This window comes from Balearica regulorum, chromosome 1, assembly GCF_011004875.1.
Source record: "Balearica regulorum gibbericeps isolate bBalReg1 chromosome 1, bBalReg1.pri, whole genome shotgun sequence".
NCBI lineage: Eukaryota > Metazoa > Chordata > Aves > Gruiformes > Gruidae > Balearica > Balearica regulorum.
The window spans coordinates 132202384-132330007 of record NC_046184.1 but is presented as its reverse complement, the minus strand read 5'-3'; the positions used below and the strand labels follow the sequence as shown (position 1 = coordinate 132330007).

The 127624-nt window shown below is 38.8% G+C and overlaps 2 protein-coding genes and 1 long non-coding RNA gene across 4 annotated transcripts; 1 reads left to right on the top strand and 2 right to left on the bottom strand.

Annotated features, from left to right (window-relative positions):
- Nucleotides 1-13815: 13815 nt before the first annotated feature.
- EIF1AX (eukaryotic translation initiation factor 1A X-linked) lies at nucleotides 13816-24880 on the bottom strand. The gene is made up of 7 exons (XM_075775380.1): nucleotides 24613-24880; nucleotides 23510-23593; nucleotides 21613-21716; nucleotides 19886-19936; nucleotides 18861-18942; nucleotides 18662-18753; nucleotides 13816-16506 (listed from the first exon to the last, which is right to left on the bottom strand). Exons 1-7 carry the CDS (start codon nucleotides 24626-24628, stop codon nucleotides 16501-16503), a joined length of 435 nt encoding a protein of 144 aa, XP_075631495.1. The 5' UTR covers nucleotides 24629-24880; the 3' UTR covers nucleotides 13816-16500.
- A 1533-nt stretch (nucleotides 24881-26413) lies between these two features.
- On the bottom strand, nucleotides 26414-110515 carry RPS6KA3 (ribosomal protein S6 kinase A3). Of its 2 annotated transcripts, none has more exons than XM_075775060.1 (22): nucleotides 110257-110515; nucleotides 95301-95357; nucleotides 71377-71493; nucleotides 68656-68737; nucleotides 64744-64824; nucleotides 63646-63725; nucleotides 61064-61170; nucleotides 58673-58710; nucleotides 58143-58285; nucleotides 54935-55005; nucleotides 50731-50819; nucleotides 50394-50458; nucleotides 50192-50294; nucleotides 49591-49715; nucleotides 45395-45520; nucleotides 43516-43605; nucleotides 39035-39193; nucleotides 35591-35752; nucleotides 35317-35393; nucleotides 34129-34246; nucleotides 31770-31910; nucleotides 26414-30569 (listed from the first exon to the last, which is right to left on the bottom strand). In XM_075775060.1, exons 1-22 carry the CDS (start codon nucleotides 110326-110328, stop codon nucleotides 30447-30449), a joined length of 2226 nt encoding a protein of 741 aa, XP_075631175.1. In that variant the 5' UTR covers nucleotides 110329-110515; the 3' UTR covers nucleotides 26414-30446. The 2 variants fall into 2 exon arrangements, with proteins under 2 accessions (XP_075631175.1, XP_075631185.1); XM_075775070.1 differs by having other exon boundaries at nucleotides 45395-45517.
- A 31-nt stretch (nucleotides 110516-110546) lies between these two features.
- On the top strand, nucleotides 110547-115779 carry LOC142605102 (uncharacterized). The gene is made up of 3 exons (XR_012838866.1): nucleotides 110547-110859; nucleotides 113743-113838; nucleotides 115412-115779. It is a non-coding gene; the product is annotated as an uncharacterized LOC142605102 (long non-coding RNA).
- Nucleotides 115780-127624: the final 11845 nt, after the last annotated feature.

Below are 127624 nucleotides of genomic sequence, written 5' to 3'. Positions count from 1 at the left end.
AAGTGTCTGGCAAGAAGTGACATAACATCAGCCTACAACTGTTTGAAGGATTATTACAAAAGTGACAGGGCCAAACTCTTCTTGCACCTGGTCTAACAGAGCAATTGCCACTGTGTACAACTTGGGAGGTTCAGACCGGGCATCAGAAAATAAAATCAACAAGAGGGTAGCTGGGCACTAGAACAGGTTGTCCAGAGAGGTGGAGGCATCTCTGTCACTGGGGCTTTTAAAGACTCAGGCAAAGCTGAGTGGCATAATTCAGTGCTGAGCTGTTCCAACTAAAAGACAACCTCCAGAGGTGCCTTTCAACCAACATTTTTATGATCTTACAGCAGGTCTCAGGTCTTCACAACATCTTATTAATAAAGCCCTATTATTAAAATAATCTATTAACTTACTTGGTTTTGTGAGTGATGGTAGAAGATTGTTGCCTAGCCTGTTTGAAGAGAGAAGATTCACCAAATGGGAAACACCTTGGTGAGTTGCATAACTGAGACACCACCTCTCATCAACCCACTTTGTGGAGTTACGACTATAGCAAGAGACTTCAGCTAAGGAAAGGCGTTCAAGTCACATTTCTGCTCCACATCCCTCTTTCCCTTGTCCTGGCATCCATTCACCTTTCCGACTTAGTCGACTTAGTCCTCTACCACATTAAAATCTGAATCTAGACTCAGTTGCTTCTGCCGTCCCTGAAACAAAGAGGACCTAAATTAGTAATTAGCCTTTCTCTGGCCTTCTGTTATCAAAGCATTATCCAACTTCTTTGGTCTGTGGGAAATACTTTAATATAAATAGACATATTCTGCTGTGAACTATATTGGTTCCATAACATCTCAGCCCAGTAGTTTCCCACACTGTATGATACGGGGGGTGCGGGGGAAGTGTCTCTCAATTGCATTAAAGTTTCTTCCTCCATCAGGAAATATTGAAGATCATAATTTTCCTCTAAGTCTGTGGACTGCCATTGCCTTTATCAGTTAGGAATAAGCTACATGTCAAAGACAATTGTTTCTGAACAAAATACAAATCTGCCAGGTTTTTCCATATAGCTTGACGTGATGGAGCAGATCAAATTGTAAAAGTCCATTTGATGCTTAAATCTCAATAGAAAGATAATTTCAACATTATGATTCTGTCCTCAGTACAACAGAGTTATAGAGCATCCTCTGAGGCAGAGGAATTTGAAGCACCTAGACCTATGAACAATTCTGCTCCTACCTCTTTGACCCTCTGTGCTGGCCACAAACTTATGTTCTAGCAATGCTGGATGGTACAGGGAAAATGCTTTCAAAAGGGGCTGAATTGGTTGGACTTGCATACTTCTGATCTAAAAAGTGGACTTTTGTGATACTTGCAAGAGGCAAGTTCCCATGCATATGAGAGTCCACGTGATTTCTATAATCTTAGGCAAATGGCAATAAGGTCATTTATAGTCAATATGATTTTCAAGTGTCACCACCAATAGAACTTGCTTTACCATATTCAGGGGAGCAGTCATCTGGTTGTCTCCTGTTTAGAGGTGTGGAATTTTTGTTTTGATTTTTTTTTTCCCTTACAGGAAAAAAGAATCCTCAGAGGTTAGTATATATCCATATATTCCACAGATCTGAATTCCTTCTTGCATTGTGGATTTGACCTTGGGTCCAGTATTCTAGGTGTCAGTGGAGAAATGATAGGACATAATGTATCTAAAGAACAGGAGTAGAGCAGCCATACTTGGAGAAACTAGAAGATACCGGATGGAATGCACCTAATGCACCTACAACTGCTGAAAAATTAGATGTTTTGGTTTATAATGTATAAACCTTCAACAAAGAAATCTGAAATATGTATGCTAAAAGGGTAAAATAACATAACTTTACAGAAGTTTCACAGAGATGTATTTAGATATTTGTCGTACATTTCAAAACTTGAGTAAACATCTGATGTTAATCAAACATTAACTTACCTTAATTTCAAAGGTTAAAGCTCACTGCCATGTACAATTAAGGATCAGTTTTCTTCCTCCCTGCCAGTCCTGCAATTCATAGAACATGCTGCTTTCTCTAGATTTGAATTATGTAAGTTATAAGTTCATGGAGCTGGCTGATGTCATTATGAGGCCACTCTCACTAAGCTCTGAAAGGTGACAGTGATCAGGGGAGGTTCCTGGGGACTAGAAAAGAGCAAATGTCACTGCTCTCTTCAAGAAGGGCAAAAAGGAGGATCCAAGAACCTACAGGGCAGGTGGCCTCACCTCAGTCCCTGGGAAGGCAATGTTGCAAATTATTTCCAAACATACTAAGGATAAGAAGGTGTTGGGGAGTAGTCAGCATTGATTTACAAAGCGGAGATCATACCTCCCCTATAATGACTTGATATGAGTGGCTTGGTGGAGGAAGGAAGAGCAGTGGACATTTTTTTATGTTGACTTGAGCAAGGCTTTCAACACTGTCTCCCATAACATCCTCATAGACCAGCTGATGAAATATGGACTAGATAAATGGACAGTGGAGTGGATTGAAAACTAACTGAACTGCCAGGCTGAAAGGGTTGTGATCAGTGGCATGAGGTCAAGCTGGAGGCCAGTCACTAGTGGTGTACCCCAGGAGTTAATAGTCCTCAACATCTGCATTAATGACCTGGATGATGGGACAGAGTGCACCCTCAGCAAGTTTGCTGATGACACAAAACTGGGAGGAGTAGGTGGTACATCCCATGGGTGTGCTGCCATTCAAAGGGACCTTGACATGCTGGAGAAATGGGTCAACAGAATCGTTATGAAGTTTAAGAATGGAAAATGACAAGCCTTGCATCTGGGGAGAAAAAGTACCTGAGGATGTACTCAAACCTCCTGACCTTCTATATGACCTCCTTTTTCTTTTGTGGAGGTCCAAGCAACAGAAGTCTCCTTTTATCCACCTTTTGCCCTTGTCTCATGCAGATCCAGTACCTGATCCAGTAGTACAGTAATAGCTGGTGCTGTTTGAACCACCGATGACTGTAGTTTCCATTTGTGTGTCTATGACAGTTGCTACTTGGCCATGGATGAGGTCTTCAACTTCTGACACAACTTAGAAGACTGATATGAAGACTCTTTTGTCTTAAATATTGCAGATAGAAAACAGTGACTTTAGGGGTTGCTGATACCAAGAAGTGACAAATAAGTAAGGCCTTTGAGTAGATAATAGAATCATAGAATATTTTGGGTTAGAAGGGACCTTTAAAGGTTATCTAGTCCAAACCCCCAGAAATGAGCAGGGACATCTTCAACTAGATCAGGTTGCTCAGAGCCCCATTGAACCAGACCCCGAACATTTCCAGGGATGAGGCATCTACCACCTCTCTGGGCAACCTGTTCCAGTGTTTCACCACTCATTGTAAAAAATTTCTTCCTTATATCTAGTCTGAATCTACCCTCTTTTAGTTTAAAACCATTATCCCTTGTCCTTTCGCAGCAGGCCCTACTAAAAAGTTTGTCCCCATCTTTCTTATAAGCCCCTTTTAAGTACTGAAAGGCCACAATTAGGTCTCCCATGAGCCTTCTCTTCTCCAGGCTGAGCAACCCCAACTCTCTCAGCCTGTCCTCACAGGAGAGGTGCTTCAGCCCTCTGATCATTTCTGTGGCCCTCCTCTGGATCCTGCTCCAATAGATACATGTCTTTCTTGTACTGGGGCCCCCAGAGTTGGACAAAGTACTCCAGGTGGGGTCTCATAAGTAGAGGGGCAGAATCACCTCCCTTGACCTGCTGGTCATGCTGGTTTTGATGCAGCCCAGGACACGATTGGCTTTCTGGGCTGCAAGCGCACGTTGTTGGGTCATGTCCAGCTTTTCCTCCACCAGTACCCCCAAGTCTTTCTCCTCAGAGATGTTCTCAATCCCTTCAGCCCCAGACTGTATTGATACTGGGAATTGCCCTGACCCATGTGCAGGACCTTGCATTTGGCCTTGTTGAACCTCATGAGGTTCACATGGGCCCACTTCTCAAGCTTGTCCAGGTCCCTGTGGAAGGCATCCCTTCCCTCAGGCATATCAACCGCACCACTCAGTTTGGTGTTGCCTACAAACTTGCTGAGGGTGCGCTTGATCCCACTGTCTATGTCATTGGTGAAGGTATTAATACTGGTCTCAGTATGGACCCCGAGGGACACCACTCATCACTGATCTCCATCTGGACATTGAGATGGTGACCACTACCTTCTGGATCTGACCATCCAACCAATTCCTTATCCACTGAATAGTCCATCTGTCAAATCCAGATAGATACAGGAAGGGATTTTGCAATGAGGCTTGAATAGACAGGTTGTCGTACCAGCAATGAAATTATTCCAGCAGTTGCACTTATTTCCCCAGAAGGCATCTCCCTAGAAGAAAGGCTGCAAGCTAATTAAATAAAAAGATGAAGAAATGGTCCTACAGAATGAACATGCAGACTGATTGTAGACTAAAGAAAAATATTTCATTTAAACATCAGCTTAAAAATAATTCCAGAACCTCACAGCTCAAACAAGTATACCTCTGAAGGTCCTTCTGGCGTGAGAAGTATGTCCTACCTTCTATACTAGCGTTTACTTTTCTTAGCTGGGATACAGTAGATGTAAATCAGACCTTTGAATCTTAGCTCTAAGTTAACAATCTGAAATCACCTAAATAATAGATCAAAACCTTTCCATGACCATCCTATGCAGCCAATCTGTTTTGGCAACCGTATGTTCTGACAGAAAACAAAAACAAAGCACTAATAGACTGAACTTTGGGAAATGAATGTTGAAGAAATCTTAGGAGGATAGCCTTAAGCCTTAACTTGAATTTAACAAAAGTCTCAATCTAAGCTTGTGATATAAGTGCATATAAAATATGTCATCTTGTGGAAGATTCTTTATCTGGTTCAGAAATCTGCACTGACAGTTGAATCTCACTTATTCTCCCAATTAAGTTCAATGGCTATTAACAAAACTAGCTTCAAAAAACACACAGTTGAAAAAAAAATTCAAAAGTAATTCACAGGGAGTCCATAAAACATGAGAATTATTTTTTCCCCAAAAGATTTTCAGATCTATGTATCTATGGTTATGACAGTAACCAGTACCATAGTCCGTGGTGCAGTTTTTACTAGAGATACAGGCACATCTGATTGCACTGAAGATAAAAGCTAGTCTAAAAAAACCCAAAGGGAACCTCTAATTTTTGTGTGCAATACGTCCCAACTGTATTTTTCCACTTCATAGTACTCCTTCACTGAGACAGAGTCACTCAGCTACCTTCTCTAACAGGGAAGCGAGTCAGGTGTCCTCCAATTCTTGGAGTCAAGTTCAAGTCTTGTGATTCAGATCAAGTGCTCCAACTGCTCAGTAGTGGACAAGAAAAGCATACACCAGGTGCTTGTTTCAGACTGCAGTGAAGAACACTGTTACGTTGAGACTGCATCTGAAGTACTGTGTCCATTTTGGGGCTTCCCAGCATGAGAAAAATGAGTGAGTCCAGCAGTTGACTAACAAGACTGCTGAAGGGATTGCTGCACATGAAACTGAGGAGGGGTTCAGAGATCAGAGATCTCTTCCAACCTATGCAATTCTGTGAGTCTAACAACTAATTAAGGCCGTGATTTCCTCAGTGTCTTCAGAGGCTATACCAGCTTACAACAGTCTTCATACCTCCACCGCTCTTCTCACCTCCCAGTGCATTTTTCCTCCAGCTTGGCTGGCACTAATGCAAACTGAACAGGGGAAGTGACTCAACTTAAAAATAGGATTGAAACAAACAAACAAACAAACAAACAAGTTTTCTTAGGTAACTTAACTGCCCTGAGATGGTTCAGAATGTGCTGCACCAACTGTTGTATTGGTACACTATGGCAGATGTTCAAAATGAGCATTGACCAGGGAAGTACCTAAAGATCATTTATCCAAAAACATTGTCTTACCAATGATCAGTATTAGAATTTTTACTATTTCAGAAACTCTTATGTTTTAATAACTGTTAGTTTCCAGTCCTTTTTTGTGCCAATTATACCAATGCAATATTGTCCTGCCAACACAGCCGTAGAGAAATAGAGTAACACAAATACTAACTTCATAAAGTGGTCAGTACTCAACTCTATACTCGTAAACAGAAAACTAACCTTCAGTACCATCAAGGGACTAATTTCACAGGAGAACTACAGTGGGGGAACTTTAATTGAAGACTCCAATGCTACTGCCCAGCTCAGCCCAAGAGAGAACAAGGTTTCTGTGGCTTCTGATTTCTTATTATTGTGTAATAGTACAACATAATAATATCTGCTGAAGAAATCATATGGATACAGTATGTAAACTAGGTGCATTCATTATTGTTACCATGAAAAATAGTAAAAACTATGTAAACAGGCAGGAGCCCCTAATCTGAATGTGTGATTGATATGCAAAATATAATAGTCCTTCTGATCTCCACTGGATCTCATTTTCTCCTCACGTACCACGTTCTTCAGTGTGTTCTGAGGCTCAGTGTTAACTCCCCAAATATTGGGAAAGTTTAAGTTTCTCAGAGTTCTAGCCTGGGGAGTGCTCAGCAGTTTACACCTTGCCTCTTTAGGCACACACGCATTATCTACACATGAGGCTTGGAACAGGGACTAGGGTACACTTAGCCTTTACTTCACGGCACAAAAAAGGAAGTTCTGCAAAACCTGCTGTCCAAAGGCACATTTTCACTGTGGTATGCATAGATGCAATTATTTGAGCTGGAAACATTTTTAGATCTAGCAGTACTTTCCTCTGTCAGACTGCATGAGCAACCTACAAAAAGGAAAGAACGTGCCCCATCTTCTGCACGCATCTCACACCCGAGTTTTGTTGAGGGATTCAAAGGCAAATACAAGGGAGAACATACATTTTAAATAGCTTCCAGTTTTTGGTAAATGAGTTAATTTTTTGCTCCAAATAATTGTCATGGGGCGGATACCTCTAAACAGTATATCCCCTACACCTTTACCTACCCTCATGCAGCTGAATGAAGGATGGTCTTGCAAACCTTTAAAAATAGGGGCTGGAGGAGCACACAGCCAACTGCACCATCAGATTTAAATTCTTTTATGATGGCACACTGAGCAAAAGTTTGAACAGAGCTTGAGACAGTATTTCTGCACATCTCAGTGACAGAAGCAGTTCTTGAGAACACCAAAGGGTTCAGAGAGCCCCTGTGCAGCCCCACCACCACAGGAGGTGGTGCTGCTCCATGGCAAATGTCAGCAGGCTGCCAGCAGGCAAGGCAGACGCCATCCCACCTCTCTGGAGGAAACAAAGATTTGAAGTCTTTTCAGATGGGGTGGGGAGTGTCCAACAGGAGCCTGGAGAGAGACTTGACTTGGAGCTGAACGTCTAGCACTTTCTTAGTATATGATGAAAAGAATTGGCCTCAAGGTTTTCCAAGTCCTGCAAAAGGAACGCATTTTCCCCTTTGTAATCTACTGTTCTAAACCGACTCAAATATTCTGCTAGCATATATAGTGGTCTCAGTGATGTACAGCTGAGCTTTCTAACAGAAGAACAGACTCCAAAGGGAAACTGCTTTTTGACCAAAAAGAAGAAATCTTGTGCTGCTGACTTTATGCAATGCCACAAAAATATGTATTTCTGATTGGAGATGAGCACTCAATCCAGATTCCTGATACAGGTCCAGAGCGGACCTGTGCAACCTGGTCACTTGTAGAATCAAAAATCTCTTTCCTGACTTTTCCTGAATGACTATCATCCTCACTCCCTGTTTCCCTAACTGAAACGGGGGTTTATGGTGAGACAGTGAGCTTCAGCTGGGGAACACCCAAGCTGGTAAGCACTGGAAGTGGGAGATGATACAAGAAGAGAGATTTCATTGTATATGACCTGTTTCCTACATTCTTCTCTATCTGCTTTTGGCTATTTCAAAAGCAGGGTGAGAGGGTCCAGATAGTCCTTTCCATCTGACAGAGATTGGGTATTTTCACATGTTTATAAAGTGCTCAGTTTATTTACTAAACCTGAAATATTCCAAGATATTGCAAGAGATGAAATGCACTTAAAGTCCTATTACTTAAGATTAAAAAGGGACTAATCGGGGAAGTGCAGAAGAGTGTGGCGGAGACAGGAGGTGGAACACGAAAGAGAACTTACTTTGTCACCTCTGGATTTCTTAATCCAGAGGTTAGAATTTACTGGGAAAAGATAAATAGTGTATTGGGCATGGATCTTCCACCCCCCACCGTTTCAAATCTACTTACTGTGCTGGTAACTTCCCTCAGGCACTGCAGCTCTTATCACAAGCTATAGACTGTTACTGGAAGAAAATTTAGTCTAACAGAACAGTAAGTGTAGGCTTTAGTAAGTTAAGTGTCAAGATAAGATACCTCTTTAACTGAATTAAGGTGAGTTATGTATGCTCTTTGAAGTAGTTGCCATACAAGCCAATTTAAAAATATTTCTGAAAAATAGTAATATATTGTTTGATAAAGCATTTTCTAACTATAATGTCCACATTAAGTTATTGTGAAACATAGATATTCAGCTATGGCGTAGAGTAACCAAAGATACCTTGATCCTTTGAAGTTTTAGGAAAAAGCCAGGAGCTCAGCTAAACAGCTTTACTTCTGTATGTTAAGTTCTAATTTCACATATACATGCTCCCCTTGAGGAAAGTATGGGTTTGGGGAAGAGAAAAAATAAAATACGCTGAAGTTAGCCATTGGCAGGAACATCAGGTATCATGTACTGTAACCATGCCCTTCACAAAAAACAGAAGCTGATGCTCCTACCAAGTTCATCCACTTGGTGCATCAAGGTAAAATAAAAAGATTATTATTTTTTACAGAAAGGACACTGAAAAGATAATTAAGGCATATTAAGCTATTAGGAACAACACTGTTCCCATAGCAGCAATATTTCTCATGATAGAGGAAATTGATGCAAAAGTCCTTTGAGAAATCGCAACAATGAGCAGTACAAGAGAACCAGTGTAACATAAGGGTGGCAAAAAATGACGTTAAAAAAATGTACATGACCACCTGACATTAACTGAGAAATCATGCGTTCAGGGACTTTGTCCCAGAAGAATCAGGTTTTCATAGGAAGATGGAGAGATTTACTTATCCTTACTGTGCAAAATGAATAAAGAATATAAGAATATAAACTAACATGTTCTACAGTCATGTGTGCAAATGATGACTATGTGAATATAGAAAAAAAAGAATGAAAAACCTATTCAATCAAGAGGAAATATTTTGAAAACCAGTAATAAGGAAATTACCTATTTTAAGGAGGGCTTGGATATTAAAGAAGGAAACTATTAGGTGTCATATTTGCCTCTCTTCCCCCTTTTATTATTTTAGTTGATTTAGAAGATGTCAATCTATACAAGTAACCAGAAACAGTCATGCTATCTTCTCAATATAAAGTTATTGGCTAGTTGGCATTCAAGATGTTTGCTCTAAATGCTTCCCCGTGCCTTGAATCAGATGCACATCTTCAGTGGTTTTTGATTCTCTAACACCTGCCTATATAGCTGTTGCTAGGTTAACCTAAGCGGCCTGTAACAACACATATTCAGCTACATGCTATATTCTTTTTCTTAGTTACCATACATTATTTTCTGTATTATCCTATATTAAATACTACAGTTAACCTTGACTTTTGCAGTCCTAAACAGTAACTTTACAGCAGTTTAAAACATTTCACGAAGCCTGAGATCACTCTTCCCTCCTTTGTAGACAAAATGTGCACCTAGCGATATGATAGCATCAATTCAAATTGGGGAGCGGAGGGGAAGAGAAGGAGGCTGTTGAGGTTTACAGCATAACTATATACAGAGGAGCACTAGCTAATTTCAGCTTTTTCCACTTACTTTTCAACAATTGTTTCATTAGTTGATGGTAACGTGACAATACAGCAGTGACAGTATTTGTTCCACGTACAGGTGGCATACTCACATTTTCAGTGAGACAATCCCTACGCTGTTGCACATTTCCAACACTTTTGTGACATTGGTGCCCTATTTTGGGAAGGGGTTTCTGCTCACTAGCCAATACTCTGGTTGACAGCAGTGGTCCAAAGACACGTTACTAGGTTGCAAGTGGTATAAGCTGCTGTTAAGGGGATGGAGCTGATAACCACAGTGGGATACAGGGTGTCCTTCTCACCCAGTCATTGAGGTGGAATACAGTATGACTCGACAACCACACCAATGAGTCTTAGGGCATCTTTTAAGATGTTTTCAGCTAACAGGGCTGGCAGAACCGTCCAACATCTTTATGTATACTAAAATCAATTGATGCACCCATACTTTTTCTTTTCCAAAGTGGCTAGTGCCGTTTAGGTGCAAAGAACCAAATGTTGCATTAAAAATTTCATAAGCCACAGGTTCACGGAGAATAAGATACTGCAGGTCCTTCTGGTTAGGCTAACAGCTGCAAAAGTCTAAACACTACCTCTCCAGAGCTTAAGAAGCAATTTCCCAAATCTAGGGGAAACTTATCCCTACACACACTAACAACTGATCTGTAGTTTCTTCCTTTTCATTTCTATTCGGGCTCCTACGCTGCAGTCAGTTAGGAGCAGAGAACCGTGAGGTTGTATTGCCAAGCTGAAGATCCATCTCTATAGATTCTGTTGCACCTTACAGTTCCGTAGCACTGGCTACTTCTGCCATTTTCAGCGAAACTTCGAATCTAGTTGTGTATTGTTATTTGCTCAGGACACAAGGGTCCCTACGACTGAGCTGTTGCAGGACTCCCTCTGGTCAGCCACCATGTTAATGATAATTAAAATCCCAGACCTATTCCAGAGCAATTTGACAAGGCAAGTTGGGACAGTTGCTGTCCATAGGTTCAGAAGAAGGCAACGTCTTCCATACCTTTTCAGGGTCTTCAGCTTCTCGGCGAGTCTCCCAGACTACAGCCTAAACCACTGTAGTTTTTGTATACATCTCCAGTTTCAGCCATAAGCGGGGTAGATCTTTCCCCAGAGTCAGGCACCAAATGAGTAAAATTCTTCTCAGAAACCTCGTTAATGCATCTTTCCTCACCCCCCACCGCTGTCTACTACAATTAGTTTTAAAGCCTTGTAAGTCAGCAGCTGTTTCCTCTGTAGCACTTGGCTTTCCTCTCTAAGCACGGAGACCAAACACAGTAACTGCAGAGTCCTGTCACCATCTTGAAGATTGTCACAAAGCTGAATCCTCCCTGACAGCAGGTACTGCTGATGGTGGAATGTATATAACCCATGCAGGTCTGGGTGTCCCACAGGGATCCTCCAGTGTATCTGCTGCTTTTTGCTATATTTTCTACAGATAGGAACAGCAGTATCCATCACGCATTGCTGCCAGTGACAGGCGTGCACCTTAGCCCATACTTACATATTTGAATCAGCTTGTTCTTTAGGGAGAAGGTGACCTACTTCAAAAACCTTAAAAAAACCAAAAAACCAAAAAAACCCCTGTTTCCATTGCTGAGACACTGGGCCCCTCAGAGTCCCTGAAACCCAGCGACAGAAACTCCTACCGAGAAGTTGAGGCAATCTGCTTACTCTAATCTGCCGAGGTCAGTTTGGTTTTTTGCTTGTCTGCTCCCTCCAGAGGCCAAACAGGCAAGGGCATTTTCCTGAAGGTCTTCCTCACTTGGGAATAAAATTCATTAACTTAACCATAAAAAGGGGTAGGGCTGATTAAGGAATATAGATGCTAATGACTGCAGAAGAGATTCCTACATCACAGCCTAGAGACACAAATAGGAGTTACCCACTTTTACAAGAGGGACGAATGAGCGCCTGCAAAATAGAGTACTTCAAAAGAAAATTTACTGTTTGGCAAAAGATGCAGTAACAGGCCCCTTAACTGTTACCAAGTCTCTTCAGCTTCTGACTAAGCTTTCCCTCCTTGAGATGACAGCCTGAACATAAATAAAACTGCTGTGCAGGTGTCCTCTCTATCTACAAACACACTGGAAAACATGAAGAAAAGCTAACTCATAGGACAGACAACACAGGCTCATCTGTGTTTTTTAATATATTGTTGTCCCACTAAGTATTTAAGGGAAAGTCTGAAAATGTAATTGGTATAATTAAAACATCTGGATCCCAAGTGTGGTACCCTGCTGCCAGTACCAACTTCCTAGATGGAAGGGATGCCATCCATAGGGACCTTGACAGGCTGGAGAGGTGGGCCCGTGTGAACCGCGTGAAGTTCCACAAGGCCAAGTGCAAGGTCCTGCACGTGGGTCGGCGCAATCCCAAGCACGACTATAGGCTGGGAGAGGAATGGATTGAAAGCAGCCCCGAGGAGAAGGACTTGGGGGTATTGATTGATGAGAAGCTCAACATGAGCCGGCAGTGTGGGCTTGCAGCCCAGAAAGCCAACCGTGTCCTGGGCTGCATCAAGAGAGGGGTGACCAGCAGGTCGAGGGAGGTGATCCTGCCCCTCTACTCCACTCTTCTGAGACCCCACCTGGAGTACTGCGTCCAGCTCTGGGGGCCCCAGTACAGGAGAGACATGGAGCTGTTGGAGCGAGTCCAGAGGAGGGCCATGAAGCTGATCAGAGGGCTGGAGCACCTCTCCTGTGAGGACAGGCTGAGAGAGTTGGGGTTGTTCAGCCTGGAGAAAAGAAGGCTCCAGGGAGATCTAATTGCAGGGGCCTACAGGAAAGATGGTGAGGGACTGTTGATCAGGGAGTGTAGTGACAGGACAAGGGGTAATGGGTTCAAGCTGAAGGAGGGTTGATTTAGATGAGATGTTAGAAAGAAATTCTTTACTGTGAGAGTGGTGAGGCACTGGAACAGGTTGCCCAGAGAGGTTGTGGAGGCCCCATCCCTGGAAGTGTTCAAGGCCAGGTTGGGTGGGGCTTTGGGCAAAGCGGTCTAGTGGAGGGTGTCCCTGCCTGTGGCAGGGGGGTTGGAACTAGATGATCTTTAAGGTCCCTTCCAACCCAAACCATTCTATGATTACTACATGAAGGTACTCACTCTTCTCAGCTCACCTCTATTTGGCCAAGATTGTATTTTATAATCACAAAGTTGATCTTTTGCATTAAATTTCATTGGCAAGATATAGCACAAGCAACCTGAATTAATCAATAGGAACTCTGACTCATGCTTGCTCTTGTAACAAAAATAATAACCCTGCGAGACAGGCATTCAAGGCCCACGATATTCATGTTCAGTAACAGCAAATAATTATGGCTTAGACGAGCTTGCTCAGCAGCAGGAACAGCCAACCCCCAACTCACCTGAGAACAGGACTTACCTCATGACCGCAGGGAGCAGCGGCCCCAGCACCAGCTCACAACCCAGACATGCCACCAGTCCTATCCATTCAGCCTGAAGAACCTGGTCTGGGGTACAGCCAGGTACCACACCGGGCAAACCGTCACCCTCAGTCATCACCTCATTTTCATTCACGGACATTACTTGCAATCATTGTGCCAGCCTAACCTCTACCAGGTTGTATACTGTACACTAATTTAAGTATGTGTGTATACATATATGGTACCATATATATGTACGGTACATATCATATACATGTACGGCACTAGCGCATAGTACCACAGGTATGCATATTGGCACATAGAGCGCAGTCATATGATATAACGCATCAGTAGTAACAAGTAAATGGCACAGAGCTCAATGATCACGGGTTACCAGCTCCTCCGCCTCTTGCGTAAGGAGAGGAGAGGTTTTAGGGGTTTTTAAAACCATAATACTTCTTTTCAATTAATGTGTCTGGACTATATCTACTAAGGATTAGGGCAGAAAAGCATGAGGGCTGTCCAACCAAATGCACAGCTGCCCCTATGATAAGGTGAAGAGACAAAGAAAATTTGAAACGATGAACAAAAATCATGTTTCAAAGTTTTAATCAGAGAAGACCTCAAAGTGGGAAACATCTTAGAGAACACAACGTTTACACTTTAGCTGTCGGAAATTAATTTTTGACTCCCTACTTTCAATTTTACACTATAGGTAAAAAGCCAGCAACAGTTCCCAAAGTTAAACAAGAATTCTTAAAAAAATTATCTAGAAACTACTCTTACAGATGGAGCACCTTTCATGGCTTTGCGGTCAGCAGTCTTGCAATCCTCTATCTGGCAGCTGCTGTTCTACCACTGTTCTTTGCATGGAGACACTGAACAGAGAGCTCCTCCTGCAGCTGTTTCCCCCTCCAAAGAAAAGAGAAGCAAGAAGGGACAACATACGGCTGCCTAGATTGGGTTATGGAAGCTTTAGCAATGGACAGAGAACATACATCAGGAAGTGTATTCAAGAAAGGCAACACTCCCCGCATGTAAGTAGAAACCAGATGGTGTTGAGCTGGAGCATTAATAAGAAATTAATAGTTAAATAGGAAATTTTCTTAAAGACTCTGCAGAGTTTAGGCTGAGCTAGACACATGTCTGGGGACAATGAAGATTGGAAGCAACCGCAGGGCAAACCGTAACCAATTCTGCCAGGAACAGAGTTTCATCCTTGTCCCACAGTTGACGTCTCCGTTGTACGGGAGAACTCTGGTAGGGTGAAGTTCCTTACGACATTCATTTGTACTTCTCCTTACCACTGACCATGCACTTCACATTCTTCCCACATGTACAAGATTGATTTTGGCAAGTAGAATTTCCATAATATCTGTATCTTCGATAAACATTCATTGCAATTTAACCATTAGCCTTTCTGCTAGCACAACTGAAAGAACAGACCCCTTCTGCATTTGGACCTCAAGATCCGTTTTGAGAGCTTTTAACCATTTTCAGAGCTGCTTACGGTCTGCTTAATATGTTGAGGAATCCAGTGAGCTAGGGAATGGTTTATAAACCTCATCCTGAAACATTACGGCATTTATGTTGCCTCACAATTGAACCTTATAGCCATACAAAGACAGTAAATTCATATACTTTAAGATCAGTGGAGTAAGAATGTTGTATTGGTAGTATCTTATCCCAATATTTAGCAAGCTTTTACAACAAATATTTAAAACCCATGAAACATTTGGCAAAATTACTTAATACTAACAAAACGTTGTCCTTAGAATAAGAGACCAGATCCATATAAGGAAAACAGACACTATAATGAAAGGAAAAAAAAGTAACAGAAAAGACATTTTTGAAAAAGCTCTGGAAGTTCAAATCTAGCACTCCTTAAAAATCATGTAAAGCAATGAGGCCACTCCGTATTTAAAGCCATTTTGTTTTTATCTATTGGGGTAGTCACTTTACATCATACCAAAAAGACTGTATAACGAATACAAGTGTCAAGAATCAGATTTTTATGGCACAAAAGGAATTTTTCCATTAACCTGCTTTCAGAGTTGTTAAATACATAATTGAAGACAAACTAAGGCTACCACAAAATAATATTTGCATGATGATGTTAGTCTTTATTCAGCTTCTCAACTGACTCCTCCAGTCTGAAGGTGGAGAAGAATCTTTCCATTAGTTTGAGCCATTTATTCTGGATGAAAAGATTCTTTTCCTACGTTTGACACAAATTTATTTTCTCGTTTATATTGTTATTCAAAGTTCACATAAGCTTTAATGTTGTACCTTACAATGTATGGAATTTAAGATTAAAATAAAACTCTACTCTTAACATAACCTCTTCTATAATGTAAAAATATTCTACACGTTTAACATATCAAGAATGTTAAGCATTCACTTTGGGGAAAAACTATTTTACGTATTTTTCAGTACAAACCCAACTGTTAATGTTGTGTATTGACGTATCCTTGTTAAGTTGGGTGCCACCCAGTGTTCCTCTTCTGCAACTACAGCTTGACTACTGTACTTACAACACAGAAGAGCTATGCATACAAGACAGTTTTCAACAACTGCAAATTTGAGATGCTGCTTACTTTTTTATCTTTACTTCTCCCCTACCCCTACACTGTGGCAAATTTACATCTTTGAAATAATGAGTGTTTTTAATTATCAAAATCAGTATAAAAATAGCAGCATGCTACTAGACATGAAAAGCAGATTCATCATGCATTATGAATTTAAATGCAGATTTCTGCCTTCCTTTTATATTATCAAAATCTTTTTAAAGTTAACATCAAGGCAAGGGGTATAAGGACAGACACTGCATAGTATGATTTGATACTAGTCTGAACTGGGTATTTGTATTTAATCAAAATCCATGATAATTACAGGGTAAACAATTTTTATTTCAAAATACAAGTTTAACTGGAATTGTAGTGATGAAAGCAGAAGAGGGAAAAATGCAGTCTTTTACAGCCCATGTCACTGTATCTCACTCACATCCAGAGGTAAAAGCTCTAACTGGTGAAGAGACAAAATATTTGTGGCGTTTCATTGAACCTTTGTGATAATCCAGCATTATCCATTTCTAAAGAAATATAAATACTTTAAAACAAACATTGAAAATAAATCCTTTTGATGTAACAAACTACACTCTTTACCGAGATTTTTCAGTCTTCTTAAAAGAAAGGGACTTCACCCAAAAAATAATCGAAATATCAATGTAGAACAATCCTTGGAGGCAAAAAGTCGGAATGTAAACCTCTGTTCCAAATTAGATCTGAAAAGCAAAAACACCACCCCATGTATTTAATTCACATGCATTTTTCATCAAGCAACTCAGTCTTTAAGCTATTTGCACCATTCAACAGGAGGCTTCCTGAACTCCGTACAGTACTGTTCTTCCCTCAGCTCGTATCGCATTTTCTTCATATCTGAGCAATTACTCTCATGTCCCCACCACCACTGTTACAGTACAATAGTTACGCAGGTGAGCACTTCTGCCAATATAGTTATGCATAAATGGTACAGACATAAATTAGCCCGTGACTCTCAAAATCAAAACCGAGTTTAAGGGTAACTTCCCTAAGTAGTGACTATCCAAATTAATTTGGTGTAAAATTAACAGTTTTCTAACCATTCTTCTGACATAAACAACAAAGAAAAGATTCACCAAGTCTTTCATGTTAACTACGACCTCGGAAGCTGCACTTCATTCTAGGCAGACTACGACCATCCTCAGAGAGATTATTCCCATTTTATCTCTTTATGTCTTTTCCTTTCTTAAAGCAATGTTATGTTGCACAGCCGACAGAAGCTTAAAAACAATTGTAGCTGCTTACTTAAACACATTATCCCCCACAAAGAGCCATTAGTTTGCAAATTTTACTCTTTCAGTATTCCTACAGCTACTTAACACTTTGATGTCTTACAATAGCTTCATTATTAAAAGCCTGCACTACTGGAAACTGTTTCTAGCTTCAGGAAGCTCAACCACTGACAGGTCCAAAGTGCAATTTTCAAAAGTCTGAAGAAAAATTCATCGAGCTTTTGATATTTTTAAAATATTTGATCTAATCCATCATCTATCAAGGAAGTAAAAATAACATAAGCATTTATAGAGAATTAGTCATATTATCAACTCAAGAGAGAGAGGACTAAAAAGATGAAGAATTAAAACATAATAATATACTTAGAACAGTCTATCCAATTAAGTTAGCTCACTGGCTCAGTAAATTACTACTTAACCTCTCAGCCAGTTGACCCTGCACACATTTACCTCTCAACTGCAAAATAAAGTGCATTATCTTAGCAAACATTTCACAGCAGATTCTACTTCTGCATTTTTCTATGTAATTTGAATTATAACAATTTTACTACTACAATTTAAGAGTGTGCATGGTCACTTACTACAGCTTAGCAATGAGCAGTAACACAACTGATTGTGACCATCTGTAAACTCAGGATTACGGTTAACTTTAGTAACTACTAAGATGCAGCTTTTTATGATTTTTATGTAAACAAAAATGGAGACTTAAAGTCTTTTGCTTTTTTTAAAACCACAAATCCCCCAATTATTTCTGCAGTCATTATTAGATAGTGAGGTGGTTAAAAGTACAGAGGAATCAGAAAGGCGAAACCCGCACATGTTGATGCAATTCCCCAAGACACCTATGTAACCTGTGACCCCTTCCAGCAGCTGGTGCCCAACGTAGTGTGCATCAGCAGTTTATGGCTCTTGCTGCCTCAGGGAGACTGAAGTGGCCACAGCTGCCTCACCTGGCACAGGAGCTGACCCACCAATCTTTGTGCCTGCTCCAAGAGGTCTTTCTAGCCTACTGGGCAGGGGATGTAAGGAAATCCTACTAGTCTGCTAAACCTGCCTTATCACCTACTTTGCTTTCCGTCATGAGCTTTTTGTAAGGAGCTTACACTTCAGAGAGCGGTACTGAGGGCTACATTCAGTTCCTTCTGTATGAACATACCCACCTACGTCCACGCGTGCAGTTGTTGACTTGCGTAACTGCAACTCCTCACGCACACACACACATATACATACATATATATATGTACACACACAAAAAATCATTTGAATAGATGCTGCTACGTAACTCCAGGTCTTTGGGGTCAAATGACTGATTTTCTTTTAGGCCTCTAAAGGGTAATGAGAAGACTGCTCTCCATGTATGTTTAAATGGTATGACACTAAGCATACTATTTGCTTAGAGGTCAACTAGAGGATGATTGTAGGACAGGGGAGAGAACAGCAAGCTGGCATGCATATGTCCACACCACTTTCTGAAGCAGTCCCTGAGAAGGTGAGCTATTCTGAACATCGATGTATTATTTTACTTGCTCTAAAACAATGAAAAACAGCTTATTGCCAAAGATGACAGTTTCAAGCATATGATACAAAATATACATTTACTACTTACATCATCAATATCTTCATCATCATCTCCAATATCATCAAACTGGATTTCATCATCATCTCCAGGACCAAACGTGTCTGTTTCATTGATTTTAGCTAAAAAGGAATTCGGACGAGTTAAGGAGTGCACTCATACCAAGTCAAGATGGATTGAATATTCTTGTCCAAAATGAACTTCCAATTTGAAGTGAAAAGATTCTTACCATGTTCTGGAAGCTCCCCATATGCTTTCAGACTTCTGGCTTCATCTGCATTGTACTTTAGAATAACATCAGCCTTGTTATCCTAAATAAGAATTTATTAGAATTTATTAGTCACCTATAAAGGAAAAAAACCTCCCTATTAACCTCAGCAGACTAGTAACATCTATATTATTTATAGAAGAACACCTTGTTCCTCCTTCCCCTCCAGTGCCTTTACATCTGAAGTAAAAAAACCTCATTTGTAGAATACCTTCATTTCTTCTGGGTGATTACTTACAATATGAGCAAAATTAAATTATTTGAGAAGTTCAGTTTCATGCCTTTGAAATTAACCTTTCCTCAGAGAACACACATAGTGAGGTGAGGTGTTTGGTGGTAAGCCAGAAAGTGTCAAAACTTCCTAGTTTTAAGTAGTTTAACATACACAGTGAATGACTATCGTAAATGTTTTCCAGCTCTTATGTACGTTTCAGAAGCAGAATCTATCTTCAAACAACTCATGACACAACACTAACATTCCTGAAAAAGCAACTGACCTAATGAAAATTTGACAACTGTTTTCCATTATCCTTTATATTAGGTAAAATTACGCTACTCCATTTTTGGAAATTTAAGTAGAAACTAATCACTGATCAATTGGACTCTTAAGGTAAAAGGCTCCAAAATTCTGATTATCACAATAAAAGTTTGGTGCTTGGCTCAATCTCACTTATATCACAGGATCCAAGCATCAAACAGCTACGCCGGGGGGGGGGGGGGGGGGGGGGGGGAAGTGTGACGTCAATAAGCACCTTCACTCATAAAGTCTCAGGGTGCAATTTAGAAGAACAAGTTGAAGCAGGATTTGTCATCTGCTCATGACAATCTTTCTGCAATACAAGGAAACTAAAAGTCACGATTTAGCATAACTAAATACACATTCAAAGAAAGTTAGATGGGAATTCCTCATGATAGCTGCTGCAATTTAACATTAAACAAGCTGTTTGTAAGATATTCTTCATTGGTAAATTATACTGAATTTTTACCTGGTAGTCTCTTAAGCCAACCAATATAATATCAGATGTATTTATCCAAACCTGAAAGAGACAACATATATTGTATTGCAGGAATTCAACTTTTGTTGTGTAACGCAAGAGTCAACCAGCACATTTAGGTTTACTGAGAGACATGAAACACAGCCACCATTTTCACTTCCTAACCAGTAAACTGGAAATATCCAATTTCATAATTTAACAGCAAAACCAAGATCACAAATACTCATAGATATATTATTTCACATGTTATGGAGCTATTACTAAGGTAAATCAGACTTCTTTGACGAGCTTCTAGCCAACAAGGTGGTTATTAAGTCATAACTTGTGAGAAAACAGAAATAATGCATCTAGCTACCATACCACTCCGTGAACTGAGCTCCACAAGGGCAAAAATGAAGGAAAAACCTGATGAAGGGGTGATGGACGCTCGAGCACAGTGAAGAGCGCAAGAAAATGAGTGGAGTTGTTTCTAGTAACTGACTATGCTAATCAGTCAAACCAAGGCCAGAAGCCTCCAAAACAGGACATGCTAATTTAAACACACAAGACAGAACTATCCCACATCAGCTTGATTTTTTTTTGGAGATGGAATATATTTCAGTTGATATTTCCTTTCTTTTAGACATGAGGAATAGCTAAGTGATGGTTTCTGTAGCAAGAAATGAATTCTGCAGCACCTAACATTTATCTATGAACATTCTCCATTACCTTCAACAGTTTATTGCAGTGTAGTGCAGGCAGCTAGCTGGGCTCACAATGATACCAAGATATGCATGTTCACTGGTCTCCAAAAACAGACAGATGGAACAATCCAGAATGAACACAGCGAACATCTGTTTTTACTGAGAAGGGACTATCTATCTGAGAGGACCCCTTCCGTAGCATATGCCAGCAGAGGACAGAAAGCTGCAACATCTGACAAGGGCAAGAGGGGACACCATGCCAAGATGGCAAAGTTAACACTGCGAATGTGTACACCTGACTTCCCTGAAGGTACAAACATTTGCAGATCACCTTCAAACAAAAATATTTTGGGAACTGATGAAGTGGACAATGAAATGATGGCATCTGAGGTGCCTGTGAGAAGCTATAAAGAAACCTTCCCAAACCACTCTTACTGAACTATTCTCAGATAAGTCACCCAGTGAGAAGATGACGATGATTATCCAGTTCCTTTACAGATCAAAGTAAGTGGAGTATCAAATCCTGATTCTTAGCGGTTTCAGGAAATGCATACAAAAGAGGTGGCTTTGGACAACCCTTTTACACCTTTATTTTCTTATGCTGGGTGTCAATCTTCACGTTAACAGAATTTCTCCTGCTAAGCTAAGCACAGATCTAGTCTCAGATATAACATGCTGATTCTCCAAATACTCAAGTTCCCTGTCTACAATAAGGGAGCTTTATAATATTTCATATGTATGTAAGTTTCTAGAATACAAAAAATTCATATTTCATAAGCAACCAAAAAATCTCCCCTGAAATATATACATCCGAAGGCTCATACTTCAACTACAAGCTTCACTCAAAAGTGAAAGACTGCCTATTTTTGTGCTAGCAATACAAACAGAACAACAAACTAGTTTTATCAAAAAAGAAATTTAAGATATTAAGTCCAGCAGAAATACTAAGTTTCATAATGAGCTACATACATAAATTTTTACAATTACATGTCATGCATAATGCTGCTGTTTTCTATTGCAATACTTCAGAATTACCTTTTTTCTTAGTTTCCCTCTAATATGACATAACCTCTTCACACCATCAAAACATAATGCCTCCAGTCTTCCATTGCCTAACATCTTGATCACCTGGGCATATTCTGAAAGAGACGGCAACATACAGCAAAACTTCCAAACAAACACAGCTCCGTGAAACAACCAATAACTTTTGCCACTGTAACCAAAACTTGCTGTAACATTTTATCAAACCTGAGCAGTTGAGAGGAGCTTTGATCAGCCACACAGCCTGCTGAAGGTATCAAGGCTTTTCGTATCATTGTCGATGTTAACATTTTCAAACACTGCTCATTGTTGATTGTATCCATGCTATTGTTCCCTCTGAAATGCTTCCTACAGATAACTTTTACAGCTCTCGGGTCTCACTCAGAATTTGGAAGTTTATGACAGCATCACAGTGCCTGTCCTAACTGACCAAATCTTGTGCTATCATTGAGGGAAGAGGAGAAAGCGGCACATCCTGTATACCCCAGTGATACTCTGCATCCCTTCTACAAAGGCTCTGTGGAAAAAAAAAAATTCTGTTCTTGAAAGGACACGTTTTGGTGTTCTCAAACTGTGTGAAAGACAAGTACCAGGCTTCAGCTGAAAACTACGAAGCTTCTCTCCAACAGCCACCCTCAATCTCTCACCTTGTATTTAATCTCCTTCCCTCACAGAGTTCCAGAAATCGCTACTGAAGTACTTCATATACACTATTAAAGTTTGCAGCATAATGTCTTGCCATTTAACTAAAAAGAATAAAGCTTGTAAAAATTATAACATTATCTGACTGCCTATACTCGTCAGAAAAAAAATTTTCTTGGTTAGCCAAAGCTGTATTTCAATAATCTAAAATTTTTCCTTAGCACAAGCTAGCTAGTCCAACAAACCACATGAGACTATTAATAACTGAGAATAATGTTTCATTAAACAAATTTTGCTTGGGACCTAAAAAGGATTTTAAGTTTTACAAGTGCATCAAAATCAACTCATTTTTTGCTTACAACTGTCACAGAGTATCAGAAAGAGCATAAAAAATGAGTTCAGTGGTCACTTCTTTTACAGTGATTTAAGTCCGTATTTTTCCTGTATTTCTAACAAACCAACTGATTGATTGGTCACTAGGCAAGTACTCACCTATATGTGAGCAACCACAAAAGTGTGACACACAACCCAAGGTAAACCAAAAGGGAGGTGAGCTCACTGTCACCAAAAGGCAGAGGAGAGGGAAATCCTAGTCATCACCCTCCAGCTGAACACACCTGTGGCTTACTTTACCTCACAACATCCAAGTAAGAACCTTACCTATTGCTCCTGTTTTAATAATTGTTAAACACTCCAACCCAGGAGCCAAATTCAACCAAACCAAGAGGGGACAGTGGAAGAATCACAGAACAGTGAGATGTACTGTTCTCCCAGGTCAGTGACTTCAGAGAGCTCATCGACGGATCCAAGAACTGTTACAGTTGGTATAAAACAGAAAGTGGGACTGTGCATCCAAGAAACAACCAACAACTACTGGCAATGCTGAACTACATCAGCTAAGCCAGCTGCTTACGGACCCTCACGCAGAGCTACTCAAGGGATTTCCAGGGAATGTTTACATACATACTGTATTACACATGGCATCACAATAAGGTCGAGGAGAGGCAAGCTTTGTTCTTAAGTGGTGAAGCTACTTCAAATTTCCCTTTTCCTAGTGTCTTCTTCCTACACTCAATGCGTCATTCAGAATTCAAATAAAACCCCACTAAGAATACCTCTCTCTATTCCACAATAACTTTGTATTTCTCAGACATCCAGAGGTTTTCTCTGTGTATCAACTTCCAATGTACATCACTTACAATATGTGATTGACAACAATGGCGTTGCTATACTATAGTTGAAAACTCACCTTGCCCGTCTTCCTTGAACACCAGTTCTCTTTTTTCTGATTCATTTTCATTCTTACCTCGTCGCCTATTTTTACCTCCTTTACCTAAATTAAAAGGTGGGGGGAAAAAAGCATATGTTACTATCCGTGAATGCAGTGAGTGAACTAATCAGACTTATGGGGATTTCTGTGCTTGTTCTCTCCATAGCTGTTTTGAGTACCCTATCCAGATCTGGATTTTTTGCTTGCTTTTAACATTTTTAGCTCTAAGTTTTTAACTGACTAGTAACACAGTAATTAGAAGAAAGAGCTTCCACTATTTACGATGTCCTGGTTGCTCTGAAGTGACAGTAGCCTTCAACAGGGATTTGCACAAGATCGCCATTTTCAGTTTTTGTGACTGCTGCTACAAAATACCTCACAAATAATGGTGGGATAACCCGATGCACGCAACCACCAATGAGCAGAAGAATAACTCGCGTGGTTACGGTAGTGCTGAAATCCCACTTATGCTCCAAGTGAAGATGCCCTTTTTTGAAAGGCACACACGTGGCAACAGGATTAGACGCTTTTCATGAAGGCGCAGAAGAGCAGCTCATACTTCCCCCCACCCGTTAAAAAGCTGCTCTTCCCTTCCTCTCACTTTTTCTTCTTTTCCTTTAAGCAGCGGGGCGGGGGAAAAAGGCAGAAGCAGCGAGCGCACAGAGGAGCACGCACACCGGGCCGCTTCCTCAGCGGCCGCCCCCCCGAGGGACGGCGGGCAGGGCCGCCCCTGACAGCCAAGCCCCGCCAGGGCCTCCCTCTCCCGGCCGGCCAGGGCCCAGAGGCCTCCGACACGCCGCTGGGCCGCGTACGACCGGGGCCAGGCCGGGACCCGCGCCCGAGAAGGGGGAACCGGCCCAGGGGACACGCCGGCACGGCGAAGTGGGCGGGAGGGCTCCTCCGCCCCCTCCCCGCCCCGCCCGCGGGCACCAGGCCGCGGCGGCTCCCACGTGAGAGGCGGCGGGTGGGGGGGGGACACACGACTGTCCCCCGGCCTCCCCAGCGCGGCCGGGCCCGGCCTCGTCGCTACGGCGAAGGGACGGGCCGCCGCGGAAGGCCCGGCGGAGGAGAGGGCGCCTCACCTTTATTCTTGGGCATGGCGCCGGGCGCTCCGCCGCGGAGGGGCTGCGGGCAGGGGCGGCGGTTGGGGCTTCACGCGGCTGCCGCGAGGCGGAGGCGGGCGGCGGCTCCGGGCGGGATCGGCGGCGGCTCCTCGCGCGGCGGGACCGGGGCTGCGGCTGACTCGTGCGTTCCGGCCCTTAGCGCCGATTCGACCCGCAGCGCCCCCTGGAGCGCGGGAGGGCTCGACGCCTCCCGGCAGCACCGCCTCTGCGCACGCGCCCCGCAGAGGGGGCGCGCATGCACCTAGCCAGCCTACGCGCTCCCGGCAGCGCAGCGATTGTCGAGGGCACACACCCCAATGGGCGTCGTGATCGGCGGGCGCCGCGCGATTGGCCAAGACTCCGCGCCGGGCGGGCAGCGGCAGCCAATCAGAGGCTTCAGGAGGCGGGTCTCGGCGGGAGCGGTGGCGCTGGGCGGGCAGCGGAGCCGCGGGGCGCTTGTCGCCCGCGCGCACGAGCCCGAACGGGCCCCGGGGCGCCCCCGCGGAGCTTTGGGCTGGTTTGTTTTTTCCAACGCCGACCCCGACGAACGGTGCCGGCGGGCGCCCCGCTGCCCCCCCGCGGCAGCCCGCCACCGCCCATGGCCCCTGCCCGCTCCTCGCCTGCAGCCGCCGCTCCCCGAGCGCCGTGCGTGGGGCCCAGCATCGGCTCCAGGAACGGCAGCTCATGGGGATGGCGAGGACTTTCTGCGGTGGGTTTTGGGGAAACCCGGAGGAGCGGGCGGCGCACACCCACCGAGCCCCGGGGAAACCTCGCGTCTCTCGGGGAGGAAAAACGTTGTTACCAACCGGAGTGAGAAACGGTCACCGACGGGAGGGTGCGAGCGCGGGGGGGTCTGAAGTAAGGCAAGGTCGCGCCATCGGGATCCTGTGTTACATCGACCCCCCCCCCCCTCCTTCCTTCCCAGAGCTGCTCGAGGCTTACAGATTACCCAGTTCAGTCGAAAAATCATTTTAAAGTGTTTTTAGTCAGGCAGGACGAAGCCTTGTGTGGGCACGGTGCGCACCTGGGACCCAAGGTGTGAATTTCGCTGGGGAGATGAGGCTGCCCTCGCCTCCCCCTCGCTTCCCACGGGGCTTTGGTCTGCCTGTTGCCAAACCTCTCCGTGTCCTCCTGGAGCTTGGTTCCGGTATGCTTAGCAAGACCTCTGGTTACATTCCTTGTACGTTCTCTATCACAATCACTATAATATTATGTAGACTATGCAAACTTTTAAAAATCTTCCATCTTTTCCAGGTTGCAAGGCTAAAAAGAATTACCGTTGTAAGCTTCCAAGTTGTGTGAGCTGCTGAAATGTGTAGGCATGTTGTTTATGGAGTACTTATGCATATATTCTCATTTTCCAAATGTTTAAAAGGTCATTCATTATCAAATATGCCCGTATTTTCAATGTCCAGAGCAATGCAGGCATTGCAAGTCTTATTTAGCAGTCTGCTTTTAAGTTGTACTTTACAGTCACTTGGAGTCTTTACAAGGTATTAAAATACAATATTCTTGCACTTTTGTCTTGGTGTGTTATATATCAGGTCTTTAGCATCTACTGAAGACAAGTGTTTTTCCTTTGGCTCCATATTTACCTGACTAACAGGGATCTGACTAAATAATGCTGCAATAGAGTGACATTTTAACTGACAAAAGCTCGCTTATTAAAACTCTGGTTGGAAAAGCACACTTGGTACGCTGCAAATGTAGTTCAGTGTTAGTGATGAACAAAGAGCAACTTTTATAACTGGGCAGTACAAATGATTAGCCAACAAAGCACTTTAAGATGTTTGAAAGTTTATTCATAGTAGAAATTTCAATTTCTTTTGAAGACTACAAAACCTGCCATTAGACAGGAGTACAAGCCATGATACCTTTCCAGAACTGTTCATAGTTATAATCTGGAACAGTTCTAATTACACATTAATAGCATGATTGGAACATTTCCTAGATCAGACTCTGAATAAAACAATCATTTAAAGTATTCAGTACAATTTTTTTTTTTTTTTTTACTAGCATTTCAGTTCTATGACAGCAGTGCCAAGCATCTAACAGATGCTATCGTAATGGTCTAGAGTAAGGTACAATACCACTGATTCCCTGGAACAGTACCTTAGACTCACTTACATGCCATGCTGAGAAAACTAGTATAAAGTATGATTGTATAGAATTGTAGAAAAATATTTTATCTGTGATTTTGTAATTTTTTAAAAATGTTTTAAGTCGACCCCCCCCAACTAGGTTGCAAAATAATTACATCCCTCGTAAGTACACCTTCCCTTTGATTAGGTCAAGAGTATCAAGATAAAGCTAATCATTTACATCATTTTCATCAGTGAAAATTCATCTATTAACCATTGCTGCTTACTAAGGACCAGCATACTTTGAATCCTTTCCTTCCAACAATAGAAAAGCACAGCTTTAGTTGGTACACTACATTTACAAAAGCAAAACACACACAAAAAAAATCCCAGACACGTAAATCTATTTTCTTATGCCCTTGTCTCTTTAGAAAAAAGTTTTAAATATTGTCTTGAAAAATTCCATATAAGTTTCATTCAACATTATAGTGATTATGATTAAAGAACTTTGCCCTTACTGGATGTAGATGGCATGAGTATTGCAACTACACTCTTCCCTCTGTTCTTTCATGCTCTGAAGCACAGTAAGTGGTAATTTCACACTAAAAAAATAAACCATGGCCTCCATACAGAGAATTCACTTCTACCTGCAGTTCTCCGTTTTTATCCTCCATGACTCTGTATCCTAGAGTCACCTGCGATGCTTTGCAGACCAAGAGGCAGTCCAGCAATGAATTTACAGTGTGTCATGTATACTCACATTCTAATAGAAAGGTGCTAGGATTCAAAAAAGCATTATGTGGATTTCTTTATAGCTTCTAACAACTGCAGCTACAAAAACATAAAAATAAATGTGAAAGATGTGAACATGGATCCATAATAGGGGAGGTAAGGTACATAAAAGCATGTAAGTCTAGTCTGTAAAATAAACCACCTGCACAGACTGGCCCTTTACACCTTGGTTTAGAAAGTAACTTAAAAATATAGTGGACCTAGACTTCAACACATCTGAGTTAGCATGTGCTAAACTGCTTTGTTTTATTAGCATTTAAAACATTCATTCTCTGCTGCTATATTCATGACATAGTAGCAACATCTGTAAAGTCTAGACTAAATTAACAGCTTACTTGAGAACGTAGACACATAAAATGTAGGAGTTAACTTTGCTTTGCTATTTGGCTAATGACCAGTGAGCTTGAGGGCCACTAAATATGGCTAAAATAAAATTACTGAAATTACTTTTCTATTATTTTAACATAGACGTTGCCAATAGTGAAGCAGCTTAACACCTCCTCCTCTTGGTCTGTTCTTTGCTAGGTACCATTATATACACACTGAGAACACAGGAGAAATTCCTCCCTGAACTGAAACGCTATTGATACACTAGCAAGTACTGCCATCCCTTTGTTTCAACAGTATCACTTTAAAATCTTGTTTGTTGACCAGATACAACAATCTCCAGGTTAACATATTTAAAAGCCACTCCAGAAGGTATGGTTTCTAGATTTTGATAAGCCTGACTTATAATCGCTCACAGAGCTGAAAAGACATTTTCTGAAAGGTAAGGTTTTACTAAATCCTTCTGGAACTGCAGACACTGTCAAAGAAAAATTAAAATGGCCTTTTTCTGCCTCTACTTAAAGATGTTTCTTGAAGGAAAGGTAGATGCATCTGTACAGCTAAAGGTAACTTCAAGCACCAAGCAAGGGAAAAAGTCCTAATTGCTTGGAAGAGCTGTGTGTTCAGATTTCTGAGATCTATGGTAATTTAAGAATCTTTGTTCGTAACACCAGTTACTTAACAGTTATATGATGGACTAAATATTTAACAGATTTTTAAGGGCAATAAAAGTGGGATCCTTTGCAACTCTAATCAAGGAAGCTTCCCCAAGGACCTTGGAAAAACTTGTGGCAAGAAGGAACATTCACATTCATTTAGAGCAAATCTGTGGTGTCACAAAGATGATTTTCCCTTTCAACAAACCTCTGATGATTTCGGAGAAACTAGCAAATTAATCACTATAAAAGAAATTTTATACCACTAAATCAAGGAAATGCCTTCTTATGCAAAATACAAAATTGCACCTTTTAGTTTTTAAATTGTATTGTTCGCATAGAGCTGTTCACCCAGATCCGTTATTTATTAAAGCTGGAATTCCCAATACCCATTTTCCTATCTGGACTGAGCTGATGTAGCCTATCATTTTGGTGGAGCGGGATACTCATGGACTTCAAACACATTCCAGGACACCTTCTCATGTGGGCAATTTAATCTTTCAAGACTAGCCATCAAGCTGCGCCAACAAGATTACTTGAGACACTGAGAGGCCAAGAGTATTAAAAGTTTAGATTAGGATTTAAAATGAATCTTTCACCCTCATTACAAACTTACTTCCATCTGGGGAAAAGTGAGAACACTCACTCTGAACAGCTTTGTCTTACCTGACTGGGACAATACTGTTTTCACAGTCAAAGTAACTACAATGACCCCTTTCTAACCCTGGACAGATCTGGATGACTTGCCTCTTGTTTTGCTTTGGATGTCAATTAAAATTATCAGAAAATAACTGACAGGACATTAGATCCATCAGTTTTGCAACTGCAATGAATGCAGTTTAAACCTACTTTTTGCAGGCTTCTGCTTATTAGCGGACAATATGTTTTGCTTTATCTTCAACGTTGCCTTTCTTCTATAATGCCAACATTCACTGAACAAATCCTTTGCAGCTTAAAACAAAAGTCACAGAATAGAGATAAAATATTAACAATGGATTATAAGAATAAACAATATAGAAATGTCCTCTATCAGAAAGTATTTAGCAATGATTCCTGAGTCCAGAGATTAGATGGGGGAGAATAAAAGGGAGGGCAGGGGGAACAACAGACAGAGTGAGATATGGAGCAAGTTATCTTCTCTCTGGGTTATATTACCTATTGTATATATAGTATGGTGAGAGATCCACTGTTTAAATTTTGAATACTATAAACAGTATCCTGATTTTCATAACATGACATGCAGCGTCAAAAACATGGAAATGTAGAAAAGACATAGGCAAGGAGAAATATATATTCATAGTATTACATTCAATAGCTGTTTAACAGTCAGGCTTCTTTTAGAGCTGTCCAACAATACTGATTAATCCAGGTGAACTGTTTAATCAGACTTAATTGTCAAAATGATTAATAATATCTAAGTAAAACAAGGCATGTATACATTAAAGAAAACAGCACGGAAATGTACTGCTTGTGAACTGTTTACAAAAACATACAAAATGTTGGATGGCACAAAGTATATAGTGCTAATATAAACAGATTGTTTAAGCTAAGTGCTTAACATAAACCGTCCATCTCTACCTGTAACAAAGAATATTTTAGGGGAGAAAAAAAATATTCCTTATAAAAATAATGCTATGTGGTACAGAGTGCTTTATTCAGTGTATTTTTGACAGAGGTGGCATTTGTAATTCTTCTGGTTTATTCAATTGCGAACATGATCGTTTTCATTGTGTTTCCACTTGTCTCTCCTTCTGAAGCTCCAGTAAGATCAGTAACTTGCCATCAACAGTTTAAAGCGAGAATAGATGAAAGCAGTAGCAGCAGCAGGAGCAGCAGCATTATAGGTACCAGCTGGGACAGAGTGTGCTTGCAGGTATCTGTCAGATATGTGCTACCTGTCGCCATGATTTGTGCTATCATCTTATGCCATGGTACCAAATATCTGGTTGAGGTCACTTCACAGGGCTGTTGAGGTAATTTTTTTTATACCTCTTCTCTGAGCAAGAGTAGAACGGCCGACTGGCTCCAAAACCGGTGACTGATTACGATTCAAAGCAGAGTAAGTTGCTGCCATTGCACCCTGTGGGGCAGAGAGGCGGGGAAAAAAACCTGAGAAGAGTACATTGTGACTGACGCACGCACTAGACATCACGCAGCACTAAGTGCCAGAGATTCTGAATGAGTTTTAACTTCCAGGCTACTTTCATCTACAAAACAGAAACATACCACTGCATTACTCAAATACAAGCAATGTTAGGAATGAGTGGTTTTTAGGGTAATCAACAGTTTTCAGATCAATCTAAAGCAATTTCACCTTGCTTAAAAAGCCAAACCCAGAAGGTATAAAATAGGTTGCTATATTAAGTTCTCTCTCCATGCTTTGTGAGATAGTTGGGGAATGAAATCCCATCGGTAGGCCATCTCTGCTTATCACTTATATAACCATTTCAGTTTTTAACAAAATATTTAAGTCGCCCACATTATTCAGCACATGAAGATTTATTTTAAAAAAAAAAAAGTTAGAAAGTTGTAAGCCGTGGGATCAGAACTTCCCCCTGTTTCCACTTGTGTTTTTGGATGCTAGAAATTTCTAATAGCTGACTCAGAGAGTGTTAATTATATTCTTCGGATCCCTTTTATGTTTCATGACAGAGATTCTTGGATGTAGGACTGACGGCAAGGTGAAATACAAGTAGAATTCAATTATTTTTGATTTCTCTCTGCTTCTTCAAAGTGAAAAAGTTTATCAGAGTCAAACTCAGATTATGTTTCAGACAGAGTGCAGAACAGTACAATACCATATTAATTAATACTGCCTTTTTGACTTTTTTTTTAGCTTATACTGTGATCATGAAATATACTGTTTTCTTTTAGTCACTGACAATTAATCTCCTCTGTAACTGTAAAATTAGCCAAACTATTTTTCAGCTCCCCTCTAGTCACCTGACAACATTTTTCACTATCAGAAGAATGGTTTCTTCTATGCTGGTTTCTTAAGGCAGTTAAGCCTCCCAGTGTAAGTATGCCCAATAAATTTCAAACCTAAGAAAATGAAAGTCTTTTTCAAATGTATGAGATTTATTCTCCATTAGTAGGTTCTTAGGAAATCCTATTATATATTACAAGTTCACTTTATGGCTTAGTGCAACTCCTAGTCATAACGACTTTTGAATAGTATTTAGAGGAAACACATGCTAAGGTAACTTTTTTTTTTTAAAAAAAAATAATTTTGTTTACGCTAATTTTGGCTAAATGTCAATCTGAACAAATATCTACTTACCTTTACTAAATGGGGAGCATCCTGCCTGTTCAGCTGGTATTGAGGCAACTGGTCGCAGTGAACTATCCAGGGGTGACTAAGAACTTGGGCTGCAGTCAATCTTTGATGTGGGTCAACATGAAGCATTTTTGAAACAAGGTCCTGTCAATAATATACAAAGAGTCAACGCAAATAACAGTAAAACTTCAGCTTTAAAACAGATTACAGTTTGAAACCGAAGATTTTAATGGTATAAAAAGTGTGTTTGTAACATCAGCTTGAAACAGCTGAAAACTGCCCAGCAATGCTAATGCTCTCTCTTTTAATTATGTGACTTAATGGCTGTTTGGTAACACAACAGGAAAGTATCCAATTAAGTGAGGCAAAATTCACAAACATAAAAATATGCCACTGGGTTAGAGGAGAGTAGAGGTCCCATTATACCAGTATTTTCTTTTTAACAATGACAAATAGCAGATATGTAGGAAGTGAGTATTGAAAAAGGAACAATTGGGAAAATAGAGGTGATCTTTCCCTTTGCACATTTCCCCAGTGTCCAACAAATGTGCAAGTTGAAGGTTTTATTTTATTACTCCTGCTGGTCATAAATGTACCCTTAGTGATTTTTACCCCATCACCCCATCCCCTTTGAACTCATTTTGCTGCTTATACTTTTGTCTGTGTCGTGTCATCCCCGTGTCCCCATCCTCCCCCCCCCCCCCAACATCTTTCACAGTTGTTTCAAAATAAAGTTGTGAACTACATTATCAGATACTTAATTTTGTTCGGTTTTTAATTTCCACAGAATATATTAATCAAATGATTACTGATTTTCCTAATAAAATCATTCTATGAGAAAAAAGAAATTAGTCTTTCCTTCTTTGTATCATCAGCGAAATGATCTCTTTTGTCTGTCATGTCAGTCAACTCTGCTGACATGAAACACCACCTTCTATTTACTCTCGTTACGTGGAAGTGGCTCTCGACATCTGATAGGATTTTTACCTTCGTTTTGGTACATTCTTTTCAACCACCTTTTCAGCTTCTAGTTTAATCTTTTTCAAATTATGGTAATGAGAATTGCATACAACACTCAAGATTTTGAAAACAAATTTATACAGCAGCATAATATTTTATAGATCACTTCAGATGTCAGTCAGTAAGGGTAAAGCATAAATAACATTTCTATATTAAGCAGTTACCTGTGGAGAAACGTATTTAGTTGACTACAGCTGGATTTAAGATAATTTAAGTTACATTAGCAATATTCATACATTTCCATATAAAACATTCTTTGTTTTGTCATTGAAATTAAGAATTTGAACATAAAGACATTAAAAAGGAATCTAAGACTTTTTCATAGCTGATAGGTTTTGGCTCATTCCAGACTCCCAAGTACAACCGAACAGAATGTCATTGAAGGAAGAAAAAGCTGATGCTACCAGATTAGTGTAAATGTGTTACTCTAACAGGTTGATTTGTCAATCAAATGAATGACATGATTTGTCGGAAAATGGTTGAGTTATGAGTACAGTACATTAGAAAGCACATCACAATTCAATTAGCAAGAAAAAGCAAGAAAAAGCACAACATATGTAAATAATTTTTTTGGGAAAACTGTAGCACTTTACCACAGCTCCACAGAAAGGGCATAAAGGATATTGCACACTTAAGTTTTGAATCTATTTGCTGTAAAAAACATACTTCTAAAAAGAATTAAGTAGTCTAAAATTTTTACTTTGTACAAATGCAGTAAAAATAAAGTATAATACTTCAGTGGTGTTTTGTTGTTTTTTTTAAGTAGATATGACATCCTTAAAGACCAAAGTTCTGAAAGTATTTAAAAGAATGAACTGCTCAAATCCTAATAAATCCTAATGAAAGAGTGTGAGAGAAACTCTTAGGTAACTCTGAAGAACTGAACTAAACAGAAAAATGCGAAAAACTTTATTTTTCTAGCCCGGATCAGTGGAGCATATTGTAATTATCATAATATTTTCATTATCCTGATTTAGACTATCCGTAGGGTTAGGTTAGCATGAATGTCATGCTTCCACATAAAGTTTTATTACAGCATATCTCATCATGGATGACTGCATGTGTGTGAACACTGATAAAATACAATACATTTCTAAGGACACTAGTTAACGACTAGCATAAGGCACACCTGTTTTTCTTCCTACATGTGAGTGACAGTTGAAACATGAAAGGATCATAAATAGGAAACAAATTTCTAGGCACATAAACTATCAGATCAGTGTTTTAAAACAACAATAATAATGGGTGGAACTTCCCCAATCATATATGATATAACATATACATTATAAGCACCATGTTACATTGCAATCCATCCCCCAAAAGACAAAGCAAATATACTTGCCTTAGCTGTATCTGAAACAGTATTCCAATAACCACCGCTGAGAGAGAACTTTCCACTACCTATTCGGGCCAAAATCTCCTCTGGGGTGTCATCAGGACCATTTGCAAAAGGAGTGTAGCTATTTAACCAAACAATTCCAATGTTAATAACTTCCATAACCTGGACCTCAATAGTTGTTATAAATCTGATCATAATATTCAGCAAGTTCAACATAATTATAGGCAACAGATAGTCAAATAGCTGTAAAAAAGAAATTACTCTTAAGCGGTGCAAATGCATGGCACTGACTACAAATCTGTTGTTACGGTATGTATTCCCTCTGTATCTGATCTGAAAACCAGATTTTTCCTATACCAGTCTAAGTACTGGTGGTTCCTGAATTACAGAAAGTATTCATTAAGCCTTCATATTTTAGTGAGCTAACAAAACAAGTTGTTATAAAATTAAATGTAAAGACTTTACGATGCGTCTGAAAAAGAATAAATGCTGTTTTGATACTAGAGGAAGGAAGGTGCAGCAATTTTCCTTGCTTCAATATAAGCATTCTTGCTGCTACCAGAATATCCACAACCAAAAGAGATACATTTAAAAACAAATATGTTTTTCACTTATTTATTTCAAAATGCCAAAAATGTCTCTGATTATATTAACTCTTAACCTGCAATCTGAATAATCCAGCATAAAAAGATAATCTATTTGGCAGGTGCAATAGCAACTATCTTTATCATCTTTTATACAGTTCATTTCTGTTGCATACATAAATGCATTTCTGTTGCATTTATTATATCCTAACCGCATTACTTCAAACTATTCAGTGGCTGAATTTTGCACACAATCATGCTTCAATGCATCGTAATTACATTTGCAACATATATTTCCTTCAACATATATGTCACTTAATTAGTTAATTTTCACATGAAACAATTAATTCTTACTCCTAAATCACCATAAAGCAGAAATTAAATACCTAAAATAGATGAGACGTGAGAAACCAAGAACTTTTCACATCAGTGCCCGCAAACTTGGATTCTACTAAAGGCAAAGCATATTCTTCCCCCACTGAAGCCAAAGCTGAGATTAATCAGTGCCTTGATAGAAACCTCTTCAACAGTGGGCCTACATTTATTATTCTTTTTTGTTTGTATTGGTTTGCTATTCTACAGCAAAGCAAACTAAAATTACCCTTACCCAGTAAGCATGGTATAAAGTAGAACACCAAGGCTCCATATGTCACATGCAGCATCATAACCTTGCCTCTTTAACACCTGAGGGAGACAAGTATTTTTTCTGAGAAAAATGCTTAGAAATGCTTTTGCTTTAAGCCATAAAAATAGCGAGATTTCAAATTTTTAGCGTTTACAAAGTGATTTCACTCATTACACAAGAATGAAACAAGTATCTAACTAGCAAAAAAAAATCCCATCAAAATAAATCAAGCTATATAAGCCATCCTGGTATTTACCTCGGGTGCAACAAAATTTGCTGTGTAACATGGAGTCATCAGAAGACCATTTTCTGCTCGTAGTTGTTTTGCAAAGCCAAAATCACAAATTCGAATTGACTCTGGATTACCAGATTCATCAACATAAAGAATATTGCTAGGTTTCAGGTCTCTATGAACAACCTAAAAAAATAAAACAAAACACTAAATACAATAAGCTAAACATAGGAAAAGCTTTATATTATATTTATCAATTCTGCTACTTAATTTCAAATCTCCCATCAGCAGTTTCCCAATTTCCAGCTTCTAACATAAGCTGCAATATTCTGATGCTCAGTGGTGTCTAGAGTACTACAAGTCTAACTCTAACTACAAAGCCCCTTCCAGACACCCCACTTCCCCCAAAATTGATTTGTACAGACAATTCCAGATGTCTTGTTCTAATGGGTAAATAACATGTATTTTCTATTTTAACATGCGTACCTACAAGGCTGCTTAAATCAGAGCCTTTTTCTAGTAACATCTTTTGGAGTCATGGATGTCCGTAGCTGCTGATGCACCACTGTGCTACATAACCACACACTAGTTACTCTTGGAGTAACCCTCTATATTCCGTTCTCTTCATTGGGATAATGTGAATTAATCTCAGTACAAACATTTAAGGCCTGATTAAGGAGGAATTTTAATAAGTTTCTGCCAAAGAAAACCAAAATATCAAAGAAGTTGTCTCCTAATGGACTGGAATGTCAAGTTAGCCGAGGCTCCGTTCTCTCTAAAGAAAAGGGTATATACCGCTGTAAGACAGTAGACTAGATCTAAATACCCCCCTTTAAATATTTAAATAGACCTGCTATGAAAGCTTTTATCTTCCTGATTGTCCTATGTATTCGATTAATATTAAACACAGCTTTTCATGGTTAAACTTGAACGGAAGACTCATTTCCTCTTGGAAAAGATTGTGGTGAAACATTTCAAGAAGGTAATCATGTTAGAACAAGAAGATACCCTAAAACTCCTGCAAGTAAGTGGCGCACAGAATGAGAAGCTCTACGCACTCTTCCAGAAAGCTAGCAGTGTTTCAGGAAAGTAATATAAGACCAAGAAGTAAAAGACTGCAGAGAGTCTGCAGATTGTAAAGCTATTTAACACAGTAAGTCTATTTAGTAGAGGCTTTTTCAGCATGCAAATACTTTGTAATTCTCAGATTTAACAAAACAAATACTTAAAATTATGGAAATAAGCATCTTGTAAGCTAAAATATACAAAATTATATTAAAGAATTTGAGTTGAAACAGTAGATGTTAAGAGGAATGTCCTGGCTTGAGATGTCAGTGTATGAGAACTGGCTCCTAATAGCCTTCATTTTTTGGTGTTCCAATAGATTAGAATTCTTTTTCTCTAATGAATGAAACATCCTTTACTGCTCCAAGAGGCAGAAGGAAAAAATCCCACAGTTTTATTCTAATTGGTGGGGTTTTTTTTTTGGAAATAGATCCTAGAAGGGGTAGAAAGGAAGAGGTGGGCAACGGAAGCAGCACAGAGCTGGGGACTTGGCAGACTGTTTCTAGAACAAGTCTGCTTGAGTTATACTTTTATTTTTGGAAGAAGAGGAAGCAATTCTCAAGTGGGAGGAAGAGTAACAGTCTAGTTCAAATCCAAATGCTAATTCCTAGGCAATCAAATGTTTATGTCAAAGAATGAATACCTTCCTGTATTAAGCTGTTTTCCCAAAGATGAACTTTAAAAACATGTCAGATTATTTAGAACATATTGATATTTTGCACAGAAAAAACATTTTATTTTAGAGCAACAGAAGAGAGCAAAACAATATGCAGAATGTTTCAGTTCTTTATTTCTAGCATCGTGTTTTTGATTAGCATTCTCAATCATCTACCAGCATGCAGAAATATTCTGCTCCAAGATGACATGATACTTCTTGTTTATCCTTTTTATAATGTCTGTTGTGCCAACCCTTAATTGTTGTATGCTGGCCCTAGTACTTTTGGAATGGTTTGGGTGAGAGTTGGAAGTATTGCTTACCCTGAAGGAGGAGGATTTCATTCTTTGCTTAGCTATTTTTCAGTTCAAAAGTATCCTATGAATGTCCATGAGGAAACTCCTTCTGGGAAGGGTTGTGGAGGCTGTACACATATTCAGAATCCGTCAAACCAGATATTACCTAATATCATGTTCAAATGAACTCCTCTGGTGTCCAAAGGAGCTACAAAAGGAAAATCCACTGAAGGCAGGGAGGACTCTTCCAGACAAAAATTAGACTATTTAAGTACTCACTATTTAAATATATGGCCACCTTTCACACAGAAGTGCACTTAACATAAGACAACCTGAAAATTTTCAAAAGTAAAAGTTCGAAAGAGCATGTGATCTAATGCAAGTTAAAATGCCAGTATTTACAAAAGCCCCTGAAGTCCCTTACTTGATGGAAGGACGCTGGGCCTTTTTTGGCCACATGTGGTAAGTAGGAACCAAAATATGATCTGTGTTATTCCATTATTTGTATTTCCATACAGAAGGTATAGAGGTTTATTCATAATTCCCATGGATGCTGCTGGCCAAGGATTCTAGTCCTGTGCACACGGGCTCAAATAAAAACCCACACATGAGCAGGTGACAGAAGAAAGCCTTGAATCACGAAGATACACCAGATAATTTTGATCACATAAGCTTTCTGAAATAATTAGCTCCAGAAATGGCAGTGTGTTGAATTGTTATTTGTTTCTTAAAACAATTTGAGTACTATCCATTCTGAAACATTTTTTCTTGGATACTAACATTAGGTATACTAACATTAACTTTTTCCTTGCACCCTTACTTTCTGTTTTTTCTCTATTCCTTTTCTTGTTTACTTAAAAACGCAACACGACTTGTCATTCTTGCCATGCAATTGTCACACTTGCCTTCTCTATCTTTGAACTACTTCCTCTGTCTCCAAATTAATTTCCTGAAGCATTAACTTTCTTTCTCCTAACAGTCCACTACAACTTCCTGATCCTATGACGCAGGAGTTACAAGTCATAAACCATGTTCTTCAAAACCAAGAAGTGGAAGAAATTACAAGTGCGATAGGTACAAAATAAATTTTCAGGGTCTATCTCAGGGGTTGGAATTACGTTAGGTCCCACGGCTAAGCAACAGCACTGGTCCTAGCACTTCCTCCTGGCTTATTTCCTCACATATCCTATCTATTAGTCATTATCTGCATATTCCATGGAACTGCTGACAGAGTACATGCAGGACAAGAGATACAGTTGCATCATCTCCTTTATCTAGACATCGGCGCAGCTGATGAGGAATGTTTTGATTTCAACACAAATTCCTGCTGCAATGTAATTATTTACCAAAAATTAATTACCACACAGAAGAACATATCAAGACATGAGTTTTTACTTGTGAAAGAGAAGAATATTAACATCTATAAGCATTTTGTCTGAGATGAAAACTTACCCCTTGAGCATGGAGATATTCAACTGTTTTTGTTATTGTAAACAGAACAGCACTAGCTTCTCGTTCTGAGAAAAATTTTTGCCTAAGAATTTTATCAAGCAGTTCTCCTCCTTTCATAAGTTCTGTTACTACATAGACATATTTTCCATCATCATACACCTGCAGAAAGTACATAAAGATGTGAACGTCAAAATATTTATTCTCTGCTATCTTCCTGTGAAATGCACAGAGATAGTGCAGGTGCATCCACAAGCTGTTTTCTTCAATTATTTTCCCTATATTTCTCACCCCACACGCTAACCAAACATTGTTCAGCTTCAAAAAAAAGAACACAAAACCTTCTACAAACAGGTAGTACAGTAATGAAATAATATAAAAATACTGGCAAGTAAATGTTTAAAGACAAGAAAGGATGAATAACATGTAGTTTTCCCCACATATTTTTACTGAAACAAATTAAACTAGACATGGGAGAAATTAAGAAGTAGTAATAAACGGAAACTAGACTAGTTAAAGCAAAACTAGAGCTAATTCTAGAAGCAATTATTGCACCAAATTACAAATATGAACAGAGATCATTCCAACTGAACAGTCAGACAAAAAAAAAAAAAGAAAAAAGAAAAAAGCAATCTAAGCTCACCACAGACAGCCTCTGTGAACACTGAGGTTAATGCATACAAAGCTCCTATGATAAAAGCCTACAACTCATACATTACTCCACACATAAAGCCTATACTAAAGTCTAAAATTAATAAAATATATTTTAGCCCTTACTTCTAGTGACAGAAAATGGCTTAATTTTTACATGGCTTTTACCTTCTAGGGAAACATTAGTTGAGAATTATTTACATTATCACCAGGGGGCACTACAGACTGAACTATACCAAAACACATTTTAAGGGGTACTTAAGCATTTCATTTCAGTTGCATTTTCTTGGCGTTTTAACTTAATCCAGAAAGTAGTTCCTGCTTTAATGAAACCTTTTACAGACTCTGTTCCCTATTACTATTTCAACCTACTTTTTTATGGTGATGTTGGAATTACTGTCTTCAGTAATACATGTGAAATAAAAACTAGTTTGTGTTTAAGTAAAAAAATTGTCCAAGATATAGCAAAACAAATTAAGGAATAGATATCAGTTAAATTAAAAAAGAGTTTTCATCCCAACTTCCTTGTCTTAAGCAACCTGGGAAATACAGGCTACTAAATTCTACTTAGAATTTTTTGTGCTGTTAACTATACTAAAAGGATTTATTTTCTCACCAAATAAAAAAAAAAAAAGAGAAAGAGCGTTAAAGGAATAATTCTGCAGGTTTTACAAACTTGTGATCTTAAGGACAGGAAGACATGATGGGCTTCTATGTTCTTATTTAACAGCAATTTTTCCCCCCAAGAAATATAAATGACTGATAATTTGAATGTGTTTGCATTAAGACTTTAAATACTACACAGTATTAGAAAGCAGAATTATTTAGTTTTAGATACAAAACTGGCATTTTAGATTTTTTTAATAGGCATGCTCCCCCTAATCCTGGTATAACATGAGGAAATAAGCTTATTTCACTTGACATGATGAAGCACACTCATCTCAGTACTGCAGGGGGCATTCAAACAAAATTTGCATTTGGTTACTTTTTTATCTGCTACCCTTTGCTGGTCCTGTTTGCCTGCCAAAAAACCCCAAACCCACAACCCACCCCAAACAAACCATTCCCCTCATCCCAATTTCTCTAATGGTGTTATCAATTTACTTGTTTGCACTGAATAAATACTGTTGAAGTTTTCTTCTCAGTTAGGTGCACAGTATTATGCTGAGATCATAAATGTGATACTAATTTCTAAAATGAACTCCTGGCACATGCCAAAGATCAGTCAATATGTCTTCTCTACCAGGCAAATTGGAAGAAACTATAGTGAAAAACAGATGTAGGCTCAGGAACAAAATATAAGGTAATGGAGAAAGAGAGCGTGTTTTTTGCAAAGTGAAATAAGATCTCACATATGTATTAGGAGATTTTTTTGAAGCATAAATAAGCACTTGGACAGGGAGACTGGATATGCTGTATTCAGGTTTCTAAAATACTTCTGAAAACATTCTTCAGCCAATGCTTTAAATAAAACAGGACAAAAGTTCTGTTACAGAACAGTAACTAATAGGTAAAAAAGGGTAAAATACATATAATGGTCTGGTACAGGAAGTTTCTAGGTAATGGTTTGTTGGAAGCTGTGTGCTTCCTCCATTCTTACACTGTTTCCTAGGCATCCACTAATGGCCACTGTCAGAGGCAGGATATTGGATAAGAAGGACATCTGATTTAGCACAATATAGCTCCTTCTTTTGTTTATATACTGTGTAACCGAAAAAGACCACTGATAACAATCAGAAGGAAAAACCCCAGAGGACTGTGCATTGCAGAAAGAATTTAGTCTTTTGAATATCCATTGTTTCAATTCAAACACCTTAAGAATTAAATTATATAAAAAGGCCGAGCAAGAATGAAAATTTCCATCCTAAGCTAAATTCAAATATTACTGCATTTATTCTTGAAATATGATGAAAGAAAGAAATTATTTCTTGCAGAATAGTAATTTCCAAAGACATGCACTTAAATGCTGAAACATTTTATTTTGGCATTTCAAAACAGAAAGATTTAAATTTTGGTGTGGAACTGAATGAAAAATTGAGTCAAATCTACATTGAGTTTTATTTGTATAACAATACATGTTGCTCTTGATGAGTTTGAGGCCTGAAGGCCAACTACTCCTCCTTTCCTCTGAAAGCTGTAATAGCACACCACTATACTGTGGGATATGCAAGTAATCTGCCCCACACATCTATATTAGGACAATGAAAAGATAAAATAATGTTAATTTTTTACAGTAGTGGATATTATACAAGTCTCTAATACATATGAACACTATACCTCTTTCCTTACACTGGACATACTTCCATAAACTGGGCTTGAGGAATTGATCTGAAGTAGCAATAAGTAAGAATTACAGCCTACTGTCTTCTCTTTCTCTATGCACTTAAGGCTTTTTTTTTTTTTTTTGTAGTCTCCTTTTGCTATTTGTGTATTACTGTTGGTGTGAATGAAAGATTGCTCCTACTGGAAGATGACTGAGGATGATGAAGAATTAATGACAAGGTGGAACGATTCAGCATATGTGGCAACTTTTCAAGGCTGCCTGGGTTTCTCTGCTCTCAGTGAAAAATATTCATAATGTTTAAATTCAGGTAAGTACTCACATTCCTTATGTTTGTCTTCCTGTTTAAATAACATAACCTCTATCATGAATTAAACTAATATATAAACCTAGCATGCAGCACTAAAAGCAACCTGAATGCTGGTGCAGGTTCCATGTTAGGACGGTTGCTTTCAGGTAACTTCATTGCCCAACCACATGAAGCAGAACAAACAGAAATTGGGACTGCAATTATGGTATCTAGCTTGCAAGAAGGTAAGCTCCATGGTGGGCTCCCTTGTATATCTGACTTCCTTTTTTCTCCCAAGAAGGGGCCAAATGATGTGATATTGATAAAGACAGATTATAGGAGGAGAACACTTTTAGGCAGAGTTCTGTAGTACTCATCTCATATTTACGAGCTACTGTTTTAATGACTTCAAAATGTCTGAGTCTCCCTTCAGCTGAGCTCAGCTTCCTGGAAATGGTTAGCTGTTTTGCTTGAGGTTTAGTTTTGGGGACCAGAATACTTTCTTGCAGACTAAGAAAGTCATTAAGCATATGCCTTTTTAATTATTAATCCTCTTTAATGCATAATCAAGGAGAGAAAGCCAATTTTCTTTTTCTGTTAGATGATCAGAATCTGCTGTTCACTATGAAAAACCTCTACCTCCCAACTTATGTTATTCTTTGCTTTTTATGGTCAAAGTGTTTCCATAGTCAGAGAAAATAATACAAGAAAAAAAAAAGCTAGATAATCTTCCATACAAAGACCAGATAAAGATACTAGGTAAAGAAAAGTTATGACCATGGATATGAAAAGATTTTGTCTGCTACTGAGTAACACTCATTACTGTCCATGAAAATTATTCTGGGTCTTGTGCTATCGCAAACAGTGAGTCTTCAATTATGTAATAATGCATTTTAAAATTGCTTTTGACTAATGTAAACAAAAGTAGATTCAAAGTTAACCAAGAAACCAAAAAACTTGCTTGTTCCTTTAAAAATACAGCCAACGTTAAATGAATTATTCCTGTACTAGGATTTATGAAGGATGAATATATGACTGCTTTGGATTATGTTGTACCAAAATATGACCATCTTTAAAAAATGACAATGAGACAGCTCAGTAAAAAAAATTACTTTGTTGAATAAACTGCATTAGGACATTGTTTTATTTTTAAATACTGAAAAACAGTAACATAAATCTGAAACATGTAGTTTGTCATCTCTTAAATTAGAAATTGATATGCAATTATAATACACTAAAGGATGTCTTTAACACACTACTTACATCTTTTAGGGTAATAATGTTTGGATGCTGTCCATAGCGCAGCAGGATTTCAATCTCCTCTGTTGGATCTCTTTTACTTTTGTCAATGATCTATAAGAGCAAATAGATACATAGGCGTAATTCTTTTTGTGGATGTTATATAGTGTAACACTTTGGTGTGCTTACTAGCATAAACAGATATGCACTTTTTATTGTTGTTGGTAAAGGGTTTTTTTTTTTAAATTGGAACAGCAAGGCAAAGCAAAAAACATTGGAAAAACATGAAAAAAATCACTCGGTTGAAAACAGTTTTGGAGCATAAGTGATCTGATCCCTCAGGCTGTGATAAATAATGCAAGGCTGTTTAGTAGGTAAGACTTCTGTCACCCACCATTTAATAAGATAGGGAGTTCTTAATTTGACACAAGATACTGGTTTGACGATGCTAATGAACTGATTTTCACAAAGCTATTCTCAAAAAAAAATATTTAGTGCAGCAAAAGACAAAGCAGAAGAGTAAGGGAATCAAAAATAAGAAAAAGGAAAAAAATTCTCAGAGTTAACTCAGACAAGCATTCCATTATGAAAGTTCATTTGAATCTCTGGAGGCTTGCTGTCAGGCTCTGAAGTTGTCCCTGTGCAAACAAGCAAAATATTGTTTTGCCCTTCTTAAAATGTATTCTTATTCTTTTCCTTTTTTTCTCTTGTTCTGAACCGTGGAATTTCCTCTAATGTTTTCTCCATCTCTGTCTTACCCCTTCTTCCTCCTGACATCCTAAAACTCTTACTGCTACCAGCACCTCCTTAACACACTGGACACTGATCACTTTATTCTTTTTTCACGATTCCTTGAAGGGAAAAAGCCACAACAGAGGCAGCAGAAAAGCGAGGCGATCCTCACAATAAAAGTTATGGCTTAGAGAATTAACAGCTATGCCAGTACTTTCTTCCAGTTTCAAGAAATTACTTCAAATTGCAAGCACAGAAGTCAAATCTGTTCCTGGCCAGAACCAGAATAACAAGTATGTAACTACCAAATGGAAACTGGAGGGTTTTCAGTGGACAATCTGCGTACAAGGATACAGCGAAACATAATTCTTCACATTTTACATATTTAGGTAGTAAACTGTTCAAAAATTCAAATAGAGAACTGTCTCACAGTACAAGATTTTTTTTTTTTTTTTTTTTTTTTGCTTTTAAAGTCTGCTAATCTGTACTCCTGCTTTCATAGTAACCATTCAGCTGCACAGTGTTACACAGAAAGACAAAAAGATAAACTTATCATTCTACTCCTGGGAACTCTGCTGATTTCAACTAAGAATTTAATGCCTTCAAAGAAGTGCTAGAAAGCCCAATAGAGTAACATAAAAACAACATTAGAAATCTTGTTTAAAAAACTAGCAAGCAAAGAGCTGATGTTTATTTTGGAAGGTGTACCAGACAAACAGTGTTCTGAACTCCTGGCTATCTAATAATTTATGAATCTACTTTGGAAGCAAACCCCCCATATGTAACTATGTTTAAATAAAAGTAATTGATCACATTTTTAAAGAGTGATGGAAGGTCATGTAAGCATTTCATAGTACATTTCCTTCTAGAAGCAGTCATGTAACTCCCATCCCTTTTACTGTAATTACACAGGTGTTTCAAAGACTGAAGACTGCTTTTCACCACCCAAACCAGCATACAGATAACAACCTCCATAGCAATTCTATATAAATATCTGCCAGTAAATATTCTGTTTGGTTGATTAGTAACTTCATATTTGCATCTAAAATCTTTTTATACTACAAAAATTAAGAAAATTTGCTACGTTCTTTATGGCAAATAAATTAATGATGCCCCACGTCTATGATGATAAGACCTGACAAGACTTGGTGTTCTGTAACAAAGTAATTACCTTTACAGCATATTCCATGTTTGAAGCTTTATGAATACATCTCTTGCAGATAGAGTACGACCCAACTCCGATATCTTCCTTTACTTCATATCCATCAGTAAATTGAATACTGTTCCTGTGCAACTGCTACCAAAATAACATTATCAATTAATGAATATTCTAAATATATAACTGACCTTTATATTAAGAATAAGTTTTTGAATTCCCACTGATTTGCTTCAGATTTTAAACTGATGGCTGTACTAGGTAAAAGTGGCCTAAATAGCCACTACCTTCTGTTTGGTATTAGTATGAGATAAATTATATACTAGACATATTGTAACTAATGCACAGTATATTTTAGAAACTGACAACATGATGTTGCTGGTTACTGATTTATTAAAGATAGAATCTCCAAAACAAAGTAGTTCAGAAGACTACATGATAAAATAATGGCAAAAAAGCATCACTGTTTGTATTATCTGAATAGATGGATGCCAGCTGGAAAATTCAGACATACTGAAGCGAATCAGATTAACTGGAAATCGCATGGAATGGCAGTTAAAAATCCATTCACAGAAATAGAAAGCTGAAAGAAGGACAAATGTTCACTCTTGTAAGGGAAGGAAATGGTGTTCTAGTATAAGGAGGTTGTGCAAAGGATGCAAAGTATTTGCAGGAAACCATCTGGGTATCCTGCAGTACAGAAAGAGGAAATAGGAGTGAGGAAGTGGTTGAGGGACACAGAGGAAAGGTGGCAGAGAAACAGACTTTTACAAGAGAAGGAAACCATATACAAAGAGAAAGAATTTCATCCAGAAAACTATGTGGGAAAGAAGGAGCACAGAAAAGCTTGTAGAATCTTTTACCAAGATTTCAGGACCAGAAGTCAATTCTGACCCATATACCAAATCAGACAGTTTCTTCAGAATAAAAAAGGATCTAAAATCCCTTGAAGTTTAATGGTTTCTTACACATGAAACAGGTAATGTGCACAAAGCATGTTACGACTATTCTAGACATAAGAAGATTAAAGAAATACAAGAGCTATTCATCTTGTGAATAACTGTTTTTTAAAAATTTTCCTGACATTTGCAAAATATCCTTGCAGTGAAAATACAAACAAACCAAATCATACAGCATACCTTTTTATTCCTACTTATACACCAATAAGAAGTTTTCAACACAATTTAGATCACCATCTGGTTTTTCACGACTCTGTCTTTCTCAGTAATCAGAATTATTACAAGCAGAAAGAGAAGGTAGAAATAAAATTTCTGCAGAGGTTTTCCAGTTTTCTTTCCTGTACATGCAACTGCTTTTTTCCCCACTGGTTGCAAACATGCAACCAGTGTTGAAGCATGCTTTTAAGAACGACCTCAGCGTCATAAGGAGGCATGGCATGCCTCTCCCCCCTTTAGCATGAGGTCTACTTTTCTTGTCTCACACAAAAATCACACCCAAGCAAAGCTTAGAGGAGAGGTGCTCCAGCCCTCTGAACATCTTCATGACCCACTCCAACAGCTCCATGTCCTTCTTATGTTGGGGCCCCTAGAACTGGATGCAGTACCCCAGGTGGGGTCTCACAAAAGCAGAGTAGAGGGGCAGAATCACCTCCCTCAACCTGCTGGTCATGCTTCTTTTGATGCAGCCCAGGACATGGTTGGCTTTCAGGGCTGCAAGCGCACATTGCCGGCTCATGTCGAGCTTTTCATCAACCAACACCGCCAAGTCCTTCTCCTCGGGGATGCTTTCAATCCATTCCTCGCCCAGCCTGTATTTGTGCTTGGGATTGCGCTGACCCACGTGCAGGACCTTGCATTTGGCCTTGTTAAACTTCATGCGGTTCACACAGGCCCACCTCTCCAGCCTGTCAAGGTCCCTCTGGATGGCATCCCTTCCATCCAGAATGTCGATCACACCACACAGCTTGGTGTCGTTGGGAAACTTGCTGAGGGTGCACTCGATCCCACCGTCCACGTTGCCGAAGATGCTAACCAGTGCCAGTCCCAATACCAGCCCCTAAGGAACGCCACCTGTCATCGATCTCCATTTTGATATCAAGTCGTTGACCACAACCCCTTGAGTGCGACCAGCCAGCCAACTCCTTATCCACTGATTGGTACATCCATCAAAGCCATACCTCTCCAATTTAGACACAAGGATGTCATGTGGGATGCAACGAGGAAGGCTAAGGCCCACTTGGAATTAAATCTGGCAAGGGATGTCAAGGACAACAAGAAGGGCTTCTTCAAGTACATCTGTAGCAAAAGGGAGACTAGGGAAAAATGTGGGCCCGCTGCTGAATGAGGTGGGTGCTCTGGTGATGGAGAATACAGAGAAGGTGGAGTTACTGAATGCTGCCTTTGCTTCAGTCTTTACTGCTAAGGCTGGCCCTCAGGAATCCCAGACCCTGGAGGAGTCTTATGAAAGGAAGACTTTCCCTTGGTTGAGGATCAGATTAGAGAACATCAACACCCACAAATCCATGGGCCCCGATAGGATGCACCCACGAGTGCTGAGGGAGCTAGCAGATATTATTGCTTAGCCACTCTCCATCATCTTTGAAAGGTCATGGAGAACAGAGGTGTCTGAGGACTGGAGGAAAGCCAGTGTCACAATGACTACAAGCCAGTCAGCCTCACCTCCATCCCTGGAAAGGTGATGGAACAGCTCATTCTGAATGCCATCTCTAAGCATGTGGAGGAAAAGAAAGTTATCAGGAGTGGTCAGCATGGATTCACCAAGCGGAAATCATGCTTGACCAATCTCATAGTCTTCTATGATGGCATGACTGGCTGGGTAGATGAGAGGAGAGCAGTGAATGTTGTCTACATTGAATTCAATAAAGTTTTTGACACTGTCTTCCATAATATCCTCATAGGTATGTTTAGGAAGTGTGGGTTAGATGAGTGGACAGTGAGGTGGATTGAGAACTGGCTGAATGGAAGAGCTCAGAGGGTTGTGATAAGTGGCGCAGAGTCTAGTTGGAGGCCTGTAGCTAGCAGTGCGCCCCAGGGGTTAGTACTTGGTCCAGTCCTGTTCAACACATTCATCAATGACCTTGATGAAGGGACAGAGCATACCCTCAGCAAGTTTGCTGATGATACAAAACTGGAAGGAGTGGCCGATACACCAGAAGGCTGTGCTGTCCTTCAGCAAGACCTGGAAAAGCTAGGGAATTGGGCAGAGAGGAGCCCTATGAAATTTAATATGGGCAAGTGTAGGGTCCTGCACCTATGAAGGAATAACCCCAAGCATCAGTACAGGTTAGGGGTTGACCTACTGGGAAGCAGCTCTGTGGAGAAGGACCGGAAAGTCCTGGTGGACAACACGTTATCCATGAGCCAGCAATGTGCCCTTGTGGTCAAGAAGGACAACGGTATCCTGGGGTGCATTAAGAAGAGCTTGGCCAGCAAGTCGAGGGAGGTTATCCTCCCCCTCTACTCTGCCCTGGTGAGGCCACATCTGGAGTTCTGTGTCCAGTTCTGGGCTCCCCAGTTCAGGACAGACAGGGAACTACTGGAGAGAGTCCAGCAGAGGGCTACAAGGATGATGAGGGGACTGGAGCATCTCCCTCATGAGGAAAGGCTGAGAGAGCTGGGTCTGGTTAGCCTGGAGAAGACTGAGAGGGGATCTCATCAACGCTTATAAATATCTAAAGGGTGGATGTCAAGAGGAAGGGGCCAGACTCTTTTCAGTGGTGCCGAGTGACAGGACAAGGGGCAATGGGCACAACCTGGAACACAGGAAGTTCCATGTGAACATGAGGAAAAACTTCTTCACTGTGAGGGTGACTGAGCACTGGAACAGGCTGCCCGGAGAGGTTGTGGAGTCTCCTTCTCTGGAGACCTGCCTGGACACAATCCTGTGCAATCTCCTCTAGGTGAACCTGCTTTATTGGAGGGGTTGGACTAATCTCCAGATGTCCTTTCTATCCCCTACCAGTCTGTGATATTAAAGAGTTATTACAGTACAGATGGTAGAAGGGTTGAAGCCTATTCACGCCTGTGGCTGCTCAGTAATTAAACAGGTCCTGCACCTTCAGAGGTTTTGTTTGGATAAAATAATCTGGTCTGTACTTTTCTTGTATAAAGCTGATGATGACTTTGTCATGGTACTTCATTCTGTGATGAAGGAAACAATCCCTCTACCTAGAGAGGCCAATACTGCTTTATTGACTTTTTTTTTTTTTTTTTTAAAGCAGATGTACTCACCTGGACAATTGAATGCACTCCAACTGTCTGCATTGCTTGGCTTTCATCATCTGATGCAATAGCTACAAAACTAAATCCCCGAAAAAGTTGATGTGCATTAGCACTAGGTGGGATACCAGGTGAATCTGAAAAACACATCGTCTACTTACAAGCAGAGTTTTAAAAATGTAGACATGAGATTAAATCTACTCTGAAGAGTAAACTACAGCTTTATTCTATAAAGTACACAGAAACTGGAATTTGCAGAAAGTGTTTCTGAGGACCAAAATACAAATAATTACTGAACTGTCACCATCATGAATTAAATGAAGCCATAGAATACAGCCTTTAAGGAGACACAGACATGAAGAATCTTTTTGAATTTAAAAAAAAAAGAGATGACTTAAATAAAATTGAACTTATGTAACATAGGACAACTTAGTTGTCCCTCGTGATACAATTACACCAAAACACAAAAACTTTTATAAACTGTGGACTACTTGTCTGTGAGCATTCATTTAGTCCAGCAACATGTGGAAGAACAAGATACTTTACATAAGCTGAACGGGAACAATGTCTCTGATTTTTTAATATGTAAATTGTTTAATTCTTCTCTTTTTACCTTTTGGAGTTTTTGCTGTAAACTCAGGGTCAAAATAAAACGTATCTTCAGGTCTGCCAGTTGCAGGTTTGAAAGGGGGATGAATTTCTCTCCTGTACAATTTCTGAAGAGAAGGCAGAGGCGAGTGAATTAAAAAGTTATATGACACCATCAAACAATTAACTAAGAAATTTACTGATTTAACTTTGTAGTAGATACTCACATTCCAATCTATTTTGGAAAAGAACGCATGCCTCTTAATTTCTTCAACTCCATCTGGACCCGCTCCTTTTATAAAGAAGAAAAATGTCTGCGAATTATTTTCTTCTTGGTCAAAAGAATGACAAGCAAAATTATATTTCTTATTTCTTCTGCATTAATTTTAGACATATGAATAGCAGAAATTATAATATTTTGTTCATTAGAAGAACAAACAGGCAAACTATGCTCTTATTTCAAAGCCTATTTTACACAAGAAACTGTAAACTTATTCAGTCAGTTTAGTGATTGATGTTATCAATATTATAATAAAATTTAAAATATTCTGCTAAACACTTTACCTAATCTGTTTGCTGGGTTTCTTTTGAAGAGCATTCGCAGAAGACTCTGTGCTTCAGGACTCAAGAACTGGGGCATTCCAAGTTTGGCCCTACAGAACAAAAATAATTAATAGTATACAAACATATTTAGGTAAAAATTAACTCTGCATTAGCCCTTTCCTTTGTCATTCAACAAATCCATATGAAACAAAATAGCATCACAGAGGAATTGCCTTCAGACATCAGAAACAGAGCAAAAGTGCTGTCAGTCATGTAAAAGTGTAATTTCTTTTTTTTTTTCCCCTCTGTTTCGAGTAGTATAGTATTTTCAGTATTGACTCAGGAACTGAAGTAGAGGAAGAAGTGGTAAAAAAATGTAGAAAAGAATAGTCATAAGATAACAGATTACAAACTTGTAAATTTTTGTAATATGTTTTGATCCACTTTTAAGTTGAGTTATTACCAAATGACATCAAACAAGAAAATCCATTCTGACAGCAAGATAAAAGACATTTTAGAAGGGGTAAGAAAACTACCACAGTATCACATACACCAAGAACACTCAAGCAAAACAACAGGAAACCTAAGTTAGAAGATAGAAATTGAATTAAGGTAGGACAGATCTTGCAAGATTAGCAGGTAAAAAAAGAGAAAAAAAAAATCATTCCTTTCTTTCTTTTATGCTCCCCTCAGTACATTTGAAATATTACTTCCCAACTTGCCAGTCTTGAATTTTTAGATTTAAGTTTTTGTAGTTCTGTCATTTAATTTTGTTTTGTAATCCTCAACATATTTTTCTCCTCCCCATTTAATGTTGAGCTTCCATCCTCTCACTGTTACTAGGTGTCACTTTTACCATGATAGTGGTAAAGATGGATGTAATTCCCTCCTTTCCATCACTCATTCAAGCTGTAGCTTTTATTTTTCCGTAACAATCCATGACACAAGCTTTCTCTCTGTTTCAAGCAGAATACATGATTTCTAGAATCACAGAATGGTTTGGGTCGGAAGGGACCTCAAAGATGATCTAGTGCCAACCCCCCTGCCATAGGCAGAGACACCCTCCACTAGACCAGGTTGCCCAAAGCCCCATCCAATCTGGCCTTGAACACTGCCAGGGATGGGGCATCCACAACCTCTCTGGGCAACCTGTTCCAGTGCCTCACTACTCTAACAGTAAAGAATTTCTTCCTTATATCTAATCTAAATCAACCCTCTTTCAGCTTAAAGTCATTACCCCTTGTCCTATCACTACATGCCCTTGTAAAAAGTCCTGCTGTCACTTCAGCAAGTGCATACACATTGCCATTGATTCACTATTCATTACTTTAAAACTAGAATTTACTAATTTTTCCATTCCTTTCTGCATTAAACAAGCATGGGGATGGGGGGGAAGTCTGAAAAACTTTGCCTTCTTTGGGCTCTTCAGTAACATACTACTGGCACATCAAGACCAACAACTGAGTGGAGGAATGGGCAGTGGGCCCTCCAACACTTCCCTGATTGCCATGCACCACTAGCAGCTGAATTCTTACTCATGCACTTTATATGCAGTGATTTCATTGCATGTTCACTTGATGTCATTTCTACTCATAGCAAAGTATCAGAGAGCTAAGCTGTAAGAAGAAAGCAAGGAACACATTGTCTGCAGAAGCACAATAATATCATTCACAGTGTTATTGAAGGACAGAGGACAGGCAACTAAGTATGACAGGACTGTGCTGGAGTGGGTGGAAATCTTTGTCCTGTTATAATCCAAAACAGCTCCAACAGCAGGATGCAGCCCTGGAGGTTCAGCATGAGGGGTCAACTGCTTAGAAAAATCTAAAACCAGGCCAAAACCAAAACTGCAATTAATCTTACAGAGAAGTGACTCAATGAACAGAAAATATGAAGAAATTCTAGAGGACTGGTATGTACTGCAGTGCACAGTGGAGTGGAGGCCCTTGTGCAAACCACAGAGTGTAAGCCTGTTGTTGCTTCCTTTCCATCATGAAGGAGCACCTTTCATAAAACCCTTTACTGGCCACGTGACACAGCAGAAGAAAAAGTGATCACCAGGTCCTCAGAGTTCCTAGGTTATACAACTACATGAGTGACAGCAATTTTTTTCTGACATTCTTGATGGACAATGACAAAATTTTATATGAAGGTATACCTCTTCAGTAAAAAACCCAACTTTATTGCTGCACTCTATGATTTCTTCAAATTGCAGAGTTTATCAGGTTTAGGTAAAACACACAAGAATAAACAAAAACTTGTCTTGGTAACATGACAAGAGAAATATTTATGAGAAATAAAGAGCCCAGGAAAACACGTGTTGTAAGAAGAAAACATTTTCTGTGGACTTTCAGGAACAGAAGGTAAGAAAAGCAATATATCTTAACAGATACACTATGACAATATGAATTTGTATGTCCACCTGTTCTTTTTAAACAGTTTTATGAAAAATTTAAGGAGAAATATGGTACATTTACTAGTATATAGAAAATAAAAAGAAAACATATTGCCATTCTTATGGGGCCAGACAAAAAATGTGAACTTATCAGAAAAGACTTTAAAGTATCTCCTGTTTTTCAGCTGTTCATACTACCAACAGCAAAATAGATTTATATTTATGTAATAATCATAAATGCACAGAACATTAAAACAGAGGTGAAATTTCTTTACTTCATACCACATTTTTTTGTGCAGCACCCTGAAACTAGTAACAATTACAAACACTAGAAGGTGAGAAAAGAAAGAAGTTGGAAAGGGAATGAGAGATACATGCTCAGATGAAATCTGAAAGTAATTATGAATGTCAATTAACTGGGGAGATGCAAGGAGGATACTCTACATTGCAGCTGAATACAGAAGATTTTTGTAGCAACAGTGGAAAGATTGTTGAGGAACAGAGTGCAGTCACATGCAGGCAGAGAAGAGAAAGATGTGACTCGTGAGACATGGATAGAAAAAAACCACATGGCTCCTGAAATAAGTGAGAGTGCAGCAGAACTATCTCAGACTAGCTTCTTGTAAATAGGAGGTGCTCAGAAGGAGTTTACACTTGCTGTGAATAGATAGAACCTTTTAGTTAAAGGCATTCAATAATCACAACATGAAGATTTGAATTGGCATGATGTTGAGGCAGCAGCAGAAATTAGCACCACTAAATACATTTGCAAATATAAGATGAGGAGGAAAAATAAGGCAAAGAATAACATAACTCGTATGCATTATGAAAGCAAAAAACAAGAAAAAGAATGAGTTTATCTTTTCTAGCAGTTTTCACATTCAAATAACTTAGAAAAAATATGAATTTCATATATTTACTTTTTGAAACAGGCTGTTGGTGCAAAAGAAATGCTGGCTTCAATATATAGGCAGACAAGTGGTAACAGGACTAAGAACAATAATGATGCAGAAAACAAATAAGAAAATTAAAATAGTCTTATGAGCTTCCATGGGAAAAAAATGGTGTTAGTAAAAAATGGCTGGAAACAGAGAAGTGAAACTATGACATGAGGAAACAGAGTTGTTTGCACAGCGTTAAGCTACAGTCCCAAAAGCGGGACAATTATGTCACAGGTTGTATTAGTTCAGAGAATATGTAGGGGATCAGCAAGGAATAAACGAAAACCAGGTCTTCATTAGCAAAACCAAGAATGTTAACTGCATGAAGGAAAGCAATTTCCACAATATAGCTAATGCAAAACCTATACTGGAAATAGCATAGGGGAAAATTGGAGCTTGGGCAAGTCAAAGGAGAGTACATAAGGGAAGGTGCACTTTAGCAAATAGGGGAAGTATCAGGGAAGCAAGTTGTTGGCAGCACCAGTAATATAAAGAAGTGGGGTGAGGAGCTGGTAAGATAGAGAAGGACAAGGAGAGAAAATACTTTCTCAAAAAAAACTAAAACAAAAAAGAACACGGAAAAAATGCACAGGTTATCAAAAAGGATAAGAAAGTTAAAAATATTATGAAAATAAGATGGGAAAGATCGTATGGTTGGAGAAGTTATTATTACAGATTAAAGAGCTGCTATGAAATTCTTTGTACCTGGTATGGGGGAGGAATAGAAATGCAAATTAGATAGGCGGCAAAGGGAATTAATAGTATGGAATAGGGAGTGAGGATTTACCAGTACCTTTGGAAATGAGGGAAGAGTAGAAATTAGATATTGCAGCCCGGAGGGCATCCCTGTAGAATACCTGATGAGATATATAAATAAGAGTGTACTCACTTGAGAATCATAGTCATGGTTTCTTTTCTGTCTTTCCCTTGGAAAGGTAGAGTACCAGTGAGCATTTCAAACTGTATAGAGTAAAACTTTCATCAATTACATTACCTGGACAAAATCTAGTTTTTGACAAAACTACTTAGCATCTTAACCTTCCAAAATTCATGCATGTTAACAACCAAGTCTGTGCAAAACAACTTCTCATTGTACAGTTTAAATTACTATGAACATCAAGCAGCCTTTGCCATTTTTAAAGCTGCAAAATATTTTCCTATATTGATACCTTGCTTAACATGCTTTTATCTGAACAATTTAGACTATAATGTTCTGTGTTTCAACTCTGCCTAACAAGTTTATTCTTGGAAGACTTGATCTATACAACTGTACCTTAGTTTTCAAGAGGATGGGGGTAGGGAAAAAGATTCATCTTTCAAAAGTTAGTGACAATTTCTCCTCATGCAGAGATATTTAAAAAGGTCAAAATTTTAAAAATTGGCATATACATAACCTTCATTGGAAAGGGGAAAAAGGTTAGTTGATTGACAAAGACATGCATGATGAAAAGTGGTTACTATATGCATACAGTGGAAATAAAGCCTGAAGGAACATGTAAGAGCTACACAGTACGTGCATGCACATTCTACAGTGCCTGGTAGTAGGCAACAGACACTGTTAAAATACTGATTTGTTCTGAAAGTGACTGAGTAAAAATAGATAAATATAAAGGGACTTCCGCTGATCTGCAGTATACTGCAGGGATATCAGATTTAAGTGAGGTAGTGAAAGCAGTCTGGCAGCAGTCATGGCAGCCAACACTGAGACAGAAATCATGATTTTTGGTTTAAGAATTGCGAAACAATTTAGTTTAAGGAAATTTCATGGCATAGACTTAAAGCTGTCAAGATTAAAATAATTATAAAGAAACTCTCTGAACAGTTTATACAAACTTAAGTCATCCTGAACACAAGGTATCCTCTATTCCTCTCTTTTCTGGTATGACCCAAACATACAGCCTTCTAAGCATTAAAAATGTACTTGGATAACTTGAGTGACTATTGTGTGACTGTAGTATTCTTACATACACAATAAGAGCATCAAGCTGCACTAACAGCATTATTTAAAACTCCTATTAAATTAAATTTTTAATTTCTTATTACACTATAAAGTACTTAGAGAACAAAAGCTGTGAACTTCACTACTAGTAGATACTTTTTACTCTAAATATTATTTTTTACATATAAACTTATATTTAAAATTTTAAATTTAATATAATGCCACCACATGAAAAAACCCATACTTTTAACTTTAACACTTCTTAAGACAATTGTCAGTAAGATGTGAGAGGCATAAGCCAAAACTGTTAAAAAAATTCACCTTTTGCTGTTTTATAGTTTAGAATGATCTTCACAAATTGCACTTGCAAAAAAAATGTTAAAGGTAAATTTGTAGTGCTGCATGTTTTATTTCAAGCAAGTGTAGATGAAAAGTTTCTCTAGCAAGCTCCTATTTTTCACAAGCAGAGACACTTGTATAAACAACTCAGCATATATATTCTTTGTCCCCCACCATGCCAAATACTATATTTGAACATCAATAGGCCAATACTGCTTTAAGAATAAGCCAACATTGGCCTTCCCTAGTTATCATCTTTTATTTCAGCAGGAGAGTATCTCAACAAATACATAATGCTTCTGAAAACTTTAAATGAATGTTTTCAGATGTCTGGCATCCCTTAAAACAGTCACTGTTTTAAAGGACAAATTTGAATATACTTCTCAAGGATGGTTTAAACATACTTAATGTCTAGCAGCAGGAGAAAAAAGGCCAAACAATTTGTTAAGATATCTTTCTAGTCTCCCTTTCTATGGTATAACTCCTGTTCCATCTAGATACTGTGTAGTCGTACCACACCAGCAATCACTTGAATTCTCAATCAACACAGATTCTAATTAAGAATGACTTAGGAGTGTATACATACAGATGGTCTATGAAAATTACCATGCAAACTAGAAATACAGGCAGCAAAAATATGTCTTAAAGAAAACTGCACTGTATTCCATATACTAATATAGAGAAATTGCCGTTTAAGGTCATATCCTTGTATTCAAAGTAGAAGCCAAAGTGTTTAAAATGCAGTGCGCTTAGACTGTGAAAGCTACACCAGTTCACATCTCACATCTTTCAGCGATTTTTAATTTTAACATATGCACTTCATAAGCACAAAATTATGTTTTCCAGCTTTATAAAGCAAAGCTGAAGATTCTGCAACTACATTGTAATTACCTTTTAATTGACTGTGTTTTTACTGATAAAATGTGTAATTGGGGGGGCGGTGTGTGCGCTTGTCTGTCTGGAGAGAGTTTAGTTCTCAGGTGCTACTGTTAACAGTCAGTTTTCAGATCACAACAGCATTGTAGATGATTAAAAGGTGATAGGATGACTTATTTTCAGACACAAGAGTCCTCATACTACAAAGCGCACACATTAGTTGTACTGTTACACTCATATGCAGCAGAAGCAGTAAGAAACAAAAACATTTTAAGAAATATAATTATTTAATCTTTATGTCAAAAACGCACACAAAGATTATAAACATTCAAAGCCATTCAGCATTCCTAAAATACCAAATCTATTTTTCTTGTCAAAGCCATATTTGATATACATATTATTTCCCCCGACTCTGCGACTTCACAGAAGTTAGCTCCTTGCAGAAACTCCATAAGTAACTGAGCAACTATATCCCATATCAGCTCTGTGTCATTTAAATTATTTTGACCTGAGAGCAACAGCTGCCATTATTCCACTAAGTTGTAATTACACTGGAGACTAATTAGAAAGTTATCATTCATTTTTTTCCAATTGAGAATAAATTCAAATTTAAAATTTCGATCTAAATTTCTTCCCCGCCTTGGAAGACACAGTATTTTTCCTGAATACTTTAGTATTCCCATTAGTCTCCGTAACATTCAAACTACAATAGATGCATATTTCAATTCCACAATAACACAAATATGGCATATTGTTGGTGTTGATATGAGACCTAGTCCATGTTCTTGATCCAAACTCTGTGGTATATTGTTATTAATTTAATGTAATTTAGACTTTATTGGTAGTTACAATTCATTTAAAGCTCACCTTACGGTTTAATATTTGTCTCACCAAACCTCGCAAAGCACAGTTTTGCTATTATTTACATTTACCAGAAACCTACCATTAAAACACCAAAAGACCACCAGTCTGCGCTCTGTGTATGGCCTCGTCTATTAACGACTTCTGGTGCCATATATTCCACTGTTCCACAGAAAGAGTAGGCTTTTTTTTCGTGATCAATTGACTCCTTACTTAAGCCAAAATCTGGAAGAAAAAATAATAGTCCTAAATGTACTAATTTTTTTTTTTTAAAATCACTCATGGTTATTAGTTTCACCATAATGTGAAATATGATGCTTATATCATTCATATATACACCTAAATACATGGGAATTACAGAATTCTCCTCTCCCTGCATTATCACAGGTCCATAGCATCAGATATACTTATAAATCTGATATCTTATTTAAAGATTAACACATTTCATTTATTTCAATTAATAATCAATAATTACACTATTTGCTCCATAGCAAAATTACCTACCAGTTAAAATCACTTATTTTACCATATTGCTTGTCCAAAAAAAAAGAACACGCAAAGATTTTATTATGAACAGAGAAGAACCAGGTGTTGCAATTTGCCTTTATTCACCTGTCAATTTGATATGTCCTTCCTCATCAAGCAGGATGCTAAAAAAAAAAATAAAGAGAATACAAGAAAATAATTAAAATACCTTTTAACTGTTATTTCAATGTACTCACAGCATTTAGAAATAAACAGAACAGCAAACACAAAGACAAGCAGGATTGAACACGTATGAAAATTAATCATTAGGAGGAGATACTTTGAAGCCACGCATTTTCTTTTCCTTCAATTCTTTCTTTTTAAAGATTATGAAACATAATCAGCACATCATATTTTTATTTAACTGTTTGGTTTAATTCAGCATGGTATGTAGCAACATTTATCTTGAACTTTCAGTTTCAGCCATCTGCAGCGTGTCATTATCATAATTGTTAAAAATAGAGATACAGTTCTATTTCCCTTAAACTGAGCAAGACACATTAATACAATATATGTTTGCGTATCTATACAAAATGGGTATTCATCTGTAATTACCACTTCAAAGGGTGTTGACCACTTCAAATAACATCAAGTAATAAATATTCTCATATCGTACCAAAGGACAGGACTCACGGGCCCTGTACTTAAAGCAGGCCTGTTTATTTCCATCACAAAAAAAGGCCACACTTCTCTGGGATGCCAACTATCCTTAACCACTGCTGAATATAATCGTAATTCAAAGCATGCAAAATCTTCGAGAACTGGACTTGGTAACACCACCTACATAGCGGACTTTGCTCCTCCAGCTTCTCCTGTGGGGAGCTGCGTTTCATCCCAGGGATGAGACATGACCCAGGCACATGCTACTTCTCCATTTCCCCTGCCCTGCCCTTTTCCTCCTTCCACCTACCATGGTGGGAAACAGCCCCACAGTAGATACAGCCTGAGAGGGTTACTGCTTTGTCATTCATAACTTGCAGATAACTTCAACCTTTGATAGGTTCTTTAAATCAGACACACCCAAGGCTTAATCCCAAGGCTTTTCAATAGGTATAGACAGATTTTTTTAAATACTGTGTTTGAAGTAGTAGCTATTTAGTCTTCTGACAATTACTACTTCATTCTTTTTCTCTTGGAAGTAAATGTTAGCAAAATAACTAAAGTTCTCTCACTTTGCTTTTTAAAGATCTTTTTCCACTTGGTAAGCTGATTTTTCCTCACTTCAGGATTACTTAACAGAACACACTCAAAGTTTAAACATAATTCATTCCCTGTTCATTTGTAAGCGCAACCCCATGCCAAAAGTCTCCAAAATTCTGATTTGAGTATGAATTTTTCCCCGTCTTGTCCGTCAGGGCTAAACATTTTTAAGTTTGTGTCTTTTTTCCAGAAGATGCACAAAAGGACAAGCTATCCTGATGGAAGTTCCATGTAACAGCTGGTTTCTGTGATACTTGTTACTCATTTTTGCTCTTTTCCACTACTGCTTCACATGAGACAGTTATGTCACACAGGAGACTTTTCGGGTTCTCCATATAGCCATAAAAGAGAAGTGGGATCACCAAGGACATCAGGACTTCAGAGTTATTACCAATTTCCTGGCAATGAGGCAGAGTATGTTAACTATCCGATTAAGCACAACAGAGGAGATGCACACATTATAGTGTCACTTAGATTCCCCTCCAGGTTGAGATTAACACTACAGCATACATCTGAAAGGTTCAAGTGTTCCAGATGATAGCACTGACATTTTCACATTTTCTCCTTTACATCTTCTAAAAATAAAAAGAAAATACTGGATGATAAACATAATCAGGAGACAGAATTCAGTCATTTGAATGAAGCACAAATGACTAATGTATTGAGACACAACACCATACTGGAATTGAAGCTTCAAGCTTATTTTAAGTTTTCAGTGTAATTATGTGATCACCAATACATTAAATAAAGCATGTGACTTACTATTTTCATATTTTACTCTAAAATTTAAACTCCATTCTTATTGCAGTGTATTAATCAAGCAAGTAAAATCAGCTTTGGAAAAAAAAGAAGTGTGCTCTTCAGCTTTCAAATGCAAAGATACAACATTCAACTATAGCTTTGTATCATGCATTTGTTCTAAGTTTATCTCTAATCCAGAAATTCTACAATAATGACAAAACCAAAAGGCCAAGATGACCTCTTCTGCATTGTACACCCTAAAACACCTGGAAAATGAGAGGTAGGAACATTTCAGTATACTCTTTAAAGTAACATGGATTATAGTACTTGGCGTATCACTCAAACTAGATGCTCATGTCCTGGTGGAAATGAAATCCAACCTTTTAATTAAAATAGCCCACAAGCTTTCCCCACCTTCCTTCCTGTTCAGGTTATATAGCAAATTACTGAAGTTTAACAGCTGGAAAGAGAATTGCATAGGTAGAAGAGCTATACAAATCAAATTAATACACTGCATTTGCTGCAGAGGAGTCTTACTTTTCTGGTTTTAGGTCCCGGTATATTATTCCAAGACTATGTAGATGGTCTAAAGCAAGTGCTAATTCTGCCAGGTAAAATTTAACATCATCTTCTGTGAACATCACCTGAAAAAGCAGAACAATGTCTTTTACATGTAAAATCTGCAAAGCTTACACCAGCACCAACTAAACAATGGTAACAGTGGTTTCGCAGAATGGTTCTCCATAATACTCAAATTCATTTCTATACAAACCCCTAGAAATTCAAATTTCTTGGTTAGACAAAAAATAGGATTTTATAATCAATACTTACTCACAGTACATACTTGAAAAAGAACCTCTGAGGCCAGTATCATATTTTTCTTTCTGCAAAATTGAAGTTATTTGCTTCTGATTGTTCAAGAGAACAGACACATTGTAGTGGAATGGAAAAATTTTGGGAAGCATTTAAAGAACGTGACTACCTCTTTATTGGATGCGACCATTTCATTTCCAGACCATAAATAGACTAAAGAAGTCCAAATGCCTGAATTTTTTCTACAAAGTCAAAGAGACAAGAAAAGCACATGCATCTTGTTCTTGTGGAGACTGTCTCTAAGTAGTGAGAAAGAAGTTACAGTGATGGTAAAATCCCCAAGGTGCAGCCTGAGATGTTAACTGCAGAAAACGTAGATCAAAGAGTAAACTAAGGAAATAGTCTAAGTAAAAGCACAGATAAGATCTCAGGTAGCAATCCCACATTTTCTGTTAGGAAGCTAAACTAATCCTTGTTTACATTCGATTAAATGAATATGTTGTCCCAATTACATCAACAACTGTTGTGATCCACTGATAGAAAACACTACAATTAAACTTCTCTGAGAATTTAGAAAAAGACAAAAATTAAAAAAAAAAAAAAAGCCTGCATGATTTGATTCTACCGCAGTTCCTACTCCGAGTCTTTTTTTTTTTTTTTTTTTTTTAAATTTAGAATTTAAGACTAACATCTTTAGATACAACATATGGACCTGGAAAAAAGAATGGTAATGGGGAGCACGGATGAACGTTATTTTAAGCAAGTGTTAAGAACGAAGAAAACCATATATTTTGCCCTTAGTAGTTTAAAGGGAGAAAGTGATATCAAAGCTTATACAAAAGGTTGTTGCTGATGTTACTTCTACAAAAGAGCTAATATTTAGTACAGGCACATTCAAGAAGGGAAATCTCTGTAAGAAACATTTAAAAGCTCAAATAATAAAAGATCCCATGAGGATGATAATACACCCACACTATATTCTTTAAAAACATTGCTAGCAATTAATCTCTCCTAACCTTAAACATCTGCAGTGTAGACATCTAGCTCTGGATTAATCACTTTTCCCATTGTAGTCAATGGGGAAAAAGCAGGAACTTTTAGGCTGCAGCTCATCTGATCTATTCTAAAATTACATGAATTGATATGAGGTTGACATTAATTGCACCCAGCATGCCCATTTCACTCCATCAGTTATGAACAATTAGCGTAGATTCAGGTATCTATAATGAATATTTCTTATCTAATCATATTAAATCTTATAAAATTTGAGTGGCTCAAGATGAAAAAGTCATCAGCAGGAAAGCGATATACATTCTTTCCTGGGAATCAAGAAAGAGCTATGGATTTTAAGAAAAAAAGTATCTCAATTTTAGAGTACTAATACCTTCTACTCATCTGTGACAAAACAAACTAAAAGAAGCAGCTGGAAACAGATGGCTTCACTGAATTAAATGTAATAATTTATGTGGTCAGCACAGAAATGATGATATATCTGTACACAAAATGCATTGCAATCTACTCTCCTCTTAATAACCATATAGCTTTGTAGCAGTGACCCAACTGCCCTGGATACTCTGTAGCAAGGGAAGATGGAAGGCAGTTACAATTACAAGTTCTGGATACCAGATATATATTGGATATATTTCTATCTGATCATATATTTCTTGGAAGTTTTTGCAAGAGTGACAGCAAAAAAACCCAACCAAACACCTGATATATCAAATGTTAACATTTATTTTAGGAGTTGTAATCAAATAAATTTGAGGTAATCAAACTTTTAAAAGTTATTTCACATATCTACACAGAGATATCACCAGCATGACAGAGACAAAGTGTTCATGTTTGGAAAATTACTAAAATAAGTGGAAAACAATTCTTGCTTTTTATATTTATAAATAATATAATTTTGTGTTTATATGTAAGTCATAAAAAATTAAATCTGACACTAAATTTTGGATATTAAAACAAGACACAAATACAACTACTTTATATAAATCCATGCTCTTTCAGAGACTTATCTTTAAACATGGCAGCAATAGGAGAAGAAAATTTTGCAAGCTGTAAAAAGCAACACAGAAAGATTGCTTGTCTAAGCCTTTTTTTCAGAAACAATGCAAATTATCAACAGCATTTTCATGAAGTGACTGCGCGAAAAACCCAACCAAACAAAACCACTAGCTGGTTAAAAAAAGAGATAATCAAAATTTTATTAAATGAAAACTGAATTTAAAAAGTAAACCCTCCTAATACAGGCAATTTATGGTCAAATTTTATCAATATAAATTTTTAAAATTAAAAAAGTTTACCTCTTTGGATAAACGTGTAAACAAGTCTCCTCCCCTGAGAAAATCCAAAATAAGATATAGCTTCCCTTCTGTTTGAAAAGCTGAAAAGATCAATTAAAAAAATTAATCATCATCTAATTTTACCTATGGTCAGAAGAATAACATACCAAATAATGCACCCTTATTTTCACTATCAAAATGAATTCTTCTTTCTCCTTTGTGGAAAAAATTATTTAAATTAACTAACTAACTGTTCCTCTATCGTGGCTCAAGTAACTCTCATGTCATGTGAAATCAAAGTATGTCTCCAATGAAATTTATAAAAAAATAAACTATACTTAGGTTATTCAGCATTTCATTCCAGATTTTGGAAGTAAAAAGCCTAGATTTAAAAGGGCAAATCAGTAACTAATGCACGTTTTCTAAAACCTCTGGAAACTCAGCTTAACAGGGACATCTTCTCTAGTTTGCAAAAGAGTGACAAGTAAAATAGTGAAAGCTACATTATTTAAGCCACATCAGAAAGCGATAGAGATCTGAGGTTTGAACTATAGGAAAAATTGGATCCTAAAAGAAAATCAAAAACTGAAAAATAACGAACAACAGAAACTATTCTCTATCTTTTTTCAGTTTACTTTCTGCATGATATGTGAAGAGTATTGATTTCCTCCCCCGTCCACATGAATAATTTTTTATGGCTGTCCATACTATTAAAATTAAAAGCATATGCCCACCAATTTTGATGCAACTGGAACTAATGCCATTGCATATGTTTTCTATAGAGTAAATAAAGCAAGGATAAGAAATATTTAAGAAAAAAGTGAATGACATATACAAAAGATAAGATGTTTTGGAAAAGAATGGCTACACATAAACAGAAAACTTTTTTTAATAAAGCAAAGGGCTACATACTCTCAGTCCTATAGATACAACACTGTGTGTGAAGTGAGCCATGTGCTCACTTTGCATGAGAATTACTACACAGTAAGTCTTTGCACAATCAGGATTTAGATAGCACACTAAATTTCTATGATTCTCTGAACCATAAAGCAAATATTAGGTACTATCTTGACAAGCACCCATTTTTGCGATACAAAAATGAATTTTTCTGCAACTCACCGTAATGTAACTTGACAATAAAAGGATGGTTAACTTCTACCAGGATATCACGTTCCATTTTTGTCCGAACTCGATCTCTAACTACAAGAGAACATAAGATTAAAAAAAAAGAATTTACATTATCTCCTATGTTTCCTGATGTAGCATTCTGTAGTGTTACAACTTCTGTAATATTAATAACTAAATAATAAATAACTAAATAATAAAATGTAATAATCTGTAGTATTACAGTTATCTGCAGATCACTATACAAAGAAGAGACTTGAGATAGAATTTACTTCACAGTGCAGAATTTTCAATTTGCTTCAGTTTCTGCAGATTAGCAAAATCTGACGCTGGGTAAATACATTTAACAAAAGCACAACAGAAAACATAACAACCCTTCAGTCTGCCCTATACCTAACCTTTTAAACAGTAGAGCAAAACTGCCACAGCTATGTATAGAAAACACAACCATTCTCTCTACTGTTAAGAAGTAGGGAGAATTAAAGTTATAGTATAATTGTATGTATAAGTTTATTTTGCTATCATAAAGATGCTTATATTGGCTTAACTCATTCAAATAACTTGCACTGTTAAGATACCAAGTGCCTTCACAACTTGGAAGGGAATTTTTTTAAGATTTCCTTTCTTTGTTATGAACTTACAATAAAAAGAATATTCATTCAATGTAGTGCGTACTTCAGACAATCTTTCTGATTTTTAAAAAGGTTTACTGAGAGTAAACGTGTGCATGGAGGAGTATACCAGACAGCAGAAGCAGTTACTGCTCAAGCTGCCTGTGCTGTGCTGTCCCACCCAGGTGGCTCCGAACAGGACATCTATCTGTTCCTATGTCGCTCTGGATTTAACTAGCTGTGGATCACGTGCGGACGCCGCGCGCGTGGGGCTGGCAATCCACGAAGACAGATAGGGCAGTCAGCTGAGCACAGCACCTGCTTCAGCTGTCCTAGGCAACTCCCCTGCCACTCCAGTCAGTGCCTGGTTCCCATCGGAAGCTCCAAATCCGTCAGGGCACGAACAAAATGCAGAACTCTTCCAGATGAAAGCTAGCAAAGTTTGCTACAGTGGTTTAAGGTGTTGCATTGCTTGCTTTCCTTTATTCTACATTTTGTTACTACCCATTTCCCAAATGTTACAACTTCTTGAAGGAAGCGCCCCAGAGCAACGAAGTCCAGACCAAAGCGTAAGTTGCTGGCATTCCTCGTACGGTTAACAAGCCACAGTTCTCAGGTATTAAACATAACAAGGCAGGAAAAAATAGTCAAGAAGCAAAAAAGTCTTTTAGAAGTTTAGCTCTCTTTTCCCAGAAACAGGCACTTACACGTACTTGTGAAATAAAGTTATATAGACACATTTTCATAATGAATAAAGCTATCAAGTTTCCACCTCTCTGCAGAACAGATTCCTAAAAATGGAAGCACATGAAATAAGTGCTCAGCAAACAGAGTGAACATCACATTTGAATGTTGACCCTTACATCTAAAGTCATGAAAATGGCACAAGATAGCTGTGTGATTTCACTGTTCCAAGGGTTCATGTGAATTACAAAATTGAAATTCAGAATATTCTGTTTTGTTTTATTTTTTAGGCAGATTCAGTTGAGAAAAGAAATCAAAAGACTTTTAAGTACCTATAGCTATGCAACAGATACATAGATAACAAGCTTTATTTCTGAAAAGCTAGAGAAAGCCCAGATTTTACAGAATCTCAACAACAAAAAAAAAAGTATAAGGAACTGAACTCATTTCAGACATTAATATTAGCCATTAAAAATCTGACTTTTGTTGACTATAGTTTCCATATGTCTACTGCTGGAAGTACTGATTTTTCTTAATACATTTGATGACAGACTCTCTAGCAATAATTTGGCCCTGTTTCTCTCTCTTCCCGTCATAAAGGGGCACTGAAAGATGATACCTTCTATCAGAGTGTATTAATAAACTAGTCTCTGCACTAAACAAAGTTTTATGTGTATATTCTTGGATTTGCTCTGAACATTAAAAGGTTGGACTGTGCAGTTGTATCGACGTGTTCTGGCTAATACAGTTGCATTTCTATGAAAATATTCTCTCTAAATTTGATTGGTGATTCATGCACACTGCTTTCAATTAAGAAGCGGTCTTAAAGGACATTTTAATCTTTACTTTTAGAATACAGAAATACCTTTATGAAATTGATTTGAAAGAGCTAAAGAACTTTAGACAAGTAATACAGCATAGTATTTAAAATTACAATATTAGATCCCCAAAAATGTTGCAATTATGGAAAACAGAATTAATTTCAGTTATTTTCATATTAAGATTTCAACAATAACCTTCATTTGCTTGCAACTCCATCCTTCCTAAAACATGAATCGCAACCAAAAGACACTCAAAAGCATCTGAAAGTTCAGTACTGAAAAGCGTGGCATCCTCTTCCTATTGTCACCTTTCCACTCAAGCCCTTTGCATCCTTGAATTCTTAGTGCCCACAAGTCTCCTTTTCCATCTGAAAGTCAAGCTTCCAGTTTCAGTATTTATCAGTCTCTGCCATTTGTAGGCAAAACCAGATCCACAGCTTGGACTGTAATTATGACATGTAAGGTTAAACCGCAATCAAAAGGTGATGGAGAGAAGCCCTCAAACGCCTTAAAAAAGCAACTGCTGAATGACCTTTGACTCCAGTTCTGAGCTATTAACAGGCTGGAGAATGAAAGGCTATTGAGGATATCAAAGTACCTTAAATAAGTGGAAATCAAATTCAGAAAAATAGGAAGTAAATAATGAGAATAACACGTGCCACAAAACACAGAGGAATCAAAATATAGGAAACTGTTCAAAAACACTTACACCCTCTGTAATACTTTTAAGTGAAAGTGATACACAATGAGATTTCTAAGAGACATATTCAGCACTAGATCGTAAGCAGAAAAATTTCAGGTTCAAAATTTTAGCAGAAGTTCATAATTCAATGTGAGTTTTTGTTCCCTGCATCACTCTATGAATATTTTCAGATGAAACCATATGTTAAAATTGCAGATCAATATAATAATCAATAACACAGGTGAAGTACTACAAGTTGTGTGAACGATCTCAAAACCATCATCGCAATTTCAGTGCAGTCATGAGTTGGGAGAAGTACAAATAGACAGAAGTATTAAACAATGGCATAAAACAACAAATACACATTCTGGTTAAGGCATTAGCATGAAAAATCACTTTCATTTTAATCTATAGTAAAAAAATACATTATTTCTTTTTTCTTATGGAATTCTCCAGGTTAGAATTGGGATTGTTCAGGTTTGAACTTATTTTGATACTGATGCCATTCAAGACCAAAACTACCCAAGAAACAAAATACTTTAAAACTCCTTTTTGCTCAAGAATCTTAGGTGATTAACTTAAGATTTTATCAAATATATCCTCCATCCAGAACACATATCAAAAATTTTGGGAAAAGGTACCACATACTTCTGTTTTAAGTAAAGACTTAAACTACTGTGCTTAGAACTTTTAGAATAAAACAGCTGATATAGTGCACTTGTAAATATCATGACCTAAATATAAACTGAGCAAAAGGCATTAACTGCATCCTTGGTGTTACACAGCAGATGAAAAAAGGAAGGATATTAAGTTTCAAATAACAGCTCAGGAACAAGTCAGGTGGCAGATGTAACACAACTACTCTATTACTGCCATCACCTAACTTAGCATGGAAAGGAACCTACTTTCCCCTGTAACTATCAATATAGTACTCTTTTCTTAATTCTTCCGGGTTTACAATACACAGCAGTGTATTCTGCTATTTGTTGTTTGATAAAAGAAAGTTCTAAAATACAATCTGTAGAACAGCATGTGTGTAAAGATCAAGTTTTGGTATAATGTCCCTGGTTTCTCCTCCCCCGCCCTTTTCTCTCTAAACAACACTTACCTTTCAAGGTGGCCTTTTTCAATACTTTCATTGCATAAAGCTGTCTAGCATCTGATCCTGAGATTTTTTTGACAAGAAAGACCTGCATTGAAAATTAAAAAGAATTCTTAAAAGAAAATAAAGACAAGTAAGATCAATATATTTTGCTATGAAATTCAAGTATTCAGTACTATTTCAACCTTATTATTTCTTCAAATACTCTTATTAGCTGCTTTGACAGTTCTAGATTCTGCAAAGCCAAACTAAAATTTCCTTGCAGTTTCTCCTACTATTCCTTCAATTCATAATCTAAAAGGTTCATTCAAGACAAACAGTCTGCCAAAGTATTGTTAGTTTAACTTAATTGATTTCAGTGAATTAAAGAAAGGATGAATTTGGATTCTCTCAGAAGTTGAGACAAATTTGAAACACAAAATTCAGCTTTTTCATATTAATCTCTAAATAGTTTTGTCTTATTAAAATTCATAAGATGACATAGCAAAAGTGCTAATAAAATAATTGTCAGATATGAAAATAAATGTGTGTACAAAAGTTGATTCAGAAAACAATATGAAACAATGCATAATCTTATGTCACAAAACATTTTTTTAATAACATGGTTTGGTTGAGTTTTGCATGTCCCAATAAAGTACAGGCTCAATTATTGTGAGTATTTCATTTCCTTCTTTAGTGTAATGGGATTTCTTGAGTGAGATTGTTTTTAATATCCTTAACACAAAATGAATGCCAGTAGAGCCAAATTTTAGATTTAGAAATGAGGAAGAAAAAAAATAGACCTGCCACAGGTTTTCTGGTTATTTATGAAAAAGCATAGAGACATGCTGTGGTATATGAGAATGTTAAACATGCTAAATAAAATTAGTTTTATGTCTGCTTTTGTATCCAATTCCCACTTACGTTAACATCCCTTTGCATTATCCAGAGATTACCAGAACATCAAGAGACCTTGTAAAGCATGCAAATTAGTATTTTTAAACTGAATGGGAAGTAGTGACATCTTTCCAAATTATTAGAAAAAAGGGAATATGGGTTTTGTACTATTAATCCTTTTTGCATAAGAGCTAAACCAACTGAGGACAAGATTAGCATTTTTGCAATACTTTGAGTCAGCCTAGACAATTATTTTTGCATTTTCAAAAGTCGCCCCCCCATCAGTTATAGCATTGAATTTAGTAATATCAATAAACGTTATTACAATTATCATTTATTAGCTTACATTTCCTTGCCCCTGAATTATTTAATTCTCCTGATTTGAAAATTTGCAAATAAAAGCTTGATCACGCTTCTGGATGAAATCAAACAACATAGGAAACCACCTTTGGAATCAGGTTTCTCAGTGAATTCTTACCAGTTTGAGTACAAAATTTTATAGTTTCTAAACATGTAGATTTCCAAGCTTAACTGGAACTGCTACTCCAATAATGTGACTAACAGTAATTTCCTACCACCAAGAGAGAATTGGACTGATTATCCTCATTTTTCCCCATATCCAAGATGGATTTGACATAATATGCTAGAGCTTAACATCAGATCCAGAATTGCAATTAAGGCTGAAAATGGATGTAAAGGCTCTGTTGTCTTACATTGAATATTCCATTCTGTTTCAATGATCTGTCCTGCCACATGAAGTTAATGTTTTGCTTTCAAGTTGGATTTGGACAACTAAAAGTATGAATCACGTACACCTAGTGAGATTCAGTGGAGGGCCATGAAGGTGACCAAAGGGCTGGAGCACCTCTCCAGGTTGAGGGTTGTTCAGCCTGGAGAAGAGAAGGCTCCGGGGAGACCTTATAGCAGCCTTCCAGTACCTGAAGAAACCTGGAGAGGGACTGTTTACAAGGGCACATAGTGACAGGACAAGGGGTAATAGGTTTAAACTAAAAGAGGGTAGATTTAGATTAGATATAAGGAGGAAATTCTTCACTGTGACGGTGGCGAGGCACTGGAACAGGCTGCCCAGAGAAGCTGTGGATGCCCCATCCCTGGAAGTGTTCAAGGCCAGGTTGGATGGGGCTTTGGGCAACCTGGTCTAGTGGAGGGTGTCCCTGCCCATGGCAGGGGGGTTGGAACTAGATGATCTTTGAGGTCCCTTCCAACCCAAACCAGTCTATGATTCTATGATTTCAGTGTGGACAGTACTCACTAAGTGTCAAAACCACTGAGTCTTTCACAGAGCTTCAAATAAATATCAAGGTATGTTGTGCCTTAACCAAATTATGACAGATAATCGCTAGCATGAACACGACTAGGACATACCATGTTTACTTCAACAGCCATTATTGCCTAAAATTTATTTTTTGCAATCAGTGTCTGCTACAAAAATAAATTCTGCCTATAGCCTCTGTACTGGTGTTAACCTAACATCAACAAGTTAGCAACTAGGGATACTTATCAAAAAAACCTTTCAACCCTCACCCCCTCAAAGACAGAAGAGTAGTAGTTATAGAAAACTGACAGTTCATTTTAACAGTGAACATCTGATTATTTCAACATCAACCCAATTTTTCTATGGATGTTTGAGATCTACAAACTAGAAAAAAAATTACTGCTTTAAAAAGATCTGCCACAATTACAGTGGCTAGTTAGGACTAATTTAGAAAGCAGTTTTCTCTTGCAACATTGACTTAATGCAAGATTGTGGCTGTTCTAAATATTTCATTCCTAATGTTATTCAATGCTATATTCCAGAATAAGTGGTTCCACAAGAGTTCAGGTACCAACCTTTCCAAAGGATCCTTGTCCTAGTACTTTCAGAAGTTCAAACTGTGAAGGGTCTGCTTTCTCATGTCCTTCCTTTACATGGTGAGTTATTGCAATTTCTTTGATATTTCCTTCTTCCTGACAGAGGAAAAAAGTGGAATAAGTTTACATTAGTGGTGCATCTTCCTAAAATGCTTATAAATTCACAATATGTTGAAAAATACCAGCACCACTGAATCCAACGAACTACACACTCCCAAATGTAGATAAAAACCACTGAGCAACACTATTTGCATAGTTAAGACACAAACAATAAATTACATCTGTTACAAAAGGCAGTATTAGTTCAGTAACTATGTGGCTTCAACTTTTAGGGATCCATCCGAATCCAGACAATAACAGAGCTGACAATAACAAGTCAGTGATTCCCAAGCTTTTGTGCTTAGGCCCATATTGTTTGGTGCATAATCTCCATTGCAGATTCACAACCCACTAATGGAAACCTATCTTCTTAAGAATTTAGTGCTCTCAAAGCATACCTAGAGTGCATCAAATGGACAAAATCTCTTAGGAAAGCCCTGCTTTATAACACTGGAATGAGACCACTATGCTGCAATGATGCTAATGCTCACCTTTATAACACAGCATAAGACTCGAGACATTTCCCCACAAAGCAGCACACCCTCCACCCCCATTTCAGCAGCAATAAACTCTCCACTTGCCACTGAGAAAATTCTGGTGAGGAAAAGAATCTCGTTGCCTCTCTTCTCAAGAAGAGTGTCTTCTATGAAAGCTGCCAGTCTTCACCATGCCCCCTTCTGTGAAAAACTAGTCACCAAAAAGCTCTAAAGGGCAGTGGATCTTCTAGACTTTTTGTGCTCTGCACTTAATACAGTATTTTCTGTACAGAATTTGAAAATCCCCTGAAAAGCAACACTCCTTGCCACACAAGGAAAGAATTTCAGAATTTATCAGCAACTATTCAAAAGTAAATAAAAAACCTGCATTCTTGTCAACATCATCTGAAGAACTATTTAGGCATTATACACAATCCAACATAAGCAGCGCTGACTGTAAGTTAACTTAAATCACACAAATATACTAACTACAACTTCAACTTTTTGTGCATTCTCTTCCTATTTCATCTATGGGCTATAGTGAATAAAATAAATCCAAGAAGACTCTTCCTCTATTTAATAAGGAAGTTTCAGATCTGTTTCACAGAATCAGACTGGTTGAGGTTGGAAAGGACCTCTGGAGGTCATCTGGTCCAAGCTTCCTGCTCAAGCAGGGCCACCTACAGCTGGTTGCCCAGAACTATGTCCAGACAGCTTTTGAAATCTCCAAGGACGGAGACGTCACAGTTTCCCTGGGTACCCTGTGCCAGGGCTTGGTCACCCTCACAGTGAAAAAGCGTTTCCTGATATTCAGAAGGAACCTCCTGTGTTTTGGTTTATGCCCACTGCCTCTGGTCCTGGCACTGGGCACTGCTGAAAAAGCCCAGCTCTGCCTGTCCTCTTTGCACCCTCCCTTCAGGCTGGTCAAACATGATTTCACTGCTGTGAATCCATGCTGACTAACCCCAGTTACCTTTTTGTCCTTCATGTACATGAAAATGATTTCCAGGACTACTTGTTCCATCAGCTTCCCAGGGATCAAGGGGTGGCCAACCATCCTACAGTTCCCAGGGTCCTCCTTCTTGTCCTTTTTAAAGACAGGAGTGACATATGCTTTCCTTCAGTCCTCAAGCACCTCTCCCAGTCACTATGATCATTGGAAGATAATTAAAACTGTGCTTCTGCAGCACTAATTTATGTATTTTTCAAGTATTCAGCAAAATTTATGTGCATGAATTATTGATGAAAGTATCCTTTTGTACCTGGTCATTTCAGTACTGTGCATAAGTGCACAACAACTGTCCATACACGTGTCTGTGCTCAAACACATGCTTCTCCTAGATCAACATTTCTCTTTCAAAAGATTCTTTTTTTTTTCCAAAAGATTCCAAGCAAAGTTGGAAACAAACTGCACGTAACAAATCCTGAGCATGTATGTGTTAGAGAGTGTATATATATAAAAAAATTTCCAGTGTATACTTTTGAATAATGCACAGAACATCCTGGCAACTTTTCAAATCAGAAAGTTAAAAAAAGATATTTTAATGTAATGAACTTGGATTTATCTTAGGTGTTCTAAAATTAAGATGATCAATAAGGATAGGTGCCAGTTTTCATTGTAAGACGGCCAAAATTTTGTATGCGTGTACATGTATGCATGCTGCGTACTACTCCTAATAAACCTAACCTCCTTTTCCCTTTCAAGAGAAAATGCTACCATTGTTGACTCAAGGCTGAATCTTTACAGAGTTTGAAAGAAATATTGATTCCTTTTACTTATCAAAGGAATTATTTGCTGGTGGACATTGGTATTTTCATCTTTTAAATTAGTATATGATCAGTTGGATCACTCACTATTTAAACCACCCACTGCAATCTTAGAGAATCCCAGGGGAGGAGTAGCACAGTAGAACAGATTGCCAAGTACACATTACTTCAGATACTTCGATCCATTTCTGCTTAACTGTTTTATCTATTAGCTCCCTGGCAATCTTAAAAAAGTAAAAAAAAAGTGTGAAACAGAACTTCCTCAAATCTTTCTGTTATCTGCACAGATTAAGGGACACAAAGCGATCAACTAGACAGACAGATTGCTTTAAAAGCACCACAAAATGTAAAAAAAAACCCAAGAAATGAAGAAGAAAAGGTATTAACTTGTTCTCTATACACAAACAAAAAATATTTTTTAACGCAATGCAATTATTATGCAATCAACTTCCCAGTGGTTATTTTGGGCACCCTCTTAAAAAAACCCCAAACCATTACTTCACATTCCTGATACTAAGAGAATATTCCCAGTCTTCACAGTTTCTCAGGGTTCAGATACTCTTCAATCCTTATAAGGCAGACCTAATACAACTCTGTTTTAAACAAAATGGAACTCAGATCATATCCTGCTTTAGCAGCTTGTCCATAACATATGTTTGGGAGCAAGACTTACGACAAACAGTTACTCACAAATTTGCAGTTTCTTTTTCTGACACAATTGCTGAATATTTGTTATTTTAACCTAAACAATATTTTGCAAATGCAGTTAAAAATACAAAAGCTAAGCCTTTTATAGAAATGTAAATTATATACAGAAGTAATCAACACTGACTGTACCCACTGTCTACCTGAATTAAAATACAAGCCTTTCACACTGTAAAAAGAGCTCTTTCTCAGCCAACCGCACTAATTACATTAGTTGGTAGATGCCATGTTACAGTAAGCTGGAAGAGAAGCCACACAGCGCTCTCAAGGCCTTCTTCACACTAGAAAGTAAAACTGTCACAGAAAGCCACATTTAAAAAAAAAAAAATACTGCATTACTCAACTTAACATGGTTGCTACTGACTTCCGTTATCATGAAACTAAATATAGAATACAAGGAAACAAACAGAAGGTAACATTACCCTGAGTTTCCTGAACATTTCCTTAACAGTATAATAGTGTTAAATCAACACTGTCCTAGAAGGGAAGTGAGTGACAAACAAGTTTGTGTATGAATTTAAAACACCACTATTTCAGAATAACTTCCTGTACTGATATAGCTTGCAAGTCAGAACTGTTATGGTCAGTAAGTATCTCACTGTAAGTAAGCTCTTAGTAATGTACCTCAATACATGTCTATGCACAGGAATGCATAAGTGTATAAGAAAGAACACTGAACTGACTATATTCCACAGACAAATCAAATCCAAAAGAGAAAAGCATTTAAAAAAAAAAAAAAATTATTCAGCAGCATCAAGGGTGACTCATTTTTCTCTTTAGGAATCAAATTAGAATAGCAAATATGCTTGTCAAGAAGGAAAAAAAAAAGAGGATACATACCTTCTAGGCAAGCAGTGAAACACTATGTAACCGTTATTAGGCTATAAAAATAATAGCCTAATCATGTAGCTGGAAAAATTCCATATTTTAGGTACTTCATGACGCTAAAAACTCACTTTTGTTCTAGTAAATGGATTTATGTGAATTTCTTTTATGTTCACTGTTTAATTCAAGACTAAACTAACTCTGCTGTAACATGAAAGACTTATATTTGTTTCTGAGATCTTATTACAGGAACAACCATTAGATAATGCATTAGAAGGAAACTAGACTTCAAACCCTAGAGGAAGCAGAAGAGTAAGTATTTCTCAGTAGTAACGAAAGACCCCAGAAAAGCAAGAGAAAAATGTGAGTTTATCTATACATAGAATCTTCTGTAATTTATCCTTCAGATTTCTGAATTTTCAGTAGGAGATCTGAAAATGGCTCTATGTAGAGCTGGATGTCATAACATGCTGCTTGCTTTACACAGATGAGTTTGTCTGCAGACCTTTTTCTGAGCTGTATGTTCTAGGGGCAAGTCAAAAGCTGGTCCAGGGCTAGTAAACTGGGCTCTGAACTGCTAGGAGAGCTGCCAGTATCATCTACAATACCATTTCTATTTGTCATGCTTTAACCCCAGCCAGCAACTAAGCACCACACAGCTGCTCGCTCACTCCCCCCTGCCCCAGTGGGATGGGGGAGAGAATCGGAAGGGTAAAAGTGAGAAAACCCATAGGTTGAGATAAGAACAGTTTAATAATTGAAATAAAACAACAACAAAACAATTGTAAGGAAAAGGATAATAACAAAAAGAGAGAGAAATAAAACCCAAGAAAAACAAGTGATGCAAATAAAAAACAGTTGCTCACCACCCACCAACTGACGACCAGCCAGTCCCTGAGCAGTGATCACTGCCCCCCCAGCCAACTCCCCCCAGTTTACATGCTAAGCATGACATCATACGGTACAGAATATCCTTTTGGACAGCTGGGGTCAAGCTGCCCTGGCTGTGCCCCCTCCCAGCTTCTTGTGCACCTCCAGCCTACTTGCTGGCAGGGCATGAGAAGCTGAAGAGTCCTTGCCTTAGTGTAAGCACTACCTAGCAACAACTAAAACATCAGTGCGTTATCAACATTATTCTCATCCTAAATCCAAACCACAGTACTATACCAGCTGCTAGGAAGAAAATTAACTCTATCCCAGCCAAAAACAGGGCACTATTGTTCTCAGAGGGTTGTAGTTTAAACTTATTTTATTATGCATAATAATTCCAATCTCTTTATAGATTGATTTTATTTTCTAATCATGCATACAGCAGCAGAAAGAGTACATTGCCCTTTTACCTCTTCTTCTGATTCCTGAAGATAATGCAACAGTGATATGAAAGGAAAAACAAGTAAAAGTGAGAGAATTCTGGAGTCTGAGCTTAAACTATCTGTAGACACTTTAAGAGAGGGTTGCCAAACATGCACTCATAATACTTAGTTGTTGCAAGTGCCATATGAGAGATATTCTTATGACACAACCTAAATCTGATAAATTTAGAAAATACAATAAAAACTCACTTGAATTTAAAAAGCACCTCAAAAAATAGTAATCGTGGACCACAAATTTTATATGAAAAGGACAGAGAAACAACCAACTAAAGTTCAAATAAAATAATAATGATATGTATGCTCTGACACTGACACTGACAAAATAATCCACAGGGAAGGCTATCCAGAATAAGGAACATTAGCACATCCAAACACCACAGGGGTCCTACTGCACCTCAAATTCTCAGTTTCAGGTTCTTGAATAAGTGCACAAGCACAGTGTGAACATAAACAATGACAAGTGCTTGACAAAGAAAGTCCAAAACATTGGGACAGAAACAGGAAATTCAGCAAGGTTACCTTACTCTCAAATATGTGAGAGAATTAGATGTGAATTAACTTAAACTGAACATCAAAAAATAATCTAGTTTGTCATGTGTGGAATGTTTACTTAGGAAAGGTATCCCCAGAAGACAGATTCTGCCTCTTCTGGGTACTCAAAATTATGTTAATATGAGAAGAACTATTTTAACTCTTTATGATAGCGTATTCCAGATAACAGCTATTAAAAGAGCAATTAGTTCATCAGCTTCACAATGAGTGACAAAGATCTGAGTATACACTCTTCAATATATTGAAAGTAGAAGATAAAATAATGAAAAAGCAGCAGCTATCTAAAAATTTGAAAATTTTATAGCAATAATAATAATGGAATGGTGTATTTGAATAGTTCCTACACACAGGTGACATTTAATGGGTGTAAAGTCATGAAATGACATAAAATTGGAAAGGTAAGAAAAAAATACAGGGGAAACATTTACAGCTTAAGACATCCAAAGCATTCAGGTCAAATAGAATGTGACTAAGAGTAAACTAGACCTGTCCTGAACAGAAAGACTGACTGCATTGTCTCTGCTGTCAGCTTCAGTAAACTGAAGTCAGATGAAATACAGAAAGTTAACCAAAACCAAGATATTCAAAACCAAGATATCCAAAGGTAAGATCTCTAATGAAGATATGCATGCACAACACTTGCGGGTTGGAGCGGGCCAGAAAAGTTTTATTTGATTATAACAGCGTGGGTTTTTTAAAAAATGTATTTGTGGTCAACAATGCACAGAGTAACAACTGGTATTTTTTATATCATCAAGAGTGAAGATAAGTAAGTTCAGTACATGCTATAGGTACCTACAGCTTAAGGCTTTTGAAAGAACATTCCATTTGTTTTTACCATGCTAAAACACTTCAAAAGGATTGGCAGTACATTTTTGATGACTGTGATGTCTGTTATTGTGGAAAATGGGCATTCTTATTTGATGATCAAAAAGGGAGCAACAGCAGTTAAAGGCTAAACAAAATAAATGGCTTCTTCACCATACCTGAATTTCAGCAGGAAGCTTTGAACAAATTCAGAAACAGATTTCTGAGAAAATTGTCTTTATAAAAAAGTTCATATATGGATTTAGAAAACCCCAGAAGTTCCTATTGCGTGAGAGATATGATGAATAATTGTATCCTATCTCAAGTCCTTTGCATGAGGAAGGGGATATTAAAGATAACACACAAGATCCATATTCCATTAATAAAAGGGACAGAAGTGACTGCAAAACAATGTTGCATGTTCACTTTCCCACAAAATGAATATGACCTAAATGTAGGTGAAAATCTCCTTAGAAGTGCAATGAATTTCAGGTGGCAGATGACTCAGCACTGATCAAAGAACTTTCCCTCTGCACACTTGCTGGCTATATGAAATATATCAAGAAATGCAACACAAAATCTGTCACATCTGAATAAAAGGTTTCACAATGAGAGAAAGTAAAAGGCCACATACCAACCCCTTCGGCATCTAACAGAGATGGAAGTTATGAAATAACTGACAAGAAAAGGAACAAAGATAAAACATTAACCCTCACACTCCTATTAAATAAAACAAAACCTCCAGATTTTATGACATCTTTTCTGGACAAATAAATACCATAGTATGTTTGCTTTTGGAAATGAGAAGCAATTTGCCTCTTAGGAGGGCTTTTAAATAAACTGTATTCTTCTATTAAGTGGCACAGATGACTAGGACAGACATGACTATACATATGCGAGTTCATCAAAACCCAGTGAGAGGGAAATCTGACATATGCAAAAAATCCTTAGATGGGTCCTGTATTCAAAAAAAAGTTCTTTCTGGACAGCAAATATTGTTGATATGCTGACCAAAAACTGTACAAATGGGGTTAAGACTTTGACTTAAGGAAAACATTAGGTAAACAGATGAACAAATTTTAATCTCAATGAATAATTAAAATCTGTTCTGATATCTAAGCGAGGTTAAGTAACTACTAGAGAAATTAACTTAAATACTGATATTCCTGGTTCCAACATTACCCAGGTTTCACCTTTATCTGTAAATTCTGTCTTGCTCTTAACAGAATTAAGAGGGTACAATCAGAACTATCTTCTACATACAGTTACGTATAGACTTAGTTATCTTGAGGGCAAATTAAGTCATTAAGTAAGAGTTTGTTCAGATTTTTCACTGCAAAGCAACCTTCCAGTTCCTGGTCTTGTAAGGTCTTCTCTGATTCATTTCTTATTTTTAGTACTCATTTTTTAATGTTATTTTTAAGTCCTTGCATCCCTGCTAGACACAGTAGCAAGAAACTTATTTTATGCTGCATGTAGAGCAACAGCCTCATACTACTCTTAGTCCCAGTCTCCCTGCCCCGACCTGCAGAGACTGCAGTTGCTAAGGCACCGACCACGAGGCTGTGCCCAGCTGCACGCTCGGTGGCATTGCTAGTCCTTTCAGAGTCACTGCCTGCCAAAGTCAAGTCACTCCCCCAAATTGTGCAAGATTCTTTGTTCCTAATATGCAAGTTGGCATTTAACTGTGCCAATATTGGTATTTTTAACGCTCCTTCTAAATGGACACGATTAATACTTTAAGAAATGTTGGTGGGATCCCACCAGAAACTCCTCCAGGAATGTTCATTAATATTTTCTATTTAAAATAACATTTTAAAATTCATTTAAATCTGTTTTATATATTTATTTTGTATAGTGATAATTTACACATGAGAAAGAGCCAGAATCGCCATTAAGAAAGTTCACAATTCTGGCATTTCAACTTCAATACAGTCAGGAACCAGAATGAAAGAAAAAAAAAAAATAATCTTTCTCCTAGTTTTAATCACAACAACTAAGTCAGATCTATATTCCCAGTATTGGTGAACACTCCCCTCAAACATTAGCCATCTCTCAAGACAAGACAGCCCTAAAATAAATTTTAGAATTAAGTTTCTGAAATAAATAGACAATTATTTCAACGGTATTAAAGTGCAACCCTTTCCTGATAAGACAGGTAATAGTAATTTCTATCAGTGTAAAGGACAGTTCATAATGTAATACTATGTAATGCTGTTCAGCTGCACCTAACGAATTTTAACTTATCTGACAAACTCACTGCTGTACCAGTTTATACTATTGACCATACAATTTTCAAGAAAAAAGCAAATCCAATGAAGAAAGAGCTAATTGCAATCTTTTCCACTTGAAAGTTGAGCAGTAGCAGCAAAAATACTGCTTTTATCAGTTTTCATTTGTTAGTATTAGGCATGTAGCTACATGGATTTTTCCATGTTCGTTATGGAAGTAGCATCTTTGTTTTCACCCCTCTCAATCTCTTTTTCAGGACTGTTTTGCTTCCTCTAGACAAATGCATGTTCTTGAGGCACATGTGCATTCAGCACAAGTGAAGATAAGGCTGAAAACAGAAAAATGGATTCCCAGCAAGTTACTTAACACTGTTCCAACCATGATTGCGAGTTCCCTTTTATTACTTTGTTAGCCTTCATTGGACTTATCAGAGCTCAGCTGGACATCACTGTATTTGGCAAAATATTTTTCTGTCTCTCACAGGCAGAATAATGTTGATTCCTGTAATCAAATAGAAACCATTTCTGAAATATTGACTATGATATTAAACCTTGGTGCTGAAGTTACATAAAGCAGTTATGTCCTGTAAGGACAGTAAGCTTATTAGATATCCAGTGATTTTAAAAGGATGACTCCTTTTGTTGGCACGGTTCCCCAGCTCATATACATAATTTCCTTTTCCTCCCCTCCCTTGAGTCAGGAAGTCTCTTAGATGCATTTTTGCTTTCCCAACTTGTTATGAATGTAGGATCAATTTTCAGTATTACCTGAAGAAATAAGACCCGTATGAGCTGTACTTTTTGAAGTAAAAAAGAGCCAACAAACTGAAAACCAATTACTTGTATTAGGGCTTATGGAAATTTTTATTGAAAATATGAGGAGTGTACCAGTCTAGGTATTTTTAAAAGTCTCAAACACATTCTATATACATTCATACATTCTCTACTCATTACAGTCCTACCTTTAAATTCAAAGCTGCCTTTAAAAAAATAAATTTAATGTCCAACAAGCCTTTCACAATCTCCCATTACTTCAGTAAGCAACATTAGTGAGCTAAACTATGGAATAAAAAAACCCCATTCCTTATATTTGTGACTAATATTCAATTTGAGTCACTTAATAGAACTAATGATTACTTAAATGCTTGTACACAAACAATTGTTCTAAAAAGCTGATTAAAATGCTGCTTTTGAAGTAGCAATTATTCTAATACAACAAAAAGCAAAGCACTGCCATGCATAAAATTAAGTCGAGCTGACTTTAGGATATTCTGTGTATGTTGTCTGTTTTACACTAGTACTAAAGAAAAACAAGACTAGAGCAAAGCTCTAATTAACATGGACAACTGAAGTCAGAAATACAGGTTTTTACAATTTATGTCTTTGCTTCTTTTTAAAAGACGGAAAAATTTACACTTTCAACTGACATCAAATTACTTGTTGCAGACAGCATCTATTGTTCTACCTGACAGTATTGTTTTACCTGACAGAAAAAAAGATTTCCTGAAAGCAAACTCTATTTGCAAATGTTTAGTTTCAAGGTTTATTTTTTTTATTCTTAAATTGTGAAGTCTCCAAGAGAAAAACAATGCATAGAGATAATAAAGAGAAACGACTGTATAGAGAGCAAGGAATAAATACCTTCTACTCTTTTTCATTCCTGGCTTTCTACTACAACAGTTTTGAGATCTGAAAGGATGTCTATGTCCACATTTGTTCCAGGTAGCCAATTCACATAATGAAGACTGCAGACCTGGTTACTGAGATTGAACTCCCCCCACTCTTTTGGTATTACAGATGAAGCAAGATAGGAATCTGAAGGATGAGTCCTGTCCCAGAGCAACACGCCAAAGGATAGATGAGGGCCTTTGGATAAACATGATGGGTCAGGCTGGGAGGGTAGTTCTGAAGATGCTTTCCCTCCTCAGAATGAAAATACAAAGGCTAGGACAGAAGTAGGACTCTACCGCTTCCTTCCCAAAGGAACTGTGAGCAGTAGGTTGTTTAGCTGGTAAAGCTGAGGAATTCCTGTAAGCATTTTAAAAGCTCAATGTTGGTCACCAAAAGCAGTTTTGTAATGCAATTCTCTTTTGATCAAACACCATGAAATTATCTCATGGACTAGACTGTGCGTGTCAGCATTGAAAAAAAAGACTCATTGGGTGGAACTTTCATTTTCCAGTAGCTTTGATACAACTTTTGCTCCTACTTTGTAAGCACTAACATTTCAGAGCATTGCAATTAACAAAAATAATTCAAAAGTTAAAAAAAAAGATTTTTAAAAAACTGCCCACGAGCATATTCAGCACTAATCTGTGACAGCCATGATTCCCATTTTGAGATAATATCCTAAATATACTCTAAAATTTATATGGGCTGCACTGTCTATTATTTTAAAATCAACAGAACGTTAAAGACGATATCATCAAGCTGCCATAAGTAGATAAAATAATGTATTTTTTTTTATCAGAGACTAAGAAATACCTGTGGAAAAGAACTATAATTCAGGACTATGAGTTGATAAATATTGATTTTACAAGGTTTACATTAAAAACCCTATATATAAGGCAGCTGATGTTCTATTGTTTTACATATATGTCTTGTTTTAGTGTTTCACTTATGGCAAGAAAATTAAATTTCATTTTCTAACACATACTGCAAAGCTTCCACCAGTGCATAGGCTAGTAGGTGTTAAATTACTATCCCTTTTATTTACAAATTAGACCTGCTTCAAAACAGTATACACGAAGGGTTTTAGGGGTGGTTTTTTTTGTTTGTTTGCTTTGTTGCTTCCTCCACCCCGAAAAGTATTTGCAGACTTACAGGAGGAGAAACATGAAAAGTGATTTAAGTTTCAACAGTAAAATACTTTATTGTGTTGCATGTTTACATGTATTGTTAAATAGTTTAGAAACAGTGCTCAGCATAATACAGGTCTCCACCAGAGATTTTTCTCAACTTAAAAACCCACACCTTTTATGTTTAAATATATGCTCAGCAGACCATTATACAAACTAAATGCCTCCTATGACTAAATTATCATTTAAAAGTTGAAATAACCATAACATTAACTGTAACGTAAGCAAGAGTGTCACTATTCTTAACACTGTTTTCAGAAGTAAATTTAAGATATTAATAAGCCTGAGTTATTTTAACTGTCACTCCACATATAACTAGATTTTACAGTTTAAAGTACTACATGAAAATGTAACTATTAAAATAACCACTAAGCATGAATTTTAAAAATACAAACATTTTTAATAAAACTAGACACTAAGTGAGAAAATGTAACATACAGTTAAGCTCATACATTTCTGGAGAGAAAAAAAAAGTTTTACAGTATTTACATACAGGTAAAAATTTCCCAATAAAGTTAAATTATCAACAAGTACCTTAGAAACTTCTGCAAAATATGAGCACACCACAAACATTTTTTTTTTTTTAAATACAAAAGGCTTTGTCTACAAACGACACTGATCCCAAAGCAGTGAAAGACTAAAATTGCTTTGAAAGTAGAAGTTTAATTAAAATAAATTTTCCCCTTTTCCCCCTTATTCTTTTAAATAAGAAACTAAGCTCACCCGAATAGATCGAACACGTAGAGCCAGAAACTTAAACATGACTAAGAAACCATGATGTTTAGATTTTCTGACCGAGCAATCCTACGTCTAGCAAGGAAGACCAACCCTGGCGTTTTTGCTGTGACCAGCTGTTCCGGCAATTAGAAAATTTCCTGTCAGGCAAGTCAGACACAGTTGGGGGGTGGGGAGAAAAAAGCAGGGGGGAAAGGTCAAAAAAAAAAAAAAAAAAAAAAAGAGACACATTGGGGGTTTTTTTTTGGTTTTTTTTTTTTTTTTTTTTTAACCCCCCCCCCCCCCCCGCAGTAAAGAAAAACTAGGCAGCAGTGGTACTCATGTTGCTGATGCTGTAGAGATCAGCACAGGAAACTTAAACAGATTGCCTGATAGCAACATGCTGTTGCAGATGTTATTTATTCCTGGTTCCTAGATGTTGATCTTTTTTGTTCTTTTCTATTTCAGAAATCATGCTATTATGCAACATTTCACCAGTTAAGCAGAACAGCAACTATTTTAAGTCCTACATGTACTAATTCTATTTTTATGATTTTTAATTTAATTTTACAAAATATTTTATGGTATCATATATCACTACTTTTTAGACTTCAATGCAGAGAATGTGGTATGCTTATGCTTAATGACTATTTTTATTTACCAGAGTTGTTAGAGGAGCAAACAGACTTTGTGCATAGCCCTTTGAAATCCTGCACATAGAAAATGCTACACAGATATTACAGAGGTTAGGCCAAGACAGCCTGCAGAAATTACTTGAATTGGATATCCCAGCTCAAATGTCTGAATTATGCACCAATATTATATTGCTCTGTAGAAAGAGAAAAATTTCTTAAAGTAATAAAAATACCTAAGCTTTCTTCCAATGTTTTAAAAAAACCCCTTCAAATGTTTCTAAGAATCAGTATTCAATGTAATTCAAACAGCTAGAGATGAAATTTTTAATTTGATCTCTCCCTAGATTTAGTACTGACGTTATTGTTCTGAATATTGACAGTATCTTTAGGGTTTTTTTATATTTATTAAAACCACTGAATTACATAGAGCATGCTTCATTAGAATCTGGAGCAAGACTGCTTTTCCTCAAGCAACAAATAAATAAATAAAGGCAAGTAACAACATTTAGTGGAAGGCATATACAAGTACTCAGCTATAAACAGATCCAGGTGATTCCATTTAGTGACTGTACCAAAGGAAACCTACAGGAAAATACTGTACCTCCTTCTGCACAAGACATTAAAACAAACAAACCCTCCAAAACTACCTCCCTTGATTGGGTTCTAACAAATATCTGGATTACTGCAATTTTTTTAGATTTTAATTCCCCTTCAGAAGACAAAGCCAGTAATTTGTTTATTTCCAGTGACAAAACATGCTGCTTCTATCTCTATACCACATCCTAGCTGCCTACAGTATCAGTTTCTAACCTTTTGCCTTTAAAACCTGAATTATGTGTCTCCCCAGTATGAGTGAAGACCCTCTTGCCCAAATGCAGAGATGAAATAAAGACCCCTAATTCCTGGCTTTATCAGGACCCCACAAGCAAAAAACATTCCTTTTTCATGTTCTCTTGTACTCCTCCAGGCCTTTATTTGTCACATCAATAGGGATGCATCTTTCAAATTCTCTGCATTGAATATATACAATTATTACAATAGATGATACAGGCATTCAGTAACTACTACTACACCTCAATTACCATGTGCTTTTTACAGTTCAGCGTGTTACAGCCTTTTGGGAAGAAACAGCCTCTACTACAACAGTAGTAACAAAACATGAAAATGATTTGGTATTTGATTTAGGATAAACAAAGCTTCTCAAACACAAGAGGTTACTGCAACACAAAGTTTTTGAGTATTTCATAAATGGTACAAAAAATACTTAAAGCTTTCCTCTCTTTCATTGTTTTAAATTTCCAGCTTCTTCCTCCTCAAAACTGACATATCTCAAGAACTGCAGTTTAACAGCAATATAGTTGTTTAGACTTTGAAGACTTAAATAAACAAGTAAATGAGAGACCATTCAAGCTCTCCGCCTTACCTTGTCAAGAACATTTATGAATGCACTAAAAGCAGAGTGATCAGGAATCTCCAAATCACTAAATTAAACTCTATGGTAGCAAAGAGAGCTAAAAGCAGAAATGGAGAGTAAGTGGTAAGACCTATACTAACTATAATGTTCTTTAAAGCTGAAAAAATACTGTGGGTAAATAACCTTTTTCCTTCTCTTTTTCTCGTAAGGGTACGAGCATATTCTGCTGCAGATAAGCTGTATCTGCTAAGGGTGACAGGAATAAGGCATTTCAACTGCAGCATTTGTACAATTACTGACTTACTACTGCTCTCCAAAACCTTTTATGTGACCTCCTAGTGAAGTACAAAGCACAGTGCTCAGGGGTCAGCGGGGTTACTTCACAACAATGGTTCTCCTATAACTGGCATGGGTCTGCAGCAGGTGGAAGAAATTTCTTGTGTTATGGGAGAATAAAGCCTACATGGTTCCCAAAGAGCACTACCAGCCAACCAGAAACATTAAGATATATGCTACATAATTAATTTTGAGAATCTCTGAGAAGAGAGCTTGCCCTTTTAAATATTTCATCGTCTGAGAAGGAGACAGGTTAGAGGGCAGCAGTCCCCAACAGGGAAGTCTGTGATAACAAGGACAAATTGCTCCAGCAAATTGCTCCGCTTACCTTGAAGTCTTTGATAAAGATTTGTATTATACATGATTATCACGAAACACAACTGTCTCCAAAACAAAAGGAATTTGCTATGCTCATCAGTGACAGTTCTGCCAACTGCAGAACCCCACCTGCACAATGCATTTCGTCCTCCAGTACAGAAATATAAAGTCAGTTCATTGCTCATCTTCCCCTCCTCCTCTTTTAAATTGGATGCTCTGAATTTACAAAAGCAAAGAGAAAATGTGATCAGACTTGCTGTCCAGACATTCAAGAGAATGGGGCTCACAGCCTCCACAGAGAGCAGAACTGAAAGATGCTGGAGGAGCTCTCAAAGCAGTAGAGAACACGTGGGAATCCATAAGTTTTATTCAATAAAAATGTGCACGTCACAGTGGAACGCTCACTTTTACATGTAATCAGAAAAAGCTGAAGCATTTCATCTTAGTTGAGTCCATTACGTAGACCGACAATCTTCCTATACTGTCAGTCCAAGAAGTGTAATAATGCAAACGAAGTCTATGTGCTGCTAGACTAGCAAGGCTCTGAAGTAAGGATTGCCTTCAATTCTCTGGAAAAAACAAAGATGGAGCACACATAAGGAATGAAAAGCCCTCATTTGATGAGGGTCAACAGTTGAGGAAGAGAGATACTTTTTTGAGTTTTCAGAAGCTGAGTAATATACTTCTCTTCATAATAAATACATTTGTATAGCCAAAGCAGCAATATTCTATTAATCAGGGGGTGTGGCAGTTTCCATCTGCTAGTTTACAGGCTTTTCAGGGCTACCATCTGTTTTTTTTTCATTTAACAAGCAAGCAGCTTGACTTCTAATGATGCTTACACTCTCAAATTATTCAATTCTCTGACCAAGATCCAGAAAGTATGCTGCACCTAAGACACTAAGTACAAAATAAGTCACTCGGAAAATCCATTAGAAGACATCAATGAAAGAGTTTTGCTGTAACCTTTCCTCAACACCTGATGACATCTTGGGAGGAAAAAAATACTCCAGGGTTTGCCACCTTTGTATGGGTTTGATAACTAACTATTAACATCTCAGACTAAAAGCTTTGCACTGTCTACAAGGATGCTCTAACTTCCTACATGAGGACCACAAAGTCCATTCTTACACAGGTAAGATGCATGCATTTCACTCTAAGATTCTACCAAAATTCATCTAAGTTGCAGCACAGCATAGTGCTTTGGAATTTCATTACATTAAAGAAGAAAAAAAAAAAGGTATTCTGCCTTTTACAAAGAAAAATCTGGGCATGCAGAAGGGAATAACTGGATTCAATTTTTACAGATGTAAATGGTTTGCTTGGGAAACTTATTTGTTCAAGAATCAAGTTATTTGATTGTCAAATAAAATAGATGTGTACATATATTTAAATGTATTTAATAACATACATTAGAAGGAATGTAAGAATAATGGACCACCTTACAGTCTGAATTTAGTATTTGTAACCCAGGTCATTTCCCTCACTGTATTACACAGTGGACACCGTTTTGTTATACAGCCAGGTTATCGTCTGGCTTTAACAGAAACTGCAACTTACTTCATAACAAAGAACATGGTGTTATGGTTTGAAACAACTGCATTGCTATGGCTGTAAAGAAAGCTTCCTCAGTTTGATTTCTGTGTGAACAGGCGATAATTACACATTCAAGCATGTGTAAGCAATGTGAAAGAATAACTTGATTGCATACCTCATCTCTCAGTAAAACTACAAAAATATTAACTTGTCGCTGTCTTACTACTGATAAGTTATCCAAGTAGCTGTTTCAGCTACAATTATCAGTCTCTAGAAAATGAGAAATCCCAAACTCAGTAGTCTATGAATACTTGTGAACCCAAATATTTCTGTAATATTTAAGAAATTCTAGCTATGTCTTACAACCTCTACCACAGTCAAGAATTTACATCAAAATACTGACAAAAATACACACATAGAAAATTGAAATGTAAAAGTTCTGCCAGTAAAAGGAAAACAAACATATCAATACCATATCAGGAGTACGTTCATAATCATGTTAATACACATGATTTTTCTTGTAATTGGAAACTGCTACTGAGCACCTGAACAGCAATATCCAACAGAAGTTTGGAGTAGTCCTGAAACAGTGCTTCACCCTGACAAAATGCAAACAAGGCTTTTGAAACTAAGAGTTCTCACTAGTACAATGCTATAATATTAAAAATTGAGGTTAAACTAAAGATCGGTTAAAGCCTCTCTCAAATGTTTTAATATCTAAATCAGTTTAATTATGCTTTTTTGGTAAATTATTTCATTTTAACTTTCTTATCTTTCATTATTTTCATGGATGGTGACATAACAAACGAGATTACCCCAGATCTCTGTTTGTAGTACTATTGCCTGAGTGACTGGGGGGCTGTTTTGCCCCTGAATGGAATGGGTGAGCCATCTCCCCATCCTTACCTTGACATCTCCCTGCCTCCACCCCCCAGTTTAACGAGTGGTTTATAGATGAATGGTAAATTGTACAGTATACATGCATGTTTAATATAGAATCTCAACATTATGACTACATATAAGTTCAGTACTTCAACGAAGAGACTATATTGCCCACATGCTTCAAATTATTTTTCTAATCTATCTTAAAGCCTATTCTAAGATCACATTTTTCTTATAAACTCTTCTATTAAAACACTGATTGGCAAGACAAAGGTCATAATTTTCTTCTCTCCTGACTGCAAACAGGTATTTTATTTAAATTCTATTATAGAAACATAAATGAAAGAGACATTTTTCACTACTGACTTTTCTTTGCAAGCATTTCTTATACTACCTTTTGACTACCAACTGACTAGAGTCTTAGTCATCTTAGTTATATATGCTAGTAAGAGGATGACAGCTACTGAGATTTAGTTTTTCATCATCCACATCAGCATATTTTAATATGCTGTGTTACGTTTTAGTTCTATTTAATTCTATGTAGACTTTAATTCTGCTCATTTAAAAGTTGAGTTTTGTTTAAAGTTTAACCAAAGTATACAAGAAGTACAATAATATTACCCAACCACCTCCATTGGAGAGAGGGTTTACTTTTTCATCCCAGTTGTTTGAGCCTGAAAAGGTTCCACTCCTGCCTGTACTGAAAAAAGTAATCTTTGGTCCTTGCAGGTTACCAAAAAGAAATATATGTGAGTTTTTCTGCAACTTACAAAGTATTACTGAAAACAACTTTTCACAAATGCTTGGAACTTAATAGTTTTGTATGTTTAATAATTATGCTTAAGCTAGGAGAGCGCAATGGTAATACATCAGTTGTAGTAAGTGTTTTAGCAGCTAAATTGAATCCAGATAACAGAATGGAACAAAGAACACAGCACACACAATATGCTCTTCACACAAAGTGGGAAGCTACTTGCTGGACCAGCTGTAGTTTCTGGTTAGCTTTAGCTAGTATAAAAGCATGCATCACAATTGTCAGAGTTCAAAACAATTAATTTTCTCAGTTAATATACTCAATCTCTATGGACACAGAGATCCAGAAAGCAATGGTAGAGAGTGCAAGAGTGAGAAAGGCAGCAAATAAAAGGCTTTAAATAGCTTCTCCTCTCTCAGTAAATGTTCACTTAAGCTTTCACATTAGGTCAAGCTTCAGCCAGTTGTTTACTTGTTCTCACATTTATTTCCTGCTGGACCCAGATCATTTATGAGATACATCAGAAAAAATGTTGACAGCAAGCTATAACGGCAGATATAGCCAGTATATTCATTGTAATAAAAGTGGAATACTGAATGACTCCTCTTTTAAGAGGAGCAAGATTTTGAACCATATAGCATCTTGGACTCCTCAGAAACAGAAATGTACCATTACAGCTCCTGCTGCTTTTCTTAAAACAAACTACCAAATTTGAATCAAAGCTATGTAACTCAGACTATCCTGTCAATTAACTTTACTTTTGACCAAAAGAACAAGAATGTAACAAAATGAAATTTATCTTGTGATATGTAGAATACTAGACAGAGTTCCTATGTAGATAAAACTGTGTTAAGCTTTAGTATTTATTTTAAATTTCTTATCTGATTTGCATTATCAGCATACTATCCAAACACTTACCACAGCAAAAGGATGCAGTATTTCAAGTTTTCACCTTCCATCTCCACAGAACTGTGGGAACTCTCTCTCTATCCTGAACTTGCAAACCTTACACACCTACCAAAATATTTTGTTTTCCTACCTGATGTACTGGTACATGCTAGGCCTGTTCACCCTACTGTCCTCAGTTACAGCTGAGAAATTTCATAAATTGTTAGTGAACACTAAGTCCATTTCAGTGCAAAGTTAAACAGAAGAACTTAAACAAGTGTCAGTGGTCATTTAAAATTAGTCTTTATCTTGCACCAAAACAGATATGAAGCACTGAAAGAATATCATTACTAGCTGACAGACAGCAAAGGTTAACTTCCAGCTATGACTGACTGAGCAGCTGTAGTCATTTTTCATGTAAAAAACCTTAGACTATTTTACATCACTATTGGCAATCTTTTATTCACCACAGGCTAGAACTAAGTGCAAAATAAATTCATAAAATACCGGTCTGAGGTATTAAAAAGCTGAAACAATCTTAACCAAGCAGCTCAAGCATGACAGAAACAATATTAGAGAAATGTTTTAGTTTTTTGATGGGCATATCAGGCCCAGTCAGCATGGGTTTATGAAAGGCAGGTCCTGCTTGACTAACTTGATCGCCTTCTATGACAAGGTGACCCACTTAGTGGATGAGGGAAAGGCTGTAGATGTTGTTTATCTGGACTTTAGTAAACCCTTTGACACTGTTTCCCACAGCATTCCCCTGGAGAGACTGGCTGCTCATTGCTTGGACAGGCGTACTTTTTGCTGGATAAAAACTGGCTGGATGGCCGGGCCCAAAGAGCTGTGGTGAATGGAGTTACATCCGGCTGGCGGCCGGTCACAAGTGGTGTTCCCCAGCGCTCAATACTGGGGCCAGTTCTCTTTAATATCTTTATCAATGATTTGGATGAGGGGATCAAGCGCACCCTCAGTCACTTTGCAGACAACACCAAGTTGGGAGGAAGTATTGATCTGTTGGAGGGCAGGAAGGCTCTACAGAGGGGTCTGGACAGGCTGGATTGATGAGCCAAGGCCAACTGCATGAGGCTCAACAAGGTCAAGTGCGGGGTCCTGCATTTGGATCACAACAACCCCATGCCATGCTACAGGCTGGGGGAAGAGCGGCTGGAAAGCTGCCTGGTGGAAAAGGACCTGGGGGTGCTGGTCGACAGGTGGCTGAATATGAGCCAGCAGTGTGCCCAGGTGGCCAAGAAGGCCAACAGCATCCTGGCTTGTATCAGGAATACACTGGCCAGAAGGAGTAGAGATGTGATTGTGCCCCTGTACTAGGCACTGGGGAGGCCGCACCTTGAGTGCTGTGTTCAGTTTTGGGCGCCTCCCTACAAGGACATTGAGGTGCTGGACCATGTCCAGAGAAGGGCAACAAAGCTGGTGAAGGGTCCAGAGCAGAAGTCTTATGAGGAACGGCTGAGGGAACTGGAGTTGTTTAGTCTGGAGAAAAGGAAGCTGAAGGGAGACCCTATTGCTCTCTCCAACTACCTGAAAGGAGGTTGTAGTGAGGTGGGCATTGGTCTCTTCCCACGCAACAAGTGATAGGAGGAGAGGAAACAGTCTCAAGTTGCACCAGGGGAGGTTTAGATTGGATATTAGGAAAAATTTCTTCAGCAAAAGGGTTGTCAGGCATTGGAACAGGCTGCCCAGGGAAGCGGTTGAGTTGCCATGCCTGGAGGTATTTAAAAGATGTGTAGATATGGTGCTTAGGGACATGGTTTAGTGGTTGACTTGGCAGTGTTAGGTTTACAGTTGGACTTGATGATCTTAAGGGTCTTTTCCAACCTAAATGATTCTATGATACTGTGTTAAAATAGGTTGCCCCCAAATAAAACAGCAGTTTGGAAATGTCTGAAGAAAGTACAGGAAACCACTTGTAAGTAATTCTGCAGTTATCACATCTTGAAAGACAAATTTGATAGTTGTGGTGGGTTAACCTTGGCTGGCTGCCAGACACCCACCCAGCCACTCTCTCACTGCCCCTCCTCATTGATGGGCTCTGCTTTGGCCAGTGGTGGGCCTGTTTTGAAGCCAGCAAGAACTGGCTCTGTCTTACATGGTGGAGCAGCCCCTGACCTCTTCTCATAGAGAACACCTCCTTGCTACCAAAACCTTCTCATGTAAACTCAATACAATAAAGAATACAATTTTAGCAGATAAACACAAACCAAAAAAGCTCATAGGAAGAATGTGAAGTTACAGAGTCAAACCAAGGAAATTATCAAGTGATGGCACTAGTCAGAATACATTAACAAACCAAACCAAAACTGAACACTTTTCCAAAAATAAATGTTCCAATTTAAACAAGAATTCATGTAAGCACTGTAGGCTATGTTATGCAGAATATTAGAACAAATGACCTCCTTCTGGTGTTGCCTTCTAACCATACAAATATTGTTCCTTTCTTACTCTTTAACACTGCATTACTTTAGAGTAATCTGTCAGCACTTGTCTTGTTTCTTCACCCTGTGTTAAAGACAGGAGAGCCTTGCATGATATGAGGAGGAATCAAAAGCAGTTATATAGTGCAGGCTTTTAATCTCTTAATTGTCTTATCAGCTTAAGAGTGACATCTATTACTGGTATGTTTGAAGACAAGCATTGAAAAGGCAACTGCACTTCCCTAACCTGGCTCTGTCCACAATTTCAGCGGAGAAACTGCTATGGCATTGCAATTAGATGGAAGCAGCTTTGACCATTTAATCACAAGCTGAAGTCGGCACAATATGCACTGCCAGCAGTCGACCTGAACTGCAACCAAATGTGGAGTTCCAAAAATTGTGTTTTATTGGTAAGGCCACTTATCATCAGGCTTAACAGTCAGCTAGTACTCTTTAACACAAAGCTACAGGTAAACACTAAAGTTGCCTTCGTGTCTGAGAAAAAGTCACAGGCATCGCAACAAGAAACCTGAACTCACTGGTATCTTCACATTATGAAATTTTGTAAACTGCAAGTTAAACATGAAGATAAAGAACTTATATTATCAATGAACCTTCCTGACTGTGATCTTCTCTTTAGCAGCAACCTCTATTTTCAAGAAGCCTGGATTAAGAATTCCTTTGATTAACGCCTCTCAGTTACAAGAGCAATGGAAACTACAGTTTCACGGCCCTTCCTCACCCTTGATCTTCCCCTGAAACACTATTGACAGCTGAAAGCAGAAAGGAATATGAGGTACAGGCTTTTAGAATTTATGGATAGCTGAAATAAAAAAAGTTAATGGAAAGGAACAAAAAAGGGATAAATACCTGGGTTTATGTGTTCACTTGCTAGTTCAAGCTCAGAGTGACCACTCCAAGCCTATGTGCGCTTCACTATGCATTACTTCAGAGCTCTCTAATGCTTATTGTCCAGATCTGATTTACAGCAAACACTCAAGATCTACATTAATAGTTCAGCCTCTGCCTTTGGCTATTCCATCACTATGAAAATTTCAGCAAGTATGTTTCAGCATTTAGCATCTGATTTGAGACAGGGAAGGGGTCTTAAGTCACCATCTAAATTGATACCTACAGATAACATCTTCGAGTATCTCCAATGCAAACATTTCTGGAGCCCTTAGCTTTGTCAGCTCCAAATCAATGAACAGAAGTTCTCTTCCACTCCAACTCAGCCAAATTCCAAAAAGGAAAGTTGGAATCCACATGAACAGAGAAAAGACTGGGCCTCGATGGACTAGCTTTGCTATTCTTGAATGTGACACTTCTAAACTTTTCAACCAGAAGCCCAGGAAGAAGACCTAAAAATTTGTATCTTGGTTTCTTGGTTCTATGGAGAAAGGGAATTGAAAGAATCTTCCAGGCTAATGAAGATTTATTATGCAAATAATCTAGTTTTACACAGGTCAATAAGGAAAATGCAAAATGACTAATACTAACAACAAAAAGGCACAGATAGATACTGCCAAGAAATCTTACGATAGTATGGAAAAACAAAGGGGATAGCTGCTGTTACGCCTTGCATATCAAACTAGAAGGGGAAAAACTATGGTGTACACTGCCACTCTGAAAGAATCTTATTTCATACAGTAAGCGCACATGTGTCTGCAATGGAATCTGTGTGGAATTTAACCATGACACAATCCTTTGCTGTGACATGACCACAACTGAAACCTTAACTATTAATAAAGCATACTCCGGAACTCACAGATGTAAAATATTTTCACCTATGCACCGATGAGACTAACAGAAGCCAACGGAAGTGCTTTGTTTGCTGGCACTAGGAAAAGTGGACAGTTAAAGAACTACACATTTTTAAGGTTTGCTAAGCCAAGAAAAGAGGAGCTCAACCTCCCTTCCTATTCAGGAATGCTCTAACTAGCCACACCTTACTATCAAACCTTCACACTCCCCAATCCAATTATAATTTCTACTATATTCAGCTTTGTGCTTTCCACAGGAAAGCTCACCTCATATTGAAAATACTAGGGAGAGACTATATCATACAAAAATACTAGGGAAAGCATAAAAGTTCATCAGAACTAACAGCAGGATACCAAGCCAGACAGGAGAGTCAGTGAGAAAGAACTTCTCTGAAAAACATCAGTATCCTAGATTGCACTTCATGTCAAGTAAACCTAAACAAAACAGTGGCAAACTGCCTGTAAATTAAGTGATATCAGTGTGCTACAATATTGTACTGTCTTGTCTACATTACAACCATCTTTTACTCACAGTTTGTGGGTTGATATCATCTTCTCCCATAGGTTCATCCACAATTTGCTGTCCATTCTGTAAAAAACACACACAGCAAGTTACCAGAAATGCTGAATCCAAGTACAGAAATAAATATATTGCAGATGTGCTTTTATGGCATACTACTCTACAGGATCAAGTGTTCTCTTCTCCATATTCTTTAAAAAAATAATAAATCATTGAAAATAAACACAGAAGACTGCATATTGCTGGCATGTAATGCCACTCTCGCTTTGGTCCTCATGTATTATCAAACTGGATGAAGTCACAGTAACAAGAAAGAACAAAACATCTGGCATTTGAAGCCTTACTCTACACAGCTAGACATTATTTCCACTACTACAACTTCTGCAGAACAGTTAAACCTGATGAAAACTGAACAGCAAAAACCCACAATAAAGAACAGATAATCAGGTTCTAAGAGCAAGACCTTATGCAGCAACAATAAGTCCTTACTCTACCATGACTGCTTCAAGAACATTTATAACTAAAATATAGCCTTATAAAAATTATGAACGCAATGCTAATTTTATTAGCCAGCATTTACTACTTTCTCTACTTGTCTAAGGACCATTTTAAAAAGCCATGCAGGAACAGGCTTTTGAATTTGAGATTTAGCTATACAGATTAAAAAAAAGCTTAAATATCTTGTTGGTCAACAAATGCTTTTTTTTTCTCGTCAGTGATACTATACTTGGAGAATCTCTAAGAGACATTTTTTCCCAGAAAGACACAGAACGACCTTGCTACAAAACTAGTATCAATATTAGCTTATTTGTAAGGAAAAATACCTATTTCCTAACTTATGGTACAGGATATGACCTGGGCCATTAATTCTTAGTTTGCTCCTAAAGTTTAACAGCAATTCAATATGATTTTAGAAACAAATGAAAACCTGTTAAAAATGGTTACATTTTCCATTACCACTGGAGGCAGAATTTAAGTTCATTTGTGCATTGTTTCCCTAGACAACACAATGCCTAATTAATCTTTTTTTTTCCAGAACTTAATTTAGTTAAAACAAAGTTACATGTATGGATGGATACATGTTTTCTAGATGCTGGAAAGGTAATAAAAGCTGCCCAGAGATTCAGAGATTTTAGACTTTAGCTACACCTGCCTTCCCAGAGTTTTTCAGCAGGCTTCTTATGTGGAACCTTCCTAACATTTTTTTTCTAACAACTTCTGATTAATATAGTCTTCCAGTTTGCACATGACTGGAGCAGAATCTTTTATATGAAGTGACATATTAAATCCTAATAACTTATGAATTCTAATTTTGAAATATTCAGATACATTGAAAGTTCAATCTTAGGTGATTACCAGCTCTCTACCAAGTTTTCTCCTGAGCATTTTTTTTTTTTTTGCTAAAAGATGCAGCTGGATAAAGCTAAAGTCCAACAATTATGGATAGCCCAAATATGACACAGGCTTTTTTTTTTTTTTTTTTTTTTTTTAAGGGATCTGGAGGGGAAGAGGGTTCGGCTTCTTACTGTGTCTCCAGTGCAGAGTTCTAGCACATGGTAATTCTGCCATTTTCTCTTCTTAACTGGCCTCAGGAAGATACTAGAGACTTCTAGTACAAGACTAGTCTACTCTAGAAGTCATCTTTCCATGAGGGAGGATTAGTAAGAAATCAGGTTCACATGTTATGAGTTATTACAGAAGCGAATATAATCTTTATGAGCTGTCTCAGTTAACAGTCAGCAGTACACCTTCTAGATGTACGGCTAAGGGTAATTTCATAAGATGATGTTCCAAAAAGTCTAAATTTCCCTCACTGTAGCACCTTTTACTTATAGTGTACAGGCAGTGAATATTGTACTATCCTCCCTTAAGATACATAAAAGTTGAAATTATCAAATAGAAGACCATAAAAATACTAGCTTAGCTAAGTAACAGAAATGAGTGTTTTTAATAAAGCCTGTTTACAAGGAAGCATATTATGTATACATATATCACTATCATCAAGGCCACAAGTCCTTTCCCTTTTCTCAAATCTATGGCATATATTTATATTAAATTAAGATTTGTATTTTAGCTACACATCTCTATATTCTGTTCATGTTAGAAGATAGCTTCCAAAGTATCTCGTCAATAGGAAAAAATGAGACGAGAAACAGTAGAACAAATAAGACAATTGACTTTAGCCGGAAAGGAGGAGTCTATAATGTCCTAACAAGTAATGATGGCTAAACTCTGGGGCCTAAAACAGGGCAATCTGTGTATCAAAGCCATGTGCTTTAAACTGACTCCACATGCAGATTTTCAGAAATAATGATTCCCGCTACAATCATGCCACTGAATAATAATGTACATTAACTGCAGGTTAAAGTAAGATTTTACTACACAGTAAACTTTAAGATTTCATGCTTACTATTTTAAGGCAACTGAAGCATAGTTGAAAGTAGAACACACTATCAGAAGTTTGAGACAAGCCTCTTTTTGAAAACAAAAAAGTGAGGTCAACCTCTGTTTTTAAAAAGGCTCTAATCTCTAACCTCATTGACTTCTTCAACATTTTATCAGTCTACCAGAAAAAAAACACAGCAAACTTTTGCAACACAAACAAACTGTTTTGTACAATCTGGCTTTCCTGTTTAATCCTGTATTGCTTTCAGTTACTTTTCAGTTGAATTCAAGCAATGCATTCCAAACACACTTATTGGAACTAGGAATGAACTCAAGAAATCAGCACGTGTGCCATGTGGTTGTGTCTGAGCCAGATCACTGGATTAGCAAGATCATTTTAAATAGGTCTAGCCAAGCAATGATTATGCTAAAGGAATTACTGGATGGTAGAACCAGTTTTTCTCAGAACAGTCTGAGCCATGTAAGGTAAAGAAGAATATGTATATATGATTTATGGTTTGCTGGTATATGATACTATTAAATGGAAAGCAGCTGTGTATTCAGAAAGTCTACAAAGCGTACTGCCTTTCATCTGAGTTAAAATGTAAAGCCAAAAGGTTCCTATCGGAAGTGGCAATATTTAAACCACTGTGGAGCGAAGAGGTCAGCAACATGCTTAAGAGGTGACCAAATGAAATAGGTTCCATTTTGCTGGGTGTAAACTCACTCTAGTATTTAAGCAGAACCAAGGGCATGCCTCGATAACATAACAGATTGGGACTAGATATAATAGTCTGACGAATACAGAATAAGAGAAGCCTGAATATATCTTTCACATGTACAGATTGGTCTAATTCAAAAGACAGAGACTCTAGACCTTGATTATTCTTCAGCTGCATTCCTCCTGTACTGGGACACTAAGCAAGCAGAAGGGATCAAAGATCTGGTTACTTCCAGTACTCTGGCTCCAAAAAATAGAACATACTTCATATTTTTCATATAGTTCATATAGAGAACTATATGAAAAATAACAGAAAAGGTCCACAGAAAGCTTCTACTTACACCTAAACACATCAGCAATCAATTTACTCCATGAACGGAGGGTGCACATCCGTTATAAAGGTAACCTACAAAGTGCTCTTCCAATCCACTCAAATTCCATTTCCTATTCTGTTTTCCAGTAGAAGCAGTCATGTTAAGTTAGCTACAAATTTCACTCCCAAAAGCTTTTAAACTTGTTGCCACATTTCACTAAATTGGTAGAAATTAATACTTAATTCAGTTGGGTTCCAGCAGTTTTCCTGAAGGCACATGGACAGGAACACAATAGATATCCTATAGGTTCCCTAACTAAGCATGAAGCAGACAAACATCAGGGAATCTGCATCAGGCAGCTGGTACATGCATGTCTCCCATATGAACTGACAGAACCTCTGACACAAAAGTCAATCAACTACAAAACAGGAAATCAACCATCAATATTTCTAGCAATCAAAAATTACAGGTTTAAACCTACTGAACTCTTAGGATATAATCAAGTATTTCATTTTCCTGGCAAAAAAGACAGTTTAAAAAAGGATTATTTTAATTTTTAAAAATTCAGATTATTTCACTTCTTGACCAGTAATGCGCACCTCTACATAACTGCACTGGAAGGGCCCAAAAGGTAGCAAGTAGCGGCGCATATTAAGGTATTGGTATTGAGAAAATATAATCATAGTAAATCCTTTGCAAGACAGGAGTACATCAAGAAATGTAGCCCACATCCCACTCACAATCAACTAACCACTTTTTGTGAAGCAGGGAATATTCTGCACTCTATACACTACAACTATATATTGATCTACAGTCTTAATGTCATTTGTAATTTTTTTTTAAGTTATGGTTCCAACATTTACTGCAAGAGATCCAATTCATCACAGAAGTCTGGCAAAATTGTACTATCTTGGGCAACTGCACAATAAAGCTAATGCTATTCCCATCTATCCTTGTAATTAGCACTGGACCCACACAGGTAATCTTGTAGAATACTCCATCTAGCATCCATAACAGCAATTTGAACTTACCAATTTGGTGCAAATGTCTTATCTGAATAATAATGTCAGGTACACATCATTCCCATCACACAGGTTTTTTTACAGGTATCTAAACCACGTTAATTGAAATATTAAGTGGATAAATCATTATGTTTGCTGTAGTACTAATTTTTTCCTATTTTTCCCATTAGTTTCATCGATAATATTACAGATAGCATACACTTCAAGTTTTTAGATTTAGTTCAGTATCTCCATTCTGACATTCTGTTTGCAAAGAAAGTTCTGCTAATTTGGACATACCGTGCTGAACTTAATGTTCTTTCCCACAGTTTAATAGATATTTTTTTTTATTTCTGAAGGACATAAGTTAGTCCTCAAAATTTCTTTGACATTAGACACCACCAAATATCTTCTTCCACCCCCAAAACATCTCTGCTTTGCGTTTAGACTATTGCTAGAATATTTTGGGATATTTAAGTAGCCTCTCTGCCAAATATTTAAACTTTTTTACCCAACTATGTTTGTCGAGTATTTTGAAACCCCTTATGAATTTAATACCAGTTATAGTTTTTGGTATAATTCTTCCACCATTAACCTCAACATTTCTTAATTATTAATATTGGGCTTGAGTATGTAAGTTAGCAACCAGTCTTTATACTATTAACAGAGTTCAGTATATTATATAACTAATGACTTTTCCATGTAATTGGTGCCTTTTAGTAGAACCATACCCTCCAATTAAGATATAATAATAAAAGTGTTATATTCTTAGACTTAACAATTGGACAAATCAAGAATTATGAACTGCATATCAGTGCAGGTGTTTGGGTTTGCGTGGCAAGGTTTTGGTAGTGGGGAGGCTACAGGGCTGGCTTCTATGAGAAGTTGCCAGATGCTTCCCCTGTGTCCGACAGAGCCAATGCCAGCCGGCTCCAAGATGGACCCGCCGCTGGCCAAGGCCGAGCCCATCAGTGACAGTGGTAGCGCCTCTGGGATAACTTATTTAAAAAGGGGGAAAAAAAACCACCTTGGGGCAGCTTTTGCAGCCGGAGAGAGAAGTGAGAATATTTGATGGGAACAACTTTGCAAACATCCAGGTCAGTGCAGAAGGAGGGGCAGGAGGTGCTCCAGGCACTAGAGCAGAGATTCCCCTGCAGCCCCTGGAGAAGACCATGGTGAGGCAGGCTGTCCCCCTGCAGTCCACAGAGGAAGGATGAGGGGGTGTAGAGATTCCACCTGCAGCCCGTGGAGGACCCCACGCTGGAGCAGGTGCATGCACCCAAAGGAGGCTGCGACCCCGTGGGAAGCCCACGCTGGAGCAAGCTCCTGGCAGGACCTGTGGACCCGTGGAGAGAGGAGCCCACGCCAGAGCAGGATTGCTGGCAGGACTTGTGACCCCGCGGAAGGGACCCACGCTGGAGCAGTTCATGAAGAACTGCAGCCCGTGGGAAGGACTCACATTGGAGAAGTTTGCAGAGGACTGTCTCCCATGGGAGGGACCCCACGCTGGAGCAGGGGCAGAGTGTGAGGAGTCCTCCCCCTGAGGGGGAAGGAACAGCAGAGACAACGTGTGATGAACTGACCACAACCTCCACTGCCCATCCCCCTGTGCCACTGAGGGGGGAATAGGTAGAGAATTCGAAAGTAAAGTTGAGCCTGGGAAGAAGGGAGGGGCGGGGGGAGGTGTTTTAAGATTTGGTTTTATTTCTTATTGCTCTACTCTGTTTTGTTTGGTAATTAGACTTTTTTCTAAGTCCAGTCTGTTTTGCCCATGACAGTGACTGACGAGCTATCTCTCCCTGCCCTTATCTCAACCCAGGAGCCTTTAGTTACATTTTCTCTCCCCTGTCCAGCTGAGGAGGGCAGTGACAGAGCAGCTTTGGGGGGCACCTGGCCTCCAGCCCAGGTAACCCACCACAGCAGGATGATGTTTTGAGTACACAAATAAGCAGACAAGACAAGATGACACCACACCATTTAAAAATCATTATCTAGACGTTTTAACATGCCAATAACACAGGTGATGTTTTAACTGTGCTTTAATTATAAATTTAAATAAATTACTTGGATAAGTCTGAAGTTTCTCCCAGGTAATTCCTAATTTTCAGCTACCAAAACTTTCAGACTTACCCAAGAACTTTTAAACACAGTTACAGGAGTTAATAAAAAACTTCCCCCAACCTTCTGAAATAACGTTTAGGATACCAAAAATAAATATTTCAAAACATGCAAGAACTTTTGGGATTATTTATTATTTAGTCATTAAAGCACTGGCCATATATAGATCTGAGCACTTACACTGGGTGTTTTCAAGGGACTCTCAACTGACAGATAAAGCTCAAGGTGTGATCCTTGAATTGAGTAAAGCTGTAACAATGTTTCTGGCTTGTTTCAAAGTAGCACAGAATACAGTATTCCCACTGAAACATTCATAACAAATTCACTGTTAGCAACACAAGCCACTGCATGGAACTACATTCAGCAAAAGCCTTTCGAACTGTACATGCTCAAACTTGCTATTCTAAGCAGCAATGAGCTACCCTGAGAAAAAATTTGTAGGTCCACAGAAAAATAGTTGAAAATAGACTGAGAGGACCTTGAGAGGTCATCCAATCTATCTCAGTGCACCAAAGCATGATCAGCTATTCCTACAATGCTGCTTGCAAGATGTTTATGTCTAATCCCTTCTTAAATTTTCAGTAATAAGAGTTTTCATAGTCTATTCCAGTGCTTAATTAAAATAGAAGGCTTTATTAGGATCTGAATTAATGACTTGTGCCCTAACTCTTGAGCTGTGAAGCCACGCAGATACAAAGCACTTAACTAAATCCTGACATGATTAAAACTTATTATGTCATAGAATCATAGAATGGTTTGGGTTGGAAGGGACCTCAAAGACCATCTAGTTCCAACCCCCTGCCATGGGCAGGGACACCCTCCACTAGACCAGGTTGCCCAAAGCCCCATCCAACCTGGTCTTAAACACTTCCAGGGATGGGACATCCACAGCTTCTCTGGGCAACCTGTTCCAGTGCCTCACCACTCTCACAATAAACAATTTCTTCCTAATATTTAATCTAAATCTACCTTCCTTTAGTTTAAGGCCATTACCCCTTGTCCTGTCACTCCATGCCCGTGTAAACAGTCCCTCCCCAGCTTTCCTGTAGGCCCCTTCAGGTACCGGAAGGCTGCTATCAGGTCTCCCCGGAGCTTTCTCTTCTCCAGGCTGAACAACCCCAACTCTCTCAGCCTGTCCTCACAGGAGAGGTGCTCCCGCCCTCTGATCAATTTTGTGGCCCTCCTCCAGACTTGGTCTGACAGGTCCATGATGTTCTTGTACCAGGGCCCCCAGAGCTGGATGCAGTACTCCAGGTGGGGTCTCACAAGAGCAGACTAGATGGGGAGAATCACCTCCCTACCTAAGTAGGGATATAGTAGTGATAGTAGTGAGCTATCATCTTAGGCTTCTTTAGCTGTTCTCTCACTGCATCTATTCAACACATTTTGCATACACTATGTTAAAAATAGTACACACCAGTATTAAAAACTCCTTAAATGTTTTGAATAAATAAAACCCCCTACAGATACAAGTCTTTATTTTTGAAACATAAAATTACTGCAAGCATTTCTTTTATATAAAATGTTGTTACTTCAAGTTCCATTAATTCCACATAATTTATTGACTAAGGTGACTGACTTTTTCCTTTGCGGAGTATTAAAAGAAACAGCAGGACATTGAAACTTGCTTCTCTGTAGACAATCAACCTCAGATATAAGCCATTAACATGCAGATTATTCAGGTACAAAGCCAAACTTCCTTAAGTTGGGATACTTGAGCAACTATGTGATTTCATAAACCTTGTCTATTTTACACTACCACTTTCTTCTTATCTAATATGACTCAAGCGTATAGCTTAACAATACAGAAAAACAGCCCCCTTTCCTCCACTTCAATGCTTTCCTTGGCACTGGCATTTGTCCAGGCCTGTGCCAAATCAGGTCAGAAAAGTAAACTAAAAAAAATTTTGCAGCTCTCAGGGAATTTAATTCTCTGAATTAACTCAGCTTGAAGTCAGACAAGTGCCACAGCATTATCCAAGATGTCAGAAATATAGCATAAAAATCTTTGTCCAGGCCAACAACTTTCTGTAGCTGAAACAAGCTCCAAATTGTGTATGTTCATTTGTTCAGGAGGAAAAAAAAAAAAAAAAAAAAGGACAGGTAAGTGAATTTTTTATTTAGTTCCCTATCTGTATAGGTGGTAAATTATTACACATCAATTCAGCACCCTTAGTAAAAACAAAAATAAACCCAAACAAAAAACCCCCAAACTCAAACAAAAAAACCCCAAAACACACCACCTATTCTCTGTTCATCTGCTCCAAAGAGGAAGAATAAATACATATGTAGAAATCACTTCAATATATCCAACTCCTGCTGCACACACGAAAATAAAAGAAATTCCTCTGCTCACACACATTATCCTAAGAGTGACTCCAGCACCTGACAGTATACAAATCTTATTACCAGGACTGTATTTGCATGAGAAGGCAGGTAAGCTTCACTGTCACTGCCTCCTGCAGTCCCAGGCCCACTGAAACGCCGCGCGCCTGCCTGGGCTCCTTCCAAAGGGAACTGGGGCACACGGGAGTATGTGCCAGGTCCTCACCCCACGAGTCAGGGGGCAGCCAACGGGCACAGCAAGGCTGCGTGCTGCAATTCCTCACAAAGCACACATGGGTTTCTTAGAATCTCTTTGCATGATAAATGACAAAGGTTGAAATTTAATATTGAAGTCAACTAAAGCCATTACTCTTTTATGCTCATTTTGCTTTTTAGCTATTTTAAGAAATTCTACTAAGGAGCAACTTCACTATTTCCTAAAATTCAGGATTTCCAAGGTGGAAATTTGTGTTTGTTTTGACAACAAACATCAACTGCTGGAAGGCAGGAGGAGAAAGACTCCCTGTTAAGTGAAAAAAAATCGTTTAACATACAAGTCTAAGTTCTAACAGTAACTAATTTTGGCAATCATGTTATGTAAGGAATAATACAAATAATCTTTATCATGGTCTGATTACAACCTCAAACCACCATCTTTTGAGCCTGTGGGACAAAGATTTTCTTTTCCAAAGCTATGTTTTTCTGGACATTTAAAATCACAATAAAATACCATTTCTTCTGTATATACTTAAACATTAACTGTTATGATAAATTAATGATTCAAAATAAATGTTAAATGGAAATTTAATTAATTTAATTAAATGGAAACTTAGAAATTATGTCAGAAAACAGACCTAGACAATAATAATGTATTTAGAAGACACATGCTACTTTTTACACAATTGAATTGCTTCACTCAATAAACAAATAAATGGGGGAAAAAAGCAGCAGCACATTTCCTTCAAAAAGAGTTAAGTGGAGCATTAAGCATACCACGGGGGTTCCTTGCATCAAAGGGAACATATGGTAACTGTTACTGATAAGAATGAGCTAGCAGTAACTTTGTGGTTGAGCCACTGAAGTACGTCCCTGGAAATCAGAGTTCATCTCCTAGCTCTAGAACAGACCCCATGAACTATGCTAGATGGAGTTACTGTTGAGCCTCATTTCCCCATCTGTTACACAGAATTCCGCCCCCCCCCCCCCCTATTTCCAATGGGTGAGGCATTTAATCTTATTTCAGAGAATAAGGAGAGAATAAATAGCACAGCATCATGTATGCAAGCATATAGCACAATACTTGGAATAATCAACCACTCCAGTTTGTCTAAACCTAAAAAGTCCCTGAAGAGATTCTAACTTCTCAAGTTTTACTGATTAAATTATTCCTGTCTTAGAAGCCACCAAGATTGAAAAAACAATTATAAGGTTTTACTCTTGCCTGAAGAGCTGCTTAAAAGTTTCATTATTGGAATACTGCTATGAATTAATACTGCTATTTGACAAAAACCCAACCAAACCCCAAACAACCCCCCCCAAAACCACAAAAAACACAACCCCAAAACCAGTATCTTGAATGAGTTCTTAAAGATGATAGATCTACCAACTGCCAAGTTCAACCAACTCATAAAGCTAATATTTTTGATGTGCAGAAATAATTAAACACCCACCTTACTATATGTATCATTGTGAATCTAAGTCAAGCATTTCAAATGACAAACAACTGCAGTTAGTGTGACAGATCACAATAATTTCAAAGACAACAGACATGTCTTTAAACATGCCAGTCTGGTTACATCTACTTTGTGTTAGGTGTCCCAGCTGTGGCAAGAAATATTACATATGCTATAATGAACTGCCCACGTCAGAAAAAAACCTAACAGAATGATTCAAGAAGTCAAACTCAACACCTTCCACGAGGAAACCAAGAGCTGCAGAGCACACACAATAGCACATGAAGGTACTGAATTCAGCAGAGTAAAGCACCTGCCCACTCCTACCCTACCCAGCTGACAGCAGGACACCAGTACGATGTCACACAGTAGAAACGTGTTAACTAAAAAACAGTACAGGTAAAATTGTACCATTAAGGATCTGAAAAAGCTAAAGAAAAAACCCACACACTTATACTTCTTTCATGCAGATGATATGTTTCTCAAGACAGTATTTACATATATATAACATCTCTTATCTATCAGTCATTTGTAGAATACAGAATATACTACTTATTTAGATGAGAATTAAATTGCCAATTGCCACTTTTAACCCAGTGTAAGAAAATGTCACTCTACAAGTCTGTGAAAAACCCAGACTTCAGAATACACTGTACTGACAGCAGGCATTTATGAGAAACGATAGTCGAGTGCTGCAAAGAATTCTGCCTATAATGGAGATACAATGGATAAGTCTTCAAAATCCACATAGATCAGTCCATTTAGGTGATTCCACTTTGGCTTTGAATTGTTTACCCATGTTGGCTACATAAGAAATGATTGTAAATACATTCTTTGTTCCTGTGGAACAGAAGTACAACACTGATTATACAGACTAGTACAGAATGTAAAGAGACAATCACAGCCTCATGGCTTCAGGTGGCAAGACATCTGATAAATTTCAAATTCCACACCAGAAGTATACGTTGACATAGAGAATGTCACATTGACATCAGAATGGAATTACAAAGCAACAATTACGTTATACCAGATTTTTTAAAGCATCAGCATGACCTTTAAATGCTAGCACCCCTTGTGTTGTGCAAGGTTCAAGTAATTCTGGATACACAAGACAAAACAAGGAATTCTGCAAAAAGGGATTCATACAATCTATTTAGATCCCTAAATAGGTGATCACAAATTCCCTGTCAAGAGCAGCTGAAAAAAAAGAACTTTCTCCACAGCTAATTTAGAGCACTTAAATTAAAACTCCTAAAGATAGATGGCACAAATGCTTCCCAGAAAGTCTACCAAATGGCACCTCCTTATGATGGCCAGCTATTTCAACATACTGGTGTCCAAAATTTGCCTGTCATAACTGTATTTATTCTCCTCCAGTTGACATTAATATGCATAGCTGGGTATACAGATCAAAGGATCAGGCTAGTTATTCAGGCATTCAAATACAAACTCAAATCATCAATACTTAATTTGCTTGAAAGCAGATGACTTGAAAACAGGCACATCCTCACCACAAAAAACAAACCCATGCTTGTTATAAATCTGGATTAGACCTTCAGTCAACAGACAGCACCATTCCACAGGCTTTAAAGGTGTTGTGATTTAAAACAGGAAACTTTGAAAACAAAACAAAAGCACATTATACTGTATAGACAAATGATTTTAAATAGAATGTAACAACTTACACATTGAAAAAGCTGTCACCAACCTATTTGTACCTATAGAAAAGGAAGCCCTGCAACTGATATCTGAAAACCATAAATCTGTATTTTATCTTAAAAAAAAAAAGTTTGCATTATTACTTAAGAAGGACCACGTTCTACAGATCTGCTGTCCTGTACACCTAAGTTACAGCAGCAGTCTTCCAAAGTAATGCTAGTTAAAGGCATTCTATTCCTTCTACTAAATTTGCTCACCCATCAGAGCAAATCACCTCTTCTGTGGTACCACTATAAAACCAAATACAGGACTGCACTGGGAAACAAGTAAATAAGTTAACCCAATATAAAACCTTGCAGAGTTTTTAAGACAAAGAAAGTGCCTGAGCTGAGTTTTAAAGCTCAATAATTTGAAATTCCATGTGGATAACACAGTGTTACAAGAACTATGTCAGCACATCTGAAATGTTAGTGGGAACTCTTTACTTCACTATTACATCTAAAGACATTATTACTATCAAACTATGACTGAAATCACAATGAGTTTTCAGGTGGATGTAAAAATATATTTGCCCAAGGATACTCTTGCAGGATAGGGTCTGTAATTAGGATATTACTATGCTACAGATAAACACAACTCATGCAAATTGAAAATGTAAGTTATGTATTTAGGTCATTTGTTTATGTATTTGACTTAAACTTATCTGTTTTCACTAAAACATCTTTTCTTAAAAACTCATTTCAGGTAAGCAGCCCTTCTAAGTCTACTTTTCTTCTGTTTGAGGTTCATCTGAGAAGCTTTTAAAGGTGCAGTCTGATCTTTTCAAGAACTGAGTGTTTATTCTAGACTAGGGCCTTAGAGTGCAAACCTGTCAGTTCAGTTGCTGTTTCATGTTTTGTTAGTGGTCCTACAACAGTTTTTGGTGATAAACTGCTGTAGACTCATGTCAATGTAAGTGTTCAACTATTTTTTTAGGCAGGGGTAAAACATACTTGTTTCAAGAAGTTTATGACAGTAGTTTAAAAACAAATAATGTCTGAAATACACTAAAACAAGTAAAAAAGTATAGTTAGTCATGCATATACATGCATTTCAAACAACAACCTATTTTGCTGCCTTTCCAGCATATATACCATTATTGAAGTTACATAGACCACATGCGGTGACCATGGAAGACTAAAGTAACAATTAAGAACTTTTCTCTAAATCACTAGTTTAAGTGGTCTTGCAGGAACATCTCTCCTACCATCTCCTCCCCAGCCCCCCAAGCATCACACTAGTACTGTAGTTACTCCCCATTAAAAAAAAATAATAATAAAAAAATCATCTAAGATCACCAGTTCAGAAGTCAGCGAATAACCAGTAAGAATTTTAAAGTAACTACAGTAACTAGCAAGAATTTTAAAGACATCTATCTGCCCGTCAGATCAGAACCGCAGATTCTTCTGAGCCCCAGAGATGCAGTCATTTTAAGCAGAAGGAAGACAAGACAAACACCAAAAGGACAAACACTTCTGATAATGCAGAAACTTTGCATTGGTGTCTCTCTCTCTCTTTGCTCCACTCATGAAGGAATAAGTCCTAACCTTGCGAATAAATGTTATTAGCTGGCCCGAGTCCATACTGTTCAAGATCAGCATCGCTTTAAGCAGCCTGGCTGCGTATCAGCTGGAGCAGATTCAGGTAGAAGCTGCACTGTCAGAGGAAGCTATTTCTTTTCAGATGGGAGTCTGGTCGCAAACCAGCACATGCACTGTGGGCTACTAGGGAATCACGGAGCAAGCACAACTGACTGCGTAGGTGTAGTGTTTACATAGATCCAAACCAACACAGTAGTACACTGTAGGAAAAAAATGAAAATAACTGAAGGCATCTATGGTCTCGGTGAATCTAATACCCAGCCACTCTCGTTATCGCAGCCTGGGAAAGCTGACACGCGTCCTGCCTAACAAGGACAGGAGCACAACACGAACTCCCCGCTACCAACAGCAGGAAACCACACCGCGCTGCATCTCAGGGATGTTCCCATAAACGCCACCAAGCACGCAGCTTCACCCATGCAAAACGTCCCTGCGGTTTCCCAAACGCTTGCGAAACTGCAGAGACAACCCCATCCTGCTTAGATAAGGGGGCAGCGGCACCCGGGCGGGACGGTCCTCGGCCGCCGCAGGGGGAGCAGCGGTAAGGCGAGGGCACCGGGCAAGGTGAGGGCAGGCCCCAGCCCTCCCGGCCCCCCCACCCCGGGCCGCGCTTGCGGAGGCGGCGGGGCCGCCCCGGGTAGGGAAACTCGCCGTGACAGTAACCAGACACCGCGCTGGAACAAAAGCGCCCGAGTCGGCCGCCGCCGCAGAAGCAGGTTACTCCCTCCCAGGGAAGGGGGCGGAAGGGGAGGGAGCCAGCCGGGAGCAGCCCGGTCCCGCGGAACACGCCCCGATCCCCGGCGCGGGGGAGTCCCGGCCGGTCCCGGCGTGAGTCAATGCCCCGGAGAGGAAGCGGCGCGCAGGGGCCGGCCGGGTGGCAGGCGCCAACGCTCAACCCCCGCTGCCCGCCCGAGCGGCCCGGGGGCTCGGCGCCTCGCAGCGCCCCAGCCCCCCGCCGGGCCACTGCCCCCCGTTCCCCTCCCGGCCCCCCGCCCGCAGTCGCAGCGCTGCCCGTTCCGAGCGCCCGCGAGGGGAAACTCTGCCTCTCCCTTGAGCGGCGGCGGCAGCGGGACCTCAGGTCCCGTCCCCTTCCCGCAACTTTCCCCACAACAACCCCCCGCCCGCTCCGTACCTCGGTGCTGCTCTCGGCTGTGCTCTCCACAGCCATCTTCTGCCAAGGGTCCGCCAGCTGCGCCAGGGGCATCTTCCCCACCCGGCTCCCGCAGCCTCCACGCTCCGCTTTCCCGCACCCCGGCAGCGAGGCGTGGACGGCGAAGCAAGCAACGAGCCCTCCGGGGGGCGCGGGACACCCCAGTTGCCTCTAGCAGCGGCTCCTACGGCGAATGCTGCCCGCTGCCGCCGTCCGGCCGCCCGTCCCCCCGCCCCCTCCCCGCTGCCAGGCGGAGCCGCGCTTCCGCCCTCCCCCCGGCCCGCCGCTCCGGCCCGGCTTCCGCTCACAACATGGCGCCCGGGACGTACCTGCCTGGCCAACGGCGCCTGCGCGTGCCACGGGCGGGCGGGTTCCTTGCCGCTCGCAGGTGCCGGGCCGGGCCGTGAGGCGAGGCGGGGCGGCCCGGCCCGGCCCGCCGCGCCGAGCAAGGCCGCAGGGGATGGGGACAGCGAGGCCCGCCCGGCTCAGCGGGCAGGCGGCGGCCGCGCACGGCGGAGCCGAGCCGAACTTAGCCGCGGGCGAGAGGCTGGAGCGCGGCGCTGCTGGAGGCCCGGGCAGGACCGGGTCAGTCGCGGCCGTGCCGCCGCCCCTGGCCGGCGGGCGGGGGAAGCGCTCGGTGACCACGGGCAGCCGGGGGCGGTGCGGGCCCGGGGCTCCCGGGGGGCGTACTTCGCCGCTATCCGGCCTCAGTTGGTTTTGCCCAGCGTTGTGCAGGCAGCGATGGGCAGGCCCGCGGGGCTGAATGGCGGCAGCGGTCGAGGCGCGGTTCTTTACACGAAGCGCCCGTGTGGGATTTCACCCTCTGCCTTGCTGCTGCGAGGTTCGGTCCGGCCAGCCCCACGGAAAGGGCTGCTGGAAACGCCTTGGGAAGCCCGGGCAGGGCCCGGGGCTGGCTCTGCTCAGGGTGGTGATGGGGGGCACGGGAGAGACGAAAAGTTTGAGACACGAGTGAGGACAGGGAGGAAGGCATAGCATTGTGCAGAATATCATTAGGCAAAGAGGGAAGGGAATTAAGATGCAGGAATTTGGTTTTATAGCAACAACATTGAAGTAGTGGTTGGACTGCATGAGTAAGAGTTGCCTCGAAGCAGGAAAGTCATATGTCTGCAGGCCAAGAGACATGAAGATAAAGTTGTCAGAAAACCCCCACAGGTTCTGAAAACAACACTTATTTTACTTTTTATCCTCAGCTGTTAGCTATTACACAAACAGCTGACGTAAACATATACTGAGATCCATGAATGTATGTGGTCTTACATGGTTCTCCTAAAATGTTGAGCACTGTAATAAACGCCCATCCTTTTGCAACATCAGATGGCTTGGCTGGTGCAGAAGAATCCTTGAAACATTAGACCAGCAGCTGAAGATGGGTACTGGTGTCAGACATCTTGCTGTCAAAGCCAAATTTTTCAGAACTGTGTTTGAGAAGGCCACTTCATTTTCAACCACCCCCACTGTCCCAAAGCATTTCTAGATTTTGACATGTCACATGATTTTTGCATCCTTGATAAAAGTTAACATTCTTTAAATAAGTGGAGGTTTTTTTGGAGTGGGAAGAATGGCAAGAGTGCTAGTGATTAAAAATGTGCATGTGTATGCACACACTACTGTGATGAACACAGGCTATTTCTGTGTCTGCTTGATAGTATTTTTGATCCCACTTTATTTCATGTAAGCATAAATACCTATCTACAAAGAGGTACAAAGAAGTGGATAGGCAGTTTCTCATAATGAATCAGACTTGAGCTGGTACTACAGAGACTTCCATATCTGAAATAAAAGGTCATAGTTGAATGATCACTTGAAGCCATCACCACTGCCAGGAGAAGCAGCTGTGCCCTTGCCTTGCTCACTGCTGTTCAGTCTGGCCCTTGCATCAGCCTCCCTTTTGAAATGGTGCAGCTTGTGCTGCCATGTGGTAAGTTAGACTGGGGAATAGATTTACGTCAAAACTAACCCTACCCTTTTTACCTTCTGTTGTCCTCAAAAAAACCCCAACCAAACCCACCAACCAACCCTATCAAAGTTTGAATTAAAGGTTGAAGAGAGGTTGGGACTCCTTCCTTCAGAAACAGGCAACTTGCAAAACTCTGGCCAGTTATTGGTATGAGATTTAGAACAAGGTGATAGAAAACAGATAATTCAGTAGTGCTTGGCAGCCTTTTTGCTCAATAGCATAATGTAAATAGGAAGGAATAACGTTTTTGTAGTCTGATCAGCACCAGGTCACTTCAGTCTCAAACTGGCTGCTGGAATGTTGAACAGAAAACTCATATTCGCAGTAGTTGTACATTATGTGTTTGGCGCACAAATCAAGACTTTTATAAAAATCCACGATGAAAAAATGTTTCCTTCCATCCCTCTGGAAACATGACTTTCTATTCTCTCACAGGGATAACTTGCTTTATGTTATCAAAGCTCATGTATTTGTACCTGCATCTACTACACAGTTACGTACATACATCTGAGATGTGCCATTAGGGAAAAGAACCTGAGCAGCTGAAAGGTGGCAACCACATCAGGAAAAACCCCCTAATCCTAAGCTTGCATTTAACATAGTTCAAGCAATCCCTCTTTATGGAATCACAGAATCATAGAATGGTTTGGGTTGGAAGGGACCTCAAAGATCATCTAGTTCCAACCCCCCCTGCCATGGGCAGGGACACCCTCCACTAGACCACATTGCCCAAAGCCCCATCCAACCCGGCCTTGAACACTTCCAGGGATGGGGCCTTCACAGCCTCTCTGGGCAACCTGTTCCAGTGCCTCACCACCCTCACAGTAAAGAGTTCCTTCCTAATATCTGATCTAAATCGACCCTCCTTCAGCTTAAGCCCATTACCGCTTGTCCTGTCACTACACTCCCTGATAAACAGTCCTTCACCATCTTTCCTGTAGGCCCCTTCAGGTACTGGTAAACCACAATTAGATCTCCCAGGAGCTGCCTTTTCTCCAGGCTGAATATGATAAAACTTATATGATAAGACTTGCTCTAAATAAAAAATTCCATGTTCTCCCTTTTTCCTTTCGTAGTTGTGTAGTCCTTTCCTGCCATAGATACCTATTCCAAATTACTTGTTCGAATTAAAACTCCTTTTTTTAGAAGGAGAGTGGGTGTCACATTGCAGTTAGCATCTCTAAATTTTGTATGCTGGTCATCTTCTGTCCTTCCCTGTAGGCATCCTACGAATCCAGAAAAAACAAGGGCAAAGATCTTACACACTAGCATATAAAAGTGCTGCAAACAATAGAAATCTGACCTTTTTTCAGTCACTGAAGTGCAGAGGGTAGGCAGAAGTATGCCATTTTATTGTTCAGGGGGTTGAGTATTATCACACCATACATTTAAATTTTATAAAGCAGAAAGTGGCATCAGGCTTTTAATAGGAGCTACTATGCAAGAACAGGCTTCAGGGCAAGAAAATCATCTGGAAATTGTCTGCACAGGGAAGAGAAACATATCAGTTAATCTCCGGGAGATGCGGAGGATTCTGGCTTTCAGATCCCGCTAAGCTCAGAGTTGGATTGTGCTCCCAGCAAGCGGTAAGATGCTGAAGCTATTTTGCCTCAAGACAGCAGCTCCTGTTTTTCATTCCTTTTGTCAGGCCAAAGCAAGATCATGCTTTCACCTGTGGCAGCAGACCTTTTCTTCCCTCTGGGCACAGCCATTACTACTTGGCTGTAGTCACCATTAGTAACTGTCTGTCACCAGACTCAGTTGTGGGGGTTGATTTCACCTTTGCATAAGTGGTTGCAATCGTATTGCATCCACACAGATGTTTTCCATGCATTGCACCGGAAAATTTGATCACGTTCATTAGGAAAAGGGTAGCACATGGCACTGAAATGACAGTGCCGTATAAAATCCTGTTGTCCTGCCATCATGTGAATTAGGTGGGCTTCACTAGCTGCACCATTTTTTGATCTCATTCTAACAAATCTCACTGAAATGTCACCCTGTTCAAAGGGAGACATCAGCTTAATAGGACTTACCTGTCTTTCCTCACAGAAGGCATCTTGGTGTGTGAGTACTAGAAATTGGAGAAGCTTGCTTATGGTCAGTGGTATCTAATGCTTTGCCTAGGTTTGAAGTAGTACCTACTTACTCTTTGCAATTAAGGCAGAATTCATGGCAGAGTTAGTAAATCACCATAGTCATACCCCCCAAAATAGTAACTCTAAACCAGGATTAGTTATATTAATAATAGTACTATCAGAATAATATTTGTGAGCTTGAACTTGCATTTTAAAAATACAAATAAATGGGGAAACACCAAAGCAAACTAGTTAGGGCAACAAAACCCCAATCCAACGCTCATCTAGAAGGTGTAGTAGTTTATTAGATGTGAATTAATAAGCAATATCTTCTGGATTAAAATGAATAGAATGAAAAAGTAAATGCATTCCAAAAGTGTGAAATTAATTTTCAAGTATTACAACCATAGTACTGAGGTGTATAATTTAAATTTAATGCACAAGAAAATATACAGAAGTTACTGTCCAAGTTTACATAGGAAAAACCTCCAAGGAGTTAAAAAAAACAACAAAAAAAAAGAGGTAGTTTATTTGTATAGCTAGTAGACACAGAGAGTCTCTTACTCTCAAGACACCTGGATTCAGTTCCTAGCCGATCACAAAGGACAATTGTGTAATTTAGTAAGTCACTTAATATAGATGAGATTCAACTAAGGACACTTGGTCTTTCTTAATGATGTTTTCAAGAGTGTGAAGAGGCCTTGATTGGAGAAGTGTAAATATGTTCTGCCAAAATAGACTAAGGAAGCCTTAGTGCTAATTAGAACTGGTTGCTCTGTGCTTTAGTTGCAAATATAAAGAACATCTCCTTAACCTCATTGGGATATTGAAAGGATGGTTTCATTGATGTTTGGAAAGCTGACAAAGACCGGGGGAGAGAGACAAAGTGCTGCAAGAAGTTTCTAGCTGGTGTGAGTTGTCATAGCAGAGACACCAGAAGGATTGCCTATATAAACCAGGGTTAGAGAGAGTTATAATCAATAATTAAAAAGGGAAGAACCAAAATGAATGTCTATCATGTATTAAGACTTAACCTGACCTTTCAAACAACATCTGCTGAAGGGCGCTTTCACCATTACAGGCCCCTGGATGATGGAATCATACAGGAATGCAAACATTTCCTACAATTTCCTCTGGCAGCCTCTTCTTTGAAGTTTTGATCCTGCAAGTGTAGTAGAAGATGTGATAATGACAATAAGAATACTTCTAAATCCTATGTATATTAGGGATACGGTGTCTGACTCACTGCTTAAAACTCTAGCTTTTCTGGATGTATGTATGTTTACATAAAATTGCACCGAAAGACTAAAGCATAATGGATCAGGTTTGATGTTATTACTGCTCTGAGTTTTATCTGTGGTCACTGTACTAGCAGGAAATATTGCGCCTGTGGTTTCTACATCCTGAGTGGAAATCTGGAATTCAATAAAATATGGTCTCATTACAGCATACCTGTCTCCAACATATGTTCTCATTTTAGTGTTTCTGTACGTACAGATAGCTCAGATTTGTGTTCTGAATGACAAAGCTTATCCTGTTCACCACAGAGTATGAGAAACCTTTTGCTGAGCTTTGAAATCTTACATGGAAACCTGCTATCAAACGCTGAATACAAGATGTCACCCCATTTCAGCAGAACATTGGGAAGCAGATCAGAATTTCAGATTGTGTTATTTTGAGACAAAAAGGAAACAGTAGAGTATGAACAAGGATCAGTCTCCGAGGGTCAGGGTTAAATGACACAAGTTAGCTGTTCACAAAAGAGAAAAAGATACAGAGGTGTTAGAGGTAGAATATTATATTATACAAGCTAGTATAACAATAACAAACTTATCAGCTTCACAAGTCACTGCTATAAAACACACCAGGCCTAGAGGAGGCCACAGCATTATGTTTACCCCACCTGTCTCTTCCCCCCCAGACCTATCGGTTTAAGCGTCATGTACCTTTCCATTATTGTTACTAAATTAGGTCTGATTTAAAGAGTCTACTGACAAGCAAAACTCAGTTTATCTAGCTTTTTTTGGATCTGAATTTATAACCTAAATTTCCTTATTTTATGCTCTCCCAATTAAATAGTTTTAATGTTCTCCTCCATGCCTTGGTCTCTCCAAAAGCAACCCACCAAATCATCTACTCTAACAATCTTACTCTTCACTTCCTCTTACAGATTATCCAATACCTCTTAGCCAGGAATCCCTTTTAAATCTAACAAGCTTTACTTTCTCTTTCCTGACCCTTAATTACACTCAACAGGATTCTCCTGACTGAGCTAACAGCTGTCCTTTATCCTGCCTGACACCACCTGATCCTCATTCCCAGCAGTCTGCCGATCTTTTCTGAAATACTTGCTGTTGAAGTGATCAGACCTTAAAATATAGTTTGCTGCCTCTACTGGTTTGAAAGATCCATGTGTTCTCTCAAGACAGTTCACTCGCTTTTCCACTGGCATCTCACATTTGTGCATTGCCTTTTCCTCTGCAGGGAATCAAGCAGCACCAGTCAGAAGGGGATCCATGCCCATAAATGTTCTCCGGTGATCAATAAAACTGTTGCATCATCAAATGTAAATCACAAGGAATCATAATTGTGCATGTTGTACAACAGGCTGTACACATGTAGTATTTTCCCCATCTCCTTGTATGATGTCTGCTGTTCTAGTGCAGCTGGGGAATTCCTGCTGTGAGCCCTGGCCCCTTTATAATTCAGGTATGTGGCGGATTCATACTCCCATGTATCATTGATATATGGCTTCTGTGAAAAATGAGCTTCTCTGATGGTTGACTTACCCTGAAGTGTTTCTTCACCACTCAGTATGAGTTGGGGCTTGGCAAACTCCAAAGCACACAGGCACCCTTCCTTGTGTCACATGGGTGATTTACTGGTGAAAAGGTGCCTACTCTGAATATAGATGTTTTAGATCCCCAGCAATCGTTCCAGGACCATGCAGTGACACAGTCCCACAGTCAGTGCTCATTTCCATCACCCAAAGTCAGCACTTACTGAAGAAAGGTATGAACGTGATGGAAGCCAACTCGTTATCTGGAAGGAATAAAGAGAAATGTGTTAGCTGAAACAACCCTGTCCCCCTCATGGGTACCGCGCTCTGTCCCTGCTGTGTTGACTTGCTTTGTCCTCCTGTTTGATGGAGCAAAGACATCCTCGAGGCCTTGCTCCAGCGTCACAACCTTGCCAAAAGGAGTAGCAATATGAGGAGGCAGCAACATATATCCAGTATTGCAGAGCAGCTGAAGGCTGTGTTAAGACGTGGTCCCTTATTTGAAGCTTTGGTGTTGCAAAAAGGTACGTATACGACAGGTGATTCAGAAAGTGTAAAGTCTGTGCTATCTGAGTGTAAAAGGTTCTGGGTTATGGTATGCTTAAGCTAAGAAGTGGTATGGACTTAACCTACTGCTAGATTAAGCAAGATACTGTAGGTGGAGGAGGAGAGGTTCTGGAAGATTTTTGGCTTGTTGGTCATTCTCCAGTAAGTGAAAAGGAAGGTAATGCAAGATGTAGGAGGAAACGGAAAGGGGAGGCTGAGAATAGGAGATGGCTCTTTAAACAGGGAAGAGGAAAAAGAGCAAAACAATTTTACAGAACATATAAGGAGCAGTTGTGTTTTGGACATGAATAGCCAGTTAATCCTATATAAGAATTTTTCTGTCAATATTTAGTGAATCACAGAAAGTCAGAAAGGCTGATGTGGTAACAGTGATAAGCCATAGATATGCTTTAAGCAATTGTAGAAATCTGCCAATATTTTCTTTTTTAGAGTCACTTGATACAAGATTAATGAAAAAAACCCAACAATTCAGTGTTGTATTAAATCCATTAAAACCAGATAAAATTTCCAATGGCTTCAGCTAAATGTTTGCAGCAAGAAGCAAATTTTCAGCTCATGAGTGGTCCTACAAGTTAATAGAGTCTTTGGTATTACATCACCACAGAGAGTAGAAAGGATTAAACGAGTTCTCAGGATTATTTTCCTCCTCTACTGATTCACTTTCAGCAAAACTGAAACTTTGTCTGACTTCAAAGAAGCTATTTTAAAAATCACAATTTTCAGGAAGGAATGACGTTATTTTGCCTGCTTCACCAGAATGAATGCTCCTCTGCTGTGCACAAATGAGCTGCTTGCCCTAGTTGAACAAAAGCTACGATGAGGGCTTTGATCAGCGTTGACAGTGTTCCTGCAGTATTTCAGTGTCTCATTCCTTTGTGCTTTCTAGAACCACTACTAATGACATTGGTTAAGACAGAGTGTAAATTGCAATAAGATGGCCATCTCCAGAGAGTGCTGAATCGGTCCGTTGCAATGATTCTTTAATTATTAATTTCATTGCTGCAGATTTTTTTTTTTTTTTTGTGTTTAATAGTTTCTCAGGACAAAGAGATCCTTTATGAACTCCTTAAAGCACCACTCATCTATATGACAAAATTTGTCCACTTTAGTCCACAGAAACCCCTTTTACATTAGTGACCCACCAATGTTCTTGTTTAAAGGGTTGCATTCCGCACTGGTTTATTTTTCCTTGGAGACAAGCAGGAAATCTGTCACTAATTTCCTTCCAGCCAGCTCTGACTGCGTTTTCTCAGTCCTCTTAATCCTCTGTACACTTCTTCTTCTCCATTTTATCTTCTGAAGACAGACTTCGTTCTTGTGTTTCTTTCAAGGTATTCATCATCCGTCTCACACAGCTCCAAGCTGGCACTTGGCAGAAGCAGCAGGTCGCCTGCTCTGCCTGCACTACATCAAGCGGATCTGAAGTGCTCACTCACCTCGTGCCCATCTATTTCCTCACTAACCGCTCCTCCTTTTTTCTGCCCAGTCATCTTTATCTTTACCTGTCTCCACATTGCATGTGGCGTGTCCAAAACTTTGCTTCCCTTTTTCACACCTTAATACATTCCCACTTGCCGTACAAGAAACCTCTCTAATCCTCCTTGTCAAGTCATCAGCTTCTCATTAAATCACGTACCTTCGGGAGCTCCGTATTTGCGATTCAGCATTTCCTGTCTGTTGCCACTGCCAGGAGTTGCAGTCCTGTTGCTGCAACGTTCTCATCACCTCGTGTCTCATCACTCACCGACAAAGCCAGACTGCTCCCATCTCTGACATTTCTGCACCTTCACTTCTTTCTGCTTCTTACTCAGGTTCAGCTTCGTGGCTCGGCAGAACTCCATCCCGGCTTATTTCACTTTTCTCATTTTATCCTTTACCTTGTTCATGGTTCCGTATTCTTCTGCATCTTCTTTCCTACTGTTTCTCAGCCTCATGCATTTTTTATGTCACTTTGTGCTTCAGGCTTCTCACGTAGAAAGCCCTGCTCTTCCCCAAATCCCCTCGAGTCTTCTTGTATCCACCTTAATAGTGTCTCTCAGCCGCTGTCCCAGAAAGTGTATTTTTTTCAAGTTAGAAAACTCTTCAAAGTGCACCTTTTGTACTGTCAAAAAGCAGAAGCTTTTCCACCTCCACTTTAAAAGTAAGGAGCGCACTTGAGAGAGAGATATTTTTGTAGATGTAGAGCCACATTCTATACTGTCCTCCGGGGCTCACAGGTTGGGCATCTAAAGACTGACAGACTCCGTATAAGGTCACTTTTGAACATTTTGGCTAATGGTTTAAATTCTTCCCTTTTTTATTTAAGTGTAATTCTAAAGTATTTGGAGGACTTGTTCACACTTAATACAAGACTAAAATTGCTGTAAACCTTAGGTATTGGCGCTCCCTAAAGAAAGAAAGGAAAAAAGAAGTTTTATTCAGTTACAAGCCTTTGAAAAATACACGTATACTTTTAAGCATGGAATGATAATTGCAAGAAATACCTAATTTAAGGGAGTGGGTCCAAAGCAAATATATTAGGAATAGGTGTGAGTAAAAGTTAAGCTTCCCTTTCTCTCTTTTCCACTTCTTCTTTACCAGTGCTGTGGAGACTGAAAATAACTCCACTCTCAGTGATGTCATCACCATTAGAGGCACGCTGTCAGCTTAATTTGTTTTCTGACTTTAGTAAGGGAAATAGAATCTGACTGCTGACTCACTTGTTAGGTCTGAAGTAAAGTAGTTATGTTTCTTTCATCTATCTGGCCGTGAGTTTGGGGCTTTAAATATCCACCCCTTCTGTAGCAGGTACAGGTTCTCCTATTCATGAAGGAAAAAGGAACTGAAGAGTCTGGAATAACTTGGCACTTTGTTGTCATAGAGAAGATGTTGTCTCAACTGGGAATATAGAAGACTTTTGCAGAGCTGCCTAACTGAATAGTTTTCTTCTTTCATACTAGGCCACGGTGGTGGTCTAGTTGTTGGTTGTCTGGGATGGTTGAGTTGTTACCTTAGGCTGAGCCTCAGCAGCTGATGCAGTGCTGGTGGTGTCAGCAAGCGATGGTTTGGCTGTAGATCCATTCTTCACATGCTTTTATTTTTCTTTCTTGGCCTGCCCCCTAATGTCTCTGCAAGCTGAAGTGAAGAAGTCTTGTGGAAAATCAGTAAGCAAATGGACTCTCTTTTGTCCATTTCATAATCCTTTGTTTTCCATGTACCTGTGAGGTTGGGCAGAATTTCTCTTGCCCGCAAAGAATATTTTTGATGTCTACGTGACATGTTTTGTGCACATTTTATTAAAAAAAAAGAAAAAGGTTGCAGTTTAGTTTGAACTAGCAAAGTAGCAGCAAATGGAGACTTTTCCTGACAGCATACTTTTTTTTTTGGCTCTCCTTCTGTATTTAAGTACCCGGGGGCCAGATCCTTTGCTGGCAGAAGATGAGAGGGGCTCTAGCTTTTTTAACCACTTTGCATCTTCTGGATATTTTAAGTTTTGACTGCCACTGACTCACCTAAGCAAAGTGGAGTTGTGTCCATAATCAAAAGATAAGGCATATTTGAATGCAATGAATGGCTCTAAATATTTAGAGTAAAGAACACACACAATAATAATAAGAAAAAGGATACAGTTTCAGTTGTGTGGTTTTCCTCAGGATGTTTAAGTAGCATTGCCTTAGTTTCAATTTATTTTTTCTGTAATCCTTAGAAGTTATTTAATATCAGATCTAATCTTATTTTCTGCCTTTAGCTTGTTTGTTTTTAGTTCCTCCTTCTAGAGCTTAGGTTGGGAGCTACTCCTTGCTGATTTTTTATCCTTTTGTTAGGATGCAGGAGAAAAACATGCTGGCATATTTCTGAATTCCTATGGACTCAATGAATCATTTTTTTATTTGTCACACTTTTAATTATGTGCGTGCATTTTAATGATAGAACCATGTATGTGTAGGAAAACCCAAGGAATTCTAGAAATTGATGTCACAACAACATTAACAACACTCTTTTATAACTCTTCCCCCAGGGATTAATTTAAATTGTAGAATGTATCTGCTCATAAACAAACCATGAAAAGTAATGGCAACATTTCATTTGAATACGAGGTACATGGGAAGGTAATGTACTAGTACCTTAAATCAATGGATACAATATTTTTCCCATTGAAACCAGAGGCATAATTCAAATAAATACCTACAGGAGAAAAACTCAATCTAACTTTTTAACTTTCATTTTAAAATGGCAAAGGTCATCCAGATATAGAGGGTTGCTGCCTAGCATCCTTCAATTTAGAAGCTGACAAAACAGCTGCCTGGTCTAACACCATGCATTTAAAAGACATTGTCTCTGTACTCAGCATCAGGTGCTGGCTCTGTGGGCATTTTTAGGATGCTATGGAGAAGAATTCCGTCCTAATGCTGCAGACCATGGTAGTCTAATTTAACCCTTCTTTAGGAATCTCCCTGAGTTCAGGATAGGATGAATGCAGGATGAAGAAAGTTTACAGTTACTGGCTTAGATATTCATGTCTCTGGCTTAAATGGACTCCACCAATACACACAGTTTCTGTGAAAACATCCAAGTACTTCTTTTCCAGCCTGTAATGATCGATGAAGATTAATGAATACTTCCTTTTGCTCATGGATTGGTACAGGACTTGAACTTAGAAAATGAAAATTTCCATGCTTCAAGGGCTTTATGTCAGAAGCAAGACTAGGAGAGGCTTCATCTTCCATCCCACAGTGATATCTAAAAGGTTCATGCTTAGCCTTGCTCTTTAACTCTGCATACAGTTTGGTGAACTCTTCACATAAACTGTTCTGCATCCTATAAAACAGCTTATACTCATGGCTTTCGAAAGGCAAAGACCATTGAAAGCTCATGGAAGTTTTGTCTGACAAAGAACCAAATAAACTTTAAGTAGAAACCTCAGAATTTGACCCAGAGAGAGCTCAAGTAAATCGTTCTTCGCTGTTACTAATGGTAGTTACTGAGCTGGGTAAACAAGCTGAAGGATATTTCAGCTAAAGAAAAAATATATGGAAAATAAAAAAATATAGAAATAATAAGTAAGCAGCATTACAAGAATTAGGAACTCAGCCTTCTTGATGGTTTTTAAGTTGTTCAAAAGCATAAGCATTAGTACATTGTCTACCATTCTATTTTGTATTTGGTGATGTTTAAAAAATTGTAATAACTGGATTGAGTCTCATGCCTTCACAGAGGTGTGTTCAAACTCACTGAACTTCTACATCTAGAGTCTGGAGGAGCATAAGGGCCACCAAGCCATTTCTGTTTCATACTGCGTGCATTAGCTAAACATGCATACAAAATACAACAAAAGTGAAGAAACTATGGAAGGAAAATTCTCCTTGCTTTATGCACTGTGTAATTTTGCCTTACAAAACAGAGTAAAGCCCAAGTTTTCTAATGGCAATGTCTCAGATCAGGCCCTGAAATAATAAGCTATGTATTATTTGTTTCATCCATTGGTTCCTGGAACATCTACTGTTTTGTCCTGCTACTTCTCTGTCATGGGTTAACCATTTGTATGAGCAAAATAGTACCTGGGCAGCAGCTGACCTGCGTGCTTTATACTTGTCAGCAAAGCAGAAGAAGTAAGTACAAAACTGAACACAAGTTCAGCAAAAGGTAGTTCAGCTTGACTTTTTAGCTGGAGGAAGAAGCTAATACTGGTGTTAATTACATGCCTTTAAAAATGCAAATCTTCATTACAGCTATTGTTCCCAATTCAAAATCAGTTAGATTTACTGTCTATCACAATTCCTAGCTGCAATTCTTAAGCACCAGGAACTGCCTCCATACAAAAGACTGCAATCAAGGACTTGCCAAAATTAAATAAATGCGTGCATTGACATGCTTATTATAGCACTTATGATGTAATAAGTGCCAGGTGGATGCATAGACTATGACAGAATAAAAAATACAGAGCTATCGCAGCTTTATGCATTTGTATTGTTTTGTAAAAGATATCTGATGCCCTTTTTTCAGAGGCATTGAGACAACATACTTTCAAAAAACTTTCTCTAGGATGGAGAGGCAGGGTTAATTAAGGTTGAAAAGTGTTTTTCTAGCATGACTAGCATATTTTGATGGCAATGCAGCTAAACAGCACTGTCTGAAAATTGTAAAGTAGAATGTGGCAATTATTGAGATGTGCTGTTAACTTTTAACAGTTATTGAATCCTGCAAACAATAAAAATATGGATATACATGTAGCTTATGTGTGGTTGTATATTGTGTCACTGCCTGAAGATGAACTTGAAAATGTGAGGAAAAAATGTTAGTAATTTGAAATTGAGCTTAGTGTTGTATCTGGAAGAGGCTTTCTACACTCAGACAGAACTTTCTCAAGTGGAACAATGACTGCTCGTGTTTCTCATGGGCAAGCCTCTACCAAGCTTCCCAACCCCCTGGGTAGCTGCTGGCAGGGCCTGTGTCCCAGGCTGTGACCCACACACACAGACCTTTCTCACCACCCCAAATTCTCTGTCACTGGGTGAATGCAGATGTGAGGAAGAGAGAGCATAGCTGGCAGAAGTCTCTTCTCTTGCGCGAGATCGGTGTTGTACAGAACAATTATCCAGTCGTTTTAAGGACCTGCTGGGAATCTTTCAGCTCGGTGCCACACAGCTCTGCCCCTAATTTTGAACACTTCTTGCCTGGAAAGCAAGAGTGACACTCCTTTCCACTCTCAGCCATGCATTGGATGGAATGGCAGGAGATACCCATCTCCATCCATCCCACCACATCTTAGAGACAGCCTTGGGAATCTCGACAGACTTCATTGCACCCTCAAAGCTGAGGGGTGCAAGAGGAATCTGACCAAGTCAGGTGAGAGCTGACCCTCACAGGAAGAAGCAGATGGATGGCTGCACCTAAATAGGATGCATCTTTCCAGCCTCTGAATGCTAGCTGATAGTGGTGGGCAGACAGCAGTGTGCTGGTGAACCTTCACTCCTTGGGCTGAAATGTTAAAAAAATGAACAACCCCCAAACTAAACAAACTAAAAAAGTGATTCCCAGTGCTTCAGAGTGCCAAAATACCTGCAGTGATAAGAGCAGGAGGGTTGTGGTCAGAGCAAAAGCTGGGAGTGGGCCTGAGAGCAAAACTCGGAGGAGGGCCAGCTGGGCAAACTACAACAACCAGGAAGTTGCTCTGATAAGCAGGTTCAGAGAGAGTCATAGCATCTGTCTTCCTGGTCCTGGAATGGATGGACAGACCTAGACCTGTCTTGTGCACCTGCCTTGTCAAATCAGACATGATAGCTGGGCTCCTAAGCCTGGGATTTTCATGCAGGAAAACAGTCAGTTAACTTCTAACCATGATTTTCTTTTATATAGCAACAACAGCTTTTCCATAAATAGTGTGGGCTTGTCCCACATCTGTCCTGGCTTTACCCATTTCAAACAGAAACAGGGCAGAGGTGTAGTCAAAGGCCATTTCCCTACCATTACTCTAGCTCTGCTTGGCCTTCCCATGCCTACCCTCAGAAACCATCTGAGAATTGACCCTGGAAGAAAAGACTTGCACTCAGATCATAAAGAAATGCCTATAAAACTTTCCCTCTTTAAAGTTTCTGAGTGAGAAGAGCCATGGTAGTGAGTATTTATTATTTTTTTGATATCTAGGAGAAAGTGTTTTCCTCAGCAGCTCCCCTTACCCCACCTGCAGCCATGTCCCAAGCTGTCCCATAATCTGTCCTCTCAGGATTCCCCAGAAACAGTTCACCAAACTTTAAAGCTGTCTCAGGTTTAGGTCTGTCCATCCATTTGTTCCAGAACCAGGAAAAGGAACAGTAGTCCAGTCCTTATATTCTTCCTAACATCCCTTCCAAGCTCCATTGCTGTCTTCCAGTTCATCCTTTTCTATCCCATCTTAACATCTGGAGTAACTTAGTCTAAATGGTTTCTGTGAAACCACATCTCACGTATCTCTTCAGTGTTGGGTAATTCGAGGCCGAGGGGGTCAATGTTTACATAGAGTAGGTGAGCCTGATTGACAGCGTGGGATTTTGGGGTTTCACTTGTTTGGGTTGGCCAGGGATGGTGTAAGCTCAGAGAGAACCGGGGAGACAGTGGACAGAAATGGGACTGAAAGGGCTAGCGCGAGACACAGAAATGGCCCCAAGGTCCTAGGCAAGGGCTGGATATTTACCTGGGAATATGGCCCACGTGTCCCAGAGTCTGCATGACCTTTGGTTTTAGACATCAAGTTAGTACTAGAGATTTATTGGAGGTAGATGGGATGAATCAGAGTGGGATTTATCTACCTAAATCGCCTTGGACACCTACTTTAAAGTTGATGAGCCTGGCCACTAATGCTTAGATGGCTAAAACTGTATGAATGAAACCATTCTCTGAAGAAATGTCCTGGGGAAAGTGTTGTGAGAGTGCCAGGTGGGGATGACGGAGGGGATAAAGTGTTTTGGGGTGTATTAACTGATCAGAATCTGACTATGAACCACTAGTGAGAAGCACAGTGCTTAGATGTGTCAATTGAGGCAACTTCAGAAAATATGAGACCTATTCATGCAGGTGTGTGTGGCTGCCAAAACCTTATCTGGAGTACTGTATGCACTTCTGAGCATCAGTGACTGAGGGAGAGGCAATTCAGACTGGAACAGGTGCAGAGAAGCGATGACGGTAATGAAAAGTGTTTTAGAGAAGACAGCTTGCTCAGCTTAGAAAAGCGAAGGCTGAAAGAGGTCATGGTTACTCTCTGTGAATGCAAAACAGGTAGAACACCTGGAAGGGAGGGAGTCACTCATGCTAAAGAGCAATACTGGCACAGGAATGCATGAGCATAAATTGGCCATGAATAAATGTAAATTGAAGGCTAGGACAGTTTGTAACCATCTGAGCAATAAAGTTTTGGTTGTTTTAAAACAATGGAAATAAGAGAAGACAGAATCTATCTAGTTTTAAAACAGAACTTGGCCAGATTTTGAAAAGGAAGATGCAGGTTGTTTGCCTGTAATAGCAGATAGATAGAACTCGATACACCAGGAAATTCCATCCAGTCCATTGCTCCTGGGTCAGTCTCTAACCCTTCTTCTTGGGCAGACATAGCCAGCATCAATAACAGATGAAACTAAAGCTAAACTAAAATGGAAATATTAGTGGCTTGCTGTGAGAGAGTGGGTAATTATTTAGAAGATAATACGCCCCTGTAGATGCCAGAATCGAGTTCCTGCTGGCAGCATTCAGGTATTTAGAACAAACCTGATTAGATAAAGACAGCTAGGCTAAGGTAGGGAATAAAAAATAATGCCTTGTAAACAGAGATTACATTACAAAGGTGACATGGCAAACACCAGTCACCTAGAATCTTGAAAGCAAAGGAGTAGGACATTAGGGAAAAAGTCTTCATTTCTACATGTTCCTTAAAACTCAAAATTCTCAAGGACTACAGACTTTCTCTCTACTGCAACCAAGACAGCAAAGCACCACACAACTTCTGGGCTCTGAAAGAAAACCTTGCTGGTGGCTGATCACCGTGACTGGAACAGGATATATTGGACTAGATGGGCCAAAGTTGTCCATTTCAAAATTTCTATGATAGTTATTTCTGAGAACTAATGACAATTATATATCTTGTTCACTTAAGTGTATTATTCATCCCTAGGAACAGGGATCTCATTTTAGGATCTCTGATGCTAAAATTAGAGCTTCTGGTAGTGAAAACCTGCAGAGTGTGATCCTCAAGGATCAAAAAGAATGGTGTAGAAAGGGAAGAATATAGATGTTAACATTAAAACCAACACTCTCCACTTTTATTTTTTTGACCCCACGGACTAAAACTACTTAAAACACACGTGTATCACACTTAGCAGCTCTGCAGACTTAGTACAGGGATGTCTCTTTTTTTCCTGTGGAAAAAGGAGTCTTAAAGTCTTTCAGATGAGAAGACCCTCAAAGGTAACCACTTTTTCATCAAGTTCCACATTTTTGGAT

Coding starts and splice junctions, on each gene's coding strand:
- RPS6KA3 (XM_075775060.1), bottom strand. CDS start 110,328: ATGCCCCTGGCGCAGCTGGCGGACCCTTGGCAGAAGATGGCTGTGGAG. Junction 45,521..49,590: donor GAGTGCATTCAATTGTCCAG/GTGAGTACATCT, acceptor TTATTTTGGTAG/CAGTTGCACAGGAACAGTAT. Junction 39,194..43,515: donor ACATTATTACCCTAAAAGAT/GTAAGTAGTGTG, acceptor TACTTTCTGCAG/GTGTATGATGATGGAAAATA.
- EIF1AX (XM_075775380.1), bottom strand. Junction 19,937..21,612: donor GAGGGAAACTAAGAAAAAAG/GTAATTCTGAAG, acceptor TGTCTCTTTCAG/GTTTGGATAAATACATCTGA. Junction 18,754..18,860: donor TGGGGAGCTTCCAGAACATG/GTAAGAATCTTT, acceptor ATTCCTTTTTAG/CTAAAATCAATGAAACAGAC.